Below are 144179 nucleotides of genomic sequence, written 5' to 3' on the forward strand. Positions count from 1 at the left end.
TGCTATGCTACTGCTATACAAGGCTAAGGCTAGCTGCTGCCTCCAGGTTCATGCTCAAGTTCAACAGACAGACCTGACAGTGGCAATAATCTTCTTATTTGCCTTTCAGCAAGAAAAGCTCATTTTCTCCACAGTCTCTATTTGTACACAGGTGAAAACAGTCACATGGCAGCTACTGGGCTGTTTACAACCACTGGAACGTACAGTGAGCCCCTTGTTGCTTAGACAACGGTGCAGAGGTCAGGTGCTGCTGTCAGTCACTTATTAAACAACACTACAGCAGAGAGGTTTAAGGAAGTCTGGCAATAAAGTTTTTTTTGTAGTTTCAGATGGTTATTTTTTTCTTAACATTATATTATTTTTTAAATTCAGTCACAGTTTGTTTAGGTTTATGCAACAAAATGTCCTTGTTAAGTTCAGAAAAGATGAAGGTCTAGGTTTTACAACATAAACCATGTATTAGAAAACCTGCAAGTTTGCTTGTCTGCAAGAACTTCTCTAATATGACTCACAGCCTCGACCTGGGTGTAAATATCCACCCTGGCTGTCCACTCCCTGAGTGCAAACACCATTGATGACTTGACACCTGGCTGCTTGTCTCTGCCATGCTACATACACACTGAGCATAAATAGCCATATTATCTGCTAATTCTGTTTCCCCAAAATATCTAACTATTCCTTCAACAGGAAAAGATAGTCCTCCAATAGCTCACATGTCTAACATGTAGAACAAATATAGAAGACATAATGGAAGTTAAAGATGATGAGAGTCAGATGTATTGTTGAGGGGGATGGGTTATAAAGGTAAACACACAATGAAGAAGTTACAAAATCTGAATTTTTCTGTAAATCATCAGCGGAGATCCAGGGAAACTCTGCAGCACCTTACCGCAAACGAGTTGACGTTGTTGTTGTCCTGGATGTCAAACAGCATCACAGGGCTTCTGGAGCTCCGCCCGTGGTGGTCGGCCTCGTTCCTCACAAACTGCAACACAGAAACGTCACATCACTGGACTGGACCTTTCAAAATTAAAAGCCCTTCTCCGGCGACCGCCCTGCGTCCACCTGCTGCAAAGTGTTGCCATACTGCAGAGACACTCGGGTTGCACTTCCTTTCCATAGTTTCGAAACAGAAGCAAACATGTGAAAGCTATAAATACTGACTAATAAATATGTCACTGTCCTAAATAAACCTCCAACCTCCAATGTCATCCATGTTATGACACCCCTGAAGGGAACAACAACAACATGCAACCATGTGCTGAACTTTATGAAGACAAAGTCACTTGAGCTCTCAAATAAATCCAGGAAATGTGAGCAGCATGTCTCCTCTTACAGTCTCTGCACACGTACGAAATCTGACACAGAACTATATAAAAACAGACACACTGTAAATCATTTGCGTGTTAGTAACGCACACAAAAACAACATGCAGACTTGCAGCCTCGAGCAGTGTGACTAACTTAACTCTGCCTTTCCTTAAAAACCAGTAGACTCAAACTCCACAGGCTGGAAAAATCAACTTCAGCTCGTTAGTCACGTCTTCATCAAACTCTTTTGTTTAGGGAATCAAACTGTGGCCAGAAGCCCAAGATCCAGAGTGAGCCTGAGATGCAACACCACACACCATGCAGAAGATACCTCTGCAGGGCTATTTCGCCTGCTGCCCGGGGCTGCGCGGCCCCTCTCCCCCTCCGTGCCTTCCCCCTCTGTCAACTCCTTCTCCCCCCTCAGCCAGCCCTCCAGCACCGGCCCGCCGCAGGGGCTCACGCTGCGGGACAGATGTGGGGAGGGAGGGGAGAGCAGGAAGTCCTCGCCCTGAGGTGGGGTGAACGTGAGGAAGGGCGTGGCGGAGCTGGGCCTGGGCGGGTACGGCGGGGGTAGAGGGGAGGCGGACGGAGAGGCCATGGGGGAGACGCAGTACGGGCTGCCGCTGATGAGAGGCACGGGGCTGGCGGAGTAGGGCGGGGGCAGGTACTCGCCGCAGCGGTAGGACACGGTGGGCAGCGGGGGGAGGGGAGGGGTGGGGGCGGCGGGGGGGCTCCCTCCTCCCACGGTCAGGGAGATCCACTCGGAGGAGATGGCGTGGACCTCGGGGGACACGGAGCGGCGGGGGGAGCGAGGGAGGGGCAGTGGGGAGGTGGTCAGGCGGTTACGGTACAGCTTTACAGAGAGCAAGAGGATGAAGGAGATAAAAACAGAGGGAGGAAGAAAAGGATGAGAGGAAGGAAAATGAAAATGAAGGATGAAACAAATTCTACAGACAAAAACTTTTAAATAAAAAAAAAAGGTGCTGGATTCAGTGTGAAGGAACCAATCTGGGTCAGCTCTCCCCCAACGCTGACCCACCGGCCCCCGGCCCGGAGTCCTCACCTGTGGAGAGGCGTTGGTGCTGCGCTGTGGTGACTGGCTGACGGGGGGGTCGGGATACTCCACCCCGTTTTTGACGCGGGGTCGTTTGTACACGTCGACGTAGGTGACGGGGAAGATGCCCTGGCGGTTGGTGCCGGGGATTTTTCCTTCATACCAGTTCTCATCGACTCTACGGATTAGTGTGATCCTCTCTCCCTGCGCAAGGTCACATCAAAATAGATATTAATTAAGTCCTTTTGAGTAAACAACTAATTAATGTCAGTATTTAGAAAAAAGGTTTGTCCTCATTAATTCCCACTGCACACCTTCCTGAAGGACATCTCCACCACCGTGTCCCCGTTGAAGTTGAAGCGAGCGAGAGCTTCTCCGTACTCCAGGACCTGTACCGGGGCACTTTTCTTTGGTTGGGCTTTTTCTGTGGGGGGAAGGAGCTGCACAAGAGGAGGGAGTCAATAATAAAGAAGCATATTAAAGGGATAGTTCAACATTTTGGCAAACTGACCCATTGTCATAATCCCTATAGTTTTAGGAGTAGGTTCGTTACCTTTAATTGTTGGTGCAAGCTGCTTTTAGAACGGCGGAGCAGAGCCGCAAGCTGCTTAGAGCTATTTGATGAATTTGATGAAGGAAACCATGAAATCCCATTAGCCTCCGTAGCGTAGCTCTGAGCAGCTTGCGGCTCTGCTCTGCCGTTCTAAAAATAGCTTGCACCGACAAATAATGGTAACAAACCTACTCCTAAGACTATAGGAATTATGGCAATGGGCCTTTAACTCTTTCGCGACCATTGACGAGTAAACTCGTCACAGCCTGCCGAACGTTCACGACCATTGACGAGCAAACTCGTCAAAACCGTTTTTTTACAGATTACGATAATAGACACTCTGAGGTACCCTGTGTGTGAATATGGTAGTCCTCTGATATGTAAAACTGTTTTAAACTAAAATCAAAACATAATATTTTTTATAAACTGTGTGATCTTGGTTTTATTTGAGTAATCGTTCTCCTTGAATGCTGCTCTGGGGACAGCGTGCAGCGCTGTGCGGCTGTCGGCTACAGTGTTGCGACTTTCTCGCTGAATCTGGCGACTTTCCAAACCCTCTTTTGACAAAAGCGACCGACGACAAATGTGGCGACTTTTACCGGTGCCGTTACAAACGTTTATGGTTTGGAGACTCGGATCTGAAAGCCCGTTATCACGGCTGTTTTCACGGCGCTGTGCAGCAGAGCGGGCGCTCTGCAGCGGGGGCTGTGACCGGCCGTCCCCGCCCCAGAGCACCCACCGCCGGCCAGTCACACAGCAGTGTCCCGGAGCTGCTGCGCTGCAGCCAGAGACCCACACCGCTGCACCGCTGCTCTCCAAGCTGCCACACCCCCCAGATTTACCTACAAATATATTTATTTAGCCGTAGAAATGATTTGGGAGACATGCCACACTGCAGAGTACCGGTAAAATGAGCAGATTGCCACTTGACACAAAAGTGCGTTTTTCTCTGAAACTAGAGCGGGAGCTCCGTTTTTGGAGAAACCCAGCTCTCTTCTTCTACTTCGTCCTCACGAACGAAACGGCGGAAAAACTCGCCGTTTTTTCGTGGAGCACGTTGTAAAGTCACTCTTCAATCACGTGAAGACCGTTTGTTTCTAGGTGATGTACAGAGTTCGGTTCGACGTTAGATAAAAGGTAAACAAATAGCCAAAAACATGTGGTCCTGAGCGGATGTGCTGAGGAATTAGTGTGGTCGCGAAAGAGTTAAGGTGCGAAATATGTTGAAAAAATTAATTCAGGTCAAAGAAAATATATATATAATATATTATAGCTATTGCTGTGAGTGGCTGTGAGTACAGAGAGACAGGGAGAAGCTGCTCACCTCAACATAACTTCGGGGGAAAATACCGACTCGTCCATGGTGTTCTCCTTCGTACCAGTTCTGATCCACCTGTCGAATGATGTACACGATGTCTCCCTTCTGAAACGGTAACTCCCTGCAAATGTTCCAAAGAGATCAGAAACTCAAAAGACAAGAAAGAAATCAACCATTGAAGTGTGACTTCACACAGACAGTCTGTGCAGCAGACAGTCTGAATAACTGAAAATGTGTATTGTATTATAATTTCAGTGATCAAGACCCCAGAGAGAGTAGCTGCTGGAAAGCCCAGCGGCTAATGGGAGTTTTTAATAAACATAAACACAGTGAAGCTCTTCATATTTTATCATTATTCATCTTCTATTTTCTCATTGTCAGGTTTTCAGACTCTGCGTCTTCATCATCCCACTCATGAGATTCTCCACTTAAAGGCCACTTAAAGTCACTTCATTCATCACTACCCTGCTCGCTGGAGGCAGTGTTACAGCATCAATGTTTCTACTGGATTGCAATAAACTGTGAGGTGTTTCTCCAAACACATTTATATACAAACTCTAAACATTTCCACTTACTTTAGAGTTTCAGCTCTGAAGTCAAAGCGAGCCATGGCTGGAGTTCTCTGTGGAGATACAAAAACACACTGGAGTCACTCTTATGTTATGTTTGTTGAGTTTTCCAATACATTGTGTATCTAAATCTCACTAATTACACTCTCTCTGTGCTTTGTCATTGATGCATATAAGGAGGAGATCCTCTGGTGTTTGTTGTGGACTGACTTCTGTCCTTTCTGTGCCCCCTCTGTACGTAAACATTCAAGCAATGACAGGAATGATGTGCTTGTGACAGACTGGGTTACTTGTCCTCTGGAGGCTGCTGTGGCTTGTTTACAGAGAGACCAGCTCTCCAGCAGAGCAGACACACCTTGGTAAACACAGGCTGGCAACTATGGCAGGTTTACGTGTGTTTCTATAGTTTGTGTGTGTGTGTGTGTGTGTTGTGCACTGTGAAGTCTACCCAACTGCTCCATTTTTAACCCAGAGGAGAAAGCCATCTGTGTCTACAGAAACCCTGCTGACAAGCCGGTCACCCCCCTTCCTCTCTCTCTCTCTCCTGCCTCACCCCTCAGCCTGAGTCACACACAGCCTGACACAGCATCTGTCATCTTCTCTTCCTGCTTACAGAAGGATAAGACACAGCCATGCATTGTACCTCCACGCCCGATTTCCTCTTCTCTGAGTTATCTGTGATGTTGAGCAGGTCTCCGAAACGCTCGTTGGTGATGAACTGGTGGTGCGTCGGGACAATGCCTGTGTGTCTCCTCGACGCCGTGTCGGCCTCTTCCTGTTCCCGCTTCAGCCGCCGCTGCTCCTCCAAGATTTTCTGCAACCAGGAAACCAAACTGAGCTGTGCGTCCGCTCCAGATATGACTCTCCTCTACCCTTTTTTTTTTTTTTTTAATTCATGCCACACAGTCTTAGTGAGGATTAATATATGATTTCCTCATTCATAACACAGCTCTCTTTACATAAATATTGTCAGTGAAGGTGTAATTAATGAAAGTCTGGCTCAATTGTTGAGGAAATTCACCTCTTTGTCTCCGTGACGCCTCCGCAACACTTCATCCGGGCTCTCCCCGTGAGCTGGGGACGAGTCTAGAACAGAGACAGAAAGAGGATTACGCTGTGAAGCAACGTCGTCGTCAAACTTATGTCAGATCACAATAAAGACCAAAATATTCAATAAAAAAAGGATGATGATATTTCTCCTCCTTCAAGTAAACAGAATCATAAAAAAAATATACAATAACTACTGTACAACCACGCATGCTTTAAATGAACACAATAACCTCTGCAACACTAAAACAAAATGCACGCACACGCACGCACACACACACATATCAAAAAAAGCCAAATGTAAATCCTGCATGCAAATAGGTATGAACACAGAATGACCTCAATGTGTGTTCATGAAACAAAGAAAAACAATGCAGGACAGAAAAATATGAAATCTACTGTCTCTTGGCCAGAAGAAAAGAAACATCATGTCATGGTTTTTACTGATCAACCAACCAGCATCCATTAGTTTGACTCAAGTGTCACCTTATTGACTTATTATTTAGTTTTCTTCCTATATCAGCATAAATGTTTCCTTCTGTGTCCCAGCGAGGGCCATGAGAAACAGCTACGGTATCAATGTTTCAGGTTTGCGTGTCTGATGCTCCCGAGTTCTGGCTGGTTACGTAAAAGGACATCAGAACAGGAAACATCCCGTCTGGCTTAAAACAAAACCTTTCATGGTGAAAGGATGACAGATGGCAGATGTGAACAGTCCCCACAAAGCAGAGAGAAAATAAAACAAAAACAGAAATACAGACATGGTGAGGCATCAGTTTGAGAGCGCGTATGCAACGTTGTATCATAATATCCTGCTTAAACATTACAGATGAATGCTGGGATTGTAGTTTAAGGGGCGTGGTGGTTTCAAAGTAAATAATTTGATCTGAAACACAGGGAGCTGTCGGAAATCAGTGTAATGCTTATGCAGGCTCTCGCACTCTTGCATACAACTCAAATCTGATGTCACAAGGAGTAACGTTTTATACATTACCAAAGACTACCTGAACCTCCTACAGTGAGGTGTTTTGATGCGTTTGAGGGACCATATTCATTCACAGTGAAATGGAAGAGCACCAAACAGCACACTCAGAATGAGATGGAGGCTTCCCTGTCACTTTGTAAAAACAGACACAGCACACAGACTAGAGATGGAGGGTGGCGGCGTCGCTTTTTGTGGAAGGAAGAAAAAAAAAAAGTGACACGAGGTGAAAGGAGAGTCGAGGTAGATGAGGAGAAGAGGAGGGTGACAAGTGGTGAAGGGGATGGAGATAGCCACCTCTCCGGTGAGCTGCCAGCGGCTGCAGTAGGTTCCCGTTGGCGTCCAAGCCCTGTTGTCCGTTACTCAGGCGGTCGGCGGCGGCGGCGGCGTTGTCTCCGTTGCCCAGCCTCTCCAGCACCTCCAGAGAGGACAGGCGCTGGGGGATCAGAGGCCGGGGCTCGGGGGACAGGCTGCTGGGCCTCCGGGCGCTCAGCGTCGCCGTCGTCGTCACCTTGGTGGCCAACAGGGTTCTCCGGGCCTGGTGGGACTGCAGGTTCCTCCGAGGCCTGAAGGGGGCCGGGCCCATGAGGAAGAGGTTCCCCGGCAGCGTGGTCTTCTTCTCGGCGGGCGGCGGCGGCGGCGGCGTCCTGTCCTGCTGGGTGGTGGTGGCCTGCTGCCTCTCGTGCCTGAGGATGGTGGTGAAGCGCGTGTAGGAGGCCGGGCAGGAGCCTTTGCATTTGCTGGGCTTGAGAAGGAGCTGGTGGTTGAGGTGGTGCAGGAGGTGCTGGTGCTGGTGGTGGTGGAGGTGCTGGTGGAGGTGGTGGTTGTGTTGAGGAGGAGACGCCGTGACAAGGATCACGGGACTCTTGGGCGCGCCCACGTTTTGGTGGATCAGTTCAGGGGAACGTCGACAGAAGATCTGCTCCAACTCCGCCTCGGTGTTGGAGGGAGACTCCGTCCCAACGATGTGTCCGTCCTCTGAGGAGGAAGCTGCCTCCTCCTCCTCCTCCTCCGCCGCCACCGCCGCCACGCTGCTCGGTGACAACGCCTCCTCCTCCTCCATGGAGCTCTTCTCCTCCTCCTCCTCCTCCTCTGCCCGGGAGCAGTCGTCTTTCTGGGAGCCGTCGGTCACCAGGACAGACTCCACCGACACCGCGGTGGCCATGTAGAGGAGTGCGGGCGCGTGGTCGGGGCTGTGGCCGTGGCCGGAGTGCAGGGTGGGCAGGGAGGAGGAGCGGCTGGGCGCGGAGCCGGACCGCTGGATGATCATTTCAAACTCGTTGACCCGTGACGACACCGCGTCCCGTGGAATGTTGCCCCCTTCGTCCCCCTCTGACCTCTCGCCCCCCTCGGCCTTTGACTTCTCAAACAGGGAGGCCAGGCTCCGGACGCTGCCGTTGGGGCTGCAGCCGGCCGAGCTGGGCCTCTGGATGTGGTGCATGGTCCTGTACAGGCTGGAAAACTCGGAGGCGCTCCTCCTGATCGCGGGAGAAACATTCCGGAGGCCGTCGGCGCAGTCGCTGCCACAGCTGGACTTAGAGTCTGAGTACGGCCCGCTCTCCCTGTCCTCTGCGTCGCACGGTCCGGTGTACAGGTCCTCGCAGCTGTGGGCCTTTGGGTGCCTGACAGCTCTAGTCCTGCTCTCCTGGCTGTCACCACTGGGTGGCAGCAGCTTGGGCTTGAACTTAGAAGGCAGGATTTGGGGTATGCAGGCTTTGGCAGCGGAAAGAGGCTTCTTACTCTTACACTGGTTACCTATTGCATTACTGGCAAGAACCGATCGACTATTTACAGAGGAGCAGGGTGAAATTATATAGCCATTCCCACCTTTATAATCCACTGGCAAGCATGCAGGACAACAGAATAAACAACATATTAGATTACAATGGTCACAGGTTCACACACATACACACTAAAACAGTGTCAGGCACATTTTCTACAGTAAAGACCAGGTTCTATCAGAAGTAGATGAGAGGAAGAAGCAGCCTTGATGCAGTAAACATCAAGTAACAGTTGACTGTTATACTAACATCATGGTACTGCGGTGAAGAGTTAGGTGTTGTAAAAACAAAATGGAACATTTTACTACAACAATTCACAATCTGAAAGATTAGTATATTGTTATCAGTGTAAACAGCAACATAACAAGTGAAACTTAAAGTGTTAAAACAGCAATATGTCATGAAATGTTATGTAATGTTGGACGTCTCACCCCGAACCTCATTTTTTCTCATTTCTATTGTCAAGTCAAGGCCAAACTCCCTGCTGGACGTCCCCTTCTGCCCTGCTACACACAGACTAGTCTCCTCCTCTACTTTTAGCAATTACACAGGCAGCTGCCTTGATAAACGGCCTCTGGCACCACTGTTGATACATACATCCCTCCGCTACACAGCATATCCTGATTCAACCTGACCAGTAAAATACATCTGTCAAAAAAAAACCTCGTAAATACTGTCTGTCAGGTCCTGGGCTGTAGTTGTAGTAACAGACCCGTGATATTAGGCTGCAGATGGAGCCGGGAAATGACACAACACTTTCACATGCTGAGAAACGCTTCTGTAGCATGAGTGACCCATCTGTCACAGTCATATCTGCCAGAAAAAACACACACGCTGAGGAAGTCGACTAGATAATTTATCCACGGCCGTGCGGCGAGCAAAGAGTTACCAACCAACGCAGCCACTAAAGAAGCCCTACGGCAGCTCCAGTGCTTTAAAGACACAGAGATTTATACAGATATTTTTATTTCACGAGCACAAGACAAGAAAACTCATGACAAAGTGTTTGGGTTTCCAGCACTTGGTCATTTCCTTGGTCTCGTCTACACTTTACCTTGTGTGTGGCGAACTGTACGCCACTCTAATGATCAAGGTGGTGCCTCTGGCAGCACGCTAATGAAAGAGCGTGCTAGTCAGTTGACTGGAGTGCCAAATCCATTTACTGCACTTTTCCACTGTTCCAACTGAAACAAAAGCCACCTTGATGTACTGTATCCGTGTCTCGGGACGGCTCTGACGCGGACGAGTGCTCTGATTGTAAAATATTCATATTCGGTCAATGTGGTAGCTATTATTGTGGGAAGAGTCTCTAAAGTCACATCTGCTGTGTGTCTTTCCAGATATAATGTGATGACGTATCGGGTCACACTGTCCCTTCCTCTCTCTTCCTTACATCTCCTCCTCTGGCGTTTCTCTCCATGTGCGCAGGCATTCCAGCCCCTGACCTCACACTGACAGCTGACTTCCTCATGCCTGCCCACCCTCTGCGTCCCTCCTGTTTATCTCACCCATGTCTGGCCCGGGTTGTGAAAAGCAAGAGCTCTGTTTATCGTCCCTCCTCATCCATCCCCGCTCTGGCCCTCCGCTCCCTGGCGCTGGAACGCTCTGGAGACTTGCCCTAAGCCTGCCTAGCGACTGGCGGCTCACAACTGGAGCAAGAGTAGGAGAGGAGGGTGGGGGGGTGGGGGGGTGGGGGGAAATCCCCAAGGTTAGCTTCCATCGACTTAGCAAGACAACCTCACTCCCTCCATGAGTTTTCCAAAGCAGATGGCCAGTACACGTTTGATGAAAACATCCATGGCATCAATAATAAATCAAAAAGCTGCTGAGGGGATGAATGTTGCGAGGTGATTGGCCAATGCTGTGAGGTCTGGGAGCAAAAAAAAAAGTGTGGATTCCAACAGAAAGGTAAACGGAAACACATGTATCCCTGTCTGACACGTCCGACCGTCCAACTTCAGTGTCTGCAACTCATTGGTTCTGTCTCAGCAGGAGAGGCCATTAACGGCCGCTGTTACTGTTCTGCTCAGATCCACATTCACATTCAGACACACACCTTCCATTTGACTGGTCACATAAGTGAAGTGGCTGCCGTCCTACCTTTAGAGGAGGAAGAGCTGCCATGGCGCTTGTTTAGGGCCCGTAGACCTTGTAAGGGAATGTCGCCGCCCTCTAGGACACTCTTGTAAACATGGCGGTCGCATTCTGGAGCCGCGGGCTCACTCGGGGATGATCCTCTGTCCTTCTCCACCTCCTCGCTGTGTCCAGACTTGCTCGAGGAGCTAGACAGCAACGAGAGGAACAGACAGCTAATCAAATGCAAGTCAAATTCACTCAGCAGAGTTGTGTTACATGTTTTTTATGATAAACAGAGGCACACAAATTGGGAAATGAGCTGTCATATGGTTCTTATTCAGCATATCTTGAGGTAATCCCTGTCTTCGCAGACTTGTGGGAGACAAAATAATCGGAGACAGAAAAAGTCAAACTTGAGAAAGCAACTGGAGAATTTGAAGGCTGATGTTGAGAGAAGGCACCGGCTTCCACACATATCTTGGCATAGCAGAGAGGCCAGCAGAACCGATCTCTATAAATATTCTCCGAACATTCCTGCATGGTGCATCAACCCCTGCCATGCACCTGTACAACTCTCAGGTTTACTCCCTGTCACCCTGCTCATGTGTTACTCACACCGCTCCTCTATCTGTGCACACAAACATGGTCATTAATCTGACACACTTGAGTGTAGGGCAAATACTGTATATAAAAACTCACACAAACTCCTCTCCCTGCTGTTGGAGAAAAGAGGAATCCATTTTCCTAAATGTGTTTTACATCTGCTCTGCTGCCAAGATAGAGTTTTACAAGCTTTGCACAAATGTATGGCTACATTACTCCCATAGTCCCCTTCCTCAACAAGAAGCTCTTTCATAGCTGTGAGGGAAAAAAAAACAACATGTGCACTGCTGAGTGCAGAGAGTCATTAAAATCATGTTGGGACTAGGTTTCGTACAAGAATTCACATAAATGCTCTACAGGAAACGTAGAGTACAGGAGCCATGCAAGATTTAAAACGAGTCTCTGAGGGAAGGCGGCACGCTGCTTATTGCAGGTTAAGGATGAGGAGCTCTTTCTGAGTTCACTGAGTGCTGCATCTGAATTAGGATCACAGCTTCTGTTCTAAAGCTTAATATCTTCCATATAATTTGACAATGTCCACTGTTTTTTTTATATATATATTTTTTTACCTTTTCTACCATTTTCTAGATGAGAATAACTTCCATGCACAGACAGTGGGTGTTCCCTTGACAGGAACATCTACTGAGAGGTTCATTCATTCGTCTAATGACACCACACATGCACATATGGTTTTGCATTTTATAATTTTGCCCTGACAACCAAATGTCTCCGATTTCAAACGGACCCCGTAGGGAGAAAAAAAAAAAAAAACATCCTGCCCTAAACATATGTTCCTCTGGAGGAAGTCAGTTTATGACCAGTTTATGAGTTTTCCTTTGAAAAGTCTGAGTGAGTGAACCTCCATCGCTACTTCATCAGGAACCCTCTTCCTTTCAAAACTAACAACAAATCTGTTGATTGAAACCTTTGGATTGGGAACGTCGTTCTCTAAACAATCATCCATCATGACATAATGGTTGTAGCAGATGGAAAGAGAAACGTTTATTTTCCCTGGACTGCAGCGGGAGACAGTCACAGAGGCTCAGTCCTAAATTCCTTACATTTTATTGCGCAAGCAAAAATAGACAATGTCAGTCTCACAAGACAAACACAAGAGTGATGAGGAGCTCGGCGAGATTTGTTTTAGCACGAGTTAACATCATCCTTCATAATCCAGCTGCTGCTCGCCGTTCTACTCACACACCCATTCAGGAGTAGATAACGGTTTTTAAGTTATGCAGCAGCTGGGCGAGCTCCCTCTATCCCAGTGACATCCAGGTTGCTGTCTTTAAATAAATCACCACATAGCAGCTCTGTCTCCACGCTACAACCACCCAACCCCACCAAAAAAACACCACGAAACACACGCACAGAGGACACACTGTTCTGCTAGCTTTTTGCCTTATTAACAGGATCTCCTCAGGAAGCCGGAGTCCCCCTGCTGTAGGCGGGAGCACGCTCGACAGGCTGGAGAAATCTCTCCACTTTGACATTTATCCTCATAACATGGCAAATAATCATCTACATGCTGGAGGAAGGGGAAGGGAGATTTAAAAAAGCACAAGAAGCATGGACTTACTACTGCTGCAGGTCAGAGGCTGTTTCCAGGGGGCTGAAAGAGGGGGCACTCTGCAACAAACCAAACAAAGAAGTCATTGATAGATCCACAGGAAGGTCTCCTCCAGCTAGAACAGAGGCAGGAGCATTAGCTATGGCCAGACTCTCTCTTCTCTTCCTCTCTGCTGTTCACTCGCTGCTCTGGGTTTCTGCCTCGAGCACCCGGGGTTCTTAGCCTCTCTGGACTGGTCTTGGCATGGAGGGAGTAAGCGTGTGTTTTGGCCTGCATGCAAGTTGGAGAAAACAAGCGGCAGTGAGGAGAGAGGAGGGGAGGGGAGGGGGGAGGAGAGGGGTGGGGGGAGTGGGCGTGCATCGGTCAGGGGGGCGCCCATGCGGGGAGGGGGCTGTCACAGGCTCAGCCAATGGGCTGCTGTGTTCCCGTGAAGCCGTCTCTTTTGTCTGGTATTGAGTCACTCTCATTACCAGTGGACCAGACCAGGGACAATTAACCAGCTGGTGGTGCGAGCAGGCCGAATTACACACACACACACACACACACACACATTCACACACACACTCACACTTGACAATCTATCTCACACACTTACAGAGACACAAACGCTTCCTGACAAATAGAACACAGTAGAGCATTTTCAGAAACATAATTATTTTTCAGAAACATAATTAAAACAATGTTATAAATGACAAAGAACAAAAACATGAAGCAGAACAAATAAATCAAAGTGTAGAGGAGTATAAAAGGAGAGGTAGGTGTTACTGAGGTGCAGATAGTATCTTCAAAACACAGGGCTGGTCACTCAGTGTGGCAGCAGCACCCACTAGCATTTTGAATGGTTTAGGGCCAACTAAATTTAGCCCACTGTTTCTGTTGCTTTCCTCCTCTCGGACGTCACAGCAGGTAAAAATAACAGACGTGACACGGGCACTATGAATAAGAGCACAAGTGTTGTTTGCAAATACGATTGCACAATCCCTCATCCCAGCCAGCCCTGCCCTGCCCTGCCCCGCTCTTAATGCCACATCCACTTCCCCACGGCGCGGCCAAGCCTCCGCTTCCTACGCTGATGACCAGACAAGGAACATTCTCCGCAGCTCATTTGCCACAACATGCCTTTCCACTTAGTTGCCAGGGCAGAACTATCATTAATAACCTTTCAGAATAAATGCCTATCTTTATAAGAACAGAACATCAGGCTGGCAGGTCTGATAGTCGGGTCTATTTATAAAGCCAAATGTTCCATGTTGACTTGGAGAACGCACCGGGTGTCATTGAATAATCTGCAGCTCTTCCTTGTGTTGCTACGTCTTGTGAGCCCCCTCAAATCTGATATCAGGGGGAGAAGATAGTGTCCTCTGACACCCCTGAGTAATTGGGCTTACACACACACACACACACACACATGCACGCACACACACACGCACAAATACACGTACACACACTCACACGCCCACAGTGGAAAGTAAACAGGAAAAAAGCATGGACGGCTTATCTGAGTAAAGGAATGGAATCTTAATCTGGTTATTTACAAGATGCCTGATTAGTGTCAGTTTATGTGAACTTTCCTTTGTACAAAAGGGTAAAACTGTTAAATTTCAAACTAATCCTGCACTCATATCACTTAGTGTCACATTACTGTCATAGTTGCATGACTCCCTTTTTAATCCAGTTTAGGAAGTAAAGGGGTCAGACAGAAGGTAGGGGCGGAGTGATGCTAAAACGAGTTATCAGATGTAGACACACAGAGCATGAAAGTGCTCACTCAAAGTGTGAAGCGTCTGGCGCTGTGAACGGACATGACGGACGGCCTCAGTGAGTCAGTGGAACACCGATGACAACGTTTCTGCAGAATTTCATGTGCATGTTTCCTAACAGGTGCCCCTGGCTGCTCAGGGCTGCGGCTCCTGTGCGCCCGCTTTCATATTCAAAATAGCGATCATGAGTAGGTCATGGTAACATGAATCCCATTCTTTCCAGCACCTTATTTGTGTTGATATGTTCTCATGAAAACAAACAGCTCCCCCAGTGTGAGGGGCCTGTTATAGCCACACGCCCCTCGTCTCATCTCCTGCTAAATGCTTAAAGGTAAAGGTTAAGTGTATAACAGAGGTTAAATATGAAAGCACAATGAGCTGGCAGGCTTACGGAGTTGCCTCCTTTAGAATATGTCAGGTGGTAGGGGGAGGCTCTGTGTAACTCGGCGCTGAGACACTGTGGCAGCGGCCCCCTCGTCAGCATATGCTCGACAGATGGAGTCACTCTGTCGGTTATAGGGGGCCGAAACGCTCTTCCTGACCGGAGCTATGTGTGGAATTCCAGCTTCAGCTGCAGCATCCGTGAGTCTGAGTTTGACCGTATAGCTGTGGCTGTCGCCGGAGGTGTCTCCAGGCTCCTGTTGAACCCGGAGCTTGTTAATATTAATCAAGAGGACCATTACTGTGATTATACACAGGTGTCACTCCTACTCAGTGGCTATTAGGTGACTATAAGAGGCTGCGAGTGGACCAGTAATGATGATTTGACAGGAGGAGGTGCAGAAACAGTGCAGTCTTCCTTACAGTGAAGCTGCTCTTTATAGAGGCACTTTGTTGACAACTGGGTAATTAGTGGTGTGAAACCACAAGAAGTTATAAAAAATGAAGTTCAAAGGTATAAGATGGAAGAAGTTTCCCGTTATTATAATATTACTTCATTAGTCAAAGTGGGTTTTCTCAGCACTTCAGAGGTTATTAATAAGAACGAGAGCTAAGTGGAGCAGAGCCAGAAAGGCCCCGCTCCCCATTTAACTCCTGAGCACTGTCGTTTTTGTGGGACTTCCAGTCATATCTCTCCTCCAGTAACACAGAGAGAGTGACTACTGATATGTCAATCAAACCCCAATGAGCCAGTGTGTCTGGCTGAGCCTTAAGGTCAAATGCTGCACATACCAGGTGCAGCTTTAGAAGTGACTTTGACATTAAACAGGAGCCAGTCATCAAGCCCAGCTCATCTGGCAAACATCCAGGCTGCCATGAGACAGGAGTCGGCCGCCTCCACGGCTAAACCTCCTCCGCATATACACTAACCTGGAAACGGGAGGAGGCTGGCCCTGCGTCTGGCTGATGCTCGGACATGACCTCATGTTGTAGCTAGCGGTGCCACCTCATATGATCCAGGGTGTGGTGGTGGTGGTGTGGCTCCGACTGACAGAGAGCGAGGAGACGCAACATCTGTTTGTGGGCAGCCAATGCCACAGTTGTCTGGTGCCATCTAAGACCTGAGGCATGGATTTGTCATGACACCGTATACTGCTTCAACATGCCTGCACCACTTTGGATATTTTGGTAAATCTGCTAGATGGCAGACGGGCAGCAATTATTATTTCAAGGGCCTGGGATTATCCTGGAGCCCAGGACTCGCGCGGACTGCAGCCTCTCCAAGTGAAGAGTGACTTCTGGATGAATCACCCTGTGAAGGCCTTCGGCTCACGATATGAATTCTATCTGGCAGGGCGCATATGGAAATGAAGGAAACAAAGTGTTACTCTTGGGTGTTGAGTTAACGGCATCAGAAGAGCAGAGCTGCAGCCATGTTTGGCAAGAGATCCCAACATCCTGTTGTAAAGAAAATATGAGTGTGATAAACTCAGAACAGCCCTTTAATTGGTCCTTTATCACAGACACCTGTGCTGCAATTGGAGCGCAATAAATCCTGATCAATAATCAGCCTTATTAAACATTAATCATCCCAACTGCAGAGGGACAGGAGCCACAGCTAACGTCGGGGGGTCAGAGTGTTTTTGTTGTCTGAGCTGATCGTGCTCACTCAGCCTCACAGATACAAATAAACCACTGAGAGATACGTTTGAAGAAGGCAAAAATAGATCTCAGTCGACTATTTTAGAGACTGCTGGGGGATAAAATCCTTTTAAATTCTATGTGGTGATGAGGAGGAACAACAGCAACAACTCTGAAATAGTTTTGCTGCCGATATACATTCAGAAAAATGTTTAGGGTTAAACAAAATATACAATAATGATGAAAAAACAGGTTCATAACAGGTTGTTTTCATAAAACCACATTGTTGGGACACATGGTAGTAAATTTAGTTCAAGAGGAAATAAATTTTCTTCTTGTGCATGCTGTCACATAAGTTTTGTTTTTATGTGCACGGTCAAAAACAAAAATGATTTGGGGCAAGATTTGCAGGTGAAAGTGGGAGTAGAACTGAGAGTAGTCCTTACAGACAGACACGGGTTGTTTAGGCAATTACTTGAACATGGATGTTATCACATGCAATAAAATACAATATACTGTCACTTTGAAGACAGCGACCACTTACCGCTTTGTCAAACTCCATCTCTGAAAAGAATTTATACCAAGGCTCATTCTCTAAATCTACATCTTCTGGACTTACATCCTGAGTCTAGGGGGCATGGCAACAGGAAGAGGAGGAGAAAGACAAAGAGAAGACAGTTCAGACAGCACAGAAAATACACACCTGTGCTCATGAGCCACATCAGACACCTGATATCTGAAGACACCTGTTGGTTTCTTTTAGCAGATTAAAGGATAGATTCACATTTTCAAGTTGTTTTAAAGGAATAGTTTGATGTTTGGGGAAAAGCTAATTAGATTTTTTTTGCAGAGGTTAAGAAGTGGATTGATGCCACTGGAGCAGGCTTGGAACGATGATTACATAATATTGCTGCTGTTCAGTGACATATTTATACTCTTGTATGTCTTAAAGGGATAGTTCAACATTTACATTACAAGACAGAGTTGTTTTAGAGGTAAATTCATGCAAAACAGCTGATGCGTGCTCCCGTCTGGGGCAGTTTTTCTGCAAGCAGTCTCTGCATTTTCGCTGTCTCGTAACGTTATTATCTCATGGCGTGGTGAATGTGCAGGTCACAACTTGTCCTCGAGAGCGTTTTGGAGTTGTTGGATTGTGTATTTGATGAGGTTGATGAGGGAAACCAAGAAATCCCATTAGCCTCCGTAGTGTAGCTCTGAGCAGCTCATGGCTCTGCTCCGCCGTTCTAAAAATAGCTTGCGCTGACAATTAAAGGTAACCTACTTCTAAAACTATAGGGATTATGGCAATGGGCCAATTTGCCAAAATGTTGAACTATCCCTTTAAGTTTAAAATATAATACAATTATATATGATTTGAAAAACACCAGATAAATGGTATAATTATATTGTGACCTCCCACTCCTGTCATAATATTGTATATTGTGTTTATGTGGGCTGGACTGTATGGAGATATTAACTCTTGGATATTGCCAAAGCCTAGACTGGAAACAAGGGGAGACAGAGGACAGCTGAGGCAGCCTGGCTCTGTGGAACAGCAACAGCCTCCAACCTACAACAGAAATCAGCCTAAAAGCATCTCTAAAGCTCCCTAATTAACATGTATCACCTCATTTTAATAATGTGTACAGAAACCTCGTGCTCACTCCAGGATGTCCCTGCGCCTAAGTAGTGGTCTGGCACTTAGCTCCTTAAACAAACAGAATTAAACATGTCAGTTGTCAGGCTTTGGAGGCACTGGCAGGTGGATGCTGTTAACAGGCTAGCTGTTTCCAGCCTGTGTGCCAAGCTAAGCTATGTGGCTTCTGGCTCTAGCTGTATATTTCATGCAGGTGGCATCAATCTTCTCACTGACCTCTGGACAAGAAAACCCACAAACATATTAAATGCTGAAAATGTTGAATGTTGAAACTATTCCTTTGATATGATACTCACAAACCTACATGCACAGTAAGAAAGCTACAGGTCACTGTACTTGAAATACAGAGAGGGATTTTTTGACAGATAAACATCTGATTTGGTTGCAAAGCCGTAATATTAGCCTCAGCTTAAAGCACTGTTACAACTATTCTCAGCTGTTCGTGTATGGACAGGAACATGCTGGAAACTACGCTTGAAAAATATGAATCTACCCTCTAAGAGACTCTTACAAAGAAGTGCAGTTAATGTGAACTATATATTTATTGATTTCATCTTATTCTATGTAATCAACAGACATATTCTGACAATGACCAACAAAACATGCAACCCCACTTTTAGGTGTCATATTTAGACCAATGCAACTTAAAGTAAAAAAAAAAATCAATAAAATAATGGAGCTAATGATGAGAAATGACCGGCTCCAGCACCAAGGACACTGACCTGACATTACTGAAACCACCACAGTCCATTACTTTACAGCGGTCCCAGGATGAACTGGAGCCAACAGTAATGAGTGAGTTTGTTGGCCCTGGGATCAGGTCAGATCTTGGCTAACGACATCTATTAGTATGATGTAATTGAGTATTTGACAAACAATTATTACATAATCAGCAAACTACTTCATGACAATACTGCACATCCCCACGTCCACTGTTACGCAATAGGGACATATGAGGAATACGAGCCTCTCTCTTTAGTAAAAATTACATTGTACATATAGGCAGCAGCTGCCAGGACTCTTCTATATGTTGCACAGCTTATCCAGACAAGACAGCCCTCAAGGACACTGAATAAATGCTGCAGCTTTAGATTCAACACAGAGAGTTCAGGCTAGAGACCAAAGTCAGAAAACACACAGGATCCAGGGTTTTTTTTTTTTTTTGCATTCGCTGGGATCCTCTCACTCTGAGCTGATTCAGCCCAATAACCTTAAATTGAAGACAGGAAGACAATGGCTATCCTCCTTGTAAGTGATACCCCCCCCACCCCCCCACCCGCCCCCCTCGCTGTCAGCCAGGATCATCTGTCGCCGCAACAGGACACCCTTTAGGAATGTGGTGCACATGGCGATTCACGCTACACATACATCGCCTCCTGAGCCGCTGGGGGAAGCTGCCATAGATACAGAGGTGGTGGGTGAGAGGAGGAGGAGGAGGAGGAGGGGGTTCGGATGGTGTGCTGAGGGTGGGGGGGGGGGCAGCTCGCACAACATGCACACATAAAGAGAGAGACAGAGACAGAGAGAGGGAGGCAAACAGGCAGGCGGCTAGCATACCGTTCGCTCCAGCTTCAGCACCGACGATTTCCCCGGCTCGTATTCAAAGATGCTCTTGGGCTCGGCGCGGTACTTCCTGGTGTCTACCTTTTTATCCGGGGGCTCCCACTCGTTCCTGTGGAGAGGTGGGTGTCAGGGAGGGGTGGTGATGTGGGATGGGAGAGAGCCAATCCTTATCAAGTAGTCTCCATGGCAACCGGCATAGGCTAAGATGTTTTTTTTTTAATTTAAACATGACGTCTGTCCTCATTATCCCTGCTCTCTCTCTCCCTCTCCTCCGCTCCTCCTCTCTCTCTCTCTCTCTCTCTCTCTCTCTCTCTCTCTCTCTCTCTCTCTCCCTCTCTCTCTTCCTCTAATGATGATATGACTGAAAATCCAATTCATGGTTGAGTCAAATCAGTAATTCAATCAGGTAAACCAGATTGGTCCCAGTGACAAAAAACAGAACGCCTCATTTCCCCGAGAGAATTTCTTAATTCACAGCCGACGCTTAAATTACTGTTCAGAAAATCACTGAAGTCTGACTCTTAAATAATAAAAAAACAAAACACAGATCGATCTTACACCTGTTCACACCACACAAACACACCGACAAAAACATTGCATGAGTGAAATCCTCAAGGAAATCCAGGAGCAGCAGCAGCAGCAGCAGCGTTTATTACACCCTTACATAAAACTGAGGAAGGAGGAAGGTCAGGGCTCCACATGTCATCTGCAGTTTATCCTCCATCACCTGTCCTCCTTCATCACGCTATCACTCATTTCTCTGAGAGGAGATCATCCTGTGTCAGTGCTGACATGTGTGTGCGTGTGTGAAGCTCAGATTTGCCCAACCAGAAAGGGGAAGTGTCTTTCCTGTTCTGTTGTGCACGGTCATGTTTCGTTACATAAATCTGCAGCGTGTGTGTGTGTGTGTGTGAACAAAGAAGAAAACAAACTGTCACAAGACACTTTTTTTTCTTCCTGGAAGTACTGTAAGGTTAAAGTCACAGTGAGAGAACATGCTCATTGTAAACACTCATCTACCATCACGGGCCATGGGTTCATATATCATGGGAGCTCTGCCTGTCAGAGAAGCAGACATAAATAGGATTTTTTCTGGTCGTGTGGTTGTATCGTTTCTATACCCTGTTGTTGAAAGTGTGATGGGATGTAAACAGCTGGAGCAGGTGAAGGTCACTGACCTTTTGGCAGAAGGTTTGAGGGAAGAGGATCTAGTTGGCACCGGCATGGAGCGACCTCTTGAATCCACCTCTGCGTCGCTTTTTGACCGTGGGACCGATCTCACTGAAAACGGATACATACAGTAAATCAACTGGGTGATACTTAGATACATTAACATAACCAGTATTGATAAACCCAGACCTACAACTCACCATCTTCCAAGTAGCCAAGTGGGGTGGGGCCATCCTCTGAAAGAAAGAGGTAGAAAACATTCAAAAGTTGTTTATTATCATTTTGTAAGTGTGCCAATCTCAGCTACTTGAAAGGTAATCAACACAGCACAACGCTAAATTATTCAAAGGCTTTAAAAACACTTTTTCCAGTGTTTGTCCTCCTGCCTCACACCTTCCATTAGGCTGGGCATCAAATTAAATCAAAGTGTGTCAAATCAAAGCGTTTTACAGGAAGCATTACTGAGGGATCTAAAACGGGATGTGAGCGTCAATGAGCATCAAGGCTCTGAATAAGTAATGCACTGTAAAGCAGGAACGCCACAGCCGGCACAGCCAGAGTGAGCCCTGCGTATAAGTTATTTATTATCTTTGAGATAATATTTACAGAGTCAGATCAGTCACAACGACACATGGAGGGCCTTTGTGTTGAGCTGAGACTGAGAAACCCAAAGAGGACGTCTGGCAGCTCCTCCTCTCGTTTTGCAAACCTTCTCCTCCGAGATGAACAGATCCAACAACACAAACTCTAAACCATCCACAACTTAACGCCAATCACTAATTGGTGGAGCTTATTATGAACAACAAACACTGAGGCCTCCACTAAGCCCATGATTGTCCACAACCTCAACGCAGGACTGCAGCAGCACCTAGTGGCCATGACCCTATACTGCATCCCAGTCACAGTCTGATCATGTTCATGAATTAGCATCTATAAACAAGAAACTGATAATATTAGATGATTAATAGAAAAAAACAGAAGCCAAGCTGTTCTGCTGCTACAGTTTTCAGTTGTTACGATACTATAGTAATAGTTTGGTAGAATTACACCACGAGGTTTCGTGCATCCTAATTATCAACACACATACAGGAGCAATGACAAAGAAGAGAATTTGTCCAATCTGTGTTTTTCAGTCCGTGCGACACTTTTGTTTAAATCCAGATCACTGATTGGGATCAAATGTGTTTGTGCCACTCATACCATCAAACTCTAACATCAGGATCAGCACGAAACTTGCAATGTATTTAGAACTGACAGAAATAGTTACTCTACTGTGAGGAATGGAGGGAAAAAGATTAGTTTAAAGGTCCCATATCAAATTAAGTGATATTTCAGTGTCTTTTTGATTATAAATGCACACTATTGAGAAACTGAGCCTTAAAAACCAGCCGTCAGGATTTCTGTGTCTTAGTGATGTCACAACGAAGCAGGATTTGGTTTCACAGAGCGTGAAATCTGCTCTATTTTTATTGGATCACTCAGAGCGTGGAGGCGCTGTGCTGACTGACACCAACCTGTTACACTGTAACACTAGAGCTCCAGACAGAGGAGATGGAAAATTGCACCGAGATGGTTTTTGGTTCAATAAATCTATGCAAGTGATGACAGTGTGCGGGAGCTTTTTCTTATGGTTCTTAAAACCACAAGTATATGGATCAACATTTCAAATAAAACACTGGGGGAGTGTAAAATATGGGACCTTTAAATCCTTTCAAATACTTAGGACATCTTCAAGGTTATGTAGTTTTGTACTTCACATGGGATCAGTATCACAACTGAAGTATTTGAAAGGGCCCGGGATGGCTGCAGGTTAGTAAAGCTAACAAGAGTTACTGCCATCGGATACCTTTTGATTTCATCTGAATGTCATAGTTCTCAGGGAAAATGTAGGTGGGGCGGTAAGGGTTTTCCTCAATAGGCTCTGAGCACAGTGATGGAGAGACAGAGGACAACGTGACATAACATACAAACACATATAGGAACATACACAAGGCTTGGACACAACAGAGAAACATGACAGGAAAAAGTGAAACATACAGAGAGGAAATGATGATCAACTCTTACCAGGTATTTTGTGTATCTGTTTGAACATGGTCTTATACCAGTCTTTGGACTTTTCAGTGTTCTGAAATTAAAACGTGGACATTTTCAACCAATAACAAATCAATGAATAACAAGTATTTCCACTTCGAGCAGGAGGAGAGCAAACATTTTGTCTAGCTACTAACTTTAACACTGGCTGCATTTCATTATCATGTGTCAGTTCCGTCAGTCCAGTGCTAGAGTGTTTGTCTATGCCAAGCAACTTTGATTACTTTTGCAGTTCAGTTATACATGTGGATTTCTGTTACGTCAATAATTTTCTATTTCTGAATTTCCCTCCTAGGGATTAATAAAGTATTTTCTATTCTATTCTATTCTATTCTATTCTATTCTATTCTATTCTATTCTATTCTATTCTATTCTATTCTGTTCTATTCTATTTTATTCTAATATCTCCTAAAATGTATGCTTTTCTATTAGAAAAATTAGATCAACATTATTATAATGCAAGAAATGTGTTTTATATACTTCACTGTAACATCATGTGTTCAATATGAGAACAAAACAGCCATTAAACCTCTGCAGTCTTAATCTGACGGTAGGTGTTGTCACTCACCCGTACAGGCACAATGGGCCTGTTGAGAGGACTGAGGACAGGGGAGTGCAGTGACAGTCGCAGCCTCTTCCCATCCATGTCAGGGACAGGACTCACTGAGTCTCTGCCAGGATCAGGGCTTTTGTCTCTCTCTGGGGTTGTTTCTGTTAAAAAAAAAAAAAAAGTCAGACAAAATGTTCACAGCAAATTTAAAATGACACATAACACATGGGACAAGTTCAGTCAGGGATCTGGTGCGAGAGTTAAAAAGACTTGCAGGTGACATGTCATGGACCACATATTACCACAAATATTCATTCTGACATGAGGAAAACACAAGTGTGATTATAACATTAACAAATCCTGCATCTTTCATCCCCAGATGGACTTAAAGCCTGGACTCTGTTTAGTTGATTTCCTCTTTGTCCCAGTGGGCTTCCTGCATTTTGTGATTATCTGCCCACTGCAATTAGCTGCACCTGTGACTCGTTAGCGACTGCCCCTCTGTGTGTGTGTGTGTGTGTGTGTGTGTGTGACCTCTTTCTTCCACAGTGTGTCTGTTCTCTTTGATGTTTCTTTGTGTTCTTATGTAAGTGCAACCCTCATTTCATACTATAGCGTAGTGTTATACTTTAAACTGAGGCCACAGCTGATAAATATAGCACAAAGCCAAATGCTAAAACCTACTGAGTCAGTCAGTAATAAGTTCTCTAACAGTGCTATTTAAAAAAAAAAGCTAACATCAGCCACTACAACTGTAGCACCTAATGTACTATGTAATGAAGTAAGGATGTGTTTTATTGCTGATGAGCTGAATTGAAACCATCGTCGACGTGACTGGTGCGACCTGTGGTTTTCCTGCTAACACAATTCAAAATATCAACTGTAACAAAAGGATTGTTGTGGTGTGTGTGTGCGTGCGTGTGTGTGTGAAATACTAATTATCAACCCACACGGAGTATCTGAGGGCAGCATATCCTGTGTCAACACCAGTTTATACACATATATGAGTTGTAGCAACACTTGAGATATGACATTAGATCTTTATCTAATATACACTTGGCAAGAGATGGCAACAAGTGATTTGTGAAGCTGACAATGCAGTCAGCATCCACAGGAAAAAAAACCAAAAAAAAAACCTTCAAAACAACGATGCTATCGATACAACTGATAAAACCTAAGTCATCTACAAACAGCACGCAGGCACAGGCAGCAGAAGTCGGGGTAGGAAACACCTATCAGCATCTACAGTGTTATCTCTCATGCATTTCTAACATCCTGTTGTGATGTTATCTGCCCAGTCCCACCCTCCCCCCAAGCGAAGACTCATACACAGCTGCAACCAACATCCTCCAACCACTGCACCCACTCAAATACTAAACTGCATGGCAAATGAATAAACTGTCAGTGGACTGATTTGCCAGGACCTCCCTCATTCGCCTCTAGTGGTAAATTATTCCCCTTGTTCTGTTAAAGAAAAGGTTAAAAGATTGGATCATCCTCCCTTTAAACATGGGGGATGATGTGGTGCATTGTAACCACTGGACATTTGGACATTCAGGTTTTCCATCTATGACCACATGAGCACTGGGCCACTGACTTTCACACTGCAGCGATCTCACTACTTCAACTACAGAACGTCGTTGCGCTTTTCTTTTTTTTTTGTAACAGACAAGAATGATGACATCACAGTGCAATGCGATGAATCTAATGTTAATTTAAACAGACGTATTTTTGGCTTCTCGTGTGTATTTCAGATAATACAAACAAGCAGAGAGAGTGAGTTGGAGACAGTGACGGAGAGAGCAGCAGACAGGCCAAGATGAAGCAGCAGGAGAGGGAGGGGAGGAGAACGGATCAGCCAAAATGTGACACAACTTTGCAGGAGAAATGCTTTAAAGATTACACTTGTCTCCATTACCGCCCCTCCTCGGAGGGTGTCTTCTGTTTCTACTGCGCTCAATACTCTGCAACACAAGAGTCAGCTTACTTCAAAAGCACATTCTGCATTTTTGTCAAGACTGATTCTCAAAACCAGTGCTCATAAAAACAGCCGATTCACGAAGCAGCTGTGATGATGATGACACTGGTTGAGGAGCCAAGGCCTGTTGCTGTGAAACTACTGTATCATGCAAGCCTGAGAGACAACTGCATCACTCCTGCTTCACAATTTCATGCACGTATAAAGTATGAGGAGTACCTGACAGAAACTGTCTGGGGGGGGCACTGTGGAGCCATTAGCCACATCAATATGCAAGACCCATAAAACACTTTCACAAGATCTGACGTGTGTGTAAGAGTGTGATGAGTTTTTGAGTGTGTTTCTCAAAAAGAGTGTTAACAGAGCAACTACAACAGGGAGCACTGCTCAGGCCCTGATGCTATTAAACTGACACAAACACAGATCACATGATCAAAACAACCGACTTGCCTTCACTCAAGAATAACATTTTTTCAAAACAGATATGGTCATGAAACAAGACAGGTGAGATTGGGTAGACCAAGAACTAATGCCATGAAAAAAAAAAAACGGTTATGTTTAGAGCCATTTCTGGTTGGAATAAGTTGCCATATATCACGACCCAAGCAACAAGTAAAGAAAGTAAAAAAAACAAAAAAAAAAACAGCTAAAAAGGTTATTCTTGGGTAAAGGCCTGAGGAATATGTGACCTGTTTATGCTGAATTTGTTTTATGAAATTGTTATCTCAATGTATTTGGTAACTTGTTATAAATTTGATTGTTGGCACGTGTGTGTACTTGTGTGTGAGTGTGTGAGCGTGTGTAGGGGGGAAATTAGTATTGTATTCATGCATGTATTTACGTAAAATATTATTGTAATTTGGATTTCTATGCATGTTTTAACATGGACCCCAGGAAGAGTAGCTGTTGCAGGAGTAACAGCTAATGGGGATCCAAATAAACAAATACGCACGCATCATTACAAATATCTATTGGATATCTTCAACAAGCCCCTGGTGCATACCTTTCAAATGAGAAAGATGCTTTTGCTGCACTGTTGTGAGAAAAAGACAAGACACAGACAAGACAGTGAAATGTGACTAAAAAGTAAAGCACAGAGAGAAAGACAAGGTTAATGGATCACAGACAGGAGACAGTAAGACAGACAGACAGACAGACAGACAGACAGACAGACAGACAGACAGACAGACATATTAATACCGTATGTTCATGTGTGTTATGTCACAGACTGGTGCGCTCACCTCTGTTGTGCTGCAGCAGGACTAAGGTGGGGTTAACTGTGCTCGTGCAGGGATACGCAGAGCCGGGCGACACTGTCATACAGTTGTGAAGGTCAGTGAAGGATGGAGCCTGGTTTTCTTTTATGCTTTCTGGCGAATTGGCCTGAAAGGGACAGAAAATATAAAAACTTTAAAATCCTTAATTAAAGACCTTAAAAGGAGGAGACCACACAGTCCTCATAATTGTTAAACCGCAAAGAGCTGAGCAAAGATCCGGAGTTAAATGGGCTGGAAGTGAACGTACCTGGCACTGAATGTTGTTTACAGGAGGTAAATCAGCTGTGATGCTGCTGCCTCCCTCTGCCAGTCCTGCTTTAGAGCTGTCTCCATTAATCTGACTCGTCCAGCCGCCTGAAAAGAGTCCAGAGCGCTCTCAGTTTGGCAGAATAAAAAGCACTGAGGATGATACTGAAAAGTACAGCATTTCCGTGAACTTATCACACCAAAACCAGAAAGCCATAAGAGCTAATTGCTGATCAAATAAATCTCCATTTGTGTCCGTTGGGTGTGAATGATTTCTTTTGGTGGTTTTCATGCACAGAGTTGTTAATATCCCCTGAAAAAGGAAGAAAAAAAAGAAAAAAAGATTCTCCCACAATCTCTGAACTTTGTCATCAGGACAAAGCGCCCATTCACTCCGCTGCATAGGCCGTTTGTTCCAATGGCCTTTATATTCAGTCTCTACAACAATTAAAGCATCTCCCCAAAAGCCTTGGCCGGCCTCCAGTCCAGTTCCACTGTGCTCTACGCAACAAACAAGCCCACAGTCAAGGCCCCCTGCTCCAAAGTGCAGTGTGGGCAGGCCACAACAAAAGAGCCCTTTGATGCTCTCCTGAAAATATGAGCAATCGCCCTTTATCACTAGTGTGCCCAGTGACTTAGCACAGATTTCAAAACGTGGCGAGTTATATAATCCTGACATCAAAACAGAGCTGTGGAAGGCACGTGAGGAATCCTTATGATGAAATGTTTTCTAAATGGCAGCAACATTCACATCCTCCGTCCACATTCTGCAGCTGCTCCTGCCTCTAAATACTTTTCTCATCATATGGAGAGGATGTTAGGAAACAGCTGTGACTCACTCGGCGCTGTGATGACGTTCGGCTCTTCGCTGATGCAGCCCTCGTCGTCTATGTGGACCAGGGTGGCCCTCAGGGTCACGACTCCTTTCCCTTTGCACACTCTGCTGGGGTCCAGATCTGCACACATTCAAAATAAGAGTCTCACTTCCACAGCTCTTCATTGTTCAAGGCAGAGCAGTGTCATTTTTCTGTACCGTCAGAGCTCGCCTGCCTCAGAGGAGCTGCTGGGAATCCAAGTTATCACTACCTCACGGCCCAAATCACCAAAATAGAACTGTAACATCAAAACCAGGTCACTAATTTAATATCCTGTAGTGCCATAAAACTAATTGCCGTGATCACACCATCAGCGCTGGAATTACAGCGGCTGGAACCTAACCAACCGCTATGTTTTTTTTTTTTTGTTGTTGTTTTTTCAGGTTATTAAAGTGACACCTCGTTATTGACAAATGGGTTTTTAAAAGCATCCGTCTACGTTTACTTTGCGGGTATGAGGTGTCCCACAGTTGCAGGCGCTGAAAGATTGATGAGGGCGGAGGGATACGTCACCTGAGGCAGGAATCAGGTCAGGAGAACCCTTCATGGTTTTCAGGGGCGTGATCTTGACCTCGCAGGCTGCTCGAGGACGTGGAGGGACTGAAAGATACACACACAGATACAGAAACAGGAAGACATTTTTATGTGTGTTTAAAATGTTATACAAATGTCAGTTAAGGTAAAGAACAAAGTAAGACAGATTATAAGAGAGATTCACCACGCTATGAGATAATAACGGGACATTACGAGACAGAGTTGTTTTCGAGGCAAATGCAGAGACTGTTTGCTGAAAAACTGCCCCCGACGGAAACGCGCATCAGCGGTTTTGCATGAATTTACCTCGAAAACAACTCCGTCTTGTAACGTTTCGTTATTATATCATACAGCAGCGTGGTCAATGTGCAGGTCACAACTTGTCCACGAGAGCGTTTTGGAGTTTTTGGATTGTGTATTTGATGAGTTTGATGAGGGAAACCAAGAAATTCCATGAGCCTCCGTAGTGTAGCTCTGAGCAGCTCACGGCTCTGCTCCGCTGTTCTAAAAATAGCTTGCACCAACAATTAAAGGTAATAAACCTACTGCTATGACTATAGGGATTATGGCAATGGGCCAATTTGCCAAAATGTTGAACTATCCCTTTAAGTGTTTATTCATACTGTATATCTAACATGCATTATTTACTACTCATTATCACCTATTCATTTAAGTAAATAGTAAAACTATTCATCATAAAACAAGTACAATATGCAGTGGCCAGCACATTTAACCTTAAGCAGGTGTTTAACATCTCTTTGCCCTGGAAGACATGGTTACATAATCATAACATAACATCAGTGAGGTTTGTGATGTAGTTAGGCTGAGAGCTGAACTTACTGGGGGATGCTCTCGGTCTTAGACCGCCCTCTGCTGGAGAGCTCTGAAAAAGACACACAACACAGAGACTTGAAAAGTGAAGTCAAGGAGTGGGTATCTGGAGAGGGTACATAAATCACTGTGGGTTACGTCATTAAAAATGAGCCAGCAGATAAACAAGAAGCAACACAATCAATCAAAGATAATCACATTTGGTTTGTTTCTCCCACCGCAGGGCCAAAGGCAGAGAAGTGTAGTGACTCATCGTTGTCTTAAGATTTTCTGTTTCACTTCACTATGAACATTTATTGAGAAACTAATAGAAATCCCCAGCAGGTGTCACCCCCTGCAGATAGAGTAGCCTACATCCACTGATGTGTGAGATCTCCAGACCAGTGCTTTGCTGCAGTGTTGGCTTGCAGCATACACTGTTGTTTATCGAGATGCAGTATTACACATAGAGAAAAACTTCCCCATATAGAGCTGTCTCGACTGTAACTTCCACTGTGGAGTCAGTGCATCGTCAGATGTAGTCAGGGCCCACGAGCGGCTAATGAAATTGTGGTGGAACTCTGGTTGGGTTACACAATGAAATGAGATACAACACAGTCAGACAGGAAGGCTGTGAACTTCAAGTCATCTGTTAAAATCCAGTCTACATCACACAGAAACTCCACATATTATTTGTTTGTAATTGAAAACTGACCTGACAAAATAAGAGCTGGAGATATATCATTAATAAGAAATAAGAAAAATCTTTCAAATAATAAAAAAGCAATAACATCTAGTGTTTGATACAACAAACTAATATCTTTAAAGATATTTTTTCCATCAAAAACTCATCTGACCAATATTAAAAGTCGAAGCAAAGGGAGGAAACAGTGGCACAGATCAGATCACTGCTGAAGAATAATAATAAAACTCCAGTAATAACACTCCAATGCAATAATATGACAGTGATGCCTATAAATATGAGGCCAAAAACAGAAAGATCCCTACGTGCAAAGTGAATTCAAACACATGCTGAGGATGGCGACAGTAATTAGTTAAAGCTCAGTTAAGACTCCGTTAACTCAGTGGGTGGTCCTCTCAGTCACTGAGACTTTAATTCTGGTGACGTCTCCCTTTGCGTGACGCTTGCAGCTCTTTCACATTTTGCGAGGAGGAGGTCTGCGGCCTGCGTCGGACCTCACATATGAAGTCAAAATGTAATCTGCGTTCCCCTTTAAGGACGAGCAGGGAGGGCGTGAGAGAGAGAACAAACAAAATGTTAATCTGAGCTGCATCAGTAGAGCGACGCAGAGGCAACACCAAGGCCACCAGAAAAGTAGCTGTGAAACACTTCCCATCACTCGGCCGGGCCTCCCATTGTGCTCGGCCAGCACGTCTAATTTAGGAGACATCCCCATTTAAAATGCAGTGAAAAGGGCTGATTGAGTCAAACACACACACACATGGACACTCATGCATGAATACAAACACACTTAAACAGTATTTTTAATCCATCTGGTATCTATTCTGATATAATTTTTTAACCTGCTGCTTGTTATTGCTTTGCTTGTGTGCGTGTGTTTGTTTGTGTGCATGAGTGTGCACTCTGTTTATACATGGCAGTAAATAAGCCAACCTGCAGAACACGCAGGGGACTGATGTTCCAGCTGGAAACCTCCACAAATAGGCCTAAATGGATGAGGGAAAATGGGAGGAATTCCAAACAAGCCCCATGGGGCCATGAGGCAAAAACCTTTTAAAACATCTTCCAGAGCCGGAGCGGAGCCATCCCACAGCATCAAAAACTTTGTGTATTTATTTCCTCGCTTTTTTAGTAAAAACCAACTCGCTTCCTGACCCCATGCATCCCGGAGAGGCGATGCATCCATGATCTCACTTCCAAAAACCATTAACAGACATTCCTTCGAGGAGCTCTACACTCTACACTCAGCCCTTCTTCCATCGTATCCTCGGATGAACCCCCAGTATTAGTGAATATACTGCCCAGTGGAAAGACAAACGTGGGAGTATATGAACCTCTCACTTATAATAGATAATGGGACGATGACAGCTCGCACCGTTCGGTTGGCTGTATAAACACAGGAGAGCAGAGATTACCCTTGGCCTTTTTAGGAATAGATGCCTCCGTGCAGAGAGGAGAGCAGCGCAGGAGCTCTGGACCAGCCTGCAGCGCCCGGGGGCCAAGACAAACAGGAAAATAAAGTAGAGGCTTTATCGGCCAAACTCTTGTAAAACTGCAGTTTACCTAAACACACCATCATCCCATATAATCAGAGAAACCCTTAGAAGTCTCGCCTCACAAAAACAGTCAATTTGGCCCAAAAAAGATGGATATGAAGTCAAACCGGGGGGCTCAAAGTTCAGCAGATAGTGAGATAAACTGAGAAGATCAAAGGTCACGTGTGTTTAATTGATCTGGTGTCATTAGATTAGATCTGTGAACTCTGACAGGTGTGACTGACAGTACGTCTGATCGTATGTAGAAGCCGTAAATTCTCAAAAGTGAAAAACCCAGAACAGAGCAGGTGATGTTCATGTCACAGAACGATCATAAAAATAAAAAAAAATCACAGCCAGACAAACGTCCTCTCAGCTAGTGATGTGCGGATCGATACTTCCAATACCAAACGTGTCCGTTTTAGGATCAATACTCATAAGAAAGTATCAATACTATCATCAGTCTGCACTAATCTGAGGTTAACAACTATTTTTTTCACAGCAGACCGTTATTTTGCTATTTACAGGACATATTCCCCGCCGGTTGGAAGGGACTACATCTGCTTTCACCTCTGAGGCGAACTATGATTGTGTAAATTAATCCGCACACACAGCCACACACGCGTCTCACCTCATAGACCTAATGAGAGCAGGAGGATTAAAGTTTGGATGTTATTCTTGAAAAAAAGTGTTAATAATGAAAGAATAAGAAAGATAACCTGTGATTTATTCGCTGTTACCTCAGAAAAATTTCAGACTCCTTTAAATGTGAATTCAAATAGTCAAAGTAGTCCTCAAAAGTAAATTAACAAATGTTCCTATATTTACGTATGCCATAGAATTGTAGGAAATGCACTTTCCCACATGCATTTCATGTCTATTTTTCAGTGTTTTATTGCCACTGACAATAAAACTAAACCAAATAAAGGTAGTCTGTGTTTTAGTGTCATTGCAAAACTATAATTTGAAACTGGCTGTTTTTTCGTTCTCTCTTCATACATGAAGCTTTTGTAAAATGTATATCGATATCGGCAACACCGCCTTTGGTTATATTTGGTATCGGATCGGAATGAAAATCAGTGGCATCGCACATCACTACTCTCGGCTCAGACCAGTGTGACTGTCGAGAAGCTGGAATACACAAACCAGATGATTCATCTTGTTTACAATTTCCTTCCACTCAACTATGTGACACACACACACACACACACAGAATGACTAAAATACTTTTTCCAAAAGGCTGCGATCATCCGCCAGCATCTGTGTTGATCTAGAGATACATTACCTACCCGATGATGTGAGTCCTTCCTTCGTCCTCATGCATCAGGTCCCTCTGAAGCCCCCCCTGAGACGTCTGGCTGAGCTATGAGGGTCCCATCCAGGGGGGACGGTCCCAGCTTTGACCTTGACCCTCGCTATGTAGGGGGCCTGTTTGTTTTTGAGAACAGGCGTGCCCAGATGGAGCTGTCACCACATGCCACCTGGGAATGTGGCACCCACTCAACAGCTGTGCAGGCTACCATATGAAATCCTCGTCCACCAGCGGACGAGAGACAGACAGAGAGACGGGGGGGACAGACTGACCGCGGGGGGACGGCTGGAATCTGCTACTGGATGACTCAACCTTAATACCTCAGTTAATGTGTGATGGAACCTATGATACAGATATCTCTAAAAAGTGATGAGAACTGATGGACAACAGAAAACTGATCATTCCCTTCATAATATTTTATCAGTTTACGACCCAAAGATGTTCAATTATCTACAACATCAAAGAGACAGAAAATCTTGAATGTTTCTGTGAATGTTTTTAATTTTTTTCCTGACAAAATGAATGTAACAATTATGTAATTATAAAATTATCTAGTTATTAGTCTGTGTATTAACTGGAACCAAGCAGGACGACACACACAAAGACCGGCTGACTTCAGTTTGCGTTCAAATTAAACAAACAAGACAAAATGTGTTATTGTCTGTTGAGTATATTATTATTACACAAGCTGCCAGAGGTCAGTGGTTAGACTGGTATCAATCCTCCAACTCTTGGAGAAAAAAAGTAAATATCTGTATTTCCCAAACCACTCTTTAAAAGATTGTGAGACATTAACCTCAGCTCTGAAATACACTCTATACAGGCTTTAACATCAAAGCTAAAAGTCAGATTTCATTCCAAATATAGTTTTCCCACAGATTTTCCTGTTAATCAAAAACAAACATTTATTAGAAACATTACTGAGCAATTAAATCACAGTAATAAATAAAATGTTCAAAGGAAGATTCCTGTTATGAGTCTTTGATCACAGAGAAATTTCCATCTTCATCTGTGGGGAAAATAAACTGGATGGTATCCAACAAACTTATCTAATTCCAGGAGATACAATAAATTTCCATTCTTTTTTTTTTCCTTTTTGCTGAATAGTTTCATAATTATACTGTCTCCTGGCAGCAGCACTCACTTTATCAGGCACAAAACAAAGGCGTGGTGGTACCGAGCTGAACCATGATGTATTTCACGCAGGGGGTCTATGCTATGTTCACACAAAAGAGCTCTCATCACACGCTCAGCTGTGCTGCGGTGGGAGAGAAAGGGGCCGTTACGTAACACCGTTTGACTTCTGCTTTGTCAACAAATGGCAGAGAGGGGAGAAGCTATCCAGCGCTGTGCGTGGATCCCACCAAACAGCTCCAAACATGGCTCGAACGGGCCTCTCCGGAGCAGAAGCTTACCACCCCCCCTTCCCCTTAATTGAGAAGAGACCCCCACCTACCGCCCTCCACCCTCCCAACTCTCTTCCATAAACAGCTTCCACGCTGGACAGCAGCCTGGGATTCTACACATTCCTCAACCCAGCTATTTGAAGTTCATTTCAAACAACTGCAGCATAAAAGGAAATGTATGTAACTTACACAGAGCGGTCGTTACAGGCCTCAGAGCAGGATCATACATCCATGTTGATAATGGATAGAGCTTAAGACGAGACACTGCCTTCATCCCTCTGTTCTCTGAACCTCACCTAATGAAATATGACATTAACGCAGAGACTTAACTTTATAGTTATCTCACGGTATCACTGTCATGTTTGAGGCTGATTCTGAGGATCTTTTGTGGTCTTAGGAATAAAAAGTCCTTTTTTCTCGAGGAGAGAACTAAAGCAGCCATCTCAGCGAGCCAATGAAAGCTGTGTCCCTCTGCGAGGCCTGCAGCTTGTCAGCGTGTCCATGTGAAGTCCTGACAGTTACTGGACGTGACCATGGCCAGATCCCCGGGACAGGGAACACTTGGCTGGCACGTGTGAAGGTCCTGAGGAAGGACTGGAGCTGGCTGCGCAGACCAAACCGCCTGTTAGAGACACTGTGTTAGAGAGCCAGGCTGCTTCTAACGGGTCTGCTAGGCTTTTAGAGCCAGTGTAATAAGAATGTCTGCGAGCTGACAGTTTACCCAGGGTGATACATCTTCACAGCAAGGGCTCCAGGCTACACTCCAAGAGCGAGAAAGCTTGGATCACTGGGCCTGAGTGAGGGTAAACATTAAACTGAATATTCTAGTAGCTTTGCAGCATCTCTTCAGGGGACTCTCAGAGAGTTTACTTTTGTAGGTGCTGAGTGAAAAGTTGAAAATAAGAGAAGCTTATGAGCAAATAAGGAGAAAAAGTCAGCGACACAAGTGGAAAAGCAACAACCTAATGATAAGTTATCGAGATGATATGGTGGTGGCACTTAAAGCTACATTTTGTAAGTTGACGAAAGTGAAAGTAAACTCTGCGACTTGGTCGGAAATTTCAAGACAAAAGAAGGAGCTGACGGTGTATCGCCTTGAAATTTTTCGCGGACTTTACTTTTACTTTCGTCAGCTTACTACGCCGTGTACGAGCTGCGATTGGCCGCTCCTCCTGCTCCCTCTACCTGACTGGTGGAGAATCTTCGGTCGTGGTGGATTTTGGCAAATACGATCACAGGCTGTAGTTGGAGCCAGAGGAGTTGGATTTTGTCCTAAATTACCAATTTAATGTCCGACTATCAGAATATAGTGACAGTTCCAGCAAATATGACTGAATAATTGTTACCAACTGAAGCTTTAATTTGGGAATATGAATGAGAGGCGCAGATGATGTTCATTTTAATGTCATCACTAGTTAATGAGCTCAGCTGTGCACAGGACATTCCTCCTGGCTTAGATAATAGGGTGAACTGCACATTAGGTGAGCTGCAATGACAACTCAAATCATTGTCTTAGAGGGTGCTGAAAGTGTTTCCTCGTCTCCGCTGGATATTTTGACTCCGGCGTGGAGTGGAAGCTGTGAGTGTGTTCCTTAATATAACTCTCTGAGCGCCTATGTGACAGGACTACTTGATAATTGAGTCATAGGATATGGCGGCTAAACGTGAATATAAACAGCGATGTGATAATCCAGCAATTTTAAGTGCTATGAAGGTATCCTCGTGTGAAATGAGCGTGCAGCGGGACTCCAGCGGGTCCCCATCATCTGTCTATTTCAGGAATGCCGGGCCCCGGTCTGACTCGTCCCGTCACACCCAGACACAAACACAACAGGCAGCTCCATCAATAACACCCTGGCTCCATAGGTGGCAGCACAGATATCAGATAATTGTGGCTGTTTATTACATGTTGTGTTGAGTGATTTATAAACCTGTGCTGCATCAGTGTCACCTCATAATTCTGGTTTAGTCTGCGTGGGGATGAGTAAGGACATCTGCTGGTTCTCAATGAGACATCCGCCGACAACTGCCATGATGCTATTGTTTTCCATCAGTTGTTGACATGCAACACAGGGGAGAGGGTGGAGGAGCGGTGTTGGTGGAGGTGCGTATGGAGGCGGAGAGGATGTGCTGTTTACATCCATCACCGGAGCATAAATTGTCCTTTATCTGCCTCGTTTACATGCGTCTATGATCAGGGGGCTTCTTTGTGCCACGGACCTTGAAAAGCTGAAGCATAACACTTCACTTCACCATCCACTTCAGCCAATGGCAGCGGAAAGAGAAAGACGACAGGGGTGGGTGGGTGGGAGGAGGGGGGTTGCTAAGCAACTTGTAACATTAACATGGAGTGAAAACAGAAACCTGGTGTCTGGCTGAAACATCCGGCATGATCCAAAGTGATCCGTTATTCATTGTAAAGACTAGGCTGCTTTCAAGCCTATATGTACTGTCACTACAATGGTCCATATGGGTGCATGTCAGGGTTAATATCCAGCTTCACCACACAGGTACCACGAACTCGGACAAATGGTTTAGGCTCATTTTAAGACATCTACACTGACTAAAAAGAAGATCATTAAATGAATTTGGTATTGTCCTGTTAACTTTGAATTACCTTCAAACATACAATAAATTATAGTCTAATAATTAGTTCAATATTATATAAAGGTAGACATCCATGTGTAGTGTTACTTTAAAGCAGGTCTAGTTTCTGTAGGCTATTAATACTGTGAAGGTATTAAAGCCACCATTCAAGGAATTGAGCCTTAAAACCAGCCGCCAGGACTTCTGTAACATTGTGATGTCACAACAAAGCAGTCACCAAGCCCCGCCCACCTACTTGGACAACTTGGTTTCTAGGAGTGTTTGAGTGAAACCTGCTGTACTGTTATTTGGTCGTTCAGTAAAGTTCAGTAAAGAGTCAGCTAATCAGAGAGGATCAGAGCCTCTTCTCTTGTGATTGGTGCACTGACCTGTTGTTACTAGAGGTCAACAGTTCAAATAAAAGACTATAAAAGTGTAAAATATGGACCTTTAACCCTGTTCTGAACTCATGGGTGCAGCAGACCTTCGCCACATGGGTCAAAGTAACAGGTCAGAGATAAACTTGTTTGGCAAAGTGAATTCTACTAATCTGTGGGTCAGTTTCACTTGAATCCACATATTGCGACTAGCTCATAATTCACAATACTGCGTGTTAGATTCCCAAACCAAACAGAGATCAACTTAGAAAAACAGTGCTGGCAATCTGGAGGCCAGCTGGCTTTGGTGAATCTTTGAAATTCAGTTTAGAGATTTATGTCTCTGAGGGTCGCTCCTCTCAAATCTAGGGGATCTGTGTAATGTGACTCTGAACAAGCTTCATAAAACATTAACAACTATGCTGAGTTCATACCAACGCATGCAGTCCTCACTCTACAGGTTTCTGCTGTCATGTCCAGCTCAAAAGACTGAAATACAACACTTTGACCTTGATTTATTCTGACTTTGAAAAGCGGGAACTAGATGTTTCTATCTTATAAAGGCAAGCGCCAACTTCACATTCGGTTTTAAAGGGATAGTTCAACATTTTGGCAAATTGGCCCATTGCCATAATTGCTATAGTCATAGCAGTAGGTTCGTTACCTTTAATTGTAGGTGTAAGCTATTTTTAGTACAGCGGAGCGCAGCAGCTGGCTGCTCAGAGCTATGCTATGGAGGCTAAGGGAATTTCTTGGTTTCCCTCATCAAACTCATCAAATACAAAATCCCAAAACTCCACAGCGCTTTTGTAGACAAGTTATGAGCTGCACAACCACCACGCTATGAGATAATGACGGAACGATTCGAAACGGAGCCGTTTTTGAGGTAAATTCATACAAAACCGCTGATGCGCGTTGCGTTCAGGGACAGTTTTTCAGCAAGCAGTCTCCGTATTTACCCTGTATTTACCTCGAAAACGGCTCCGTTTCGTATCGTTCCGTCATTATCTCATAGCGTGGTGGTTGTGCAGGTCACAACTTGTCTACAAAAGCGCTGTGGAGTTTTGGGATGTTGAATTTGATGAGTTTAATGAGGGAAACCAAGAAATTCCATTAGCCTCCATAGCGTAGCTCTGAGCAGCCAGCTGCTGCGCTCCGCCGTACTGAAAATAGCTTACACCTACAATTAAAGGTAATGAACCTACTGCTATGACTATAGTGATTATGGCAATGGGCCAATTTGCCAAAATGTTGAACTATCCCTTTAATTTATTCATTTATTTTTTGTGCAGTGGTTTGTTGCACCCTGAAATCCTGCCAGGATGTATTAATACTGCAAAACATAATTGTTATGGAAATTTAGAAAGAAAATCTTTTTGGAATAAACAAATCCTAAACCTGAGTCACTGATATTTGGCACCAAGGCTGGTTAAACCAACAACCAACTCTGGATAGATGCATTACTGTAACCTGGGCACATACTTATGCTTAGCAAAAAAAATGCTAGCTCATATGTGACTTGCTTTACACAACAATATGTGCAAAAGGTCATAGGGGCTTGCCTGATATTTGACTGACTTGAGAGGAAAAAATGGCTTCTAGCTGAGCCCCTGGGTACCACACACATGACTGATGTACTGTATGCTCCGTTTGCACACACAAACCTGTCACTATCTCTGTGCAAACATCTACAACTCCTGTGCTCGCAGGCTGTAAACCAGGAGCCTGCTTCACACGATGCTCAGACCACTACTGAGTCAATATTCCTGAGAGCCTGAAAAACTTGTTATCCAGCAGTGAGCGGAGCGTGGACCTGTGCTGTTTCACTCCGTGACAACACACTTAAGTTAAATATAATAATAATAACTCAGCTTTGTCTCACACATACAGACACACAGCTAATGGATGTCGTGTTCTCTCTGGGTAAACAGTGTCCACATACAATTTCTCCAGTCCAGTGCAACTATATGAGATAAGAGTGTGATATTCTGAAATGAGATGTTTACATTACAAAACACTTTGACTTTAAAGGTAGTTTTGGGGGGAAATCAGTCTGACTGCTTTGCCTCTGTGTGCGAGGCCGTTTGATTAATTATTTGTGGAGGGGTTAATATTTTATCAAGCTCGTGTAGCATCATGTTACGCAGATCCGCTGGAGTGAAAAAAGAGGGAATCATTGTACTGTAGTGATATTATGAATGAAAACACGAGCAGAGACGAACACATCCGCTGAGGTTCAGAGGAAGATGACACAACTCACTGACGGTGGTCAAACTAATTTAACAAAGATGGTGGTGATTTATTTTCTTTTTCTACTTCAGCATCCAAAAACGTAACCTTTTATGTGAACTTTATAATAGCTCTTATTATGATGTTTTTTTCTTCTTGGTGGCAGATTAGCTCCAAATAATCACTATTTATAGACATATTTGTCATATTCATATTTCATATAAATGTGTGGAATGTGTCATATCTGACCTTCTACTTCTTTAAAAAGTCCATCCTCGCTGTGCTTTGATGGAGCACAAGTGTGGATATACACACTTGTGCTGTGAGGCAGTTGTTCGTGTCACATGCTGCTCATTATGAGGCCTCATGCAGACCTGTTTGTCAGACTAGAACATGAAGTTTACCATTCAGGTCCACTGTGTCAATAACTGCAGGGAAAACTCACACTATCACCAGTGTGCATCTACACAACACAGTCATGCTCATAGAAACTATAGTGGGAGACAATAAAACAGTGTGAAACCGCTGCTAATGCGCCTCACCAGCTGTTTCACTACTACAGTATTACATCCACTGCATTTTCACCTTCAGTGTGATCTCATCAAACATGCAGCAGCCTGACCTGACGACGCTGTGGTAAAAATGACAGTTCAATAAACTATTCCCAACACCTCCGTGCCGCATTATATGCATTCCATTAACAGCATGGTCCTGATGTCACAGCCTTATTGTATGCATGTGGAGTGGCCGGTCTGCTCCCCATGACTCACAATGACAACCGCTAACAGTGAGGCTCCACCGCTGGCCAGCCAACTTACACAAACACCCGCACCAGAGAGGATTTATTAGTCATTCATAATAATAAAAAATGACAGCAGGCAGAATTTCAGCAGGGAGGGTTTCACTCCCTGACTTGAGTATTTGGGGATTTCTCCAGGGCATTGAGCTTCAGAGTGCGGCACCCATGGCGGGTCGCATTTCCACTGTATGGATCTGTCTTTACTGCAGTAACTGTCCCAAAGCCAGAGCGCCCATCTGCTGAGATGCCAAATAATATAAAATAAAATAAAAAATGGACTGACTCAGAGCAGCACTTCTATTTGATGGAGACTGCTGGGTTGGTACTGACAGGACTGGCTGATTAGTGAGAGATACACAAGTGGTGCTCGTTCTGCATCATGGGATAATAACACAAAGTCAGCTGTTACGGTGCCAAGGTAGAAAAAGACAAAATAAGAAAAAGGTGAGCATGGATAATGATAAAGAAATGAATACAAGGCAGTGAAGAGCCTCAGATGGAGCCACAGACAGACGCCTGCTTACCTCTGTGTGATGGTAATCCAGTGTTGTAGTCGCTGCTGCAGACACACTTCACTGAGCTCTGCGCGACCGACGGCTTCTCCCAGCAGCGTCCTGACAGCGCTGCACTCACCGGTCCCGGCTGCGTCAGCGGCGCCGCACTACTCATCCACCGAGCACCGGGGGGGCCGGGCCGCTGCGCCTTCACAATAAAAGCCGTGTAGGGCTCCATCAGCTGCCGATGGGCTGAAAAACAAACCTCGCTGTTTAGCAATCAAATTGCTCAATTATATTGATTGCAGCAGTGACCTACAGTGAGGCGTTTTGGTTAACAACTACTGCGATGGTAAACAGTAGAGAGGCGAAGTTCAAGTTCTGTTCTTGGGATCAGTTATGAACTTTATAGTCACCATTATTAACACGAAAAATAGAGAAATGGTACATTGCAAATAATCCTGACTAATGTGTCTGTGTAATATCTCGTCATGATGCAGGCTATTCACTAGATCCACACAATTTTACACATCCTTCACTGACTGACAGTTCAGGTTCAGTTAGTTCAAGTTCAAGTCGTTATTTATTTTTACTAATTTACTTCCACTATATCAAATCTTTATATCTTTGTTTGTTTTGTTTTTTAACCATTGTAATTATCAGGTTTTTTTCTGCAGAAAAGTTTACATGTTAAACAATTAATAAATGTAAAAATACATAAATAGACTCAATAAAAAAACAAGCATCACTGTTATCTTATCACATGTCTTGAGAAATGTAGGCTAATCTTATTTTTTAACTGTGATCAAAGTTTCGTAGTAAATATTAGCTACAGTAAATTTTACTTTGAAAGTTTTGGCCGGAAGTCCTACCTGGTTAATATCACTCAGACTTTGTGCATATGTCTCATTATAGGACTTCAGTGTTGCAGTCAGTTATTTAATATAAATACCAATTAAGGCATTCGTTATTTTGGTTGAACTCTTAAAGAAACAGGATCAACCTACAAAGTTCACACAGAGTGCGTGTGAAAAATGTTTCCATCTCTAATGAGATAAAGAGAGAATAAAGAGCACCACCCAGTGGCCAAACCTGACACTGCACAAGGAATAAACCAACGGTGGTCGTCAAGGAGCCTATTCAAATGGATGAATTCACGCAATAAAATGAATATACAACTTATTCTTAATGAAATTAAAGGTAACACAGAGACTGATGTACAAAAAAATACCCCCACCCCCCTCAAAAGTTTATTTGATCATCCATGCATATATAGGCTGCTATCTCCCTGAAAGAGATATATTGTGATATTGTGGGTGGGGGGTCTGGTTGGGGTGGTACATATTCCTCTGGTGAAGTGAACATAATTAATGGTACTGGCTCAGTTCATTTAACAGGACATCAACAACAAACAGTGATTAAACTAAACACCTAAACACAACCTACAACACCCTTTGTTATCATATCACAGAATTTATTTATTTAATTATTACAGGTACACTTTTTACATTCAAAAACAATAGGGTGCCATATAAACTAAATATTACTCGCTCAGTCACACACCAAACACATACACAAAGACAAACCCTCTCACTCAAACAAACACAATATTATGGGGCTGAATTATTCTCCTGAGTAAAGTGATACATAAAAATCAATAAAAGCATAAACAAACAGAACAACGATCTCTCCATGTGTCTTCAGCATGTTGAATCCTGGTGGTTGTTCACAGGACCACACACACACTGAATAATATCCAACACGTCCTTCACTTTTACATATAAAAATTAAATATCCAATAACTCTGGGTGGAGTGGACATGCGTGGATCACCGCAGGCGTCGAGGTACGGGAGGTGCTAAGGCTGTTTGTCTGTGAGCAGGTCTTTGAGGAAGTGCACGGGTAGGACACGATATGTAGCGCTCATTAAGCATCTTCTCCGGCACTCTGCAACACACACACACAAACACACAATGCTGCAAAGTCAGCCACTGATGCAGAAAATATACAGTAAAGACTGGGTGTAACCTCAGACTTATGATAAAAACAAAAAGGTAAAGAAAAAGGCAGCAGCAATAACATATAAACATAGATTGAAATTAATATATCAAACAATATACTTAACCATTTATTTACTACAGAAATTACAGCTTGACCACCTTCAACCTTCACTTGGTAAGAGATTAGTCACTGGCTAAACAAGTATATAAATTGGCTGCTATATAGTCAGAACTGTTGTTTCTGTTTCTACAAACTAAACTTTCCTTTCTTGTTTGGACAAATTTCAAATTTGTACAGATATCAATATCCATCCATCCATCCATCCATCCATCCATCCATCCATCCATCCATCCATCCATCCATCCAATCTCTTAATAAGTTTAAATTATGATCTATACATTTAAATGTGTGATAAGCAGAGAAAGGCAGCTTTACCACAGCTATTATATACTGTAATTAGTAAAAGAAAAAGAAAAGCTCGGTCTTGGTCAGTGCTCCTGTTAAGATAGTTAGCTTCAGTAGGATTTAAGATTTAAGATGTACTTTTTAGCTACAGCTTCAGTTAGGTGTAAGGGGAAATAAACTGAATGCACAAGATGTCCACTATCAAAAACGTTTCTCATTACCAAATACAGACAAAAGCTGCTAACTCCAACTTTCACATGATACTGTAGTTCCTCCCACTGGTTACCACAACCCACACTTACTGTAGTTTGGCTCTCAGTTTTGTTTTGAAGTAAGTCAAAATGTAAAATACTGTTTTAGCAGAAGTTATGATTTTCAGTTTTAACTCACATGTTCACACAAAGTGTCTCAGCAGACATTAAACACACTTTGTGCGCAAAGCTAACACTTCTTGGTACAGTTTCACACAGAATGAAACCCACACGGAAAGACTTCACCACACTGTTCGCAGCTTTAAACATTCATGCAGTGGAGAAGGGTGGGCTTGTTTAACTTTTCTGTTATTATCACACTTCAATGTATCTAGGAAATGTCTTTTAGTACATACAACTTATGACCATATTGTGAGCTGCTTTCTGAACCATATTTTCCTGTTCCTCCTGTGTCTACTTGGTAAGTAAACACCTGCCACAGAGACAGAATTAGCTTGTAGTTATAATGAATAAAGAAACAGTTCACAAAGATAATATTAAATCAGAACAAATATAGATCCAGTGTACAGTACACACCCATATGTAAAGTGCAATACAATATAATGATATGACATGTTCCCAGCTGAACAAGGTACCGTACAGTAGGGCTGCACCAGAGTTTATTTATCTACAGTAGCAGAGTTTGTACATGCAGTGCTTTTTTTCTTCTTCTTTTTTAGAGATGAGACTTCTATCATTTATAGTTATCAGACTGTTGTTACAAGAATTGATCAAAGCCACTCATGACAAACCCCCTTTTTAAGTCACCTAGTCTTTGGCTTTTATTTTTAAATGTTCTCAGTACGGTACACTGACAGCTTCATCACTTTCTGACTTTGGCTTCCTCCCAAAAGTGCAGCTGTGAATTACTGGTGGGTGAACATTTCCTCTTTCTCCACCTACTGTCTCTCACAATGCCGCCTGTAGATTCTTCATCACTCAGTTTGTCTCCGTCATGCAACAATAATCTCTTATCTACATCTCTGCTATATTTACTGTTATCTATGCTGCAGTTCATTAAAACACACACACACACACACACACTCTTTGCATCATACAATGAGCGTAATTGCTGCACTGTAGTTTTTAGTTATGTAATTGTATTGCATCACATTCCCTCAAGAGTCAGATCAGAGGCTCCAGACTGACCTTTCTGGGATCCGTGGAGGAATCCTAGGTGGAGGAACGTTGGGTGGAGGAACGTCGGGTGCACCGTTAGACGGCCGTGGAGGTCGCGGTGGAGGAGGGAGACTCTCTACTGCGTCCTTGAAAAAACAAAACAAAAAAAAATTACATATGTCATTACCATAGCTATAAAAGTGGGAGGAAAAAAACAAAAAAATGGGAATTGGGAGGAGCCAGATTGAAATTGACTTCCACCTGACACCTACAGTTTGAAGTACAGAAACAATTAATTGAGTGGATCCACAGAAATATAAACCAATACTTTCTTGATAATTGCTTAATAATTTAAGCAAAACTAATATCTATTATTTAATTAATTATTTTATTTTAATTATTTATAAGCACATAATAAATAAGTACTAGTATGACTCTCCTGAATGAGCTGATGATATTTATAACAGATTTTAATGGTGAAGATGATAAATTATGCCAAAAAGTGTTATATCACTACATTTATGTTGTGATATATGTTGTCAGTTGGGTAACACTTTATAATAAGTACACACTATTAAGCATTACTGTAGTTAAGCATTAATAAATAGTGAATTCTTCATTTATAACGCATAAATGCTCATTAGTATGTAGTTTATAAATACAGTTAGTGCTTATCAATGAGGAGTAAAACATTTTTAACTGTGTTTATAAACTACATACTAATGAGTATTCATGTGTTATAAATAATTCATCATTTATAACACATGAATACTAATACTAATACGACTACTACTAATACTAATACAGTATTTAATGCTTAACTAATGCTAACTAAAGTGTTACCGTATAGTGATGTAGTAGTAGTAGTAATAGTTGATTTTACTACCCGCTTCTGATCTACATAGGACCTGTGTGATATGAGAGGGAGTTTAGTGTTAGAACGGAGGTCTACAGGAAAACTTATCACAGTTCTGATTACACTCTGACAAGTTACTTCTGAGAAACTATTGAGCAACGTGAGCCAAGATTCAAAGATTTCAGCAGAGAGGAAAGCATGGGTCTTGTGGTTTGAGTCTTTTGCCAATGCAATTCTAAATGCACAGGTAGACCTGAACATACACAGGATCTGAAAAGCTGAAGTAGCCTGTGTCCAGTCCACTGTATAAAACTGAACTTTAGAGTTTCTGTTTGCTTCTCTGCTGCATGTAACAAGTGCAGAATAAAAGGTCGGACAGATTTTTATATAATACCTGGTACGTTCTATATGTCAAGGTATATACTGTTTCTGAGCAGGGCCCTTTTATTCTTCTTTTTTTTCTCTCTCTGTCTACTTGTCTATGTTTATTTTCTTTTGAGCTAGTGATGTGCTTTTTTATAATGTCACAGTTCGTCTGTTGTCTTGTTTATTATATTGAAAATTCATAAATAAAATATTAAAAAAAAAAAAAAAAAAGGTCGGACAGGTTCTGCCCGGTACTGCAGTTTCTGATGCAGAAGGTGGCAGGTCTATGTGTAGCCTTGTTGCCAAAAGCACTGAAGATGAAAATGCTTCTGTTGTTAATTAGGACTTACCTCAAACTCAGGTTCAGTCCCGCTGCTGAAACTAAGGGCGCTGTGCGTACTGAGTCTGTTGCTTTCAGTGCCTGCCGTAAAGAACAAACAGGTTAATGTGGCAAGAAGACACGTGATTTCTTGTGCTTGTGGTGAATTATGCTGTAAGAGCACTTCAACAAAAATATCTTTTCGGGTCCCACAGCACGATTAGGCTGAACAACACATGTCAACATGTCTGCACGAGGCATTAGAGTGAGATTAAACAGAGGAGAAGCCTGCAAAGAACACACAGACTAAAGTCCTGAGGATGTTAATATTAATTCCTCAAAACCTAACAACATGTAAACACATCTGAAACCACTGTTTGTCCTAAATATTTTTATTCTCTTCTAAGCAAGCTTGTGCGAAAAATAAGGTACAAAGCTGAGGGATTGAAAGTGACAGTTCCCACTCACATGCAAACAACCAAAAATTCATATTTTATGTTCATTTGACATTTCATTTTTGCCAGTGCTACTGTACAAGCCAACTCGCAAAATAAACATTAATGATGTAGTGAAAAAAACTTAAACAAACAATATAACTTAAACAAACTTTGACTGTTAGGGGTTAATCTATTTGCTAAATCTCTGATGAGATCTAGAAGAAGCCCCATTCATCAAACTCTACTTTGACTGTGGGAAATTCCTGTTTCTTCTGGTAAACAAGTGTGTGTGTGAGTGTGTTTTTTTTTTAGCTAAACTGTTAAGGAGGAAGTATTTCAGACACATTTTAATATTTCAGGCTGGTTTTCTCTGGGCAAAGCATTGAAGCAGTTTTGCCCACATAAGGAAATCTCTTGTGTAATTCTGTCTTTGAATAACTGAGTGTGTGCATGACTTTAATTTGAGACAATGTTGAGAATAAACAAGTATGAATCTCCTCAAGACCAAATACCAAGAGCTCCCTGAGCGATTTGTTTTCCCCTTTCCTTCTCCAATTTGATCTCATTTGGTTCATAGAGGCAGTGTTAACTGACTGAAATACACAACAGAAATGGACACTGTCATAACAGAAGTTGAGACATTATCAAGGTCAGAGGGTGCAACTTTTTTTTTTTTTTTTAAATAGCTTTATGTGGGTGTAGGTGGGTGATTAATAGGAAATCCATGAGCAAAAGGCCAACTCTCTCAGATATATCACGTACTGTGAGGAAACACTGGGCAATCTGGTTGGTGGAAATAATGGAATTCACAGACGGAACAACAATGTCTCTGTCCGGCAGCAAACCTCAATCTGCTTCCATCTGATTTTTTTTTTTTTTTTTTAAAGCTTTAACTTTTTGTGTAATTGGAAAGTTACAAGAAAAAGATATAATGTCCCACAGGTAATGAGTTGGCCACCATTTATTATGACTATTAAGTGAGGGGAAATGCAATCCTGACAAATATCCCTCCAGCTGGTACACGGAAAAAGTCACATTCTTCAGTCGAGTCCACTCTAATCACCACTTTAGTCTATCTAGTTTTAAATGATTCCTCTGGATTTAACTTCCAGTTTTTTCTACCTCCCACTGCAGCGGTGTCCACGGGGGAGACAGCACCAACAATGACAACACATGGCCAACGCTACTCAAGTTACAACAACTCAGAAGTTGAGTTTACGACCAGTTCCACGTCTGCATGCTTCTAGTATCACCGCTGCCTCAATACTAACACCTGAGTATTACCTTTCTCCCCTGAATCGTTTTTTTTGTCACTTTCTTCTAACCTCAACCTGAAAGCGATGCACAGAAAAGACTGATCAGTTTGCCTGAGCATGGTTGTACTGTAGTAGTCCGCGCTCACACAAACCAGTAACACACACAGCATATAGTATCACTGTACTGTAATCCTAGTTATACAGTATTTAACAGTTTTGCAAACCATTTTTACATGAGTCATGTGTAGACAGGAAGTGACACAGCCAGCAGTTGTGGGTCAGACATTAAATCATCGACAGAAAGGGTAGTGACTGAAAAGTTGTACTGGTCCCTCTGTTCAGCCACAGTTCTGACACCTGTGTTGGAGAAAAGGAATAAAAGAAAGAAAGAAATAAAGCATCAGGACTCACTTGATGTACTGGAGGTGCTCCCTGTCTTCCAGCTGCCTCTCTGGATCACCTGGGCCACAGGAGGGGGTGGGGCCATCACTCTGGGTGACGGCTCGTACACAGCGCACTCTAATGTCATAGTGGAGCCCCAGTATAAGTTCCTCTGCATTGGGGCACTTATCTCATATTCTAGGAAGGGATGGACCACATCAAATATGAGCATTTTTGAAAACAACAGGATGTGATTAAATGCTCATAAATGAATAATTTTATCACAGTAAGGACATGTTTATCATCAGCATGTCTCCTGGAGACGCACAAGTTTCAAATAAATATTCAAATGATGAGTCAAATTATTCTACCGAGCTCCTTTCCTGTCTTCTCTCTCTCTTTGTGACGCCTGGTGATGCTGTCTCGTAATTTCTTCAGATTTTCCTGCAGGAAAAAAAAACAGCACGTCACATCAGATGTATTCATTCACCATATAATAAACCAACAATTTAAGTTATGTAAGTTCCTGTAATTGACCAATACCTGCTGATAGCGTATGGAACTTGACCTCCGTTCATGGTCAAACTGCCAGGCCTTGAACTCCTGGACGGCCTCATCCACAGTAATCTCCCCCACTTTCACTCTCTCCTGCAGAGATATGAGCTGCCTCTGCCCAGGGGTCTTCATCCCAGCATAGGGGTCATGGACAGGTGTTGGTGCCTCCACCACAGGCCGAGCTGGAGGAGAGAAAAACATGTCAAATTTAAATTTCCGTACCAAGTGAAAACATAAAAAACCTTTTTGGGAGCGGTTAATACAAAACCTTCAAGATGTACACCCAGTTTTTATAGGGAAAGCAGATGCAGAGGAAGAACTAAGTTCACTGGTTGAGTCAAACTAACTGATTAAAAAACACTGATGAAGGAAGGACGTTAATATGTAGACTTCGCAGAATAATGAATAAAACATGTTGGAACACAAAAATACTTTTAAAACCGGTCACTTTGGCACCGTGGAAGCCAGTCATGGCATCATAAGAGCAGGACAACATGTCAATTTCATTTTAACATAACCCTAAAAATGGAAGTACCCAGAATCTTTATTTCAACCATAGAAACTCTGCAGAGGAACTATTTTATCTTTGTTATGGTAAATGGTTGCATGGTTTTTATGTCCTGTCCTGTTTTTATGTTGTGTGAATCAGGCCTCTATTGATTGTTTCAGGAAGATCATAACAGTCAAACTTCACCAATAAGTGGCTATTAATCCACCGCCTCCTTCTATTTCCCTCTGTCAGGAGACTCTGTAGAACCATCATCCGCTGACATGATTTATTTATTTATTTATTTTGGCACTTCAGCAAGGTTTCACCCTCTCAGCCAGCAGAGGAAGAGGAAGATTCACCCCACACCCCACATATTGTCATTTGTTCTCTGATAAATTCCTTAAAATTCAAGTTGCCTGTCCCTGACCTGCGCTGCATCATGTACACTGTGATTAAGTTAATTTGACTGCTACTTTAGACTTAGGGATCAGCTGATTCACTGTAGAGGGTTTGTAAGAGCATGAAGATGATATTAGAGACTCATAAAACATTTCTACTGACAACAAACATCTTGTCAAGGCAGAGAAGGTACAACATTTATAATGGCTTTATCCCATTTAAAGCAGATATCAGCTTCACGGCCGTTTCGGCTAATGCTGCGTTCAAGGCAGGCTTTTGAAACCGTAAGTTACAGCTTCAAGTCACAACTACGACTTGGTAGCGTTCCAGGTAACCCATAGCTCGTGTTTTTACCATCCTGTTGTCTGTGAAAGTTCCCTATAACGGCCACTCGTAACTTCCGACCCGTGAACTCGTACCAGATCGAACTGGTATGACTTCACAGGAAGGAAAAACACAAAGTACGAGTTTCTTTGAACGCACCATGAGTTAGCAGCCCCCGCCGTTGTCAGGCATCAATTGGTCCTCGTGCTACGTCACCACATTCACGCGCATCCCTTGGCTGCACACACAGCCCTTCATGCCGTTCTCTCTCCTCATTGGATAACACTTGTATCCCACAAGGAAAATTTTCTCCTCGGGTTACAGCAGAGCAGAGTGACGGAGAGACTCGTGTTTAGGCTGAAATACTTCATGTAAGTGATTGCTGACGGAAAATAGGACTATTTAGGACTTATATTAACAAAAACATTCCACTGATATCTGCTTTAAGTGAGCCAGTTCCCAGGTTCTGGCACTGGGCAGATGTTTTCACTGTCGTGACTACAACACTGGCACAGTTGTCTGTGTTGTCCCTGACTGCACTTCTTCTGCTGTGACAAGTGAAAATGCTTTTCTCTCAGAGACTAGGCTAAAAATGCCTCAACGCACAATTAGCTCTAACCTCTTTATTCGACCTGCTTGATGTGCATGCATGTATATGACAGCAATAATAGCACAAAGGCAGCATTGGTCATGTATGGGTAATTTGACAAGAGTCATGTTTTAAAGGTTGATGCTATGCATAGTGATGACTGTTATCACACACTGGTGAATAAGCATACCTAAATATCAAGAGATAATGCCAAATAAGACTGTGAAGCTACTGTCCTCAAACACTTGCTTTTCAATATGATAAAGTTATAGGCAGGCTAAATCCAAAAATATTTGGTTCATGCATTCACACAGACTACAGTAGATTATTAGCAAGATTCATTTTTACCTGCAGGATATCCCATGTCCATCATTTTACTCTGGGATGTACCTTTATCTGAAAATACTGTCAAAAACATCAAGTTATCTATTTTTGCCAGGAGTTTTATGAAAAAGAAAAAAAACATGTGTGAAGAAAATATTTTAGGTAAAATAAAAAGAAATTGCAGAATACCTCTAGAAATGTAGGTCATTGGCCTTTCAGACTCAGACTCAGCCTCAGATCTGGGGATAGGGGCTGGTGGACGGTTAATAATCACTGGGTCGTAGCTAGTGTTCGGATCCACAGTATCATAGATGTCCTCTGGACAGATGTTGTATGGATCCTCTTCTTCTTCAATTTGATCTAAGTCATTCTGATCGTTCCTTTCCTCTTCTTCATTTCTGTGGTACCTATCGTTGTCCAGGACTACATTGTCGTGAGGTTTTGCTGGAGGATAAAGCATAATCACATATTATTACTGTAATACACTTTACATACACAATGTTTCAGTTTAAGGTGATTCATTTTGAAGTTGTTCAGATGTCTACCTTGGAAAAACCTCCGAAGCATGGCCTCCTCGGGGTTCTCATCCACTGCACTCATCGCCTCATCTGATAAAACACCACAGTGGTCATCAGTAAAATCCTAACCACCACCATCATTGTTAAATCCAATACATTAAATCATATGAACTAATCTTACATAGGTCCTCTTCACAATCAGGGTCGATCCCCAGCATGGACTCATAGATGTCCTCTGAACAACCTGAGAACTTCATCATGATATCTTCAGATGTAGCCGACATGCGTTCATACACCTCGGCAGTCTCCTCTGTGCTGACAGTGTCGATGTGAGACTTGAGCATGTCGGCTGTCTCCTAGATTTGTTTGAACAGGAAACAAACAATGAGTCATGTGTTCCCAAGAGGGATGCAAATATTGCATGTGGCACCTCAAGATTTTACTGCACATCCTGATGCCATGTGGTACGACACACATCATCAGAGAAATACAGTACTTTGAGTTGAGATACAGAGGCTCGTAACCCCACAGGCTTGACATGGTGATGGTGAAGACATCAGTGTTGGTAGAACAAAAGGAGGGTGCACATTTGGACCCAGCCTCACTGCCAGAGGAAAATATCCAACACTTTGTAGGTTGCCACAAAATAAAATAAGAAAAGGTTTTTATCAGTTGACTTACAACAAATTCATCAATGAACTGTCTTAGATCAGAGAAGCCACTCTTCTCTGCCAGCGTGTTTGGGTAGTCTCCGTACTTGTTCTTTACACTGTAAGCCTGTAGGGCTCCGGGACAATTTAGGAGAATGGTGGTCAGCTTCTTCAGTCCGTATTTAGCAGCAAAGTGGAGCAGCGTGGGAAGCTCCTCATTACGCTGACCTGTACGAAGCATGAAAAGCAATCAGATACAAATATTCAAATGACTGTATGTTGACCCTGACCCTCTTAAAAGATGCTTTTACTTTCTGTAATTTTATTGTAAAAGGTCAAACAGGCACTAATGCTGTTCTTGTAATACAGCTGCAATCAGAAACCAGACTGAACTCACATGCTGCCATATTTTCTTCTTCAATTTGCTTGATTCCAAACAGCTGAAGACTGGTTGCAGGCATCTTCTCTTTTAACGACTCAGACAGCATGCTGTCCACCGATTCTGTTGCATTGGATGACAAGTTGAAGGCCTGGAAGTAAAAAAAAAGAAGAAAAAGTCGCACAATTAGAGAAACTGTTTAAACTGGCAAAAACAGCCAACAATGCAACACACTCATCATGTCTCACCTGGCAGATGAAGTTAACAGGATCGGTAGCATTCTCAAGACACCGACTGACTTCACCCATATTGGTATAGTAGGTAACAGGTGTCAAGCTGAAGGAGTCATGGTCAGTATGCATGGTGAGTGACACCACTCCAGCAGGCATGTCTACATGAGAACAAGAAAAATACAGAAATGCTTTCAATATCTTGCACTCAGCTAACAGTTCAGGTAACAGTTAAAAGTCACATGACCCTCTGGAGATACTTGCCAGGTGCAGTAACACTGATAGTGTATTCATTCTCCACAGTGCCTGGGACCCGTTTTGAAGCTCTTCCTCCAGATGAAAACTCCACCTCTGGTACCGACTCACTGTCTACTCTCTGAGTGAGAATGATAAACAGTGTCTCCTGCTCCTTAAACAGAGAAGTAAAACAGAATTAACATAGTTTCTTGGTAATTATTTATTGTTGTTTCACTCAACAACAGTGACACAATGCAAATCCTAAATATATTGGTGTCTTTATTAAATTAAGAAAAAGCGTAAATTAATGTTAAATAACAAACTTATGACACAGAGTATCTACTTGGATGCAGCTCTGTTCTCGCTAAAATTTACTTTGATGTAATTCCTTCAGCCTTACCCCACAGAGAACTCTGTTTGGTTGAACGGTGAGGCAGGTGAGAGTGTGCGGAGGTGTGCTAATTTCCTGCCTTGCTGAAGTCTCCGTGGGCACAGACACCTCTTCAATCTGTGGGACAGTTTCTTCCTGCTCTTGTGGCACCACTTCCTCTATTGTATCAATGGTGGGATTTTCATCTAGGGCTGGTAAGATGTACACGTCGTCCAGATCTTCAGCTTCTGCTCGTTTACCTATCCATACAAAGGCAAAGACATGATTATCAGAAAATGAACTGCTTTGATGGGTACTTATCATTCTACAAAGACTACAGATGTTTTTGTTTACCCTAAAAGGTGAGAGTCTCGGTTCGTGCACAAAACAAACCCCCTGGTTTTACTTCTGAAGATACTTTTGGTTTCATTCGCTTAAAGTAGAAGTATCCAACTCTGAAACCACCTCCCACACCGTAGCAGAGACACAATTTCACTGGTATTTTTCAAAACATTTAAGAATCCACTGATTATTTACCACTTCTATCTCTCACATCCCTTTATGATTCTGATTAATGAGAATGTTGCCTCTGTAAAGGGCAAAAAGTTTATATTTATGTCAAATCTTTACCATATACACCATTAAAACTGTCAAAATGTCTATTGTCTCTTGTATTATGGATGAATTGACCTTATAATCAGCTATACTATAATAATAACTATAATATAATCTCAAAGCTGATTATAAAATGGCTGTTATATATTTAAAGACACACATAAGTGTGAAGTGTGAGGTGAAATGTTGCGTACTGTCAGCGATGGAATCCAAAATGGTGGAGACATAGACAGCTGGCTCGTCATCAGTGCTGATTTGTCTCCAGCTCTGCCAGTCTTCAAAAATCTCTCTGGGTACGTCATCCTCTGAGATGCCGCACAGTAGCACTACCACCCTGTGTGGTGGGTAAAGGAGTCTATGCATTGCTCCATGCAGTTCAGGCTCATAGAGCATGTCCAGAAACGCCGTTGTGAGGAGCACCACGATGCATTTGCTACTGTGGAAGTTGTCAAAGTTGTACCCGTGGAGCTGATCGGCCGGGCCGACCGTGTACAGCAAGATCGACCTTTTGCGGAATTTTTTGCTACTTTTCAAGATCTGCTGCAGATACGTGGCCCACTCCTGCGCCTCGGCCGTGTGCAGGATTAACAGCTCATGTCCTGAGAGGGATTTGGAAAACAGAACATATTACAGTATGATTAGTATGTACAGTACACACATTCAAACTGTGTCATGACCACCTTACCAAAGTATATACTGGAAAATATTAGTAATTAGTTCCTCTTAAACCTCACTGATCCAGACTCGGCATGAGACATGAATCACAATCTTGTAATCAGCTCGAACATTACGCTAATGATTCGACACTGGCCATATTATGTGTTGGTTTCCATGTTGCAGCAGGTAGTGTTTGTCGTGGAAATGCTCCACAACATACCAGCTGTCCGGCTGTGGAATGTCAAGGTGACTGTGGTTAGAGAATCAATGTCTGATTTGTTTGATATTTCAGCGCAGAGTCAACAAGGTGTTGGGCAAACATTGCACTGTGTCAACACTGGTCAGAGTAATTTTGTTTGACTCATTACAGTGTTTAATCAGGTCAAGTTCACCTCTGTACACGCTAACTGGGAAAGAAATCCAACACGAATATTCACCTTCATCACAGTTCCCACTGACGGCAGGCAGGCCGGAGAGACTTGCCATCTGTTTGTTAATGAACCACTAACATAACTGACTTAAATTTAGACATGTGGTAAATCATAATATAAGTGACCTATTAATATAATGGCACAGGAAAGCTAAGATGCTTGCTTCCTCTTTTTTTTTTAAATACAGTATATAAGCTCAGTAAAGATCGGTGAGTGAAAGTTCTGTTTAAAATCAGCTCCACTGAAGAAATGCATCATATTTAAAAAGAAATAAAACATTATTAAAAGGCTGTTCATGCTGCTGACCAACAGCAAAGAGCAGCTTTTAAGTAAATATATACGTATCTCCTGGCTATGCACATACATGAAACTAACTTGAACGTTACGGAAACTACTGTAGGTCGTACTCACCTGATTGAATACTTGAGACGGGTTCCTCCATGGTTGTGAAGCCTCAAAAGTTCCCAAAATCACCTCAGATGGAGCATCGTTCGCCGAAATGTTTTAGTTTCTCGTGTTTGCTGCAACTCCTCTCCTCCTCAACTGAAACTACATTAGCTGTCATCAGCTATAGCCTTTTTGCTCAGTTGTATTAATAGCAACACTTAGTTTCCTGATTCTGGTGACACTGCCCCACTTCCTGAAACAGTTGAAGAAGTGAGAAAATGCACCAGTGTGTCGTGTCAGAGTGTGCAACATGTTACACTTTCCAGCCCTCTGGTGTTTTCATTTGTTGATTGTTCAGGACAAAAAAAATACATGAAATAAACCAAATGACAAAGTCATGGGGGCGTTCTTGATACGGTGCTGGCACAGAAAACTGATTAACATCATGAGCCTCGTTTTTGTGTTGGAAATACTTTTGACACTTTTGCTCTCTGTTCTCAAAAATGCTCTACACACACACACACACACACACACACACACAGACACACAAACCCATGCATACGTCAATTCACCTGTTGTTTGAGTCACACGCTTCTTCCGTTTTTTCACTTCCTTAACAAGGTGTTTCACAGTGAGTGCGATACCGTATCACAAAAACCTCAATACAGCAACACAATGGTGTTGTTGTCTGAACATGAAACTTTATTATCTCAGAAATGTAAACTATAGGCAGATGTAGCTGATGGGTATGCATACCCTGTTTATGGGTCACTGTTAAGTAGAATATAAAACAACCATGATGACTTCATAGAATGTGAAACGTATTACTGTAATAAACTGCTTCACTTAACTTTAAAGAGTGTGTTTTTAGCCCCAAGTTCTTTCATTATTATTAATATTCATTATCACTTCAGTGCTGAAAAACTGTCACATCTGTTCATGTGTAACCTTTCACTTTCGGTCAGTATGTCAGTGACGATACACAAACTAATTCTTTGGTAGAGCAAGCGAACGACTGCATGAATGAGTCAAAGAACTGAATGAATCATCTGTATGTTGTAATTTTTTCTTGGTATGTGAACTTCCAGATTCCTCAAAAACTTTTCCGCTACTCTAACACATACACAAACTCAGCGTGAGGCACCACACTCGAATCTCCACTAGAGGGCAGCAGACAATCAGCCACACTGACGGACAACACAGGTCAGGCCAGCATGCTTTACTGGTCACTGTGCAACCAGAGGAAACCAGTCACTACACTACAAGGCAAACTGTACAGATGAGGGATCCAGTGACTCTGTGTGTGTGTGCAGGTGAGACAAGAAGATACTTAAGCATTAATGTTACCATGGGTGTTATTAAAATGCACTTTTTGGCTGGAAGGACAACAACATACTGCAGTTGAACTAATTACAGGGAGTTGGTTTGTGCATCTTAACTTGGCAAGAAAACTACTGGAGAAAAAAAAAAACATGACCAGAGAAAACACCACCAGGCCACATCAACAGAGGAAAACTGTTTGGACTTCTGCAGACCAGAGGGATGACGGCGCTCTTCTGAAAAACACACTGACCTACTGTATGATCTGTGGTAATGTGGATGTAGCCTGTCTTGCTTTGGAGAGATTGAATTATGTAGCGATGAAGTCTTTATATAGAACTTTTGGATTCAGCATGGCAGCGTCTAAGCACCCTCTACTTTTCTATATAGTACGATATGTTTACTGTATGTCTTTTTATGCGTGTTTATGCCTTATATGGTGCTCTCTCTGAGATCTCGCAGTGGATCGAAATCTAAATCAACCGACTGAGGGCTCAGTCAAAAATGTGAGCAGGGTTGCGACCACAAACTACAGAGGGGCTGGTGAGCTTAAACCCATTTTCACGCATACTTATGCTGCTCGCAAAAAGTGTCGAAGGCTACGTTTGAGGTACATTTTCCTGGCATGGCTTAGGCCCACTGCACCAATTAGATGGTGAGGTAAACGCCAATATACACAAAGCAATCATGAGTGATCACGGCCGTTGTACGAGGAATTGATGAGCCTGATCGCGGCCCAGCGTGGCTCTCACAGAGGTTTCTGTGGCAGCATCTGCAACAACTGTTTCCACTGCCATCAATACAAACCATCACACGTTGGGAGAATTACCTCGACAACCCTCCAGACACTTGTATAACCAAAGCCAAAAAAGGTTTACAACTTTTTGTCGGGGGTTTCGGTTGATTTTGGCAAGAACGCGTAGGTTTTGCACGGCCTTCGGTCTTCATTTTCTCTAATCATAGTTAGAGAATCACAAGACAAGAGTTTATTCACTTGTCTAACCGTGAATTTCAGCCACAAAATCAATTTGCACAGCCCTGCTTTTCTCCAATAATACAATTAGTTTTGTTTCTGCTCTGACCTCTTTCTTCAATGTGGACCTTTTAATGGCCGCAGCAAAAGTTCACTCTCTGCCTTCTGAAACTGCCTGTGAAGAGCAGGGTGATCCATGACCCGCCTTTAAGTACAATTTCCTGTAGAAAAAGAATCCCCTAATTTCTTCTAACTCTGCCATTAGCTACCATAAGCATGACCGGCCCGTTACCTTTTGTTTGGGCTCCCTTGAAACCACTATCTATTAGGTGGCTCAAATCAAATCCCTGCAGCCTGAGTTTAATAAGAGAATATTTTTGCTCCTATATTTTAACCTTGTTATCCAATATCCTGTCTTTTTAGTCCTCAGTGTGTTTTCAGCACACAGAGCCACTCTGCTGCAGAGTGTGCGTCAGTTCACAGCAGAGATCTGACATCCTGCCTCTCGGAGCACAAAAGTTCACGCACAGACCAACAGCACTGTGATAGTCTGCTGCACTGGCACAAGATTAGTCAACGTTACATACGGAAACTTTAACATTTTACTGCAGTATACTGACCGACCAGACCTGTATTTGTAGTTTTATTCTACCTGAGCAGATGTTCCCTGGGCTGCTTAATATGGGACTCAACACGAGGTTATTTAACTACTGTTGAGGTATTCTTTCTTTTAAATGCACATTTAATGTTTTTTATAATTATTTAAAAACCTTTGCAAAAATTATTTTGAAAGTTAACTCATCGTTACTCAGAGTCACAAAATCTCTTTTGTAAGCAGACAGACACGTGATTACTGTAATGGGAACTACATTCGTCCACATAATGTGCCTCCAGGTGAAAACTTTCTAATTTCGCAAAGCTAATTTTTAAGGAAATGGAAGAAACGCAGCCGTATTTTAAAACTGATGGCAATGGCCTCTTTTTTCTTCTTTTTTTGCAGCGTTGAGCTCCTGAAATTTGCTCAATTCATAGTGAAATGTGTAATTTTACAATGTCGAAAAAAGATGAAAAAAACTAAAGCAAAACATCAAAACTGTAGTTACTTAAGTGAAGCACTTTAAGGTGGGAGGCTTTATTGGTGGTGGAGCAGAGTACTGTACATCTAACATCGCAGACGTATCGGTCATGTTACCGTCTCATTTACTGTACTTCCCCATCCCAGGAAAGCTCTATCTCATATCTGCACTGCCTCTGAGGCTGTTTTTGGAGACTTTTAAAGCAGAGGAAACTAGAAACAAAGCGCAGTCCGAGGACATGGAGTGCAATCTTGAAATGGAAAACTGAAATGGGGAAAGGGTCTCTAGCTGAAATGTTATTTGGATGATAGCCTGCATAAGAAAGGAACTGTGTTTGGTTTCTCATTGAGAGTCACCAGCAGGGCTCATTGTGATAAGAAAATAAGTCTAATGTTACCTGATCTGGTATAATGTGGACCAATTACCACTCCATTGCACTTCATTACAGGACTGTAATAGGGCCGGGGGTCAGTGCTTGAGATGGAGTGGCAGAGGAAAATTGAGTCGTCATTGATAATATGATAAAAACTGACAGTGAGAGGCCCCTCCAACAAATTATTGAAATTTATAGTTGATAGGGAAACACTATAACCTCATTTGGTAAGCAGCTGGCAAGCAGTTGTACAAAGCAGGTCCTCTAACACAATGAAAGGCTTATGGAGAGAGGGAAATCCAAAACTATCACAGAATAGTTTTAGACTCCTGCTCATTGGCTCCTGGCAGTCAGTGTGCATGTATTCTGCTTTTAGAAATATCTTACAACAAATGACTCAGGTGGATGGTATTTTTCTCTGGAGCAGGTGGATGGTGGAGACACGGTACGAACCCTCATTATGTGTAGCAATAATAATACGCTGACACATAAAATTTGCTTGAACAAACAAATGAAGACTGACTAACGTTATTTTCATTCCCAGCGTCTCTCCGGGGTAGAACAGAGAAGTGCAGAGGCTAACAAAATATAAAATCTCACCCTTTCTGGAAACCACTGTGCTGCTAGGAAAAAGGCTATGGCAACCATTTGTTTGCCTCAGTTAAAGTGCCTCCATTTGAGGCCCCTTGAATAAATAAATCAAATAAACTACCGTCAGACATACATTTTCAATCCATCAAGGTAATCAGATTCTGTTTACCTGAATGGGAACTATTCTAAAATGTTATTAAAAACTTAAATGGAGTTTAGGCGTGGAATAACTAGGCAGAGGAAATGATGAGCAAACAGCAGGATAAGATTCCAATTACTATTAAACAAGCATTGCATTGACTAGTAAAGAGGAAAATAGCTTTGACATTTTCCACTGCCGGAGCTCCCACCTGACAGGCTTTGTCGTGTGAGAGCTCGGCAAATTCAATTCATGGGCTTTTAGACATGAGGTAGTCAAAGCATGCTCCTGACATATTGCTTTAAAGGCCCATTTCAATTATTCCACCTGTGGTCAACATTTCTGTGTGTGGTTCAAGGACGGATACTTATTGTGTGATAATTGATTATATTTATAAGCAATGAATCTTTCCTTTCCCGATGAAACAACTCAGATAAATACAAATAGATATACAGAAAAGATTTTAAAAATTTACATTTTATCGTGCATTGAAAACTGAACCAAATACAAGGTAAATATGGCAATATGTGTTGAAAATGTGTGCGCCTCAGCTTAGCATAATTTTCATGAAGCATCTACAATATGTCCTGGGATTAGGAATTCAACAAGGCCATAAAGTCATTACCTTGCACTGAAGGAAATATAATTTATGAACCATTTAGAAGACCAGTTAAGTTTATCTCACATATCTAAATAGGCAGTATATTGAATGCATGCTTCATTGATCAAAACTGTTGTGGAACAACTTATCAAGCAACCATCTTTAACTACTATTTAAAGATCGTTTTGCTTTCATCTACAGTCTTCACTCAGCTGAAATCACTTCGACATGATAAGACAGTCAATTTGGATGTCAGCTTTGGCTACAGTAATCATGCTGGCCACTAGATAAGTGTGACTTTATTTATTTATATTGAGCCCTGTGCGTGTCTAGTTGAAGATAATAGTTTCATTTTCCACGAGAAAGTTTGCCAGCTACCCTCATTGTGGAGTAAATGTGACAGATTTCTGCTTCATTAGGATTCATCGGGCTGACAAAGATGGATTCATGAGATGAATCAACAATAGCAAAGCAATATGTCGGATTCCATGAATCTCTTTACTTTCCTAGTGCTGGCTAAAGAGACGTGCTTTAAAGCTTGAGATTTACAATCACAGGTGACAACTGGAGACTTAAGATGAATGCTTGTATGCTCTAAGGAAAAACGACAACACATCAAAATGAACCACAGAGGAAGCACATGTGCTTGTATTCTGTCTTCACAGTAAACAAAAAGAAAAGTGGTGGTACTGGTATACTGAAGTAGTCATTCATCTGGTGGATAACAGAATGTGTCCAAATAGTTTTCATGGTAATTTAATTATATGTGTGTTTATATATCTGTGTGTATGTATATTTGTTACTATTCATATCTATTACGAGCGTCTTTAGAGTCAACTTAAATAAGCTTTTACATCTTTTAATCAATTCTGATGTAGCAGACATTAGACTGAATATTTGCTACTTTGTAATAATCAGAAACATGTGTCAAATCATATTCTCCATTTACTTTTTATGTGTTTTCTACTTTACTGTGTCATTTGCAATTTACAGTATGGCAGCAAGCTATGAAATTCAAAAGACACATAAAGAGCATAACTGCAGCTGCCTTGCAGTCGGATGTAGTTGGTGATGTGACGTTAAGTACTAGCTGCAAACTGATTTCTTGAGTTACTTGCTAACAACAAATGTAGGAGCACCTGACAGTCTTTGTTTAGGTCTGGGGGTAAGACCGCTGTGCAGCGCTGCTTCAGCTTGTCCTCGGCTACATTTGACATCTCGAAGCATGATGTTACCAGTGTTTCCAAAAGTTATCTCTGGCTTCTGAGAGACCATCGGTGACAGACTCCCATTGTTCCGCATGTCGGCGTGATGCCAGGAGGGATTGTTTGTCCAAGTTAGCAACAGTACCACAGAGAAGTGGAGCAAAGGGTCACTTATCCTGCTGCTTCATTACATATGACAGAGGTTAAAGCAGTGTTTAAGGATTAAGGAATATTTAATGGCATTGCTGCTTTAGCTGCGAGCAACGGAGGGTGACGGGAACGACAAGACCGAGTCAGGGATGTTCGACAGAAAAGGTCATGAACCGTGTGAAATAATAGAACTATTGGGCATCATTAGATTTATATCCAAGCAAAACTAGACACACATTAATTACAGCAGGAGCAGATCTAAAGATGACACTGACTCCAATTTTATATATTACAACATGCTACAGTATACTGTAGTCTGGTATTTATCCTTTCAGAGGGTTCCTTCACAGTCCCAACGTGAACAGCACATAAATGGATCCGTGTGGAACATTTCATTGCGCTTTTTAAAATTTTTCACCAAACCTGCTCCAACAGGGACTTTTATGACGGTTTTCTGGAAAGTCACCTGAGGGGTTCATAAAGTGCAGTAAAGTACTGAATATGGAGGAACTGTGAAAGGAGGCTTCCAAGACGATTTAATGTTTAAAATTAAAGGCCACACTTACAAAGATATTGTATTACAGAGCTTGTTATTACCAGCACTGTCAGTGGAGCATGAGGATTTTGCACTTCCACAAAGAGGCACAAGAGGTCAGAGCTCCACTGCGAATGCTATGAAATACCTTGGCATCTGATCCACAGCTAGCGTATGCCAGACATGCACTATTCATCGTTATCATTAAGGCCAATGCCTGAAAGATGTCTGTTGAAATAAGTTTGCTTAAAACATCATTACAAATCCAATTAATAGTGTCATTAAACTAGATAGAAAAGAATGACAACATTGTGTAATCTGAAATTCTTTTGTATTACAGAAAGCCTAGAGCTGCAGACCAGGTAGCAATCTAAATTATCAGTGATGTGAGGCTTTACTGCGGAAGGTACTGCTACAAGTTTTACTGACTGGCAAGAGCTGCGCTGTTTTGTTATGTTTATTGTAATTATCAGACTGATTGAAATAAAAAAAAACAATTATAAAAAGGGAGTTTTTAATATGATAAGCTGGGGAGTATGTCCATATTCTTTACCATAGTAATTCTACTGCATGTATTTTTAAAATCTGATACAAACATTGCATTTTAAAATTTTAGGATGTTGATCTTTATCAGTGTAATTTTTAATGAAAACCTTTGTCTGCAGTCCATGACGTGTCCTGTGTATGTGACCAGGTCCATCTGTAACAGTCCACTTCCAGCACACTAAGATAACATAGCGTCATTCATGCCATGAGAGGATAAGCAGCGCCAAACTAACAGGCTTAATGAAATTTACCAGCAGATCAGTCAAATCAATCTTGTTTGTAAAAGGCTCTTGTTAGTGTTTCTCTAGGTGGAGTTCAGTAAAATGAAGATACTGACTTACAGTTCAACACCTCTGCTAAATACAGGGTTTAATGTAAAAGCACTTAGCTAATATACTGATAGATTTTGGATGTAAATCAGTGATGATATTTTGTTGAATGCAGTTTTTAGTTAATTTACTTAATATGTCTTTATATTGTATATGGAAAAGCAAATTCCTGTAATTGTGTCTTTGTTAGAAAAAAAGAAAAATAATGTAAACATAATAAAACAATTACCTGTCAGTAAGCTGGTCAGAGAATGAGTCCCCGTCTGTGTCCTCAGTCTTGTCAAAGTTGGTATTTAACACTGGAGAAATGCTCAGGTTGAACAGGAGACTGTAAGAAAGAAAATGTAGAATTATTATTTAATTAGAAAAGGCTAATTCTTCATTTGTCTTTTTTGCGTTAGCCATGTTTTATGTAGCTAATTTATGGTAGCCCTAAGGAGAACGTAATAATAAATTGTTCTTTTATATATGTTTTAAGTAACAGCACATGACTTAACTGAAAAGTTAATTAAAATTAAAAAAACAAATACATCTGTGTATGTGAAGTTACAAAGAAAAAACAAAGCAAACATGTAAGCTAGTCTGAGAAAGTGTTGAGCCAAATCATTAATTGCAGTTCTTGTATCAGGAAAACTTAAACCAAAATCAAACAAACAACACTAAGCTAATTGAAGCTAGTTAAGCAGGTTTTTGTATGGGCGACCAAAACACATATTTCTTTAATGAACATCTAGAGCTGCTTCAGTCTGAAAACACAAGCTTGTAAGCTAATAGTCGTTAGCCAGATCAACTCAACAGATCTGATTTATTTAAACTGAAAAGTTTGATTATTCTATCATGTTAGCACACAAATGATTTTGCTGAAATCAGTTATACATATACCATTTTGTAAGTACTTTAATGCAAATTTCTTATTATTGAATCATTATGCTGTTTATTATGCTGTATCAGTATTTATGTTGTACATTGACTTGCTTCTCCATCATGCCAGCTAGCCCTCCATCATTTTTAAAACAGCTTTCACGCAAATAATATGGGTCCAAAGGAGAACATGAATACCAGTGTCCCATTAAAGCTTATCTGTTGGCTCGTTTTGCCGTCAGAAAATGTCCTCCATCTGACACGCCATTCCCATTTTCTCCTCCATCACTGACGACATTGACACTGAGAGGATTACAAGGTAAATCAATAAACATCACCGGCTTCATGAATGAACACAAGTCTCAGTGAACTGATACCTTCAGCGGGTTAGGTCTATTTACCTGTGATACCAATCCACAGTGGGATCTCGAGGGCCCGTTCTCTATGGTTAAGATTAGATGTCACCATGCCTAACAATAAGAAGACACCTCACTGCTCTGCAGCACAAATCCACATTGTGTTGGTCACTCGTCAGCTCCATGGTAAAGCAGAGGAGACATACAGCAAGTATGAGACTACCAGCACATTCATGTCAATGTTATCTAACACATCCTTTCTGTTTTTCTCCATAACCTGCTCAGTATCTTTACATGTTTAACGTTAAGACTGGTCATGCTACACTATAAAATGAACGTCAGATATTCTTTACTTCCTGCAACTTTAGCAACTTCATATTTCCATTTTCAGTTGGAAAAGAGATCTCTAACTTTCAGCAAATGGCATGGGACAAGAGGAGGCAAGACTGCCGACCAGACAGACGAGCGTTCCACTCTCCAGCTCTTAACAAGCATAGTAATACATCAGTCAAAAGCAATAATTTTACTATTAATGAAATTCCAATTTGCCTTCAGTGCATTTCACGTTGACATTTTCCACATTGCAACAGTGCTTTGATAAAGTTTTTAAAATGCAAAAACGCATCTAAGAGGCTAAAGACCAGCCCGGGTGTCAGCGTGCCTGGCAGAGGACTATGGTACTTAATTTTTATCGCCATGTGCCCGGGGCAATGGAAGCCTGAATGTTAACATTGGCTCCATTTTCATTATCATCATATGATTATGGATTTTACTGCATTTAGCTGATAATACAACTAGGAGCTCACCTTAAAAGAAGTTGCTCGAAGGTTTCATTTCTGCCCAAATGAAATTTTCATTTGACAAACAAGTATAATTAGGCTGCACTTCTTGTTCAGTGTCAGTCTGTTTTCTGATTGAACTTAGACCAATTTGCTGCCACTAAATGAGTTTGAATAATTTCCATTCTGAATGTCTTGGGGACATTAGCTTTAGGAGTGCTAAGTGGCAGCATGCTTTTTGAAGTTGCTGATTATTTGATGCCACCCCTGTCTACCTATACATTTTCAGCTTACTTCAAAGTTAACAAGGAAAAAAAAAAACTCCACATAGCCTACCTTGGAGTACAATGAGAATTTGAAAGTGTTTTTGGCCAGGTCTGGGAGGCAAAGCGAAAATTACTTTAATAAGTGTGTAATACACTTCGTTAGCTTCAATGCTCTTTGCTTCTTCACTTTATTTCTTTCATGTGGCCACTTTTATTGTACTGAATGAGTGGATTTGTTTCTGCTGAAACTGTACACCTAATAACTAATATTGCAGTATCAGTTTCATTAAACCGCTAATTATAAATTAATACATTATGAATTATGAGACCTGCTACAGCTGACTCTCATACTGCCGTTCTGTTATTAATAGTAATGTGACACAGTGGTGTTTACTATCTATCAGGGAACAGAGAGGAAGTGGTGAGGCTGGTCACTGACTGGTAGGCAGTTCTACCATAGCCCTGATCCACATGAAGTGTTTATTTTCCATAACACAATAAGCATAAATATATTAGGAGACAAAATTGTTGCAGATTACCTACTATTAATAGCTCTGTAAGCCTCTGCAGCCACAAGATGAGAAACAGCAGACCACTGTGAATGGCAGGGAAAAGTGGGGTTATTTGTATATTTCCCCCTAATGGATTTGGTAGATAACCTAAAATCTGAGTAACAGCTATTTCAGTAGGGGTAATCCAGTCATCCTCACAAATAAATAAATAAAGTAAACACCAATGTGGAGCGAAATTGAACGAGAGAAATGGAGTGAATAAAATTGGTGAAGGCAAAAGAAAGAGAGGATCACAAATAAAGCTCAATGTGGGATTGATGAGAGGAAATGGGGATTTTGACAATGTGATTAAGTAATGGTCTTAAAAATATGGAAGCAATGGCAAAACGAGAATAATTTACTCGAGTGTAAGAGCACTGCATGTCAATGAAGGGCGGCATTACATTTCATTATCATAAATAAGGAAAACCAAACTGTGGCTTAGTTATGAGGAGTTTACAAACTGGTGAGCCAAATACACGACCCCAGATCCTCCAACGCAGCTCTAAACGTTTCCCCTGCACTTTCTTTTCTTGGCCGAGTTCGAAGGATTTTGGTCAGTCGCACTGAATAGTTTCACAATAACAAACATTTAAACATATGAAATCACTTTTGGGTTAATTAAATGTGTAGTCATGAATCAAGACTGAGAAGAGTTTTTTTCAAAACATGAAAAAAAAATCCCTCTCCTCTCGTTAAATAATCAAATCTATTTTTGTTTTTCACAGTAATCAAACCTGCCAAGAAACTCAGAAACACACATCACACTCCACTAAATAACAGGGCTACACACAGAGCAATGGAGGTCTACAGTGCAGAGGACTATTGAGCTAACATGACAAAGGGCTCAGAGACCACTACAGTGGAGATAATGCCGTGGGATCGACTCCAAAAGACAGAAATGCTGTGGATCCAACAGGGTTACAGCACATCTGTAATTCATTTGCATTGCACTGGTTTTTCCAAGGAATGAAACTAACCCTCCTAACTTGTATAACAAGCTGACAACACGCTCCTCACATCAATAACTCAATGAAAACATTAGGCTAGAAAAATGTCTTCAATCCAATCAATTTGTAAAACAAAGCCAGTAATGAATAAACAGTGTTTCAACATCAAAATTATGTTTTTTTCCAAATTGGACTGTGAATTATAACATCAGTGTAGTTTTGATTGTGTTGGACGTTGCACGCAGCTAGGGGCTGAAAAACACTGGAAATTTTCATTTTTATGTTTTTCATTGAGGTTTCATACTTTGGTGTTTGTTTGTAAATTCAAGATTTGGAGGGAAAAAAAACTGAAGAGCAGTGCTTGTTGGTATTTACCTGGTTTGTGTTGTTTCTTGTTGACATTTTCATTTGCATATTTGTCCTAATAGCACCAATCTCACTGACTTAATGGCAAAATAAGTCACTGATAATGTAAAAGCACTTGGTCTAATAATCTGAAAACATGCCCCAAATAGTGACATATTATTAAAGGGACATTTCTTTTGCTCTTAATGTGGCAACACGCCTTGGTTTGTCAGGAATAATATACAACAATATTGTGGCTCTGAGGCAGCATACAATTATCATTAATTATTAATTAATTCTGTGTCACAAAGCTGTGAAAAACACTTCCTAACACTACAGAACCTGAGAGCACAGAATTTTAATTGACACGGTGAAATTTTATGCATGACTCTATGTCTCGTACAGTCCTATGCCAGAAAGTGTTGACTTCTGCTGCTTTTACAACTGCCACAGTAATTACCAAGAGCCTCGGTGCATTGTGGAGACAGGCTGCCGTGAGTCCTTCTACCTGGGTTTGAGACGTTTTGAGACGACTGGGTGCCATGTGGAAATAAAAAAAAACTGACGGTGCCATCTCTGACACCAAATCACAGAAGTGAATTACAAATTCAGTGAATACTTAAACTCGTATGAAGTACGACCCGGTGGTTTCACGTTTTCTTTTTGGTGTTTCAGTTCATGCTCTGATTTGGTGACTTGTTCCATATTGTAAGCCAAGGTGGCTCTGCCCACAGCTTGAAATACCCTCAAATAATGTTTAGAGCTCCTTTGGGCGAAGGCGGTGTGCAGGTGGGAGATTATTCTTAACAATGCTTCCACAGCAATGAACTGCAATAATAACATGTGCTTCTGAATGTAAACAATTTATGTACTGTACAAATACTATATTCTAAAACAGGATTATGAAATTGAAACTGAAAATGTGTCAGCTGCTGGTCCTAAAGACATTAGAAATAAACAGTAGCAAAGTCGGTATATGCTACTCAACTCCCAACATGACACAGATATTTTTAGTTTTACATCACATGCAATCTGATCGTCAGCTGGACTTAAACTGTTCTTACATTCAGGTATAGACATACAGCTGGCATGGCAACAACTGCTGGGCGCGTGTCCAGCTATGAAGTTTTCCATTACACCGTCAAAAGAAACTTGATATGAAATGTAAAATGACTACATTACATGTTATCTCACCTCTGCTTGCTGACTGTAGTGCAAACAAAAAGTTTTAGAAGTAATTAGAACAAGTTAGAGACGGTTTGTCTTCTCCCCTGGTAAGGATTTACCAAGATTAAATCTCTCTTAACCCACTCCACAAACACAAACAGTGACAAAGCCAAAATCAGATTTTGGTATCTACAGCCCACAGTTTGCATCCCTATCCATAAGAAAGCTGCTTAGCCTTGGCAGCTAGCACACATGTGAATTGATCCAGTGGTAGCAGAGTGCAAGGAACCTCTGAACCGAGCTGTGATTAAATAGAGGGAGGGGAGAAAAAAAAACAATGCAAATAATTTACTGAAGGCCTCATGATCCGACAGTTTAAGTGGCCTTTTCATCATTAAGAGCAGAGTTGATCACATGCTATAGCTGGTGGGAGTTTACTCAGCCTCAATAATCATCAACATTCTCCCTCTATTCAGATCTATGGCTAAATCCCAGGTGAGTGGCAGGTGCCAGCTACAGGGCTGTTAGGAGAGAGCGTTTGTTGATATAACCGTGTTTCCCTCTCTTTGAGCGACTGATCTGCAAAGGTACACATAAAGGCCCTCCTTCAACAATGTACACACAGCACTTCGAAAAAGGAGTACATAAATGGGCCCCCCCACCCCTACCCCCTCCCTCCTCCCTCCTCCCCTGCAACATTAAACAGTGTGTGGGGGTGCAGCAGGGAAGCGTGGGGGGCTGAGGGGGACTCAAACAAATGCTGGAGAGTGGCAAGTTTGCATTTGCCCATACCAACAAGCTCCTATCTCATTAACAAACCGCTGAAATAAAAGAGTGCTTTTTTGGCTCACAGCTATAAAAAAAATTATCATAGTGATGATGTTCCTCAGCCGTCAACAGAGCTGTGATAACGTTGTTTGATGATGACTTTCCCATGAATGTTAAGCAGCCGCCGCGGCAGAGGAAAGGAGCTTATCAGCGCCTAATGCCCATCTCTAATTCCTGCCCTTCTTGAACTAGCCATTTTCTAACAGCGTTAACTGTCAAATTTACATCCCGTCTTAATGCCACTAAAGAGTACGGGGGATGAAGAGTAAATGACAGCAGTGTAATGAGGAAGGGAAGGCATTCCTTCTTCCACTTTCTCTCCCCCTCTCTTTCTCTAAGGGAAAGGAGATTTCCACAATATATGGGGGCTTTTTCCCCCCCCCTCCTCCCGTGCCATGATGCCGTGATGGAGAGCTTACCTGTGAACCTGCTGTACTGCAGGTGCACATGAGCTTAATTAGCGCTGGGCTCTTTTGTGAAACGAGGAAAAATAGATTTTTTTTCTCCAAAGCACTGCAAATAAATTCACGCCTCACAAAAAAATACTGACAATGCAGCACATGGGGAAACATTTCAATATGAGTATTATGATCTACATACAAGTGTGGGACTCAGAAACTGATGGCAAAAAGGGATCAAGTTGCCAATGCTAACACAGCCATCCAGCTGCTATGATAAATGGAGGTCAGGAGGGTGCACTTCAAGCCCAGCATGGCCTGTAGTCATACTGCATGTTTGATCTTTCTTTAACCAAGACAAGATGGGTGGGTTTCCATTGTTTTTAGCTTATTGCTTCTTTTTAACCAAGAAAAGAGCTTATTTAAATATCTCTATGATATATTAGCAATAATAACACTGTTGCCCTGTAGTTTAGTTCACCAAGTTACAATCTTATATCTTCATCACAACAATGTAGCATCCATCAACAGGCTTTAGTGAAACATACACGTCCAGTTCAAAATCTCCACTACAAAACCTCTACATCAATACTCTCTGGTGCCTTGTGTACATAATTAAACAATACATTGAATTATATTAGTATTTCTGATTCAGCACAGCTGAGCCTTTGTTATCAGGTTACCACTGACCACTTTCATTTTCTGTTTCTAAATTGACATTTTGTGCATTAAGTCAATTAAAAATGCTGAACTGAAGCGAGTGACAATCACTTCTGACATTCAAATAAAATAATGGGAACATTGCTGGAGGTTCACAGGTTCAATGTGGAAACAATGAACAATAATTCATATAAACAATGAACTCTATCACAAGATGTTGTTCATAAGGTTTAACCTTTGATTTATATGTGTATCGAAGGTTAAAGTCTCTCCAACCCTGCACATGTATATGTGCATAAACGTATGGACATGTGCACATACATGCTGTCTTTCTCAAAATGTTCTTGGTATTCATGCTCACTTCTGCTCCTTTTATGCAAATGAAAACAAGTTGAAAGTTTATGCATGTAATTTAAGATGGCATTTAAGCCTCCTACCCCAGATGCTATCATCGTAATTAATTCATCAGGTAATATTTCTCATTATTCCAAGGTATTATTTTATGTCAGGCTAGGTAATGAATAGCTACAAGGGCATGCACACTATTTAGCTACAAAATCAGACGCATTATAGGTAGCAGCAATTCAAAGTAAATCTGTAAATGACAGAAAGGTAGCATTTAAAATGACTTGTGTAAAAAGCACATGTGATTTATTTAGAGTTTCACTTGGACTGGTGAATTATGAGCGCCATGTGGTCTTAGGTTTTGACTCAATCATTGTGGGGTGGTGGTGGGGGGGGGGGGGGTTATATTCAATATCCAATCTTCATTCTCACACAGGGAAATTGGAATAAAGATAAACAGAGGAAAGGTTGTACCTTCCATCTACGCTGGTATAATCAACCATGCAAGTGAACCTATGAATATGTAGTCCATTTCATCTGAGGGGTCGGACTCTGGTAGGGCAGGCCGGCCAAGATTAAATCTCAGCTCATCTGATTGGACCATATAAAGATTCAAACTGAGCTAATTTCATGCTGATCTGTTTGCCTCCAGTGAAACTATCCAAAAGGCAAGAGAGGCTGTAATGATTTGGAAAGGGAGAGACAACAGATAAATGGTGAAATGAAGTTGAAGGGCCTTCTTACCTTTGAGAAGAAATATTTCAATTTAAATGTATTACTTTATCGGGGTAAGGTCCTCCAGCTTTGCAGCGCTGAGATTACACCAATTAAACATCAAATACGATGAACTAACTGCAAATGAACAAATGCCTCATCTGCCCTCTTTAAAGGCAGGCATTCAGCCGCTGTACAGAAACCGGCAGTTACAATACCGTTAGCTAAATCTGCTGCATATAGATATAATACTGGCAATAAACACAATATGAATGGATAAGCCAGTCAACTAAAACAATCTCAGTCTGGTCAGGTGATTATTATATTCTTAACACTGTATACTACAACTATACTGTCAATGTATAGACTCAAACCATGCCCATAATATATAAAAAGTGATAAGTAACTTATAAAATACTGTACATCTTCCAGTATTGACAGTATACTGTAGCTCATGACTGCAGTCTGCACATAGATTTAGTAGATTGTATAGATTAGTTTATTGTCCAGCTCCATGGAAAATAAATAAGTTTGTTTATAATTGTTTAGCTTATTGTATTTGTTTTGTTCTTAACTGTCTGCTGTATCATGTCTTGCTTGTGTCAACAACAGACTTGGCTAATGATGCAAATTCAACTTTGTAAAGTGCTACTGAGTCCATCAAATATTCTCACTAATCAAAAATAAAGGAGATCAATCAATAATGTTTTCATTCTTTAAGGTATGGCTGATCTTCAGGTAAAACAGCACAGTTCATATTCTCACCTGGGTAGACCAGGAACCATCCAGAAGACACAGCGCTGGTTTGTCTCCAGCTCTTCCCTCCACTCTGCGGTTTGCTGCTGCTGAGCTCTACCCGTGGGCACAACAGATTTGACACAAGAGTGCTGATGAATCTCATCAGTTTAATGTGTTTATGCTTGCTAAGCCCTAAAAGCTTATTGCTGTTCAATGGAGTGCTACAAAGTTACCTAATTTCCCCCCTGGTCGTCTCTCAACACGCAGCCTCTCCCCGGGTCTGCTGGCAACGCAGACTCCCAATAACATGATGTACTCTGCAACCTGTGGAAGCCAGAAGGCACGCTGTGTCTCAATAATTTGTGTTATCGAGCAGAGAAAAGACCTTGACACAAATACAGTGAGAACAGATATTACTGTTTTTTTTTCCACCTTAAATTCAGCCCATGACTGTCTGTCTCCCTCCACATTGATCCCTTTTTACAGCCTTTTCACAGTAAGTGCTTTAGTCTTATCTCCGCTGCCCCCACCTCGCCTGTCTCATATTCTAACCAATGAGGCTGGCTGCCTATATGACAGCTAACACCCAGTATTAATTAAAATGTCATGCCTCCAAATCAATATTGTAAAACAGTTCAAACACAACTCATCGCCACTGCTGTGATAAGTGCTTTTGGGTGACAGGTAAGTCCAAAGAAAGAGATGCAGGAGAATGGTATGACGGAATTATCCAGAGAGAACATGTAACATTAAAATTTATGACCCCCCTCCTATGTGTTACTTCATCGCTCACAATTGCAAATTATCCACACTGTCATGAAGTGTGCTGCTAAACTGACAGATCCATAAGTCAGCAGCAACAGGCCAGGAGGCGAGAAGCGAGAACTCTTTAGCTTTAGATGTTTGACTGCAATGCGTTAAAGGTGACTAATACACACTCATTTGGAAAGGGGGCTGTCAGGGCGGGAATTTATCAGCGCTCCGAAAATAGCTGCAATTCATCTGATTACGGTCGTGTTAACTCTGCTGTGTCAGGACAAAAAAAAAAAATAGAGGGTGCAGGTTATTACCAAACTATTTAAAGTGGACGTCTGCCATACAGGGTTTCAGGCTTTTTGCTATGAAAAGTTTCCATGAATAAAGTCAATAAAACAGAGAACTGCAGCCGCTTTTTCGCAATATTCCAGCTATTATGAGTGACAAATAGGGTTGATTCAAAACTTTGTGAGGCTGTACGTGTTCACACATACTCATTGAAAGATATTGTTCAAAAGCAATGCTCGGGATATGGATAGAATGTGACAAATTCTGTCAGAGTAAATATAGTTTAATAAATGAATTAGCTTCATAAATAATGGCTGTAATGACATTTTAGGGGACAATAAGCCTAAGCGTTGTCAGGAAATAGTTGATGTATGAGTTTCATGCCTCAGCGGTTCCTCAAAATGAATAGGCTTGGGAAGATAGCAGGGGCCTGCAACCAGCCTATTTCCTCGAATTATCTACTTGTTGTCAATTTGCACAGTGGAATTACACATGCAAATTGAACTGCCTGCACAAACACCACTTGGAGATGATAAAAACAAATTAACAAAGGCTATAGAAGGAGGATTTATTTCACTGGCTAACCCAGGTCAAGCAATACATGTATTTTACGATTGTGTGTACCCAATTTTGGTGTAATTATATCAGCAAATTATTCTTTGTAATCTTATTATTTTTTCCTCAACCTTCTCCTTACACACATAATTAACTTCCCTCATATCCTCACCAAAAAAAGAAAGAAGAAGGAGAAAAAAGAAAACACAGCTTGCCTCTGCATGCAGTTCAATCTGATTTGGGTTGGTTGGTTCAGTCTCGTCACCTTTTTGCAGCTGGAATACAGAGGAAGGTGAGAGGTCAACAATTTAGTGACACTGTTTAATGTAAGTGCTTGGTAAAGGAATAGACAAATCTACACAGCAGAAGTCACAATGTTAAAATATATATAATCACCTCTTAACATCATCCCTCATATTGGGGAGGAAATTAAGCGTCCCCGGACCTCCACGTTTGCTATTAGATATCTCATTTACTTTGTACACACACTGCTAATCTGCACTAATGAATTCTGCCACACCAAGCCAGATCGAGATGACTTAAAATTATTACCACTTCCACAGATATGCCTTTCCTCATTTGAGGCTCAATTTGGCTGGCTCGCAAAAACAGTCTGTCACAGTAAGATACTAATAATTAGGGTTTTAAGATGATTAGTTTATCTCTGTGCTCTTACAGTCCTGCCTCTTATCCACCATGGCCAAAACTTAATAAGAGGCTCTAAGTTTTAAACAGCCAACTCCAAATTACCAAGAAATGACGGAAATAATGAACTGGAGCGCATGCCAGGGAGAGAGACACAGGGAGAGAGGGAGAGACAGAGAGATGGATGGTGGGAAAGCTGAGAGACATTAATTCAAGTGTGAAATAGAACACAAAGTCTGGTAATCAATAAGGAAATGATTCAGACCTGTAATGCCAAAATTGTTTAGTATTAACAGGACTTTGTGACTCTCATTTACCTTCAGACGCTGCCGTGCTCATCAACTTGTCACACATGTAATTAAAGTCACGATAATGCTGAGTGAGTGATACCAGTTAATGGTTGCATATTTTAGAGGATGAGATAGAGATTTTACATGTTCCAGATGACATTCAATATAGCATAAGCCTTATCAGCCCAGTTTAATATGCACTGCATTTAGCAAAGCTCAACTAAGTAAATCTCTCATCTTAGTCTACAGGAAGGTCAAGGGGAGTACAAGGTCTTCCAGGTTTTATTTATTCTACATGCGTGCCACAAGACAGAGCCGGGTATCGAACCTCAATACATTCTTGTTAGTGACCACAATGTCTGCAGCAGTCAGTGTCCAAAGTTAGGATCAACTGTATGGTCTATTTTTGTAATTTTGCTTCTTCAAAAATGTCTAGAAATGTGGGATGTGTTAATTAATTGGTCCCTGCATGCATATTTCTGTAAAATATGTTGTATTGTCAAAAACTCAAATAGATTTAGTTTAAAATGAATTGATGACTGCAACAAACTACTCACATTTTAATTGATGGTCTCATTGAAATGATTTTTCATTTATCACAGTTACTGTTAAATGTTTTGTCCATGGGCAAATCAGTTAATTGTAATGTTGAATAAGGGCTATCTACTCTAAATTATCATTTCAAAGTATATTTCATAGAGAGGCAGTTTATTTGTGTTAGAATAGGAAGTTATTTAAACAATAGAAAGTTAGATAGAAAGTATTTCTCTGTCTGGCTAGGTATTGCACACAATTCCCAGCACAATGGTATACCTTTCCTTTTCACATACATTGTCCATTCTGTCTGAACCTGACTATTGGTCATTTTTATACACATTATATATATATATTGATGTTACAGGTCTCACTCTACATCCAAATGGCACACAAAATACAGGCTATAATTTATGTAGATTATTGGCTTTGCAATAAGATGCAACCAAATGAAAGCCTAATGTGAATGAGTGTGAAAGAGCAATTTAAGGGTAGATGTGCCTGTGCCAGTGCCAAGGGCTATACAAGATTTGCATGCTAATCATTCTGATAATAATGTAATGCCCAAAGCACTTTGAGCAAATTGCGAACCATTGGTCATAGAAGGAAGCTTATCTCGCCACAAATATAGGTTAACATTTGAATGATTCTTGGTAATTCACGGACCTGTCAGTAGCCTGGCTCACCTCAATTAGAAATGCTCCACAGCTTGCTCTTGACTTTACTTCACTGCAAGGACTGGCAAAGACTGCTGTAACTCATTACATTTGTTCCACACATTTATTCGGAGCTTTAACTGTCCCTAAAACCGGAAAGTTTGCACAAAAACCGCCGCTCTGCTAGCCAAAATAAAGTTAACTGCGACTGTCGAATGTGTCCCTTCCAAAAACCAGCCAATAGGAGCGTTTGGTTCAACCTCGCGCTGATCATTCGTAAACCAAGTTCTGATTGGACGATCTGATCCTCGCGCCCAGCGCTCAGCCAATCGGCGCGTTCTCACATGAATCGTCATTGTGTTTACCCGGAAATGACAGCCAGCACCACCAACACCAGCTAACATCTCCAATTTACCGAATTCCCACCGTTTTTATTTAGTAATTGACAAATAACCGCACTATCTAACTGAAAAATTACCGGCTGGGAATGTACAGCGGACTTCTGCCGAAAGGTTTGACAGAAGACGACTTGAGTCTCAGTGACGAGGAGGATGAGCAGGCGGGTGATGTTGAGGAGCAGAGGACGGAGGACGAGGAGAAGTTTGACAGCTCTGCTCTGAGAGAGCCCAGCTCAGTGGTGGAGGCACAGTCCACACACACTGCCGGGGATGCAGGCAGTGACTCTCCGACGTGCAGTATGCCTGGTATATCCCAGGAAATGTGGCAGGTATGTTCTTGTGGTGGTGTGTAATGAGCTGCTTAACACTGAGTCAGTGCAACACATGCTACCTGTGGTGTACCTTCTGTGTTGAATAATAAATAGTTGTCATGTCAAATTCCCCAGCCCTGCAAGAACATGCTAACAAAATGATTAATAAAAGGTTTTGACGCATTTGACGTGTAAAAAAAGAGCAAGTGTTAGGGAATTCATTCATTTTGTGTGTGTGTGTGTGTGTGTGTGTGTGTGTGTGTGTGTGTGTGTGTGTGTGTGTGTGTGTGTGTGTGTGTGTGTGTGTGTGTGTGTGTGTGTGTGTGTGTTAAAGAAATTCCAGGATCTGCGGAAGAAGAATGAGGACATGAAGACAATGAAGATCCCCAGAAGAAGAAAAAGACGACGACACAAGAAAGGTGTCAGTGACAAATAATACAATGAATTTCATGCTTCATTGGCTTCCCCTGTTAGTGTGTATTCCACCTTGTCCAGTGGGTAGTAATATTCATGACAAATGGGAGGAAAAAAATAGTCACCCTGCGCCAGATTATAACTGTCAACCATCACATTGCATATAAGCACCTTATTTTTTACACCTGCTATATGTTAAACTTATATTTACATGTATATTTGTTAATGTATGAAACCGTACTAAAAATCTTTAACTGCTGTGTCTCTCTAATGTCATTCAACAGGAACAGGAAGTGAGGAACCTGCAGAGACAAGGTACCAAAATGTTACTGTGCTCCATCAGGGAAGTTGAGACAACATAACAGCAGGGTATACATGTAAATAAGCAAAGCATAATGCAGAGGTTGTAAATGCAACACTTTTTAGCAGCCAGCTCTCAGATCTCCAATGTCACATCTTCACATCAACACATGTGGATCTTGATGTCCAACTCAGCTATCCCATTGTTATTGTTTATATGTGTCTAAAACTTATTGTAAGAATCTTCAACCACAACGACAAAACAAAACAAAAGTTGATTTCCATACCATATTAACCTGAATAGAAACCAGTGTCCAACTTATGGTGCAGAGTATTTGTAATTTGTATTAAACATGCAAGAGAATTATATAATAAGCCGTCATTTTCAACTAGTGTAACATCAGAGTTACAGTATGTTGTGTTGAGACTGAATTGTACAGCAAGCTGTTCCACAAGACATTTCTATGAGGTGTGAGACATACACAGATCTGATGTCAGCATGAGGACAGAAACAGAGTCCAGTAAAAAGCAGAGTAGAACTAGTGAACGCAGTTTGACTTATCACATTGCTGGTCTACATGTAACGAACATTAACACACATTTCCTCTGTCAGCAGAGAGTGTCAAGAGGAACGGGGGAAGCGCTGGGATGAGCTTAAGCAGTATTTTGGTGTAAATGATCGATTTGATCCCCCTGCATGTTCCAAACCCCCTCCCAAGGTAACAAAGACTTCTGCCTTCCAACTTATCTGCTAAGGTTTAATACTGTGTCTGTCGTAGCTGTTAGTAACACCTTCACATCCTTTATGTTTCTGTGCCACCGTAGGCTCTCATTGTTTTATGTGATATGACATATGGATTAGAACGATCCTTATGGCAACTTAGCCTGACACTGAGGAGAATAATAAGGATTATGTTTGGCTACATTTAGTGATAAGATTAGGATGAATCTCCTCTCTTGTAGGGTTGAGATTAGAATGAGATGTAGGTTTTAACTCTGCACAAAAATAATGAAAATCTAAAGAAGTGGGTGTCAGAGTACCTGACAGTGTCTCTGTGATTGCTGCTACTGTAGAACATTTAAATGAATGGGTGGATAATAGTTTATCAGGTGCTACAACTTCTGTAGATTTCATAACTGAGGGAATTTAAACTAAACCTTCCACCATTCAGATACAGTGCATCTCTGCGCTGAAATGAACATTTAATGCAAAGCCTCGTAAATTGCCAATGAAGCAAAATATTTGCAAGCCTGATGAACATTATAGCTGACCCAGTGAATGGAAACTATTCTCATTTCAATTTGAAATCCTTTTAATGATTATTTTGGAGTATTTTGTGCTTAATTTATCTCAGAGCAGCATAAAATTGAGTTTTTGCTGATTTTAGTCTCATTCTGAATAGGGCAACTATGAAAGGATAAAAAGAAATGATTAACAAGCTGAATGAAACAGAACTTGTCACATCAACATAATGAGGAGCTCCTTCATCCCTCAAATGCAGTTCCTTGTAATTAATATGTCTTTTTTTTCATTTCTGCCAAGTCTTTCACACAGTCATTTGAGGGAAAAAGCTGTTATAGCAGTCAGATGTAATTAATTCATCTGCTAACAGCGTTCCTCCACTGACCTTAAAACACATTTCATGATAGAAAAGGATGATGGTCTGTCAGTTTGAGTTTTGTTTATGAGATACAATAGGTGATAATTGGGATCACTAGTCAGGCTGTATCACTGTCAGCTTCAAATTATCAGCAGAATAATAAACTATATTAAGCAAAATCAAGAGCAAGCAAGCAGAGTTACAGAGAAAATTGTTTTACTAATTCTGCATTTTTATGCCTGATGGTCGTGTCCTTGCACTTTTACAGTTGAGTTAAGGTCCTCAAACAATACATCAGAGGAGACACATTAATAATTACTCCCTCTTTCCAGTGTATTTTTTTTTCTAGCATGATGAAATTTTGGGGGATGAAGAAATCTGGCGCTCCGCTTCCTCAGATAGGCTCATCACAGCAGAACTGCCTTGCCATCAGTAACCGGGGGCTTCTCCATACCCCCCTCTGCTTAGGCCTGTAATGGAAATGTGTAATTAAAGAGTCACATTTATGTTTGGTAATCTCCTGTAGCATTTCTAAGATTTCCCCACTAATATCCAATCAAAAAGGTTTTCATTTGTGAAGGGAAATCTACATATTTGTAGTAATGGCAATCATATTAAAAATAAGGCCCTGGGGACTTTTGAAGTTACTCTTTGATTTTTTTTTTCTCTCTACCCCTATTTCAAAAAAAAAAAAAAATCTGAATTTTTTTTCCCCTCTTCTGCAGTCCGGCCTAGAAAAGAGCATACAGAGGGCCGTAGCTGAAGGGGACATTGCAATGGCAGAGGAGATGAGCGACAGACTCGCCACTCGAGAGGTACGTTGTGCTGATAAGAGATCTTTGGGGTGCTCCCGCTGTGACAAATCAGGCTAATGGATCCATGGCCATTTCTGCTGCAAAGACATAGAGGAACAAAAACACACGCAGACACCCACCATTCAGTCCTGCAGCCTTTTTCCATTGAGTTAATGGAAAGCCCTCCCCTTAGTTTTGAAGTGCTGCAGTGTCTAAAGGACTTTTGGCTCTGCTTTTTAATGAAGGGTACATTGCTTTCAAGCCAACTGTTAAATCATTCTCCAGGTAAGAGTTTCATACCTTTGAAGTGTACATGTCCCTAAATGCAGTGCCTGAAGTTTTGTAACTAACCGCCTTGGCAGTGGTTTGAAACTAATTTAGCATAAAATGTAGCCCACACACACATATAATTGTGGTTAAAAAGACATACAGCTGCGGTGTTACTTCTCCACTGGGGGAATTGCCGTACTTTGAGCATCAAAGTTAAACTTCTTTGTTTCATGATGCATGTTGCTTACAGCGTCCCATAAGCTTTTTCATTTAATAATAGGAGCAGCACAAACATGTAACATACTGTGGGCTCAGATTTCATTGTTGGTCGTGGATTGCGAAAGAGTTGCAAAGAAGGTTGAGGAAATATTTTCCTCTACTCTGAATTTCAATATTTTCTTTCAACGATATCCTCAACATGGCAGTCTCTCATATAATGCCACAATCTTCCACCACTTTATTATTGGCCACCATTAATTATTTAAAATTAGTTTTCAAGGAAGAAGCTTTGTTGTCATTTTGGCACAGTACACAGCTCTAGTCTGTACACTACAATACCTACAAGCTGTGTTTGCCAAACAAAGGTGTGAATCAGAGCTGTAGTCAATTCAAAATGCCTCGTCGTCTCTATTGTGAAGGAAACACAGCATTACAGTTAGTGCATTTTTCCCAAAAAACCGACCCAGAATCTAAAAGTGAACAGATTTAAAGCAATAGTTCATGATTTTGAGAAATAGCACCTGCTCTCCTTCTGCCAGAGAGTCAAATGAGAAGACTGATACCACCTTTGTGTCTGCACCTTAGAAATGAAACGAGTGAAACCAAGGAAACAAGGTGAGACAGCTGGTCTGGCTCTGTGGGGAGGGAACAAAATCCACACAACAGCTCCTAACTAACACCGTATATCTTGTTTGTTTTAGCTGTACAAAAACCAAAGTGTAAAAATGTCATAATTGCGTCTTAACACGGGGGTTTTATGCCAGACTCTTTCCTGGTGGGGACCACTAAGTTTCTGGAGTTTCCACTGGTTGCCTGGCAACTGCTCCGGGCCATATTCTAGAATTTTAAGAGCTATGATTGGATGTTTCTCACAGAAATTTACCTGAGGAGCTGTAGCCAGGTTCTCCGCAGGTACGTTTGACATTTGACTCTTTATCAGAGAACCAGGTATTTCTGACAGTTTTTTGTCTTTTGCACTGGAGACTGTGAGACAGTTACCATGGCAGTGGCGAACATAATGTCACTTTTATTGCTGGAAAATCAGAGGAAACACCAATTTTAGACAGAATGCGTGCATTATAGTCCTCTGTTTAAAAATATTGTATGTTTATGTATTTATATATAATCTTCATTATATTTAACCTCTTTCTCCCTCTTACACACACAATCTATATAGAGATTATATGTAGGCTACATGATTTTTATAACACTCAGCCTCCAGAGAAGGTTTTGTGTTTAAAAATGAAAAAAAAAATCTGTGGTACCATTCATTGAACTGGCATTACATGTGTCTCCCTGGTACCTCCAGTGTGTAATAGACATTAGTGTGCAGCATCACAGCCCCTCCATATTCCCACCTTAACTGCTAGCAAAGTGGTCAAATATGAGGGAGTTAAATGAAAGCTCTTGTGAGTGGCACCTGCGCTGTACTTTCATAAAGCCTCTTAGAGCGTTGGTGGATTGGTTTTAGCCTGAGCCGAGGTTCTCGCCTCCCTGGCACCTGCCTCGCGTCTTGCCAGAACCGTGATGGGACGTGACAGCGGTCTGGCAGCCGCGTCTCATTGTTTAGCAGCGATAACTTCATTTCACGAGGGTAGTGAATTGACCATTTTTGAAAAATCTGAACCCAGAGGTGACATAAAGTTGCACAGCGTTAACTTTCCGATACGAAGGAAGGCGGCGCTGAACGTATGGAAAATATGAAGTGGCAGCTAAAAGCTACAAAGTTTGAAGTACCGCGAATCAGAAAAGGATTATGATATATCTTAAATGGCGCCGTCTGTACGGCAGATAGCATTAAGACCAACGTGTTTGTTTACAGCACTCCTGTTCACTTTTGACAGGAGCAGGGTGACAAACATTTAGAGGATCAATAATCCCCGCTGTGGCCAGAATCAATTTCAAGGTTATAATTGAGTGGCTCATTTGGTACGGAATGGCTTAGATGTTTAATTTGTTTACGGTCATAACACCAAGACATGATTGTGGCAGGCTTTTCAACGGAAGAATAGGAACAGGTTTTCCTTGCAAAAAATGCAAAAGCATTCCGACAGCTGTGAAGAACTAAAGAGGCCTGTTTGTCCCTCTAGGCATTGTTTTGTAAGGAAAACGCTGGTATATGTTGGATGACAATGTTTCAGTGTATTTTCATCCTCAATCTAACGGTTTCCCACTTATCTCCTCCAAGCAAAGGCAAGTGGAAGGAAGATAGAGTGCTTGCTGTCAGAATCCTCCTTTTTATAAGACCAAAATGTTTGTTTCTGCTGTTTAGAGCTCCCCCAAATCAATTAATGATTTCCATTTGCTCTACTTTCTTCTTTTTAATCTGAACATTAAAACAATTTGGTAAAAACCTGTTTTGAAGGCTCCTTACAATTTCTGAGATATGTGCTCTTTCATCTGTCAAACTTCTGAGACCCGCGGCTCGGATATTGCAGGTTGTGTTTTTTTTTTATTCTCATTACAGTTTTTAAATATTTCCCAAGGCTGTGAGTCTTTGTTTTAGATGAATTCACGAAGACATCCTCCTTTTTTTTTTCTTGATTGAAAGTAACAACGCCCCCGAAGATGGCGCAAAGAAATCACATCCCCTTTTAGGTAACAAAATATTATTACACTGCTTAGCCAAAGCTCCCTAATGTATTCCTTTAAACTGAGCAGATAGGGTTTCTTTTCTCATAAAGATGTCTGTTGATCCTCCTGAGCATGTTTAGATTTCTTTCACAAGACAGAAGACACAAATAGTGTAAGAAGCTCGTCGCCTGCTGGTAGTCCTCGGAGTTCAGTGGATAAGACGGTGGAAGTGCTCTAGTTGAGAAGGCTGGGTCTCCGTCCTTTGATTACTCCACATCATTTTACACCGCTGCAAGTTGCATACGGGGTAATTAATTCTGTAATTAGCATAACATTAATTGACTCACACATACTGTTTAAATGGCTCAAAGCCTGTCAGGAACCTTGATAACATCCAGCAGCTCATATTTGACAGATTGATTTTTGCAGCCACTCCTGGAAAATGAGCCAGTGCAAAAGCTGAAGACTCCTCAGTGCTACAAAGCATGTGGGGGCGTCCTGTGTCCTCTAATGAGGATGTGACCTACAGGGAGATTTGTAATGTGCTGGATTGGTTTTTATCCTGCCCTGAACAGCACATTCACATTCAGACAGGGGTATAAATCTCATCTTTGTTTTACTCAAACAAGAGTTCTGTGGTATTGGAAGGAAATGGAGTATACGTAGATTAGTTTCTGCCCCACACTTTGAAAGAACATAATTTTAGCAGTGACAGACATTAGTGCTGTGCTGCAAACACATGTCAATACTGTGATGTCTGGCCATTTAAGCCTAACTGTGCACATCTCTTGCTGCATAGAATAGAATAGAATAGAATAGAATAGAATAGAATAGAATAGAATAGAATAGAAGATACTTTATTAATCCCTAGGAGGGAAATTCACATCGTCCAGCATCTTACACAACGATATGATATAAATGATATAGAATGATATAAAAAGTAAACATGTATAACCTAACAAAAGGCATTGTGCATTTTGATGGCAGCAGGAATGAAGGATTTCCTGAATCTTTCTGTTCTGCAGGTCAGGGAGATGAGCCTGTTACTGCGGCTGCTCCTCTGACCTGTGAGAGTCCTGTGTAGAGGGTGTTGGGGGTCACCCAGGATGGCCTTCAGCTTACACCCCCTCCTCCACTTAACCACAGCCTCCACCAGCTCCACTCCCTCTCCCATCACAGAGCTACATTTCTTGATGAGCTTCTCTAGTCTGTTCCTGTCCCTGACCGCGATGTTGTTACCCCAGCAGACAATGGCAAAGAATGTAACACTTGCCATGACGGACTGACATTACAGATGTCAAAGGACCTGAGTCTTCTCAAAAAAATAATAAATAAAATAAAGCTTAGCTGCATTAGCTCTGATTTAACACCTGTACTTACAGTATATGGGTTTCTGTAATCGTAATTAACAGTGAAACTCACTTTGTTTTATAAACAGACCTTTTAATATTTCAGCCAACTAATGTTAAAATATTAATATATTAAATAGTGTGTAAGATGTGTCCTTTTATCTTGACTTCATTGCAGCTGACATTAACACATGTAGTTTGAGCAGGTTTTTTGTTGGAGGCTAATGCTTTAGTTCAAATCTTAGCCAAATGTAGCTAGTGAAATGAACTCTGAACTGACAGAGGTGCATTTTAAACCAGAAGCTCAACAACAAGCTCACAATCTTCTGCATCTAATTTCCAAGCAGTGGGAAAGATGAGGGACCTGTGATTGATCTCTGAGGAACTCCATATGTGACAACCTCTGGATGGAGAGGAGCTGCTGAATACCTTATGTAACTAGGTTATCACCTATAACTCACTATAAAAGGATTTACTATATCTAAAGAGAGAAGGTCGGTTACAACCAGATGATTTCATGACACCAGACTGGTATTGTAAATACAGTCTAGTGATGAATAAAGTGGTGCTTTGTATGGCATTTTGAGACAGAACTGTTATTAGTGTCTTCATTCAGTATTGAACCATAACTCAGAATGATAAAAATCAACTTGGGAAGGCAAAAGCTGCTTTGTGTACTTGACGCTCAGCTACTGTACAGTGCTTTCTTTGTCACACTAATCCACCCTCTCGTATTTCATTCAACATCAGCCTTACAATAAATAATTACTCCTTTGCTTTCTTTCTCCATATAAAACAGAGGCACTGAGGTCTTTTGAAATAGTCAGAAGCTGTACTTTATATACAGTAAGTGGGTATATTTCACCACAAAAGACCGTCACACCATATTAGAGCTTACAGTTCCCTTATAGCACTCATCACAGCTATTAGAGTGGCATTACCACTTCAAAACAGAAACTCTCTGTAGTCCGTCACAATAGCTGGTGTCAAGTCCGTCTCACAACTTCCAGGAGCTGAGGAGTATGAAACATGAAAAGTGTTCGTACTGTATGGCTGCTGGTCTCTCCTGAACCATGCACAAAGAAGCATATATGTAGCAGAAAGCGATTTTTCTCTTCAGTCCTTCAGGAAGAGCTGAGCACCAGGGACGGAAGGTTCAGATCGCTGCCTTATCTAGTTCCAGCTGTGAACACTACACCTGTGCTGGTTTAGTCCCTCACACAGCAGACTCAAGTCAGCTGAAGTCAATACTGCAAATTACTAATTAAAGTGATGAAGAAAGGTTATGAAATAGTTTACTGCCATGAGACATACATACTTGGTAAAAAACAAAACTTAAAGTTCTAAAATGTTATGATGCTATAAGCTACACAAAAACAGATACTGATGTCAAATTTATGAAAGATTAGAAGCTCCTTCTTAACCAGTTGTTGTATTTACATGCAACGAGGAACAACCAGCTCAGCTTTAAGTGATTAATGTACACTAACTTGAGGACAGTGTAGTAGTGAGTACAACAGTTTCTGGACCTCATGTCCATGAATGAATATCCTGCAAAACAGCACTTTGCAGCAACTGCACAGGCCTATATCAATATCATTTTTAATCTATTGCATAAAGCATATCCTCAAGGAAACCTGCCGAGGAATTATTTTTGTTCATTCTCTTGAAATGTTATCCCTCTTACCCAGTTGTTTCTGCTGTTTTCCACTGAAGGAAACAGAGAAGTTCTCCCCATTACCGGCCTTTCAAGTGCTGGTGTTGTGTTAGATTGGTAACTGTTTTCCTGGAGCCCTAATCCAGCCCCATGTCTGACCTGTGGCTTCCTGAACTCTGGATGGCCTTTCTGTGGCGGACCTCGGACCTCTTGCGATTAACCACATGATTGTAAATTGTTTGAAAAGTGGTCCCTTCCAATAGTGAGATCCCTTAACATGCAATAATTAGCCACATGAATATGCTTAAACTGGAGCCATTTATGGTTTAGCATTTGAACATACGGATGGCTATAATATCCCTCATTATGTCCCAGCTCATATTTCAATAGAAGCAGCAGCTGAAAGGAAAAGCCCCACTGTCCTTGAAATCTACCCTTTGGAAAGCCTCGCTTAAATGCTGTGAAACAAAGGTGGTGCGGCATTTTGTCGGAGGAGACATGGTGGCTTAGTTGAAACAAAGAGCTGAACTAAGAGTGTTTCATGATATTTATGTTATTTAACACCTTTTTCTTCTCGCCACCTTCCTCCCCGCCATGCCTCGTGTTTGTAATCAAAAAATTCATGAGCGGCTCTTTTGTGAAAAGTGAGCTTTATCAGATCCTGACTTTCCCCGCCCCGCATCAGAGGAGGAGGCTGACTCCCTCTCCCCTGCGAACCCCCCCGGGCCACCTCGCAGAGAGTTTAGGGAAACTCTCCTCTTTGTTCATTTTTCCTTCAGCGTAAGCAATTTATCACTGAATGAACTTTTATTGTATCTCTGGATGACTCACATTAAATTTTCGCCCATTAATTTTGAAATGGATTTTGAAATGGGTACTAAGCTTTTATCAAATGCCTGGGAATCTCATTTGGATTATTGTATTTCATTAATTACTTGATAGACAAAGCATACTTTTCAATGTAGATTTGTGTGCTGTTTAATTAATTAGTATGTTTTCTCTTTTAATTAAAGCCATTTTTTTTAAATTAAAGCCCACAGCAAAACACATATATAATTTGTTTGTAATTAGGCCTTAATTGGTGGTAGTGGAAGCTTAGCACCCTCGGTTTCTTTTTTCATGATTGCCATTTTATTGCCAGTCACTCATTAATTAAACTGTTTTTTCTAATTAGCTTATAAAACTGTTGATGGCATATTATTGTAAGTGTGAGTTCAAAGCTTGCTAATAAGCCTACCCTACTCAGAAGAGGCGAGATAATGGAATGTGCACAAAGCAGGCGAACTTTCAGAGATTTTTTTTTTTTTTTTTGTCTACTCCCTAAAGATGACATGTCATGTGTATCTAGCATCAGATTACTGGAAGAGAGAATGGAGACATGGCTGCTCTGCTGCGCCTTCCCCGGAGTGACTTTCTTTTTAGCTCGCCATGTAATTCTGTTTGTCAAAGTGCAGGCAAGATTACAACATGCTCTTATGGCTGCCCCATGAAAGACTGATAAACTTTGGTGAGAACAGTGTGGGAATATACCACTGTACCGAGCCCCGTAATGGGATAATAATGGTAGATTGTAACTGTTTATACTTTCACATGACAAATTATATAACAGTTATGTTGCTGTTGCTGTTGATGAATTTAGCGGTGAGGCAGTTGTTGAAGTAACTGAGAGATGAATTGTTGATACCATCAAAGACCTAATCAACTTTTTAATGCTGCAGGGACAAATCGTGGAATCAAAGTACTGTACACAAGTTTCACGTATTTCCATTTTACTTCATTACTTCCACTTTCATGGCGCTTTATACTTCAATTATACATACACATGTGGATATGTGCGTGTGTGTGTGTGTGTTGTGCACCAGCACAATGCATGTAATCACTACTACTTTAAATGATGCATTGTGATATACCATGAATCCACTATGCATTCAGACAGCACTCGCAAATGGTTAATATATTCTATATACGTATATACATATATATACATTTAGATTTTAGATTTAGATCATATTTATTTCAAACCAAACAAAATTATAACTCACGTACAACATAACAAGAAAATCCACAGGACACCATATAACCATATATCGAACAGGAACAAACAACAACAACAGACACGGTTTGAAATGGGGATGGAAGAAGCAAAGCTTATATGTTTCCAACCCCAGACAACACACATACAACATTAAGACAATCAAAACACAAGGTCACTCTCCGAAACCCCTCCTCCCCACAATCATCTCATCAGTTTACATCATTTTTCTCCTCCTCCCTGTTTCAAACATTCCTTTTCATATATACAGTATATAGAATAAGTCAATACATAATGGACGTCACTTGAGTATTTTTACAGTCTAGTTTTATTGCTTCAAGTTGGACAAAACAAGAACAAAAAAAGAGCTTCATTCACGGTTTACATGCAGAGAGTAACAGTAATTCTGATTGTCAAAGTTGTTTATCAATCGAAAAATTGAAAAATATTTACAGCCCCTGCTTCTCTTCGTGTGATCTTTACATTTTAGACAGCTGGTTCGGGTACATGACATTTTCAAACCTTTCCTTGGACACATGAGAACTTGTTAGACTTAATGGTAAATCAAGTTAATAAAAGATAGATTAATCAATTTTAAAATAATAATCACAAGACACATTCTGAGGTGTAGATCTAGCCAGGTCAAGACTTGAAGCTCTGATTTACATCCTTTGTGTTTCCTCCAGTCTATTACTCCCCTTCAGAGATTTGGAAACAGACTAACTCAATGAAACGTTGTACTTCTTCCTTGTTAATGCGATCCGGGTGGTATTGATTGACCTCTTGATCTCTTGACCTTCCCTGTGTTGCTGAAACACATTTCTCTTCCCCCTCTGCCTCAGTTCTGAGAAATTATGCTGAAATAACATACGAGCTGCCTAATCTGATATTCATTCCTTTCTTATATAGCCCTGCTTTTCCAAAGTTGACTAAGGCCACATTATTTAGGCATTAAGGTGGTGTGATAAGGGAATTAGGCTGGTCATTAATCGTTTACACGTCAAATGCAGCAGAGCAGCTTGGGGAGGTGATTTAGCGAGGCAAAGCCATATAGCCCTTGTTAATCCACCTCTCACAGGTTTTAATTGGAAGAGGCTTCCTGGATAGGAAATTTATGAATGGGTTTAAGGCCATTTTTTCCTTAAAGCCATCATTTATTTCATATTGTTAATAGGAGCTTTAACACTTTATCCACATGGAGACGCATTTTTCTCATCTTTCATTCAGCTATTGTCTTTTTCCACTCGCTGTATAATTGCCACAGTGTTTCTGTGAACCCTGGGCTGCTCAGACAGACGTCCTAATGCTTCTTTCATTTATCAAACACCTTACAACTGATGCAAGAGAACAGACACACAAATGAAAACAGTGTGTGAAACTGTTAAGATGGACTTAGAAGGTTTGTCTTCTTACGCAGCAGCAATGCTCATTTTTCCTTTTCTCTTTTTTTTTTTTTTGTATTGAGGCCCCATGTTTGGGACTCCACTTGAATCTCCATGACGACCCAAACACGAATGAACAGAAAACGGTACTATTTACTTAACCCTCCTAGTGGCCTTAAGCTGCTGCTGCTGCAGTGCCAACATTGTGCACCATGAATTTTTTTTTGCCTTCAAATCTTCCAAAGGTCAGAGTATTAATCCTCTGAATAAACCTTGTTTTTAACAGGGCTGTGCACAGGCCACACAAGAGAGAGGCACAGAAACACGCCTGTGATGGACACTTAATTGTACGTTAATATGTGGTGGAGTGGGAAGAATTGCCTTTTAGGAGCCACATAAACAAAGAATGCAGGAGGTTTCCTGTCTCCTGCCTTTATTCCAGCTTTGTAGTTTCATTCTTATTTTTCACCAGCCTCTGATGTGAAAGGATTTGGCACTAAGATGCACGCGAGGGGAGGAGGAGGTGGTGGGGGGAGAGAGAGAGAAATCCTGAAAAGTGGATCAAAAAAGTAAATGAAAAATAATGTCATATTACTGAAAATATGAGAGGCTAATTTGTGCCGACTTTTTGCTAATTTTGTTCTCGCCACAGAAAGAGGAGCCGTCACCTGCTCGGCGCCACAGCGCTGACAGTGCCAGTGATCCATGAAATAAGCTGCCGCTGGCTTTGTTCAGATAAGAATGAACAAATCTGCACAATGTACTGCTCTCGGAATCTCATTTTCATACTTGCATGCAGGCTAAAAGAAATAAGCTGTTTGCAGGCTTGATTAATCAGACATTTGAGGGGTTTTTTTGTCTCTTTGATCTGTTCTGTCTCCTAGGTAACTTGGTTGACATTAATGTTGAGCCCCAGTAAAGACCATCAGGGATTGTAGACTAAACTGATAAAAAAAAGAAGAAAAAATTAAAGACCTTTAATGTTTTAAATATAGTAAAGGCTATGTTGTGAATTTAAAAGAGAAGGGGAAATGAGGGGCATCGAAGTGGGTTTTAATTTTGCCCGTGGAATGTTTAGGAAGGCGTGTTTTCAAGACCTTTTGCATTTCAAATGCAACCCCACAGGAGAGCAGGTTAATGTGGGTAATCCTCGTGTAGGAAAAAAAAAAAAAAGGAAAAATCTCTGGCCGTAAATCTCCAAATGAAACCATTTAGCATCATGCAGTTTCATTTGATTTGCTCCCAAAATGAGCCAAAGTGTTTTTTTTTCTCTCTCCCCCCACTTCACAGCAAACACAGAGAGCAGGAGCCGCTCTCGGATTTGTCAACAATTGAATAAACGTCTGGTTTATAATCTCAGCGTGCATCGCAGCCACTCAAAAAGCATTTAGCACCTACACCACTCCAACAAGGAGCAGGGAACACCCCCACTGTGATTTTATCTGCCTCGCAAATCTGCTGCCAGTGTGAGAGCAATCACCTGCTCTAACTCTCTTTAAGAGGAGAAAACATGATTTGAGGAATTTAAAACCTATAAAATGGCAAAAGAAACTGGAGAACTGTCATAGTATGCACGCTCCAGGTTATGCAGACGCTTTCACAAATCTTCCCAGTGACTGTATAGATGAATGCCTTGAGGGCCCTGCCGGAGCCCAGTACTTGCAGCCAGCCGGAGCCCTTATCTTAAATCCAAGCAAAGTACCATTAATCTTTTTGAAAGACCTTTATGGCTTTTAATGTATCCCAAATTAGAACATTTTACACCCTTGGTTCCTGAAATATGGTGATAAAAAGCCTTTAGAGTTTAATTTTTCCTGCCTGCTCGCTCTGACCTGCTTAATCCCAGCATGCATTAGGAGATATTTTAGTTTCAGTCTTTCTAATAAAGTTTATCCCACTTAATTATAATTGAAACATTTTTTTTTCCAGCAGGTCCTTTTTTTTTTTTTCAAGTGGCGCAGTGGTGGCACATTTCTTCATTACCTTAAGACTTCCTTTCCCCCCCTGATTGTACTCTGAATATTACAGAGAATTACCCAAAGGTTTGGTGAAATTGTTCCAAGTTGTTTATCAAAGTTTGCCTTTGCTTGAATAATAAACCTATCTCAGGAGTGACAGAGGAGGCAGGATTTTTCCCTTTGTTTCCCGTGCCTCTGTGTGACTGGGGTTATTGGGATTATTCTGCTTCACAATACACACATGTCTTCCCTGGGATTTGAATGTTTGCCTCTTGCAGTCACGGTCATTCTCTTCACTTCTGATTTCAGGGACTGCCTGCAGAACTCCAAACACTTTTTTACACTGGTGATGATGAGCGAAAAAAAAACACACACACATGCACACACACCGCCGCAATGTCTCAGAGACGGAGAGGAAAAACGCTTAACATTGTTTTCCTCTCATTTATTTATTTGGTTATTTCATTTGCACATTAAAGGAGACAATGTGCAATGTAAAAAACATCAGAAAACAAAGACAAAATACACGTGAATTGATTTTAATAGAGACGTGCTGCTGTTATTTATAGAGCTATGGGGCCCCTCACACCAACATCTACTGTGTCTCTTTACCTCTATTTTCCATTGGCTGACAGGTTTCCAACACGCCGGTTGTAGGATATTTAAAGATCAACAGAGCAACTACAGCTGCAAGGAAAGATCGTCTTCATCGGCCATTAATCTGCCAATTATTTTCCTGAGTAACTGTTTGATTGATTCAAAGGTCAGAAAATAGTGAAGCAGCCTGAGGGAACGGCGGGTATCGCATTTAAGAAAATGGACTTTTTGCAATTTTCAGGCTTCATGACTAATTTTGAAAATGAATTAAGTGATGAGTTGAGTCATTGTTTCAGCTTTAACCTCTGTTTCTGAAACAGAAAATTTGATTTTGACTAAACAGTATAATCATTCTCTAATAACAATTACACTGAACCTGTAATAAAAGCACAGGCAGTCTGAAGAATTATGGGTATTTTTGTATGTTTGTCATTTATTATGCAAAATCTTCTGATGCTGCTCTTCAAACATATGCTCCAGGTTAATTTATATTTTCATATTTTTGTCCATCCTGTTGCATCATGTTCATTTCTGTCATATTCTGCATGTTACACCTGACCACCAGCCTCAGTGTCATGTAAAAAAAAAAAAAAAAAAAAAGGAAAGAAAAATGTTCCCAGTGCTCATGTGTTGTTCAGCTCCACGCCGGTCTGGCTGTGAAGTGGAGGAGGCAGCACAGACCCTGACGAGAAGCCACCCTGACACATCAGTCAGAGAGCTCGTGCTCGTGCTTGTGCTTGCAACAGACTGATTTCCATTCTCTAATGGGCCTCTCTCCTCTGTCTGCCTCTAAATAGCTGGCTGTGAAAATCGCTCAAGCCTCTGATTGCCGTGACTTTGTGCAACGCAAACAGGAAGAGGAAGCTTTGAGGGCAGCCCAGAAAAGGAAGAAGGAGATAGTGTGGGGGTACGTCGCCTCTCTCTGTCCTCGTGTTTATGTTTTGCCATCATATCTCTCTCGCTCTGAGTTCAAGCACAGCGAGAGATGCTGAAGCCTCAGCATCAGCTGCTCTCTGGGCACCGGCTCACATACGTATTAACTCAGTTCTTCTTTGACTGTGTTGCAGGTTTGAAGCGAAGAGACGATGGGAAACCAAAAGCAACATGGGCTTCATGTGACAAACATGGAGGGAAAGACTGCAAGCCTTCTTTTTTTTCTTCTTTTTTTAAGTTAATTTGATAAAAGTGATGGGGTTTTTTTTGTTGTTTTTTTTTAAAGCGGACTGATCCTGTTTCTTTTTTATCCTCTTTGTATATTTTGAAGACTTCACACCAGCAGAGTGTGAGGGGGGAAAAGTCACACAGTTGGCTGAGGAAAAACCAATCCAGAGAGCACAAGAGGAGAAAAAAAAATTATGGAGCATTCAAATTAATTCCTAAGGCGCCCATTGGTGTCTGCATTGTGTTATTTTTCATTACATTTCAGTGATTTGAGCGTTCTGGCCCTTTTTCCCCCCTTCAAATTAAATCTGGTGTACATTACTGGATGATGCGTTTATTTATTGCTGTAAAGTGGGTTAATCATGAAGGCGCTCCTTTCTTCTTCTGAGGAAGAGAAAGGGAAGATTAGGGCCCTAATGCAATGTACAGGATAATGTGCGATAGGATTTGGGAGTAGAAAATGAAATTTGGCTGCTGTAAACTGTTGTGAGCAGTCGTAAACTGGAAGTTGAGTGAACAGTTTGAGGGGAGGGAGGGACGGAGGGAGAGAGGGAGGGAGGGGGCTGTGAGACATGAAACAGAGGCTTTATGTTGGCTCTATCCCATGCTGGGAGACATGCTATTGTTTCTCTGCCCGAACAAGAGGCACGCGCTGTTTCTCCGAAGCCTCCACTCGCCGCTCATTGTGTGATGAGCTTCTCCTCAGCATCTGTAAACTCGTCTTAAAAAAAACCCGTCAATTCCTCTCGCCGTCACTTTGATCTCCTTTGATCTGCAGCGTTTTTGCCTCCGCCGCCGCTCAACACTTCTGCAATGCTCGTTCAGATTCCAGCAAGTGTTAATTGCAAACAGCATGCAAAAATAAAATAAAAAATGGGGGGGAAAAAGCACAAAAATGATAATTACTTTTATTCATAATGCTTGCTTATATTTTTTTCAATCATAGGAAATGATTGCTTTGCTTCCAGGTAATGAGAATTAAAATTAATCCACCTAAGTTGTTTGCATTGCACATATTTGGGCACTTTGTCCCCCTGGTGAGGAGCGGTGTTCTGGCTGTGCTGTGTCGGCTGAATCAGTGCAGACAGGAAAATGAACAAAACATCAGCAATAAAAGTTTGTGGGCAATTATGATACAAAACACCTGAGCGGAGGAAACCCAGATATGACATGAGCACCAAAAACACACGTTTAGAAAAAAAAAATCAAGCTTCTCGTATCATTTCACATAAAAGTCAACCACACAACTGTGTGTCTGAGAAGCTGTCAGTTGGTGAGAATTGGTGCTAATTAAACTATTAATTATCTCTGTAATGAGACGCGAGTTAAAACTGTGTTAAGCACATCAAAGTACAACATGGGATTTCTTCACTTTGATGAATGCTATGAAAAATATATCTTGACTGAGGAGTGAGGAAACATCAGAGATGCTTCATTAATGGGACAAAAAAGAAGCAGGATTTTAGGGGTCTTTGAAAGTTTTGGAAAACTCCTCAAGGACAGTGTCATGATGTAACAGTCTGTTTTATTTACAGACACTTGGTGGAGGCAGGTGCCAGAGTTTAATTATGTTCTTGGATTACATTTATCATCTCAGTGGAACAGCTTGTAAGACTGAAAACTCAAAAAAGCACCAGTGAGTGTGTGTGTTTTCCACATGTAAACGCCATGTAGGCATTTCGTTAAAGCCAGGAGTTGTCAAGGAACATGACCAGTGCTGATCCAAGAGCAGCGCGGCACCGTATCAATAGCATCTCACTTAATTAATCTCTTTGAACACAGGATAATGCCTTGAGCAGAGATGATTCTGCTTTTAAACTGGAAAATCCACTTTCCCCTCTCGACATGTTGAGGAGCTGTTTTCAGTAGTCTCTTACTGCAGGCCAATCTTAGCCCCTGACCTAGGCTGATTTGTTGTGCGACGCGGAGACAAATTCCTTGGGCACATGTCGAACCACTTCTAGGAAAAGTGTTTGTTGTGTAGGGGAGCAAGGGGGGGAAGAGAGAAAAAAACAAAAAAAACAACAACAATCCCATTAAATGGTTGGAGAGCTGCTATTGTATGAAAAGGGAGCATGTGTCGCTGGTAACAAGACATCAGCACTATCACATGCTGCTATCACCAGAAGAAGAGGATTAACTCGGAGCAGAGATCTCCGAGATGCAGCAGATAAAGTTGCAGCGATGTTCAAAACACCTCACACCGAGAGCAGCTCGCACAAAACGTGCATTTGTTTGTCCTCGAGTTCTGAGATAAAACATTTAGCTGCAGTGTCGTTCCTCATGTAACTACAACGTGTTACACACCCAGAGCTGTTTCTGAACTCTCCCTGTGTGAGTAAAGGTTGATTTAACTGATGAGGACATTAGCATCATAGGGGGATTGTAGATTTTAAAGGGGACGTGTTGTTTTATATTGGAAAACTAAAAGTATGGTGGCCTTGAGGGACAAAACAACTTAATACAAAGCATATTACAGTAACAAAATAGAAAATCTAAAAATATTCAAAAGAATATATAAAAAATAGCAACTTTTTGAGCAAATATGACATTATCTTAGAAATATAATGATTACATTTCAGGAACAACTCAAACAATGCAAAATTTTGAAAAACGACATAATCTTTTAGAAAACAAAACCACATTTCAGCAATCACATTATCTAATAATAAATAATAGGCTACTTACTGTAATGTTCTTCTCAATGACCAGTGTCATCAAATCAGTAAAGTTAAGTTTTATTTTTTTGTTTATTTGCTTCTTTATTTTTTCTTCTTCTTCGTGTTGTTGTTTTTGGCACCTCAGGGCCACCATAGAGTGATAGGATATCATGTAAATTAGGAGCACATTCCTGCACAGATGAGGTATATTTTCTGCCTCCAGCTCGCAGTAACAGTGCAGGAGCGACAGGCAGTGTGGATTCCTTGGCTGATTTAATGACCTGCTTAATTCTGGCACGTCTGCAGCCCTCTCAGATGTTTTGTAGTTTTAATTAGTATAATCATCACTCTTGAAAAAGGCCACAGGGTTGTTTAATGGGTCATGTTTGTCAAGATGCACAGAATTATAACACAAAAGACATGCCATTTATTCAGCGCTACAGTCTTAGAGTGATTATGGGTGTCGCAATTGATAATTAGAGAAAGAATTGATTCGTCTGAAAGCCAAAATGAACCTCTGTGGTGTGAGGAAATTAGTTTGACAGTGTTTGGATGGCGGTGTTTACACTGCAGTGTGGCGGTGTGGGAACACTTTACCACTCCACTGTTAACTGAGGCAACTTGCACACACTGCTGTTTCTGGACGCCAGAGCCGGGAGACTTTTGATGTGACATCTGGAGCAGCAACTGGATATTTTCTGTAATGACAAAACTTCATATGATATTTTGACTATAATGTTTCATTCTGCTGGCTTGTGTCAAATCATAAGTGGAGGTTATGGTTCCAATTTTCAGGCAGCAAAGTACAAAGTGCTTTAAATAGTTTCCTGAAACTGTGGGAATTAGGTCAAGCTAACATTTACAATTTGATAAAGTCTGTTTAAATGCACTTCCTCCATAATTAAAAACCACACTGTCATATGTGGGTTACATATACACCCTCTTAATTGTTTCTTAGTTGGAAACTGCTTGGAAAGCATCTATTTTATCATTTAGCATAACTTATAGAACAAAAAAACGAACATGAACTTTCAATTAATTTTCTTCCTTTTGCTATCATGAAATAAAAACATTCCAGTGCACAAATATGCTGAGCATGCACTCATTACACAGTCATCTCCACTCTGCAAACCACATACTGCATTTTATCTGAATGAATTATTAACCAAGTTAATGAATATTTCATTTTTCTTTATGGAAGCATTTAACAGTCCCAACAGAGGTAATGACATCTTGAGCAGCAGCAAGGACCTTAAAGACAGAGGATCATTCACAGCCAGGTTATGTTGTGCAGCATATAAATGTATCGAGATGTTAAAGCTTTTATTGGAGTCTATATTTAACAATCAGCATGTGTTGACCCCCACCCCACCTCCTCCTCTCTCGGCACAGTGTATAAACACACCTTTAGTGTATATAACTCACTTCACTGTCTTAGTTGTGTTTCCACACACACTGACCTCACCTCGCGACTCCCTTTGTATCTTAAGAATGGACACAGCATGATCCAGAGCAGCCGGGGGGGATTTACACTGAGCAAATGAATTTAATGGTGTAATTAACATTACCTTGATTTGTCCCAGGAAAGACCTCAGTGAGTCCGGCCTGTGTGGTAATTTATTGCTCAGTTCCTATATGAAGAACACTCACCTACTGTAGAGCAGGTAATTACAAACACAGGCTTGATTAGCAGGGGGAAGAAGCCGCTCCAGACTTGTTATTGATCAATTAATACTGGTAATACTGGAGTTAGAGAGCAGCAGGACGGCAGCAGGTCACAGTGTCTGTCGAATTAACCCTTACATTTAAAGGTCATTTGAACAGTGTAATGTGAACCTGCACCTTTTTTATAATAAATACACACTAGTACCATACAAAGTTATTTGAATTACCATATCCAACTTTGTCCAGCACCTTTGAAACCATTTTCAGCTGTGACACACACAAATAAATACAAAATCAAGGGAATGTTGTGGCGCATCATCAGTATGTAACTGTTGAGGGCCGAAGAAAGTGGATGAGAGAAGATATGAGGGTGTTGATGTTTAGGAGGAACATCAGGTGTATGAAGGAAAGCACACAAACAGGTTTGCAGGGTAAAGGACAGAAAGCAACAGCAGGGGAGATAAGAAACATACCCGATACTCAATAATAGAAAAGTGGAAAAAGAAAAGCTGAGCAAAGCTTCTAAGCTACAGAGCTGCATTTAATTACAACCGTTACAGTACAGTCATTTTAGCTAGCTAAAGAGGGCTAACATGTATGTGATAGTATTCATTATTAATTTGACACTGACAGCAAAAATACAGATATTTCTGACATGTATCAAATGTAAAATGATTGTGTTATATAAGATAACATAAATAATGGTTTTGAACCCCTGTTTGTTTTCTTATTTCTTCGATGTGTTGATGATGTGCTCTGGCCCCGGTTTGTTTTGTCTTATAAGCCCATGTGGCCAGGGCAGAGTATGCATGACACAATAATAAAAGTCATTCATTCATTCATTCATAAATACTGTGCCTGACAAATCACTGATATGGATAAAAAGTGGTCAGTGATACAAACACTTTACTTTTTGTAAAATGTAAAACAGGTTAGATCTAGGGGGGAATGTAAAATAAGATCAATATATGTCATTTTTGAAAAAGAATATGTACCTGAGCCTAAACAGCCGTAGACATTTGTGTCTTTGGTGCCTTATAATGACTGTGATATTTTGATCTAATAATCACTTGCCTCCATCTCCACCACTCATACAGGCTGCTGTGTTGACTCCAGATCTTCATTGTTGTCGACACAGCGCAGACCTTTGTCGGCAGTAGAGCTGCCATGTTGCGGGCTTGTCTAACAGTCGGAGCAGGCCCGATGAGCAGGGAACCAATTTGTGTCCAAACCCCAAGGAACTCCAAACTCTCCCAAGTAATTCCCTCTATTCCGACTCCTTAAAACCTTGTCTCAACACAAACAATAGCAACGCTTTGTAAAAGTGACTCTAAAACCTCTGCCAAGCATAATTTATCATTTGAATGACAATGGGCCACTTAGCACTGCTTAAATTATTTCTGTGCTCTATCTGCTACTTGACTGGCTTTGTGTTGTAACAGCGGGCGATCATTAACGCCACGGGGTGATGTGGTGCGCTCTTATCTTGGGCTGGGTCCTCAGAGTTTACTAAGATGGAAACTGCTCGGCCATGACAGCAACAACTTGTTTCTTTTGCTCCGAGGCCGGTCTAAGTCATGACTTATTAGATACAAAAGCAAGTGAGCAATGAAGAAAGTAAAGTTTAATGGAGGTTTTGTCATGTGAGAGGCGTCACATTCGTTCTAATATTATTGTTATTACAGTGGTCAGGAGAGTGAGAGAGAAAGTGAGGAGGGGATCATCAGGCTGAGCCAATGTGGAAATGATGTGTGTTTTAAAGTATTGGTACAGGAATATAACGCCTATATCTGACAGGGCCCAGGTCAGTGACATCTTACTGTCCTTTAATGGAGGAGCTGGACATCAAATTATAGTTGAGATGTTGGTGCTTAGTTAATAATGTTGATGAGCTGATAAACTGTAGCAGGAAGTCAATGTGCTTCCTGTCTAAGCTTTATCAAAGGATGGAAATCTGTGTTCATAAGACTTGAACATATAGATCCATAGATACAGTATAGATCCATGTTCATGCTCTAGAGACGACAGTACTTGTGACAGAGGGTTAGGAAAGTTTAACAGAAGGTGCAACACTGTATGGAGATTTCAGGTGTATCCTGCAGACCTTTTCATACCTATATGTAATGTTTGTATGGTTTATGTTGAGTGTGGGTGAAAATGATTTTTGCTTTCTTGCTGCGTTTTGTGATGTGAAGGTCGGTGACAAAGCGGATGTGAAAACAATTGGTGGATTAGTTGATCAGCTGATTGACAGGAAATGTATCAGCAGGTGTGTTTGTGATTGATCACATGTTTAAATGTTTGAATTGTGTGTCAGACTAAACAACATGTGAAGACAGGAAACGGTTGACGATGATGTTTTATGATCCACACAAACCAAGAAAACAGTTTTCAGGCTGATCAGTGCTATATAGTCCCAGGTCTCAGTTGTGATTTAAACTGAGATACAAGGTGAATAATTGAACTCACATTTCTCCGCAGCTCTGACTAATTTTCTTTTTGGGAATCTGATTTATCTTCTTCCTGTGTGTTAGATGAGAACAACAACACTGATTTCAGCCAATGAATAAGAAGCTGGGAGTCTTTTCTGGACTGGAAAGGGGGAATGACTAACCTGGCCCTGTTTGATGGTTTTAAAATCTTTAAGCTCATTAACTAACATTTTACATCACATTATATTCTTTAAATATTGATCATAAACCAAAGTTTAGAAATAACAAATCACAGTTTTAAGGGTGTTTGTGTCTCTGGCTGCAGCTTTTATTATGAGCTAGTTTTAATCTTCACAGACCCCAAAATGTCAAACCTTTCAGACCTCTTGTTGGGACCCCCAGGGGTCTTTGAGGTTGTTCCTGAAGACCCCCAGAAAAAGGGCATTCATTTAGTGCCATCTATAAATAAAACACAATGACAGAATATCTATGTTGGTCATAAAACATCTTTCAGTAAATATCTCATCAGATGATCGTCAGTGGACTCATTCATGTCACTCAGGGTCCTTGAAGTGAACAACTTAGAGAACCGCTGCTTTACACGTTACAATGCATTTGATCTTTCGCGTTGTTTACCGCTGTTGAAACGGAGCGCGTTCAGAGACGTCTTTATGTTCATCATCTAAACAAAACCCAGCTCTAAATTCTCCTCACGATCTGACCCATCAGTAAGTATCATGTTTCCCTGCAGACAGGTACCAAATTCCTGCAGCGTGTAGCTTTGTGGCCCATCGTTCCCGTCTTGTTCTCCATACACTGATAACTGCCATAATGAGATTTGCCATTAAGAAAGAAAAGAATGAAAAGGACCCGGCCATCTGTATAGCTCACCATGGTAAAAGGCTGAATGCTATCAAGCCAGAATTCAATCGCTGAATTATAGCCTCTTTGTGTGCATAGGGCTGCTGAGTACCTCACACTATATTCATTTCAAAAAGGCCTCAATTTAATTAGTTCTCATATGTTGAAAAATTCATGAATTTGTCTGCAATTCCCGCTGCCATTGTTGGGAGTGACTTAAGCGGTGGTGTTAGGCTTTCAGGCGGTTTGGAAGAGAAAATAGCCCCCCACAAAAAAGAAACAACTGTTTATGTAAATAGACACTGCGTGTTTACTTGGTGGAAGAAAGCGAGGGCCCTGAACAGAGTGCTAAGCTTAGCGTGGCTCTGCCAAAGGGGACCTCTCACCATCAACTTCAGTCTTATTAAACTGATTACCAACTCCAGCTAATTAATCAGAGACAGTGCCCTTTCTTGTCATGCAGGGAGGGAGCTCTGTGTGTCTCACAGAGTTCCTCTCTCACCGCCTCCCCCTCCCATCTGCTCGCCTCTGCTCCCCCCTTTCTCCCTTTTCTTTTTCCTGCTTTGATTGAAGTAGGGGAATGGTAATTTTCATGCATCATCTGGGCCGGCAGGATGGGAGGACAAGTAGTAATTACCTTAAACAAACAAGGCCGAGATTGCTTGAGAAGCTACCTCTTTATTCAAGCTCGCGAAATAAGAAAACAGACTGAGAGCATAATGGTTTCAAAACACATTTTACAGGCCATTTTGTTCATTGTGTTGGATACGGTTTTCATCTTAGATAAGGAGGTGACCAAAAAACAACAACAACCAAAAAAAAAATGTTAAAGGCAAAGAAGTGCAAGGTGTTTAGTAGCAGTTTGGTTCAGGTGCTGTCACTTAAATGTTAAACATTTCATTTCCTTTGGTAGAAAGCAGGTGGACGTGCAGAGTGGCTGCTGCTGTTAAACCAGGAGCTCAGGTCACCTCAGAGGGAGACACATGTGAACGTCACATCTGGGTTCAAACAGCCTGGTTCTCATCTGACTCCTGGTTTATAGGCTCTGGTTCTGAGAGACATTTAGTGGTTCAAGCATTAGGCACATATCAGTCAGTCATGAGTATGTGTGTGTTCTTTACTACACTTCCATTGAGACTTTTCTGAGGTCAGTATTTTCTATGCCAAACCAGCCAACATCTGAAGATTATTATGAAAAGTTGAAACTCTCTGATCTCACCCTGCTCACACTCCTTCAGTGTAGCTCATTTGTCCTGATTGCACCACATTAGAGGATCTGAAGGACCAGTTTACAAAAACACTGTTGAATCACTACTATGGAATTAACTGTGAGTAGTCTAGTGCCGAACATTTGAGACACCTACAAATCTCTGATATGAGACAAACAGAAGGAAATCCTCACCGCAGAGAACAATTAGCTATTGTTTTAACTTCAATAATCAATTAACTAATTAATTATTAACAGGCAAACACTGGGAAACAACACATTGTTTCTTCTCTCCATTTAACAGGTACACAGTGGCTTTGCTGGTGTTTTTGCCAGCTGTTTGTTAATAGCATAACTCAAACAAGCCCTTAATTGGACGTCGGTGGAGTCGGTCCATGCATGTAAACACAGTCAGGGTGTTTAGCCCTCCGGCTCTGCTGCGTTCATTCACTATTTTCTCCTGCACTGTTTTTCTTTAACTGCTAAATCTCCCAGAGTTCAAGCCTCCTCCTCCTGTTTCCACGGCACGTTTCCTCCACACACTCTGAACTGGACTCTTCTGCTGCCATTACACACACACACACACACACACACACACACACACACACACACACACACACACACACACACACACACACACACACACACACATACACATACACATACACATATGCACACACACAGGTTGGTTTCCCACCTCTGGTGTCAGTGTCACATGTTTTTGTCACATGTTGTTTTGTTTTTACTGATTTACTTAACAGTTTAAATTGCATAATACTGGTGGTTCACATGTGTGTCCCTTTCTACTGATATGTGTATGTGTGTGACCCTTATACATCTTTATACACCTCAAAGTCAAAGTCAACTTTATTTGTCTCCCTGAAAAGCATTTATCCTAAGTAAGAAACATCTGAATGACTAATTTTATCCACTTATTGCCAACAGGGCTGTTTGAGATCGTGAGGACAAAGAAGTGATGTGTTAGTGTGAATGGGATGATGGATGTGTGTATCAGCCACATTATAAAAAAAAAAGTTGCATTCATATAAAACAGCTGTAAAATAATGAACCCTGAGTGTCCAGACAGACCAGGGCAGAGTGAGCATGAACATCCAGTCTGTGTCATTGTGTGGGGGACGAGGCTTGAGCAGCTCAGATCCTCATTCTCCCGACTCACACTTCCTGCTGTTCTGTCTGATTGTGTCGTCTTTGTCTTAGCCTGATGTGCTCGCCTCCTCCTCTGGAGAGGCTAATGCAGGCCCCCTTTTTTTTCTTCCTCCTCTGCAATCTCACCAAATGCCAAGTGTAACTGGTGCCCCGATTGCTCCTAATTAATGCGTGATTAAAGAGTGAAATAAGGGATTCTACCAGTGATTTGTTTTTTTTTCAAGGAGTGAGAAATTAATCCCCTTTGGATCTTGCAGAATCATTTAAGGATTCTCCTTGTTCTGTTTATCAAATAAACCAAGTAATTAGAGACTTTAGATAAGTAGGCTAAATTGATGCCCGCCCTATGTCTTCCCAAGCTAGTGTTCGCTGATAGAAACAGCTGTGTTGCTCTGGTAATGTGTGGCATTATACTTGTCCAATAACAATGCCCTTTGTGTTTGGTAGTCGGTAATTACGCTGGGGAGCCTCTCTGACCTTGGTAAGCACTATCTATCTTACTTGTGGATCAGTGTATTTCATTTCTTAAACCACAAAGATACATCACAGGGGAGTTTGCTGACATCCCCATGAATGTAATTCAGAGTGCGGACTACATTACTGGCAATGCGCGATTGTATAGTATGCAATAGTGCGGTTATCCAGGGCTGATGATACACGCACAGCCTCGAGCTATTTAACAGCGTAATCCTCGGCTAACTTATTGTAGCTCTACTGTATCTGGAGAGGCAGCAGTGTGACTTTTATTACTTTCACCTGGGCACCCAGGGGAGGTGGCTTATCTCCCCCACTTGGTTTTTATGCAGTTTGGTTCTGAAAGGTCTTCAAATGTTGGAAATTTGAATTTAGGCTGCATGTCTGACCAGGTAGACACATGAGGTGACTTCAGCCCCCCTCCTCCTCCAAGTCCCCCACCCCCCTGTATGAAGAGGGTGTCGACCATTTCTGGTGTTGCATCAGTGTTTCCAACACTGCACCTGCAGCGAGTGTCCGGTCCGAGACCTCAAACAGACACTTTGAAGCCGAGCGGAGGGTCGGGCGCTTTAAATGACTTCATCTTGTTCAGATGAAAGGGAAAATGTTCAGTTCCCGCATCACAAACAAAGACCGGGGACGTGTGTGACATTTCCCCCCTTCCCTGGCAACTGTTCCGTCTTTTATTGTGAGTTATTGCTGTGTGAGTAATAGTCTGCGGAGCCCTGCAGGTGTCAGCAGGTGTCAGGAAGAGGAATAATTATTCTGTCCCGTGTGCAGAAATTAGAAATGTGTAGGCCTACTCTTGAATTACTATTTTGTGAATGAATTAGGAATTTGTGCTCTTAATTACTGTCATGTTACTGTAACAGTATAGTTAGAAACTGTTAGCAGCAGGACAGTGGAGTTACAAATGGAGTTTATGCCTTCATGGTAATATTACCATGTCATTATCAACTCAACTACACTGGACTGTCTTTCATTGCTCAGTACTGATAATATGTAGTTTTACATTGAAACTACTGTACGACCCACTTTTAAAAACTTGGTTTAAACTTCACTGTGCACCGGTACATGACTGAAGGACACACAACTTGCAAGCTACTGATCAATTTATTGATCCCGTGGAGGAACTGACTTGGAATAATAGTGTGATGCAGAATTTGCTAACACTCACATAGGCGACAGACTTTTCCACGGTGTGAACCGGCACCTTTGTCTCATTAATGTCAGTCAGGTGTTTTTCCTTCTGCAGCTCCAGGACTTTTCTCTGCTGTACGGTGACTTGCATCACCTCTTTTTCTTCCTCTTCGACCTCATATTTCTGTTTTTCAGGGTCCCAATCTCTCTCTCTCTCTCCCCGTAAGTCTCTCTCTCCTGGTCCTGTGGCTTCTGGTTCGTCTTCCAAATTCTGTTTAGTCAGGATCTTGATCTTCTGGCAAAAGGTCTCTCTCTTTGTTCCAGGCCCCAACATTCATCTTTTCCTCTGTGGCGATGGCATCCCTCTGTTCATTCGTTCTACTTAAGAGCCTCTCTGTCTTCAAAGATTTCGTCATTTGTGTGAGGGACAGTGTTTTTGTGGCTGAGGACTTGGCTGTTGAGGCTCAGGGACTTGTAGTTTTTAGGGCTGTTGATTTCCTCATGGAAATCTGACTCCTTTATTTCAGAGACACTGCTGGTGGTGTCCCGTGTCTGCATTTACATTCTTCTATGTCTATTGCAGTTAGGTCTTTATTTTTTAGGCAGAAGGCCTTGTATTCATGGAGGTGGTCCCTATAGTTTTCAAATCATTGTTGTGTTGTTGCTGACGTTACGCTATCTGGTAATTGTCCTGAGTCAAAATGTTAAAACCACCTGTGCTCCCCCAGAAGTTGCCTGTGATTCTCACTAAACTCCGGGCCTGTTGTCATTTCATCAGTCTTTTTTTTCTTTTTCTAAAGAGCTTCTCCAGCTTAAGAGATTATGTTATTTTTTGTGTTGTTCTTCTCCTGGGAGTCCATTTTTGAAATTGTTTCAAAATGTGATTTTCAGTTGGTTGTATGGGCTGTTAGCTATTAAACATCATGTATATCTGCCATATAGAGATTAGCATCTTAAGGGAGCTATTTCTTGCCGGGAGCGAGCTGTGGTGATTGTTGCTTGACAAGAGCTTTGGCCATTGTTGTGTTTACAAGACCAGAGGTTATGATACGACATTTGAGCACTACTACTTAACTGGTGCTAGCTGGTTAGCATGCTAACAGCAGTAGAAGAAAAACTTAGTTTGATGAACTTCCAGACTGGTAAGGAAATATCAGTCACTGCTAATGTTAGCTTTGTAGCCAAGCTTATGAAAAGCTCCTTAAAGCCATTCGCTCTACCATCCAGTTATCTTGTTTGCTTTTGCATTTCTGTCATTTTATTGCTGATTATAATTTGTTCCAAAATATGTTTCATTCTCGGGCTTACAAAGTTTCACATTTTTAGATTAATCCTGAGTGTACGATGCTTTGTTTACCTGTTCGGTTCACTTTCTCCTCCTTCCTCTCCTTTCTTCTCCGACTTTTCTCTCTTTCTATTTCACTGACTCCCTCCTCCCTCCTTTCTCTGGGCACACACTGTCTGTGTGTTCTTCTTTTATGGCAGGCCTAGCGCTGAGCCTCCCTCTAATTAGATCAGGAATTATGGTATGGATTAGGTGATGGAGGGCCATGCCAGTTCTTCTGACCATGGTAGCTATTTCAAGTCACCGTTTCAAAGTTATGTGCTTAATGCCTCCTCCCCCCACCCCTCCCCCCTTGCTTTGCATTATAACACAGCTGCAGGAAGAGTGACAAACACTGTTAATCTCTTGTTTACTGGCAGTCCATTACAAAGGGGTAAAGCGGGATTTTTCTCCAGCGCTGTAAACACTCAAAATTCAGCATTGTCCATTACCTCTTAAACACAGCTGATAACAAGCATCATTAATTAAACTGTAGGAGTAAGTGGGGTTACATAAATTGAAATTAATAATCGGGCACAAACAGAAATAGCACGCATGTTTCCGAATTGTTTCTCCAGAAACTCCCAAATGTAGCCACGTAGATTAAGAAGGTTTGGCTTCTGTTTCACTTGTGATGTTTCCACCAATCCTAGGGATAGGTTTAGTCATGGAGTGCTCTTTTAATTTGTTTGCCACATTCTCACATTTTCCCAGAAAAAAATGATCAAGTAGGCATTTAATTACTTTAAGAAAACAAATCACTTCCCACAGCTATTGTGTTGCTGCCAAGTCTATTGCACATAAGCTGCAAAGAACATGAAATATTTCACCACTTGTATTTCAAATACCCACCATCAAGTCAATTTGGGGCAGACAATGGCGGGAAATGTTGACTCCAGTTTGTGGTGAGCGAGAGGGTAGACGGCATGCAGCACAAACTGAGACATGTTTCAGTGGAGAATTGTAAGCATCACGGGAGGTTAGACAATAGTTATGCATAAGGTTTATGATTGTTGCCCATTATGTCATGGCCAATCACATCATAACAGCTATGAATATTTCAACATGGTATAAGATGTTGCAACCGTATATGTTAAGAATAAAACATATAGTACATGTAATTTAATTAACACAACATACTTTTATTCGACATATTTTGTTATATTTTTTTCATACATTTTTAGGAATTAAGATGTATGCATATTATAACATATATTACCAATAACATAAACCTTCATATTTGGATGTCAACACTATAAACTGGATTTGGAGGAGACAGTGGTGGGAAATGTTGACTCCAGTGAGAGGGTGGACAGCATCTGATAGACAATCAATATGCTCATTATTGGCAATTATGTCATAGTAATTACTTCCTAACAGATGGATTCCTGTGTGCTCAGTATCTGAGCTGTGATACAAACAAAGCCGAGCATGTTGTGTTTAGGTGTTGACATTACATGGGACACCAGTGCGGCCCTCAGAGGACTTCAACATGCCTGACTGAAGCTCTGTTGTCAGGGAGAATCAAGTCAAGACATGCCCCTCTGCATCTGACAGCCTGCAGACAGGAAACATACCTCCGAAATCTTCTCATCATTGGACTTGAAAATCATCCACAATGTTCATTCAGTTTAAGCAGAGATTTTTTACAGGTGAACACTGGTGGAGATTCCCACGAGTGACAACGCGGCACTGCAGGCGCCTGAGATCACTTTCATGTATTAATAACAGCCGCACCGGGCCATAATTTCACCTTTGGGAAAAAACACAGATCCACCTGATGAAAAGTGATAATCAAAATCTGACAGAAATCTCCTAAACTCCCAAAAGGTGACACCAAATCCCTCGTGCGACAAATTGAGGGATGGGTTGAACAAACATCTGCCACAGTCAAAATCCATATGGCTAGGAGTTAATTGGCGCGCGCACAGGCCCGGGCTTGACGTGATCATGGATACATAACAGCCTGCGTGGGTGGGCAGAGGTGGCTGGAGGTTTGAGGTCGAGCCTCGGCCCCCCTCTTGTGCCGTTTCACACAGGCGTCCTGGAGCTTATCTGAGAGAGAGAGAGGAGATCTTGCGGCACTTCCTGCAAATGGCATGTTAAACGTCTCATTAATGCCGGTGACCTCAGCTTAATATCAGCCATTTCCTCACAGGGAGAGGCACTGCGGCCATTAGACAGTGACTAATCAGAAAGACATGAAGTGAGTCTGAAGATTTAAAGGTCTTCTCATGTTGGTTTTTGATGCGTCATTTTGTCATTTCGGTCAAATAACAAGAGTGAGGAGGGATGTCTGTGAGTTTGTCAGGTTTGCTGAAGCCTCAGTAATAAAGAATCACAGTTTTTCCCCTCAGGTGCTTTACACAGTGGAGAGGCTTGATTCATTAGGACAGCGGGTCTCTTGAGGGAAATCTCAAGGGTCTTCCAACCATACAAGTCACTGGGATAACACGCAGAAACACTGGAGACAGGAAGGAAAAACCTCCCTGTACTGCACAGGCCTACACTGACATCATTTGCATGTTTTTTTTTCTTTTTCCTTTTTACGTCTTTTCACATTCATTCACGGCAAAACAAATGAGCTCTCCCCGTCAACAAATTGCCATGAGCGCTCCACCCCCCACCAGCCATGGGAATTTCCATTAAAGGCGGTTTGAGTCAGAATCGGCGTACAAATAAATGATGTGCTCCTGGGAAATCACGGCAACAAGCAGATACATGTTAAAACTCAGGAGAGGTTCCTCATTTGAGCTGGAGAGGGCTTCCCAAATTCCAGATGTGGTGGAAGCGCAGACGGGGCTCAGGCCTCCTCACCAGTAATGAAGCAATTAGACAGACAATTATGAACACCTGTGACGCTGATTGGCACCGTGCGGCTCCATCTCTTTCCGCGGCGCTAAAGACGCCTGAATTGTTGCTAAAGTTAACCTCTAACAAGGCCTGTAATGACGACGAGGGCCAAAACACACCACGCTGATGCACACACACATGCACACACGCACACACACTCACACACTCACACGTACAGTATAGTATGCATACACACTCACAGGAGGTTCGCATTAGGAAGATGGGCTCATCCCACACAGCCGGTTGCGTCATGTATTATTGAAACCAGCCCTTGTATAAACACAACTCCAATAAATTGGGGTCTCAATTTTTCTGATTCATTAAGGTTAATGCAGTTTTAATTAGTGCTTGATTTGCAGCCTATTAGACGCAATTTATAAGTCCTTTTCGGGGACCTGCAGAATGACGTTGCGTGGGATTAATAAGATAAAAGGCACAAGTTGGAATTGTAGTCCCTCCTGGGTTAATGCGCAGACTCAGGGATTCCTCTCTTTTCACTGTAACTGCTTGTTTATTTGCACAACTGCTTTCAGGCACATTAAAACAATCTAATGAATAGAGAGCTTTGGCTTCAGGGATTGCATCACCCATTGGATGAACAAATGAAATGGTGGTTATGGCCTGATTAAAAGGATGCTCAGGAAATAGGTTTAAACAGCTGAGGGCTCTATAATTATAAACCATATAATAGGGCTTGTGACAGCTTCCTACCTATCAGTGCAACTTTACAGCTCATTCACTAGGCTCCTGTCTGTTTATTCTCAACCAGCCTCTGACTAGCACTGATGGTTACTTCAAGTGCTGTCACAGATGTAGGAATGCCAAGCTGAGAGCACACAAACAACCCCACATAGTGGTAATGGTATTGTAATGGTGAAGAATTGTGGTAAAGTTTTACCAGAACTCCCTCTGTTTAGGGACTGTATGAAAATTACAACACATATAAATGAAGTGGTTAAAATGTTACACTTTGCACCAAGATATATTTCTTCTCTCTATTTGTTAAGAATGAGTTTTGAAAGTTTTTTTTAAAGACTTTTTTAGAGACCCAAAAAACATAACAGTAATGCTGGAATGGGCGTGATAGTTTATAAAACAAGATATTCAGACTCCTCCCCCAATTACTTTCATTCAGCCCCCTAATATTTAATTAATTGTCTATTATTAGGATGTAATTGTAAGCGATGGTGTAATAACAACTACTAATTCCAGTGTTTATTCATGTATTTGTCAAGAATGAAAGAATCACAATTGTCTTCAACAATTACTTTTTTTTTAGCACACTTTTTAGCACAGTATGAAGCATCGGTACCTTGCATAAACTGTTTCTGAATCATCAATAACACTAGTTTATTGTTTATTGAGGATCCCATGCAGGTAATGTGTCTGTAATTAGTGTCTTTGTATAAATTTATATATATTTATATACATTAGGCTACATACTGTACATTTATATGCACTTACATATAAGATTGAATTTGAAAGGGACCAAACAATATTATCACAAATCATATTATTATTAATTCTTGACATAATGTAGCTCATAAACAAAACATGTCAATCAAACCAGATTTACAACGTCAAATCAAGTTATATGTTTATAATTTCAGCCATCAACCAAAATGGCCATGAAACCAATGTAAAAATTAGAAGAATTCTACTTAATTCATTACTTTAGCATAATCTGCAATATTTTCTCATTAGTATTTTTATAAACTGTTGGGAATCTGTATTTCATAAAATCAGCAAACCAAATATAGAAAGACGAAAAATCGTTGATGTATCTGCAGTTGAAGTATGTGGAGGGTCCTAAAATAGATCCTTGTGGTACACCTTGTTCTATGGACTGGTTCTGTTGTCAGAAGAATACTCTTCTGTATTAGCTATGGAAAACAATATTTTTTATTTGGCACAAAACAAAATAGTATTAATATATTGTAAATTTCATAACTTTCTTGACAAGATGTACGAATCTTTCTGTAGTATTTTTTATACTTTTGTATATGCTAAATAAATGTAAAATACTAAATATATAAATAGATAGATAAATAGGAACATAGATTTCAGCAGAGGCATTTTATATGATCTTCATCTGTATATGCTTATATATCACTGCTTACAACTAGGCTACATCTTATTGGTAATAGTATTGATCTTTGTTTACTTTACATTTGCTGCCTTTAATTTGTGCTGTGAGCTTTTTATATTCCAAATATCCTATTATATTTTCCGAACAAATAACCTGAGAAAAATACATTTTCCCAATAAGAAACATACAACATTACTGCACCATAAAAAAAAAAGAAGCAGCAAAGTGACACTTGGTTCCTCAAATAAAATCTGCGGACTGCAACTGTTACTGAATGCATTTCTCAATACTACCTGGTTTTCTCTTCAAATTTTGCGACAGCAGCCAAATCTCACAAGGAGTCCTTAAACGCGTCACAAAACAGTGTGATCATCCTTTCAACGGGAACATCTTTAATTCAGCTGGGCCACACGGGTGTTGTGAAAGCACCTTTCTTCTGCTCTTGTACAATGTAAAACATTAAAACCAGAGCAAACAGTTAATGGCCCCCACAGCTTCAGCCTGAGTGATAGTGAGCAGGCTTTTGAAACGGTATCAGTGCAGTGGAGATGGCTGAAAATTACAGGAAGAGAGTGTAGAGCTGAACTGCTGACAGCAGGAGTCACAATGCATTAGCAGATCCTCCAGCTGGCTGCTCTCTCTGCATGACATTCCCACTGTACAGAGTCGAATTGTTAACACACATTGTTTGACACTGTCACAGCTACATTTTTTTCCCCCTCTGTAGGCAGGAAAATTGCGCTCCGGCGAGGTTATGAGACAGGTGGAACTCCTGCATTTGGCTCGCAGGTTGTGGTGGAGAGCTCTCAGTTTTGCATGTTTGTAAATTGCCACCAGAAGTGAATAAAATGGTCCCATCTGTAAACTCCAGCTCCGCAGGCCCACTTCAGAGACTTGAGATCAATTTTGGTGCATTTATTCTCTGAGAGAGGCACACAATGGGAGTTTGCTGAAGATCAGTTTTCAATTGGATAATAGGGTTGTGAAAAGAGGGGATCTAGAGGGCATTGCTTTCACACATTCTTATGGCTTCATGTCTCTGTAACACGAACCGTGTACACTTCAGTCTCAACACTTCCATAAGCCTTTCCCCCGTAAATCAAAATCAAATTTGCACCTACAGGACTGTTACGTCTTAGACTACTGCACTGTCAGACCTTAATGAGATATTCAAACATTTAATCAAATTCAATCAAATCACGTCTCTGTTTTCTTTTAATTTTACAGCCATTTACATCAAAGTCTCTATTACATTTCTATCAAAGCAAAGCAGGACGTCTATCTATCTATCTATCTATCTATCTATCTATCTATCTATCTATCTATCTATCTATCTATCTATCTATCTATCTATCTATCTATCTATCTATCTATCTATCGTGACTGGAATAGCAGCTGTGTGTTGCTGTGTGAGGTGCAGCTGTCACTGTCCTCCCCCTCCTCCTCCTCCTCCTCCCCCTCTTCCTCCTCTGTCCTTTAACCCACTGCAGCCACTAGATGGGGTATGATAACCACAGAGAGGCTTTCTCCCCGTGGGACGCCTGCAGCCTGGTGGGTGCTGCTGCTGCTCCTGGGAGAGGTGAGGAGAGGAAATTGTCTGCCAAGTTCACCACAGATCCCTATCAGCCTCTCATTTGCTCTTTATTGTTCAAATAATTCTCCAACTAATTTACTGGTACACTCCTGTGATAAAGTATTTATTACACATGGACAGGAGCAGGAGGGGAAAAACACTCCACTGGTGCTGTTGTTGCTGATGCAGTTTTCTTGGATGGTATCAGCTATCAGATTTTAATCAGTATAAAAATGCTTATTAATTTAATGAATCTAATAGTTTGCAAATTAGAGCTGTAGATTTTTACTATTTTTAATGGAATACTTCACTCACTGGAAGAACAACCGATGTAACAAGTGTCTGAAAGTTTTCTTTTAGATATTTTTAAAGAGGGAAACAAACCTGTAATTTCAGTAGTGAAACTTAAACAATTGTAAACTGTGTAATCCAGTTAAATTAGGACGGAAAGTGACTCATCTCAAAATGGTTTGATCTCATAAAACAGCTTCTTTTACCTCACCGGATGAAGATAAACATTAGTATTAATAGTTGATCTACTGTTAAATAGTTTAAAGGGCAGAAACATGATGTTTTTTGTGGAAGAAAAGGAAACTAATAAAGTTGTCTGATTTAACTTGAATTTATGGCTCCGTTCTACCACAGTTTAATTTAAATTTGCTTTGCTTCAGTCAGTTCCCACATTGAGTTGAACTACTGTACAAACACACAGACGCTCGTCTTACAGCAGGACGGTGTGCTGCCGTGACTCCTCTCCGTGCTCGGATCATGACCTGACTCGTGTACACTGAACTGTGGAGCAGGGAAATAAACATGAAACTGGTCTTCACTGTTTGAACCGTCACCTCCGAGTGTCTCAGGTCTAATGTGTAATGTCTTTCAACAGATTCAAAGTAAGTGTTGACTAAATTTTATCTATTTATATACTTTTTTCTCCTTCTTCCTCTTCTTAAAGAATAGGTGAACGACTGGTTGTAAAAAGAGATGTATTGCTTATTGATTTGCTCTTTGACTCCACTAAAGCTGAGCAGGGCTCTACTGAGATCTAATGTGTCTACTGTTGTAGCGGTGTCCAGAGCGGGGCTGAGGGACTCTCAGCGGGGGCTGTACGTCCAACACCAAGCCGACAAACAAAACAATAACAAATTGGTACAGAAAAAGAGAAAAAAATCAAACAAAAGCTGCAGATTGAGAAGTATTCATTTCGTCAACTGACTTAATTTCATTTAGAAAACACAGCCGAATTACTTGTGATCATAAATTGAAACCATGAATGTTTTCATAAAGACAGTCTCTCTCTCTCTTCTCTCTCTCTCGCTCTCCCTCAGCTTTTGTGTAGAAGTGCGTGTGATTGGCTGAAATCAGTCTGAATTCACAACACGTACTGTTCTTGTGCCTGCAGTCCTTGAAATGGTTGAACAAATATTTTGGGGTAAAAAAATGACCTCTTATAATTGCATTTAGTTCCTGTTTGTGAAGACTGTTTTCAAAGGTTACTGTACTGGTGTGTGTGTGTGTGTCTGTGTGTGTGTGTGAGACAGAGAAAGATTTTTAGAAATATATGAAAATACAAACATCTGCTTGATTTTCTTGAGCTCGGTAAATCATCCAGACAAATTGAAAGAGTCGTGTGTCTCGTCCCGTCACTGAGCTGCTGGACGCAAAACTCTTGTTCTATGTCTCATATTCTGCAGGAGGCTCTTTAAATCACCTTTTTACGTCTTCCTGGAGACGTAGCCCTGAACCGTATGGATCCTCCTGAGCAGATAATTGTTTCACGTTCTCTCAGTTTTATTGAGATGTTATTGAAATTGAAGAGTATTCGCAGTGGAGCCCACAGTAATAACTCTGCTGCTCATATTCTAATGATCGGGGTAAAGGGAAGGTATTCTCCTTTATCTGCATTAATGCTTTAAATGGTTCACACAGAGTTCATTCACATCAATGGCCAAAATATATTTATTTTACTTGGGGCACCTATGTCAACAGTAGTTACAGGAATTACTCTGGATGCGATCCCATTATAGGATGTCAAATATTTTGATGCCATTGGTAAATGGCAGAATGGTGCAGAGGACAACAACTGGATGGCCATTCTGCAATTCCTGGATCAGAATAAAAAATATACAGCCTGTCTGCTCACCTTTTGCAATCTCAGGGCTCGCCCCAGCTGGCAATGTAATACTGAACAATGAATTTTAAATAAAGTCAAACATTTGCTTCATGCTCCTCCACAGTTTAAACAAGACATTTCTGATGGAGACGTGTGGATTTATTGTAAGTAAGAGATATAAGAGATAACTTAATCCCCAATTGGATTGTAAACCCCACCTCCACTTCACATGGCTCCACCCCGTCACACCGCTTCCTTGACCTTTTGTCTCATTTCTCGGTGGGTAATGAATGCTTTCAGACTATTTCAGACGAAAAGATCTTGCACATAGTCCAGAGCATTGGAATGCCATATCAGAAAATCACCCAATCAGCATGCTGGTGTTGAGAGCAAACAGAGAGCGAGTCCGCAGCACGCACAGAGCAGCGGTGGACTGGGTCGTCTGGATGTCAATATAATAGACTGGCTTATGATGTGTAAATAACACACCACTTAATGGTCCTCTCCCACTCTGATTCACATGGAGGGCAGCATCTTCCTCTCCGCCCTCCACAGGGTCTCGTCATCCACTATTCATCCGACTCGCCTCTTTCATCCACAGCATATTAGATCAACAGCTACGAGACTGGATAGTTTTTTTTTCATGTATATATAAAAACACCATGACTTTGTGAGTTTACATTTATTGTACAAGATGTTCAGAGAGTTTATGTATTTCTTATGGTGGTGGTGAAATATGTTTCTTTTCTCTTCTAATGTGAAAATTAAATGACAGTTGTAATTTCCTCTAATAGTTTTATCTTTCTCTCTCTTTTTATCTTCTCTCCCCTCACTTTTTATCCTTTATCGCACAAGAGCATAATATTGAATTGTAAGATATAAACAAAATAAAACAAACAGTTTTTAACATGAAACTGTTGCATAAGTAATTTACATGTAACAAAAAATCCTAAATGAACTTTTTACTTTTTTTTTTTTTTTTACCCCTATTTATGGTTGTATATTTTTATCAATAAATTAGAATCTGCAATAATTAAGTCACAAAACATTTTAGTGTCAGTGTTTAAAACACATTTAGTATATGTGGTTTTTCTTCTCCACATTTTCTATAATTCATTTTATTCATCTAAATGTGCAGCCCACTGGTGAAAACTAAATAAAAGTACTTTTATCACTTCTTGTTTTTCCACTGTACTTTTCCATTTGTTGTTTAAACAGAATAAATGCACCTATAAATAAATAAATTCCAACTCTCTGAATGTAAACATTAAAATCCAGCATTTACTAAACATCATAATTAATTCTGTCAGTTGAATGAAAACACGCAGGACGGCAGACACATTTAAAAAATATTTACAAAACAAATATGCCCCGGAGACATAATGTGACACATAGGGTAATATTTTCTTGAATTAATAATTACAATGCACACTTCTTCTTCTTTCTTTCTTTTTTTTTTTGCAAGTGTTTGATGTTGGGTGAACTTACAATGGTGGAAAACACCATGACATTTATTACAATAGCCTTGAAATTACAAGACTAAGTCAATGACACTCTCTCACTGTGTATTTGCTTTATTTGTTTACAAATTTGAACAATTTTGACATTAATACAATGCAATGCTTTCTGTGCTAATTTCACACTCTGCGGCTTTAAAATGAGCCCGAGCTGTCTGTAGTTAAAAAGTTAGAGGAGGCGTCTTCTGCTGTCCTGTTTACTCACACTGAAATAACACAAGTATGACTACAGTCTCTCTCTCTCTCTCTCTCACACACACACACACACACACACACACACACACACACACACACACACACACACACACACACACACACACACACACACACACACACACACACACACACACACACACACACACACACACACACACACACACACACACACACACACACAGAGTGATGTGAAGGTGCTGCAGAATTAATACACGCAGATTTAAGCCGGTTGTTTAAGATGTAGTCACTTGGATAATAACGCACATGATGACAAGTCATTCACACCTGCTGATGACATACATCAAGCGTCATTACTGTCTCTTCCATTATAGACCTGCTGTGTATGGGACCCCCCCCCCCCCCCCCCCCCACTACCCACCACCCACCACCCCTCGCCGTAATAAATAGATGTGACCTCAGTGAACGTATCACTCATGAGCCGTCTTTGATTTGGTCACTATTTCCGTCAGACCCAGGAGACAGCAGCAGTTCCCACATCCACTGACCTTGGGAGTCTCTTTAGAGCTCTTTCCAAACCCGCTGTTCAAGGTTGCATCCAATCTGTCTGTTGTTTTTCTACATTAGCGAACCTCAGCCCTCCTTCACCCCAGAGCCCCTCTGGAAAACTAACACCTGAGTGTGAGGGGATGTAGTGAGAGGTGGCGTGGGAGTGCAGGTTGAGGTTGGGTCAGATAAGGTGATCAAAAACAAAGCAGAAGGATAAAAAATATAATTTTACCTCCCCCATAATCCCGGGCTTCCAAGAATGACCTTTGATCTCGCAGCATGTGTGGTATGCTGAGCCGCCTGCTCGTGCTGCATGCCGCTCTGATCCTGGGAAGCAATCACCAAGCGCACTGCTATCAGAAAGGCTGCTGGGGGAACACTCTAAGCCCGAGTCTGGAGGTGAGCGCCGAGCAAAAAGCAAATGTGCAGGGATGGAAAAAATAACCAAGTGCAGCCAACCACATAGAAAGCCTGATGGGCCAGAGCGCTGCATGATAAAGGTAAAGTGGATACTGTATCTACAACACAGCCTGAGGCCAGCTGTGATTCAACACCACACAAAAATGGAACAATCTTAACTGCTGAAATATTGGCTAAGAGAAGAGAATTATTCCCACACTTATTTCAATTACAAACTACATTACTACACTGGTTTGTACAACTCAGAATCACAAAAAAATATTACATTTGTTTGACAGAATATTTGTTGTTGTTGAAATAACTTCAAAAAAAGACTTTTTTTTCTTTTTTCTTTTTTAACAAAAATCTCTATAACCTTCATAATTAACTCTGAGATATATTTCCTCAGTGTTTCATATGTTTTCAAAGGTGTCAAGTCCAAGCAGTGAATCTGTTATCACTGCTCCACCATCTCGGTGCCGTGGGCATGGCAAATTCCCCGCATGTGCGTTTATTTGATTGTTTAAGAGCGATTTCCGGAAACCAAGTTTCGGACGGGGCAGGAGCTGCCTTGTAACAATTATGGGGTTAAATGGCAGTTGGCCACACAGGAGGGCATTTGCCTGCCGGCAGCCCCTTCCTGCTCACTGGGGTCAGAGGTCACAGACTTTTCAGGAAAAGTCCATTTCTCAAACACCCTGAAACAGGTGGAGGCCCGGACGGCCCTGTTTACTGAAACAGCACAGGGAAAATGGGAAAGATTAAACCAACATCTATTCTCACTGAGACCAACTGTAACGCCAACCCTTTTTTTTTCCTGAGGCTTTTTCTGGTCACGTACATGTAAGGCCAAACCTGACGCTGATACGGATTCTTTTCAGGATTCATCAACATCATCAGTTCACACTTTCAGAAACTCTTCATGTTTTTTTCTAACTTTCCACAGGACGAGGTTTCATCTGGAGGATTCACTTCGAAAATGAAGATGTAACTGTGAGGGTACGACGGCCACTAGCAGAGTAATAAGGAGCGCGAGGCATTAGATAAACTAAAGTTAAATGAAACCTGTGTTTTTACAACTGCATCTATAGATCTTCAATCATTGAGGAAGGGTTAATACGCTGAATTAAAAGAAAAAAAGGGCAAAAGGCAACTCGGTCGAACTCGACCCCTCAGTGCTCTCACTATTTGGATTGGTTAAATCGCTGGGACCTGGAGCTGAACCCATCAGGAAGGGCTTAAGTGTTTAGGATTAGGGATCTAAAAGGCATTTGGAGGCCCTGAATCAAACCCGCAGGACCGGGCGGAGGGGAGCCTCGGTGTTTGGCCTGCGCTGCAATCAAACAGGGGGAGCTAGGACCTTAGCACACCTGCAGGAAGGGCCCACAGCAAAGGAAAAGGTCCCAGCAAGAGGGGCAGGCGAGGCGAGGCGGCGGGGCTTTTTTTTCTCCCCCGGCTGCAGAGTGACAACAGCTGGGGCGGTGTACGGTGGTGTGGCCCAAGGGCAAGGTCAGCCCCGCAGACCGGGGGGGAACAGCAGGCGGATTGTTTTCACTCCACTAGTGAAAACAGCAACCGTGGAGATGCCGAATGTGCCAGCTGTGGTTGTGGATTTCTAGTCCACAGCCTGACCCCATATTAACACTATGAAGGGAAGCTGGATCGCTAATGACCAGTGGCCTCTGGCCTCACCTGGGCTCCACCCATACAGCAGCCAAACCTCTGGACGGACTGTGAGTGCATGCAGCCAGATTTAACTCTGTTGATTTAATGCACCAGGCCTGTATTTATAAACTAGAGATAGAACTCTTTAAGTGTAGGAATTTTCCTCACATATGTTTATTTTGATGATTCACTAACTCCCTGGACTTCAATCTAGAAAGTGCTATTACTCGTTTTAATCCCACTTCTGCTACTAATTCTACTAATAAGAATAATTTCATGTTTTAAAAATTGAGGTAAAAAATGATTTTATTTCTAATTTTCTAGCTAAATTTCGGGGACAGGCTGGCGTGTGGATGAAGCACACAGAGAGTCAACCTGAATCCATCCATGAAAGCGTCAGGATTCACACATGTCCTCGGGCCTAATTGGTCTGGACAGTTAACATCAAAGAAGCTGGGCTTTATATGTAATCTGCTCGCTCCTCTGCCACATTCTCATGCCAGCGCGTTTTTATATGTTCAAACATTGTAATGAAGGTCATTCTCCATCAATTCACTTTGATCTAAAATGACAAAAATTTAGCATTTTAATAAAAATTTTCCTCAGCGCCCGGCTCGCTGTCGTCTCACGTGCTCCGTCCTTCACTTTTCACTCTTTTTTCCTCCCTGTTTCTTCCGCTCTTTATTTCCCCCTCCCACTGTGGGTGAAAACAACTCGCGCAGCTTATACAGGGTAAATGAGACGATTTTGAAAAATAGATCACAATAAAAATATGCTGCGAGTCTCATAACGCAGCCTCTGACATGCCCTAACACCTGCACCAGATATGTAATTAAACTGTGAGAAACTGCCATACTTCATAATGAAGAACTACTTTTATAGCTCGTACAGACTCAATTATGTGTAAAGTATAAAACTTTTTTATACCCACCTCGGTGGAATTTCCCTCATAGCAGACTAAAGATTATCATTTAGCCTCTTAAATTGGGGGGGGAGGTTTGTTGACTCTGTTTATTGTCACGCCAATCTAAATCAGTGAGAAATGACTGTAATAGACTTTTGGAATTCCCTTATAAATAACACATTTGCTGGGAGATGAAAGTTGCACATCGTGGCATGCTCAGGCACCGTCTGCTGCAGCTGTGTGTTTCTATCAGTCTGCTATAATGAGAAATCAACTGTCTGCAGATCAGCTGCTGAAATGCTGTAACGAGCCATGAGAGCTAATACTTGAGGATCAGTTGCACTGGATGAGGCGGCTTTATCCAGTTATTAGGGTAATGTAATGGAGTCTCCTAATCCAAACCCACCAAACCCTTCCACTGTAGGGGGCACAATAGTGAGGCAACACGTTATTCCGGCACAAAGCCGACTTCCCCGCTAATATAGCAGGACACTGAGGCTTCCGGCCTGTTCAAACAAGTCCTTCACAGTATCTCCCATAAAATGATTTTCTCCCGTCTTTCTCTCTCTCCCCCCTTTTTCCCTGCTAACAGTCTCCCTCCAACAAACGCTCTGCTGGCAAGGCATATTCTACGCTCCTTAATGCCAAATTAAACCCCAACTCTTTTATTTTAAATGAGAAAAAGCAAAAGAGAGCGCTGACAATCTTGATTAGGTCAAAGAGAAGGAGGGGAGAGAAGAGGAGCAAAAATTAAACGGTATTAAAAAATATGGAACATTACATTAATGCCGTCCGGCACAATTGGTGCTAATTGGCAGATAATCCAGGAGCTCTGGGCTGCCTAATGCCGGGCTGAGTATAGGAACAAGCCGGGCCTCTTGTCCTCTCCCACCACAGAGTCCTACAAGCCATGGGATGGGGTCAGAGCGCGGTGGAGGGGGAGGGATTAGCACTGGCATTGTTGGCTCTTTCCAATGGAACATGACCTTGACAAGAGTTTGGTTCACCCCCCCCCCCCCCCCCCCCCCCTCCTTCTTCTTCCCAATATTCCAGCAACATGAACTTTAATAGGAGCATAATGGGCAGTTTCAGGGTGCCAAGAGAAACACGTGAAACACAGCGACACCCCCAAATAAAACCTGACATTCCAACACCTTTGAAATTGAAGCCACTTGGGAAAGACCTCTCGGAACAGGGTTCGCGCTATACTTACGCAACCCCGCGCTGCAAATAGCTCCGCAAATTAGGATTATGTGTGGATTTGAGCAGAGTAAAAAGGAAGATATAATTTATGCACGCACACAAGCTCATAAAAAACTAAATTCTGTCAAAATGGAATGAAAACAGTTTATCCTGGATGCTACCAGCATTAGAGCAACAATTTTAATAACACTTTGTGCTCAGAAACAGCTGTTCCATCTGTAACAATAAAGTTAAAGTGTGCCAAAACAAGAGCGCTGATCCAAAGTGCTGTGGGAAAGCCAGTAAATGTTATGTGTTTTGAAAATGGTTCTGATAATCTTTATCCTAATCCCTTAATTGGGAGTCAATGTGGTCTCCAGCGAACGTACAAAGCCGCCGGCTGGAGGGAATGCGGGACAGAAAGAAGCCCTTAAAGGGGACCATCTACACCTGGGCGCTGAGCGTTGCTTTTCACTTCTCTGAGGAGGCTTTCAAGCAAGTCCTTGGCTGTGAAAGTTCCCATGTTAAAAGCACTACCTATTAAGGTACATCCGAAAGAGATGTATTTCCGCGCAGTGTTTGAAGATTTCCCATTTGCATTAAAAAAGGCCTCTGCAAAACTGTAACTTGTGAACTGATCAAAAGCCAGAGGCCGTTCTCGAGTTGAATGGCTTTCCCCCTTTGACACGAAAGAGGCTCTCTTGAGGCGCCTTCGCGGCGGTGGCCTTGGAGGTTAGGAAAATGTAGCCTCTCAGACCATACGGGACTATTCTCTGGAGTCTGGACAACACTTGAGTCTGCAGCAACAGAGGAGAGCCGGGTTGCCGCTGTGGATCAGTGCTTCAATGGGCCTCACTAACATTCCACGAGAGGGCTTTTACTATTCCTATGGACGGCCTTTCATGTTGAGAGCAGTGCCTGTGTGCCTGCATGTGTTTACATATGCATATCTATGGATGCTTATGGCCGTGTTGTTCTTAACATGCTAATATTATTTCAAAATTATAATAAATGTCATGGCAAATGCCCTAATTTGAAAACTATGAGCAATTTCAAAACTTGAATTTTAAGATTGCTTGTGTTGGAAAAGACCTCTTGCTTAGAGTTTTGAAACACAAGAAAGTAGAGCCATGCAAAGGAAAATAAATGTCTTAATAGGGGTCTGGCAGGTCACACACACACACACACACACACACACACATCTTCAGCTGAATGTATATTGGTGCAATCCTCTCTTGCAAACATCTTCAAAGTGGAGAGCAGAGCGATAAGAAGCCGGGGCATTTGTTATTCTTTCCAGGTCTATTGAATGTGTTTTGACTAGATGCTTTGTTTGGGAGGGGAGCTGCAGAGCCGCCGGGCCGCCGAGCTGCTGAGACGCCGGGTGGTTTTGACGGCTTCACACCGAGCAGCCGTGTCCACCGGGCAGCGGATTGATGGGCGTGTGAAGCTCGGCGATTGTCAGGTCGATTCCAGCCCAAACACAGAGACACCCCCCCCCCTCCTCCTTTCCCACTCCACCTCCATCCCTCTCTCCCGCTCTGTGACTCAGCTGGTTTCACTTAGAGAACATGGAGAGAGGGGGTCACGGGGTCACACCATGACCTCATCAAATTAGCCCCAACCGAGTGAGGTGTTTAGCACGAGTTAAAACAAGTAATCTGAAGGACATTAAATGCAAATGCGACGACCATATGCCCACTTCAAACACGGACAGCTCCCATCCAGCCGCGCTCCCCCTCTTGCCCTCTCTCTCTCTCTCTCTCACACACACACACACATACACACACACAGCGGAACCATTCACATGTCTAACAGAGTGGGGGGCTGTTAAGATGACAATGGGTTTCTGTCATGCCGTCCAGGTGCAAAACATTTCAACTGCTGCCCAAATCTAAGCTGTTTGATTTCTGCTAAAAAAAAAAAAGAACATTTGCAACCAGAAGTCTGCATCTGAATTACTCTTCCCTTTTGAGAATAGATATCTCTTACATGTATGTGTATTATGTGCATCCATATCACTTTTCATCTTGACCTTAAACTGTGGAATATGGAAATAAAGGGGGGGGGGGGGGATGGGGGGGGATGCTCACAAAGGTTATCCTGCAGTTCAGGGAGGAGTGAGGAAAAGAGAGAGAGAGAGTGAACGCTGGGGTAATAGCTCCGCTGTGCTTCATAAACGCTACGCCATGTGCCCCTGTTAGTGGGAGCGAGGGTCCTGGTCAGGCTGTGAAGATTATGGGTGAAGACTGATTTTGCCCCCTCGGGCGGTGGCTGAGCTGGGAACATGTGGCAGCTCATATGTGCTAATAAGCACCTGTGGAGAAGAGGGGGGGGGGGGGGGGGGGGGGGGGGAGGAGAGAGGGAGCAGAAAACCCCCGCCGGGCTCTACAGCCGTGCCACCTGCACAGGCCTCCACTGTTGCACTCTGACTCACTGAGCGCTGAGAAAACCTGACAAACATAACTACCGCTCAAGACGCAGACGCCGGACAGACCCGGAGAAGCAAATAATCTCCCCCGCTGACGATAAAAACCACAATCTGGTAATCTGGGTTTTATTTGTGAGATTTTGCTGCGTTTTTGTGACGTTCAACAGGTGGTATTGTTTTCCTTTAGCTGTCGCCGCTAATGCTAACAAGCTCTCGCTGTTGTCTGACGCATGTGGGAACACGATGCAGCTGCAGGAAACGTGTATCTCGCATCACTTCCTGTGCGACGCTCTCGTTCAAAAACCCCAGGTGGATTTTAAACGAATGTGTCACTGATTGATTTAAATATTTGCAGCATGTCGGACTCAAACACACGTCGGCTGACACTGACGTGGCTGTAGTGTGCTGCTGCTCAGCGGCTGAATTCTCAATGACACGAAATAACACTTCTGAAATGTGTCATGAGTAGCACATTCAGTGCTGAGGAGACTTATATAAAAGTCCCACTTGTTCAGAGTTGATACTGTGTGTGTGTGTGTTTGTGTGTGTGTGTGTGCGGCGCAGATTTTTCAGCCTTCATCTCATTCAAAAACGGCGCACAGCTGCTGACGAGGAATGTGAGAGCAAAAAGAAGACATTGTGGGAGAGCGCTCTCCTGTCAATCAAGAGAAGTCTTATTAAATTTGTTTAAGCTGTGAAAGCATTTTGGAGAAAAGACAACAATGTTTTTCATGTGTTCTTCATGACCACCAATTTTCTCCCTCGCAAAGTTTCCAATCAGACAAATTTTTCTTCAAATTAAGGTGGAAAGAGGATTAGATTTATTTTTTCCACTAAAAAGAAAAGAGAGCGAATCCATCAACTAACTGAACCCGAGTCCACATGAATAGATTCTTTCTTTTTCCAAGCTTGAAAAACTGATAAATAGATATGACTGTGCGGGAAACACAGTTCACACAAATGAGTTCTTCACATGCTGCGTCCCGTGTCAGTGATGTATCTCAGCAGCAGCACATGTTTATATGTGCGAGAAACAGGCAAATACCTAAATGTCGACTTAAAGAATCAGCCGGCAGTGTCTCTGCTTTATGAATCTCCCTCGCTCGGTCTCCCACCTGAGCGCTCTGTGAACCACATTCAGACCTGTCACTGTTTAGAAAATATGCAACTCTGTAATCTTCAGAAATCTGCTTTGAGCCGTGAGTGATGTACTTATGCATTTTTTCACCGACCAAATGTAAAGAGCTCATCAGCCTCAGGTGATTTATGGGATTTCATATTTTTCACATCTGGATTTCATATATATAAAAATATTTAAAGCACCACTTTACTACGCTCTGCATACTTTATTGACAATCGCACTGCAGCGCCACAAAGTTCCTCCTCTTTACGACTCAGGAGGAAGTTGAGAGCGGGCTGATGGCTGAGGCCGGGCCGCTGCTGAGGAGGCAACTATCACCAACACGCTGTAAGAACTTAATGTAATTCAGCCCAAACACACTGGAAATGACTCTCAGCTCTTCAGGCAATTTCTATATGAAAAACATTTATATTCAATATTAGAAAGCCACTTTAGACTTTTATCCGGATGATATAACCTCTTCTTCAAATAAACTTTGCCAATGCCTGTTATTCCTAAAGTCAGTTAAAACATATTAAAACAATTTTCAATTTGAATTTTAATTGAACAACACAGCACTTGAGAGTGACGCTGATGTTAATTTTATTCTCCAGTTTGGAGGATGTTTGAGCGAATTAGCCTGTGTCAGCACAAGAGTTATCACCCAAGCACATTATAAGATACTGCGCATTTGAGCTGATGCTTCTCAGCCCGTAACTTCAAGTGGGAAATATTACAAATGCACACACACACGTCATTAATGGGATGAATTCACATCATCAGCAAATTACATAGTTTAATTCTCAGTTTGGTCTCAATTATAAACACAAGTTCTTTTTTTTTTTAAGAACCATAAATGTAACTATATATCAAATAATTTATAGCCACTTCACCCTCCTCCTTGTTTTATTGCTGACTTTGTCAAACATTACATTACATTATTCCTGCTGCTTGATGTGGAACTGCAACGCTTTACATTACATTTAGCACCTGAGAGATTAACTGCATGAAAAAGTTTTTTACCTTATAATAGACACAATGAGAAAACATCATGAATTTAATTTGGCATAATTGCAACACCGCTTTCATTAACACTCATCAAACTGCTGTGCGATCATTAAACTTCACAAAGTGACAGGAACTTTCCCCCTCATGATGATGCATTAGAGAATTAACAGCAATAACTGATAAATAATAAATAAATATGAACATATGCATGCCATAAAGTGAAATATAATGTGTGCTGTCAAAGATGAAGCAGCTAAGAAAAGCAATCTTTGATATCTGCATCATTATATTTCGTTATTAAACTGCTTTCACACATTTTCCAACAGTGTCAGGTCCTCAGGTGAAAACCTGTGATTTTTTTTTTCCCTCTCACACTATAAAGTATTAAACACTGATCTCACACTAATTGAGAAGTTTACATTTGAACCAACCACTAATAAGAGCCCTTTGCTTCCAAAATAATCCCTCCTGAGCCGCCACTTAATAACATTTCTCCAAGTCTTTCATTAACTAAACAAAAGGACAGACGTCCCTGGTTTACATGATGCTGGTATATTTCTGTGAGAACCACTGAGTTTATACTGTGGCCTGTATTTGCAGTTGGCTCTAAAAGATAATAAGCCTCACACGTCTCAAATCCCTTCCCTGAGTCTCTGCAGGCTTTTGCCCCTTCAAGGAGCAGAAGTCTTTGATAGCGACTACATGTTTTAGACGAGTGCCCCCCTCCCACTCCTCTCCCTAAACTTCTAATAAATAGCTTCAAACGTTAGGGATGGTGATCAGCGCTTTGAGCAAAGGAAGCATTGCAAGAGCATGAGATCAACCCCTGGATTATTCTGCCCTACACTGAAAAGCAGCCCTCTCCAGCAATTGGCCCGGGGTATAATACCCATTGGTTGCCACAAGGAACACTGTTCGGATTAAGTGGTGCCCCTTTCACATCAGCAACAAGTGACAAAGGAGGAGATTGGGCAACTAACCTGCTGTTTAGATAAATAAAGGTACTCTATCAGCTCTAATAATTGCTAACCCCCTCTCCTCTTGCCCCATTGTCTGCAGACAAGTGCTGCTTGGCCTCCTTCTAATTGCTGACAGATTTGATTTTTCAGCGACAGCAGGAGCTCTGTTTGTGGCCTTTACATGGAGTAATTACTCTCTCCCTCTCCCCACTGCCACCTATTTTCCTCTGTCCTTTTTCCCAAATCCTCCTCTTCCTTTGCCTCCTTCTGAGGCTAAATTTCCCGCTCCCTCAAATCCCTTTAATAGTTTCCTTCCATGTGAATACGTTTCACTTACATTTAAAGATATTTTCAATAACTGCTTCTAATTATCCGGCACCAGCAAAAGCAACCTGGACCGCGTCTTTATTAACACAGGCGACCCTTAAAATATAAACTTAATGGAGGAGGACTGTAGCTTGGAAATAGTCGCAATTACAAGTAATACCATAGGTTGACTCAAGTATTTAGTTTAAATATGAATAGTGTTATGGACAAATTACAATTGCAAAGAAAACAAACAGGAGTATGTAGTGTTAGAGTGGGCTGATAATGCTGCTGGACGTCTTTCAAAATAAAATGAGCGAGCAGAGTGACAGTGTTTGCAAATCTCCTTAAAGGTAAGTGTTTTCTTATGTAATGTTTACCTTATTTAAATGCAGATCATCTGTTTTCTCTCAAGTCCTGATTTTGAACAGAAATGTGGTCTGGAGTGCATGAAGCTGCATGGAGAAATGTAGCATTTATAAACAAAAAAATATAACATATTTACATTTAAAGTGTAAAAAAAAAAGGTGAAATAAAGCTGCTGAAAGGGGCTCAAATGACTACGTTTCACAAGTCCGAGGAACATGAAAAAGATCCTGTAATTTACTTTTAACTTTGGCCAAAACAACACGTTGTCTGGCAGCGGCGGCGTGTTGCTGTACACGCTGGTCTCTTAATAAGTGTCGCCTTCCCTCCTCTCCTCTCCTCTCCTCTCCTCTCCCCTCCTCTCCTCTGGACTGCAGGCTGCAGTGTAACAAGCGCCACTACCCCATGGGAGAGCTAGAGGGCTCACTCCAAAAGCAGCGGAGCCCAGGAGAGCCTCCACAATCACCCTCGCAACATTAAAAAGCTAATTATCCCAGGAACAAAAGTGCACTTTATTTTCACTTAACACAATTAGTCATAAACTGCGTTTCTGAGTTCTAAATCTACACAGGCTCCCATTCTCTGCCAATTATTCATAGTTTCATGTTCATATCACATTCAGAGTTTCAAAGCAAACATATTTTCAGTGCTGGTGTCTGTGTTAATCATCCCACCCACACATTTCATGGATTAGTCATTCACATTGCATGAAATATGAACCAGAGTGCAGCTCTGCCAACTATATACGTACGTATTATCCAGAATATTTCTATTGGGGAGTTTGAAAGGGTTAGGTAGACACTATATATACACTGAGAGACAGAGAGAATCAATGATTCCTAATCCACTCAAGAAGCGGCTGAGATAATTATGCATTTCATAAATGATTAGCAAAATACAGGAATATTTAATCCCTCTTTGCATTGATGTTCTTTAAACAGCTCTTAGGTACACCAGGGCACATGATGAGCATCAAATTGGCCTTTCTGCTGGAAAATAGCATATTTGTGGCAAAAGCCATGTTTGAATGTGACTGTTTTTGCAGGCATTAGAATGAGGTTTTTAACATATTCATAATTGAAAACTATTTACAAACAGATGGAGAGGCTCAGAGTGCACGGCGCCGTTATCAGAATCAATTCAAACGTACGGGATTAGCTGTCAGGTGAGGACGGGTTCACGTATCATCGATGTTTCTACACGGAGCCAAACGGGAATATTTGACGGAGACTCGCTTGTTCGCCGTTCGGTACATTAATGAACTATTCCACCTTCATCTCCTGTGTTGACGTGTACGACATTAGGGACCGTGGCTGTGTGGGAGCTTTTGTGAATCACACACCTCAGCTGACATGAATAGAAATGTCTCGCATGCCTTTATGCTTTAAAACTCACACTATATAGTACAAGCCAGTCATTGTGACATCAAGGAATCACACTACAGTACATCACAAAAGGTCATGAGCCTCAAATTGCCAATCAAAGATGGCAGCTCTGCTTAATGTCATCTGGGTAACCTTTTGTTACCAAAAAAATAAATAAAAAATTACACAATACTTCAGCATTTCTCCATCATAGACCTTGACCTTTGTTGTCACGGTGACAATGTAAGAATGATTTCCCAATTATCTGTATGCCATCCCCTCACAGAGGTATGAGGACTAATATCAATTTAAAATACACTTTCCACTTTCTCACTAGTGATAAAAAAAATAATAATTAAAAACAAACAGCGAGTGAACGCACATGCTAAAGCTGCAACATCTGGAAGACACATTCCTGACCGGAGCCAGGAAGTGGTGTGTGGAGATTAAAAAGTGTCAGTGATGTGTCCTGAAGAAGAAGAAGGAGAAGAAGAAGAAGAAGAAGAAGAAGAAGAAGAAGAAAGGGGAGGGATGATGCAGCAGTGTGTCTGACCTGAGTGAGGAACGACTCCAGGGAACAATGACCCGCTACCTTCAGCAGACTCTGGCGACTCCAACATAACACACACTGTTTAATGGGATCAGGGCTCTGCAGCAAAAAAGAAAAGAAAAAAAAAGAAAAAAGACACAAACCCCAAAACAGGCATTAGAAATGGTCTTTATCTGTTTCCTCCTACTGGAGCTGTAGAGAGACACACTGTGTTTCATACTCTTGATCACCAGTGCTCTGGGCATATGCACTGACATCCCTGATGGCAGATCATAGCACAGCTATTATCTGAGCTGACAAGTCATCCATAGTGTAATCTGTGAAACGTGTCATTCCAGGTTGTGGATGCTCACACTCTCTTGGCCTTTAGCAGAGTGAACACAAAGGTCATCTGTTTGGGCCTTTCTGAGCCAAAGATGGAGTGACATTATCTTTTCGCTCATGACCTTCCTGACATTACACCACCACCACCACCACCAAGTAAACATTTAGGATATTACTGCAGCTTTTCAACATGATATGATGAAGCTATTACAATGTCATTATGCATCTGAAATGTCTCCATCCCTGTCTCACTGCATGCTGCACACATAAACACAATATCAGCTCAGATTGAAAACATAGACCCCAAAATAACCAATCTATTACTAATATGTCAATATGTTAGTAATAAAGGCTCAGCAGGAAACAGTCCTTAGTGGATTTTAGTTTGTTACTGATTATCTTCCACATTATCTTCCACTCAGTATACTGTAGAAGATACAGATGTGTTTTAGAGCACAGCAAGCACATTTACAGTGCAGTGACCTCTAGCTGCAGCCTCAACAATATAAGCTCTGCTGCATATCCACTTTAATAATTTGATTGACAGTTAAATTTAGCTGGACTGTGTTTTAAAATGCACTTGTCTTAATTGTCACTGTCTTTGTGTTCAACACATCTGTAGAGGTGGTAAGAGTTTTAAATGCTTTTTGAAATCAAACTGTAGCTGGATGCCTGTTTGATATGATCTATAGGCTACTGTCCATCTAAGTCATGGTACAATTGCACTCAGAATATGATGATATGTGAAATCTAAGTCTGAAATTAATCTCAGTAATCTCACAGAATCTGGTGTGGTTGTGGTCATATGTAGGGCTGAATGATATAAAACACACATATTGGCAGATTTGGTGATATGTGGTCTAAGTAGGAATGGTTGTTACTGCAGTTTATTTTCACTGTAAGAAAAAAATGTAAAAACATATTTTTTGTTGATTGTAGCAAAAGAATATGACTTGAAGTCCAGATGTTTCTGTGAAATCATGATACTGATGCTGATGCACAACAATGTGACACATTTTAACTCATGCAAAAAAGAAAAAGAAAAACGTGCAGCCTCCTCAATTTGGATATTACACAAGAACATTTTGTGATTTTCATGATTTTTTAATTAATTATGCAGCCCTATTCTGTGACAGCAAAAATCCACAGAGTTGTCCACTATGACCCAGAACAACAACAAATATGGTTTTCACAATCAAAACAATATGGGCTCTCGGAATACATCCCATTCTTAGATATTGATGAATGATTTCCTGCTCATTTGCAATATTACATCTGTTTGTTCATTGTTATTTAACAAACTGTCATTAATTCTGCTTTTTCTTTCCTACTGCAGAGACCCAGTGTCCCTAAAGGAAGTTTTTGCCTTATCTATTCCCCAGTCTGATTTAGCCAACGTTGTGCTGAATGTGTATTTTTGTGTAGAGGAAAATGTTAATTTGATACTTAATATAGGCAAATTGCTACAAAACTGTGCAGTCTGAGTAGCTGTGTGGGATGTTTATCCTTGTAGAAACTGGTAATAAGCTGATTCCATTCTGCTCCCAGCTTTGAAAACTGGTAAACGTAATGATACATCCCACTCACTTTTTTTCTGTAGGGCTAAGGTAATTCTACTTCATATTTTTGTGCTTTTAATGCACAGTCTCTCCAAATGCAATATTTGTTTTACATTTAAATGTTTAAAAAGATATAAACACACACGTACTGTGTTGGCTATGCAAATGCCAGCGCACTATACATTTTCTACCTTCCTCGGGAAATGGTAATCTGGAGCGACTCATTTAGAGCATATTTTACATTCATTACTTTAAATTACTGTACATAATTCCTGTTGCGTTTTTTTTTTCACTTGGCTGTGGTAAATTCTGTCTTCAGCAGCAGGGTTTCACAGAACAAAGTGTTACCTTTTCAGCTGATAAAATAGCAATGACAGGGATTTCAAATACGCAAAATACAGTTATTATATCCAAGAGGCTGCCGTGAAGAGGCAGACTGGAGGAAGCCACACAAGCCAAGAGAGCACAACATAATGCATGCACCATGTGGTACAAAACCACCAATTTCATTTGGACATTTGCAAGCCCTCTACATGGATTATACAAAGATATAAGAGACTGGAAAGGCCCAACCTCAGTTCTGGCATTCCCAATTCATTCAGGGCTGACAGTTTTCCTTTTCTCTGAACATGCTCTTGTCATTAGCATGCCTCTGAACTTTGCCTCACAATGTCTCTTCTGAACAGTTCTGATGAATTATTTCATCCTGTACGGGGCTGACTGCAGGGCATACACATGTGGGTGCTTCCTCTGGCCAGGGTAGAGTCTTTTCATACTGATACAGGACGAACACCTGTTCTCCTGCCCCTCTAAAAACCTGACCCCAGAGTGTGCTGCTGACATTAAACTGTGCATGTAAGAATGCACTAATTTAGACGCCTGCAGGGACACAGCGAGGCTACTCTCTGTGTGTTTTTCTCCTCTACAATTGATAGCATGTATAAGTAATTCCTGTAAATGCCTCACTGTTTTCCCCACCACACATTTACATTTGACCAGAGTTATTAAACGTCTCATATTTTACACTCTTCCTGTGTTTCACTTGAAGTGTTGATCCATCAGAAGACAAACTTGTGCTTTTAAGAACCAAAAAAAAAAAAACATCTCGGTGTAGTTTTACATTTTCTCTCTCAGGCTTCTCTCTGCAGCTTCAGTAACAACGGGCCAGTCAGGTTGAACAGTCAGCCAATCAGAATCTCTCTTCTGTTTCGCTGACTGTTTTCTGAGTGATCAAACAAAAAATATTACAGGTAAACACTCAGAGAAAACAAATCCTGCAAGGTTGGATGATGGATCCAGGTGGGTGGGGGATTGCAGGGCATGGCTGAGAGTGACGACTGCTTTGTTGTGACATCACATAGTTGCAAGCTCATTTCTAGGGCACAACAACCAATTGAAATGTTACTGAAATTGCAATATGGCCCAGTGGCAGGGGCGGACTGGCCATAAGGCAATATGGGCAAATGCCACAACGGCCGCGTAATGATGCGGCCGCGTGAAGACGCGACCTAGGTGGCCGCGTGTAGATGCAGCCGTGCTGATGTGGCTGCATTAAAAACAAAAAAAAGTTGGTTGAGACCAGCTCTAAAAGTCTAAAGACACAGTAAGAAATGGGGGTAAGGGCAGCATATCCCACACGGAAAGAACCTATAGGTTTTAATATAGGTTTGAATATATGTGACATACATAAAATTGGCCGTTTTCATACACATAGTATATTCTTGTGCATATATGCTTGTGCTCGCCTATATGTGCATATATGCTGTATATGTATATTAGCATATATGTGTATATATGTCACATACAGTATATTCAAACCTATATTAAAACCTATAGGTTCTTTCCGTGTGGGATAGCTCACCAGGTTGGGCAGTTTGCCCTATGTTAGAGAGATCAAGCTCAAGCTCTAGCATCACTGTTTGACAAGATACTAATCTGAGATATCCTTATTTGGAATAACATTTTTTTTCCCAAACAAAGATGATAAAGTTTCCAGCAGTCCACACAGTCTGATGTTTTGAAGTTTTGATCCTCGTTCGAACTAATTCAACACAGCAGCATGAGGAGCTTGGGTCAAACACAACTACACCACCAGCAAAAAGCAAAACTGCAGCCTGGACATCACCACACTATGGACAGATTGGGACTAGGTGTGTAGCCATCAATGAAATACCTGCACAATAATTCTGCTTATACAATGACCAGATGACTCAGAGCAGCAACACACCCTGATAAGGTGGTGCTCTACAAAGTACACAGCCTTAGTAACACAGTCAACAAGAGGGCATCTTGGGTAATTGTGAGTAACAGGGTGGAGCACTGTGCACGTGGCTTGATTGACATCCGGGAATGAGCACCTCCTGCACAGATAATGCTGTGTTGATTACAAGGCTGGGTTCAGAATAACTGAGTCTAGTTGAGTATAAAGATACGCTGGTAAAATAGTAGGTTTAGATCTCCCTTCTAATGGTCACTAAAGCAACATGCAGAGCTAAATGACAAGAGAGTTCCTCTGGTGCTATAGTCTCACTCACTCATGTTGAGGTTACAGGGAAGAAATCAGAGGCTTTAGGGAGTCACCGGGCTGACATGTTGCCCCAGCTTAGCAGCCCCTTTTTAGCTTTGCTCGTCACGCTGTAGTCACACATCTGCACCTATATATCAAAGCCGTGCACAGAAACATTCCTGAGAGCAAAGCAGAGGTGATTTGTGTGTCTTTCTCCTTCGTTTTTTATTAAAATTCATCTGTGATCTAACTGTTCGCTCGGCTAAAAGGTATACCTTTTAAATCAGTCATCCGTCCAGGACCTAGACCTGCACCACATTAAGACCAGCACTGACATCACAACTGTTTCCCCTCTCCCCGCCGTGCCTCATGCCGCTTTCATATATTTTCTCTTGTCCTCAACAGATGGACAATCTTGCAGCCAGAGATTTTTTAAAGTGTTTAATAAATGTAATACAACCTATATAGTGTTGAAGAAAGGGGACTAAACCAGAACCATGTGCACGGAGTGAATGGCAGCCGTTAGGGGCCACAGCTAATATGGTCCAACATGTGGACCCGGCCATGCAGGCAGGTTCACTCACATGTTGGACAGTTTATGACCTTCAGCATAGTTCCCTCTGGAAGTAGACTGGGTACGTTTCTACTCTCTAATTTATAGCGTGATGTTTTGTTTTTAAATGCACCAAAGTATCTCTATACGAGAGGAGAAGTAATAAAAGGATACAGGTGATGTTGGAATGCAGCGTCTTTCATGTTTTATCTCAAAAAGGAGTCGTACAGTGGTATTGTGTTCCTATAGAGGGTAATATATGAAGGTGTTTGACTTATTGTCAAATTAAGCAAGGGTGTCATGACCCTGGTGGTGTGTACGCATGCCTCTGGTCGTTATTTCATTCAGCTCAACCTGACACTGCTAACCGCAACAGATAATAAAATATTCCTGAAAAGGAATGTGAGCAGTGATGGGACTGGATAAATCACAAACTAGAGTTATAGAGCTAGAGTTGTGTAGTGTGAATACTTACGTTTCACATACCTACAGTGAGCATACTCTGTTGTTCGACTGGGAAGCCTTATCTTGTCTTAAACTTTAACCAAAACTCAATGGACCTCTTGTCTTCAAACTTTGTCCCTGCTGACTTCCCTCCACTCCAGAGCGAGAGCTAATCAAATCGTCAAGATGATTTCTTATATTCTTATATTTTGGCCCAGTAGTGGGTCATGCGGTGCAGATCTTAGACATTCTCACTGCCTAATATTCACAAGGTCAGAGTGGGTAATTTGGATAAAATAATCTGTTATAGTAGGTTTTTATATTGCTCTATAAGTGAATTAAAGAAATAAAACAGATAAAATGTTTTTGTTCAAGCAAGTGCATGAAATATCTGAAAAATCTCTATGCATGTGATCACATGTAGGTATTCAAACCAAACAGTGCCATAAAACTGTCCTGCACACTGATTCACAATGTTGCCCATAATGTCCTACACCCAGGGGGACAGGGAGAGCTAACATGCTCATAATGGTGTATCATCTTAACACAGACTACGCACCGTTGCTGCATGCTGGCCAACTCTAAATTCAAGTGGAGATCCCCCCTTCTCTGAGAATATCAAATGTTTTTGGCTAAGGTTTGGGGGAAATGTGCACCTTTTACATAATTATTTGCAGATATGAATAAATATGTCATTTGCTGCAATGTATGAATGTATTTCACATATTTCCTCCTCAGTAAATTTAGCTAAAATATTCAAAAGTGACTTTCACTTGAACTAAAAAGACATTTTCACACATTAATTGTGACATAACCTACATTTTTGCCACGTCTACATCACTTTTGCTCTCACATGGGACATTATACTGTAATAGTCGCCTCATGTTTATACCAACAGAATGAGATCCACAAATGTATTACATGCTATCTGACGCACATTTTTGCACAGCCTAATATTTCACTAAGCCTTAGCATTTCATTCAGAGATGTACTCCAGATAAGTGCAATAATCTCAGTTTGATGGATGGCCCAGCCGGAGCCCCAGGCCAGTGGTGTGTACACACTGCAGTGGTTGCAGCAGAACGATAAAACCAACATAGGCAGGTGTGTTTGGTTAAGATGCACTTGTCAAGAGGGGTGACAAGCATGTCTGTGTTCATTCAAGTGAGCCCCTTATCTGCACCTCCATGTCCCACTCATGAGACAAAAGCACTTCCCATGTTTGTATGATTTACCTCTCAAGTAAAGTGCACCCCCCGAGCACGCACACACACGCGGGCGCGCGCGCACGTGCCTTACATAGGACGGAGTGCTAGCTAAAATAATTTTTGTAGCCGCTCAATACCTAAAAAAAAAGTGTGATACATTTGTCCTTCCTTCATGTAGCCTATGTTATTTTTGATCTACACTTCTCCGAAATGTATGTTATTTTTTGGCGTATTTTATTTCCAAGGCTTCTTATCTATGTCTTGTCTTATCTTATCTACTTCTTCATTACCTTTGTAGCCTCCCTTTTGTCCGGGCGTTTATGCGTAAACTCGCGCGACTGCTTTTTTTAAAAAAAATTTTTTTTACCTGCAACCTAAAACTTTTTTTTCTCTCTCAATTTTATTTACACAATGCGGTGTACAAGGTAACTGTCAACAGCCATAACAGGAAACAGGGAATACTCGAGATAATGCAGTGTTGGAGATAAACAAAACAAAAACTTAATAATAACAATAAAAATAATAATAGCCTAATAATAATAATGCAGAAATCCAAATGAAGAGAGTGATAGAGATAATAAATAATTACAAACATAAATAAAAAATAAAAAATAAAAACATAAAAAAACAATAAATCACAAGTCAAACTCATTACATAAGGCCATAAGGCTATGTTATTAGTGTCCAACCCAAAACAGTTGCACCGGTATGTGGCAGAAGTGACGTCACACCAGGAAGTGGAGCTCGCCGCTGGCCGACAGCAGACAGTGCATAGCAATGGACAGCAGCAGTAGCAACAACTAACATTAGCCGGCGGTTGTCACAGAAGCGGACGCATGAATGTGTTTGTGAAGCGTGTCTCTGATGAGGTGAAGCGCTGAATATCCTTCCACAGTCGCTGAAAATGACACGGAGGTAAACAAATGTCTCTGTCTGTGTGATGCTCTCTCTCTGTGTGTGTGTGTGTGTGTGTGCCTGCTAGCTCAGCAGCTAGCCGCATGTAGCTAACGTTAACCTGCAGCCTAAACCGAAGGTAACAACAGCAAAGCTCAGTGTAAACATTACAACTAACACGCTTCAGAGCATTACTAGGCTGCTGCAAATAAAAGCTGTGGGGAGATTTGTCGTTTGAGGAGAAGTAACAATTGAATAGAGCAGCTCATGTAGCTGTAGCAGCTCTGTGACATACAGCTGAGTTCATCTCAGACTGTATACAGCTGTGGAGAGATGAAGCCTGCAGCTGCTCATTGGTCATGTAAGAAGTCACTTGGACAACACTGCTGGTCATTTTATGGGCATGTATGTAAGTTACTTGTATGTACTTATATCAGCAGAGCCAGAAGCCCTGTATTCAGATACATTAATTGTTATGGTACACTCATGCTGTATCACTCTGGTCCTAGTCACTAGTTCAGTGACAAGGAGTGTGTCACAGGGTGAGATCACCTGTTTCTGTCTTGATACTCCAGCGTATGGAGACAGAGATGTATCCATATATACATTACTAAATCAAATGACAATATCTAATTTGTGTATAAATACTGTGATGTTTCTGTTTTAAGGAATTCAAAATTCAATTCAATGACTGCTTAAATTATGAGCTGGCTTGATGTCATCCCCTCGTGTGCCCATGTGAGTCATGTGCTGGTTCTGGGAAAGACAGTGATGTTCTTCTTTCTGTGTTTTTCCAGATGACTGACCAGTGGCTTGGACATCCGTGATTTAACAGAGGATGAGGCTTGCTCAGTTTGTCAGACTTGTCATTGCTTGTAATGATAGCTACCGTACGCACCAACCACACTGACATGGACAACAAACTATAGTGAATTGTGGCTGTTGCACTTTTTGCACATGACGCACACTCACAGTCACTCACAGGCACGCTAACTGTACAAATTATCATTTGGTTTGTTTTGAATGGCTTCCGGTAAATAAACAGTGCTGACAATGTCACTGGGTGAGCAGTCTCAAAAGTGGTTTCCAACTCATGTCCAAGCCACTGTTCTTCAAGCAAACGGTTTACAGCCCAAGGGCAAAAATGGCACCAATGATGCCTACACCATCATTCAGCTTGGCAAGGAAAAATACTCTACGTCGGTTGCAGAGAAAACACTCAGTCCTGTTTGGAGAGAAGAAGCCTCCTTCGAACTGCCCGGTCTACTTTTGGAGGGCAACCCAGAAGTATATGAACTCTGCCTTATCGTGATGCACCGGTCCCTGGTGGGGATGGACAAGTTCCTGGGTCAGAGGTCCATCAACCTTAATGAAATCTTTGATAACAAGGAGCGCAAGAAAACCGAGTAAGTATACACCGTAGCGATAGATGTAGCCCAGATTTCAGAAGGCACACATTCTCACAACAAACCATAGAGCCAAACCACCAGTCCATAATTAGATGATACATTTATGCCTGCTGCGAAATTCTCATCTGAGATTTTTGCTGCCAACACAGCTTGTTTTGGGAAGATACAAAAAAATTCTGACAGACATAGTAGCAGAGCATCATTAAATCACTAAGTGACTAACATTTAGATGGGTTATATGGCTGCAGTCATTATAATGCAATTCACAATTTTATACCCACTAATATACAGTATTACGGTAATGAGCTGTCACATTGGTTTGTATAGTAATTGACACTTGGGCGCTGGGACATGTTTCCCGTAGTCGTCCTGTTTTATTCTTATATTTTGATATAGCACCTTTCATGCTGGGTCTTTAATGTACAATATTTGATCTTTTTTGTATGTGATGCTTTAGTAGCATTCAAGTGGATTTTAGCTGCAGCTCAGAGTCGTGTATCAATGTGCTTTTGGCGGAACTGGCTTTTTAGAGGAAGTGGAAAATATTGGCTGAACTCTTCCAGCCATAAGTGGATTACAGTGTAGGATATATTTGTTGCTACACAGTGTCACATCCACACGCATGTCACATGTTATTTCCATGTCAGTAGTATATGCATGTGGACCTATTGGCAGTGTGTTGAGTTGTGTGTTATATTCTGCACCGTGTTCTCATTTAGGTTGATGACCTAAATTGAGCTAACTTTTTTTTTTTTACACCATGATTTAAATACCACTGCCTTGTCCTTTATCTCTGTATGTAGTTGTAGATCTGATTTGATTCATAGAGCAGAATGAATGAATGAATGAATGAACTTGTTATACAAACACTATAGATGTTTTACTTAGGTTGTACAGTTGTTTCAGATTGGTTGAGCTTTAGTTTTTCCATCATGTTGACCATCTATTCTTTAGAGGCGTTGCAATGGATTTTCCCACATTGTTGAGAGATTATATGAGTGACATCTGGCCTAATTGAAACTAGTGGAGCTGGCCAAACATGTCTAGTTAGTCACTCCTGTGCATCAACTTGTTTTCAAAAGTAACTTTTCTTCACGAGCAAAGGCAGCTGGGTTTTATTGTTTTATTTTCAGTGACAAATCCACATGTTCTCCTTGTGTTTTATTTTTGTCTGAATGCTTTAAGAGCCTTCCTGATTCCAAAAAAGGGGGAAGAGGAAGTGGAGAGTCAGTTTCTTATTAGGTGATTGTGCTGAGTAGTATAAGGTGTCTGTTGTCAGACTGGTGACCTGTCTGTGCTGTTTAGCTGCCTCACACCCGAGGGCTGACTGGAATAAGTCAATAATAATAATTACTGAACAAAAGGCATGAACAGGAAATGACAATGGATGAATGGCGTAAACCACAGCATCATACTGCACACATACCATCACATCTTGAGCAGGCTGTATTCAACTTGGATAAACCTGGAGATGTTGATCCTCACAAGTCCAGCACACACACACACACACATGTTCCTTAAATCTACATTAAGCAAACAGGAACAGAATTAGCAAAGTGGATCTGGTGTTAATTAGCTCAGTGCGCGTTTCAAGATGGAAAGACATCAACACACTTCCTGTTCGTCCATCGGGGGGGAGAATCACAATATGTTATAATCAGTGTGGATGGGTTTTATTTGTTTTAGGGGCCTGAGCCGATGCGTCTTGAGGCCATGCACTTTTTCCTGCAGAGGTTCTGTAATGGATATGCCTGTGTTGCTTGTTGGCCTAATCCCACACTGCAGGCAGACTCGACAATGATGCCGGGACCCTCGATACTATATCCACACTCCACTGTGGGTCCGTGTTCACTGCGGGCCCATCCGCAATGTTTTTGAACTGACATATTGGGGAGGAAAGCCCGTCTTGATATCTGAGTAGGCAGCCCATAATTATCCGACACCTGTGTTTGTTGATTGTGAGGAGTTTCCCAGCGGTCCGGGCCCGAGTGGGAGGATTGTGGTTCCAAGCACACGGAGGTTTATCTTGGCCTTGAGACACACGTGAGGTGCAGCCCCGGCCCCACGGCAGCGGCATGCTGTGGCTGCTGATCAGACTGAGCATGGCGCGCAGCCTGGGAATTAGACCCAGCAAGGCCTTTTCATAACTGGGCTCCTGGGCCACGAGCTCCACGGTTTAGAATAGCGTTCAACAGCTGCGGTTTTTAAAAGGCCAACGGCAAAGACCTTTTTTTTTTTTTTTCTTTCTCGGATTGAACTGATAACTGATATTTCATGCTGGAATTCAGGGGATACCACAAATCTCCATTTACATCCAGGAAGTAATATCTGTAATCGTACTAAAACAAATACAATCATGCAAATATGTTTTCAGTTCAAAGGTTGCCCATTACATTTAGTATTTTATCATACTGATTAAACCTTATAATAATGTTTAGAATACACCTACATCTCTTCGACTTATATTGAATGACAGTTGTTGCATCCTGATGCAGGTTTTCTATAGGATGTTGTCACGAATCCTGTCACATATTGGATGTGTATTATTATTAGCATGTATGAACAGTTGGGTTGCCCTGCGACATGGCTTTGCAGTTTCCCCAATTGCTTGTTGTTGCATTTCTGAACAAAGGCCAGATTTGTGCAAATGCCACTTCATTTTGCACAGAGTGAAGGAATAAATCCCATTACTTCCAGTTGGAAAAGCAGAGAGGTTAAACAAATAGAAGCTCAAAAGCAGCCTGAAATGGTCTATATTATTCAGCAGCAGCCTGTTTCTTACGTTCAATTTGCAAAGAATAATGTTTATCCTCTGAATGATAAATTGTATTCTCACTTGTGTCAGAAAAAGTTAAAGTCAGATTTAAGCCCCTACGTTTGTGTGTAGCTTTTGGATTAGTCTGCTCAAATTAGCCTTTTCACTGTTGTCCACAAAGAAGTAGGTACAGCACATTATAAAGGATGTGGGCTATTTCTTTTCCATTTGTCATATTGTTTGATAGTGTAAGGAAGGACTTTTACTGCACTTTGTATACCTGTCTTCCTGAATTATGTCTAATCAACAACCACAATTTTCATAAATCCTGTTCTTTTTATATAAATGTTTTGTTGAATTTGCTCGGCTAAGCTTCCTCCACTCTCATTACAGCTGGTATTCCCTGGAGTCCAAGCCGGGGAAGAAGAGAAAAGAACGAGGCCGCATCCAAGTCAGCATCCAGTTCATGAGGAATAACATGACGGCCAGCATGTTCGACCTTTCCATGAAGGAGAAGCCCCGCTCGCCTTTTTCCAAACTTAAAGACAAAATGAAGGGTCGTAAACACGACAGCGGCTTTGGTGACACGTCTTCAGCCATCTTGCCTCGCTCTGCCGTGTGTGACTCAGAGCCCAGCCGCCAGGCCTTTGCCCCAGACCTACAACCGCAACCTGAAGCAAAGGTCAAGAGGCCATTACTCGCCGGGGCCCATAAACTGTCTGCAGCCCATTCCATGTCCGATCTCATTGGGACCCACTTCCGGCCCAAACTCGACTCCATGAACTCCATAGAAGAGAGTGGTGAGGAGCTTTTATTCATTTTTTTTTTTCCACCTGTCTTCTGTGAAACTCTTAATAACAGGTTAATATCAGTCAGTCCGAAAAGACGAGGCTCTGAGCTTCTCTTCTGATTGGCTGACTGATTTAATCCACAGAAAATCTTTGATAAAAAGCTCCGGGTGGGTGGGGAGGAAGGAGGGGACGGCTTTTTTTGTGACATCACAAAGTTACAGAAGTCCTGATGTCCTGTTTTAAGGTGGACTAGAGGATCAATACTTTTACAGAACTAACATGGAAACAGGAAACTGCTTTATAATCAAAGATTACCTTTATATAATATTGGCACCTTCAACACATTTTTTTAGGTGTTCACTGTGAATGCAGTATGCTGTTGGGATATGCTTATATGTAAAACCTATATTAAAAACCTAATATATATATATATACACACAGTACTGTGCACTGCAAAAGTTAACCTAATATACCTAATATATACCTAATAACCTATATATATACAGTACTGTGCAAAAGTTTTAGGTTGTTGTACCGTGTGACAAAACGTTGTAAACTAAGAATGCTTTCAAATAGTGTTAATAATTATTATTAGTTTTCATCAATTAACAGTGCAGTGAATGAACAGAAGATAAAGCTAAATCAAATCAATATTTGGTTTGAGCACCCTTTACTTTTTACTTTTGAAAGTATTCTTACTGCTTAAAACTGCCTAAAACTTTTCACAGTACTGTACGTATGTATTAAAGTAATAGGAAATTTGGTCATACAAATCAGTATCTGTTGCTAACCAGTGTGAAACTGACCTGAACTCTCTACAGTAACAGTCCAGCTCCACCAGCCTCCATTTCACTTTCTGCCCTTGTGTTGGAGTAGCTGGGACTGATTGAAAACAATAGTCCTGAACTTGACACATTTTCACTGTGTGAAAAATAAGTGCTTTTGCACTGAGGTGTCTAAATATTGCTAGAATATTTATCTGGTGATGTCAGTGTTCTGGTCAGATAATGATTAGCAACCATGAATATTCAATATGATGATTTTGAAGTAGCACAGTTCAGAGTTTTGCTCAGAAACGCCACAACAATCAGGCAACAATCTGAACAACACAAACTCTGGTCTCTAAATGTACAAACAAGCACAAAAAAACTGGCAAAAAACAAATCAGCACTATTCAGCTCACTGGCAACTCTATCTTTACTTCCTGATCTCTGCTGCTCAGCTATCACAGGCAGTTACAATACACTGCTTTTGACTTTATCTCACCAGCTACTTTGTGAACATTCAGTCGACATGCCTCAGAGAGGAAATTATCCAAAGTTGTGAAGGTAGGAGGCACACAATTGCAGATTTGGACAGTATAAATAATACATCAAGCTGTCCTAAATTACTGCTCCCAATGAAATGTTTCTTTTGTGGTGTGGAATTAACTGGAGAAGTGTCAAGGCCACCTTGGAAAATATCACAAGTAAACACTTGGGCTCAACGCCAAATGTGGATCTTTATTGCATCAAAGTGTTTATGAACATTAGATAAGAGATTGTTTTAGATGCCTAATCATATCACAAGTTCTGTCACAAATCATCGCATTAAAAAAAAAACTGTATACTATATACAGTTGTTACTTTTTTAACGAGCCTCATTATCTTTTTCCATAGATATATTTTGTCAGTGCTCCGTCAGAAGTTGATGCAATGCCTTTGGTTTCTCCTCGGGGAGTACAGGTGGACCTCACAGGCGTTCCCAGAGCGAGGTGCCAGGCTATCAGGATGGCGAGGCACACAGTGACCCTTTCACTGATATCAGTGACACCCTGCCACAGAAGTATGCCACGCTCCCACGCAACCGCAACCCGTTCGAGGGGGAGCCCGGGCAGCTGTGGGACCGTGCAGAGCGGAAGGAGAAAAAGGAGAAGGTCAGTCTCCTGGAACGTGTGACGGGAAAGAAGGAAGGCCGCAAGACCAGCAACGGTGGGCGATCGGGCAGCTCTGGAGACCTGCGCTCCCCCAACCCTTTCAGCGGAGACTCACAGGCAGACACTAACCCGTTCAGCTCCGGTTACAAAACCAGGTAGTTTTTTTTTTTTGGTTACTCTGAGTGCTTCATTAATAAAAAAAAACAACTCACACAGCAGCACCACAATTTCCACCTGTCTCTCCTTCATCAGGGTGGAGACTGAGGTTCCTTCTGGTGTCCTTATAAATATCCCAATAATCAATGATTGGTCCATACATCACCACAGCAGCACACGAACATGTTTTTAACAATGTATCATTATTACACTTGAATGAAGAAAATTACCAAAGAAATAGAGTGTGCCGGGGCAGTGTTTAGCTCAATTGGTAGAGCTGCCGCCTCATTTTGAGGCTACAGTCCTCACTGCAGGCGGCCCTGCTTCGAATCCGGCATCGGACCTTTCCTGCATGTCATTCCCCCTCTTTGCCTCCCCATTTCCTGTCTCTCTCTCGACTGTGCTACTGATTAAAGGCAATAAAAAGCCCCAAAAATATAATAAAAATATAAATTATATATATAAATATTATATATCTAAATAAAAAAGAAGAAAGAAATAGAGTGTGCCAGGGCTGACGTCAAAACCCGGAAGTTAAGCATTGCGCTGGTTCCCGGAAAAGAAACTTAATGGGATTTTTGCATTGCGTTTTGGATTATGTCAGAAAATAAGCTCTGTGGTAAACACACAGGTTTATGATACTTACAAGTTTTGTTCAGCGAGATCATATTCACCTTTTATACCGCATTTGAAG

The 144179-nt window shown here is 41.6% G+C and overlaps 4 protein-coding genes across 5 annotated transcripts in view; 2 read left to right on the forward strand and 2 right to left on the reverse strand.

The window, feature by feature from the left end:
* The window catches only part of sorbs1 (sorbin and SH3 domain containing 1), a 34978-nt gene extending 5509 nt beyond the window's left edge, over window positions 1–29469 (reverse strand). Inside the window, exons 1-23 of the mRNA XM_083988145.1 lie at window positions 29427–29469; window positions 28566–28652; window positions 28017–28133; window positions 27179–27285; window positions 26896–27037; window positions 23695–23837; window positions 23100–23160; window positions 22882–22956; window positions 21236–21271; window positions 21044–21146; window positions 19860–19974; window positions 17190–17273; window positions 12873–12922; window positions 10715–10896; window positions 7131–8672; window positions 5826–5890; window positions 5448–5618; window positions 4811–4857; window positions 4242–4356; window positions 2679–2804; window positions 2374–2568; window positions 1642–2163; window positions 890–985 (exon numbers count right to left, since the gene is read on the reverse strand). Of these exons, the coding sequence (XP_083844271.1) occupies window positions 890–985; window positions 1642–2163; window positions 2374–2568; window positions 2679–2804; window positions 4242–4356; window positions 4811–4857; window positions 5448–5618; window positions 5826–5890; window positions 7131–8672; window positions 10715–10896; window positions 12873–12922; window positions 17190–17273; window positions 19860–19974; window positions 21044–21146; window positions 21236–21271; window positions 22882–22956; window positions 23100–23160; window positions 23695–23837; window positions 26896–27037; window positions 27179–27285; window positions 28017–28133; window positions 28566–28599 (4128 nt within the window). The 5' untranslated portion in view covers window positions 28600–28652; window positions 29427–29469. The remainder of the gene's footprint in view (window positions 1–889; window positions 986–1641; window positions 2164–2373; window positions 2569–2678; window positions 2805–4241; window positions 4357–4810; window positions 4858–5447; window positions 5619–5825; window positions 5891–7130; window positions 8673–10714; window positions 10897–12872; window positions 12923–17189; window positions 17274–19859; window positions 19975–21043; window positions 21147–21235; window positions 21272–22881; window positions 22957–23099; window positions 23161–23694; window positions 23838–26895; window positions 27038–27178; window positions 27286–28016; window positions 28134–28565; window positions 28653–29426) is intronic.
* Window positions 29470–42151: 12682 nt separating this feature from the next.
* Window positions 42152–55629, reverse strand: pik3ap1 (phosphoinositide-3-kinase adaptor protein 1). The gene is made up of 17 exons (XM_083988132.1): window positions 55407–55629; window positions 54102–54506; window positions 53323–53552; window positions 52950–53094; window positions 52704–52846; window positions 52474–52606; window positions 52108–52304; window positions 51608–51782; window positions 51454–51516; window positions 51098–51352; window positions 50933–50989; window positions 48771–48964; window positions 48599–48671; window positions 48258–48425; window positions 46185–46255; window positions 44643–44758; window positions 42152–42783 (listed from the first exon to the last, which is right to left on the reverse strand). The coding sequence occupies exons 1-17, from the start codon at window positions 55435–55437 to the stop codon at window positions 42666–42668; spliced, it is 2574 nt and encodes an 857-aa protein (XP_083844258.1). The 5' UTR covers window positions 55438–55629; the 3' UTR covers window positions 42152–42665.
* A 20645-nt stretch (window positions 55630–76274) lies between these two features.
* Window positions 76275–93420, forward strand: fam204a (family with sequence similarity 204 member A). 2 transcript variants are annotated; one of them, XM_083987543.1, is made up of 7 exons: window positions 76275–76629; window positions 76946–77030; window positions 77310–77340; window positions 77939–78044; window positions 79652–79741; window positions 92556–92665; window positions 92826–93420. In XM_083987543.1, exons 1-7 carry the CDS (start codon window positions 76390–76392, stop codon window positions 92875–92877), a joined length of 714 nt encoding a protein of 237 aa, XP_083843669.1. In that variant the 5' UTR covers window positions 76275–76389; the 3' UTR covers window positions 92878–93420. The 2 variants fall into 2 exon arrangements, with proteins under 2 accessions (XP_083843669.1, XP_083843670.1); XM_083987544.1 differs by having other exon boundaries at window positions 77942–78044.
* Window positions 93421–137512: 44092 nt separating this feature from the next.
* The window catches only part of rab11fip2 (RAB11 family interacting protein 2 (class I)), a gene marked incomplete at its 5' end in the record, with an annotated part of 11891 nt that continues 5224 nt past the window's right edge, over window positions 137513–144179 (forward strand). The window contains 3 exons of the mRNA XM_083988116.1: window positions 137513–137865; window positions 141017–141423; window positions 143139–143484. Of these exons, the coding sequence (XP_083844242.1) occupies window positions 137513–137865; window positions 141017–141423; window positions 143139–143484 (1106 nt within the window). The remainder of the gene's footprint in view (window positions 137866–141016; window positions 141424–143138; window positions 143485–144179) is intronic.

Source organism: Trachurus trachurus (genome assembly GCF_905171665.1).
Source record: "Trachurus trachurus genome assembly, chromosome: 15".
Taxonomy (NCBI): domain Eukaryota; kingdom Metazoa; phylum Chordata; class Actinopteri; order Carangiformes; family Carangidae; genus Trachurus; species Trachurus trachurus.

Bases quoted from the DNA above. Each gene is read 5' to 3' on its own strand.
- fam204a (XM_083987543.1), top strand. From the start codon at position 76,390: ATGTACAGCGGACTTCTGCCGAAAGGTTTGACAGAAGACGACTTGAGT. The intron at 76,630-76,945 runs GTATGTTCTTGT...TGTGTGTTAAAG, and splicing joins TATCCCAGGAAATGTGGCAG to AAATTCCAGGATCTGCGGAA. The intron at 92,666-92,825 runs GTACGTCGCCTC...ACTGTGTTGCAG, and splicing joins AAGAAGGAGATAGTGTGGGG to GTTTGAAGCGAAGAGACGAT.
- pik3ap1 (XM_083988132.1), bottom strand. From the start codon at position 55,437: ATGGAGGAACCCGTCTCAAGTATTCAATCAG. The intron at 52,305-52,473 runs GTGAGTTCAGTC...TGCTTCGTACAG, and splicing joins AGAAGAAAATATGGCAGCAT to GTCAGCGTAATGAGGAGCTT. The intron at 51,517-51,607 runs GTAAGATTAGTT...GTGTTTTATCAG, and splicing joins TGATTGTGAAGAGGACCTAT to ATGAGGCGATGAGTGCAGTG.